Below are 141,894 nucleotides of genomic sequence, written 5' to 3' on the forward strand. Positions count from 1 at the left end.
AACAAATTAAAAGTAGGCAGGAGAAATTAAATCCTGAGTTCTGTCAGTGCTCCTGAACACAGCTGCTCTAACTAAGGCTGTCACAGGAGGTATTGGGGTAGCAAGGAAACTTTTCAGAAAGTGTCCTGTTGCTTCAAGTTTCAGTGTTTATTATTCCCTATTTACTACTGTGGCTGGGTTCAGTAGTTTTTAGGACCGAAGGGCAAGGTTAAGGGGGCTGAGAAACATATCACAGTGTAAGGAAGATGGATGTATCCTAACAGAGGTTCTGTGGCAGGTGCAGGGTTCCCCGCATCGTGTGCTCACTGCGAAGCCATGCTCTGTGCTGGAGGTCAGGGCGGATTTCCCTCATCTGACCTTCGAGTCAAAGAGAAGGCCAAGCTGCCGGCAAAGGCACATCTGAAAAACAAACACCAACAGAAGGCGAGCGTGCAGCGGCAAGGGCACTCTTGTGCTGTCAGGTGCTGAGCGCCACGAGGTCAGGGCACAATTTTACCAGCAGTGGCTGTGATTTAGGGCTTCGCTGCCTCTATGCTGAATCCCAGCCCTCAGAGGGTCAGCTTCAGCCCTGCTGGGATGGGTAGGGGCTCTCCTGCTGTACTCCTGGGGTGGTCCATCTGCACGTGTGGGCTCCTCCATCACTTGGATTTGTTTCACGTCACTTTGTGGCTATTCCATTGACAGTTTAACTTCATCAACTTCCTGTCCCTGCTCCTGCTGATAATATTTGCATAATAATGCGAACATTTCAGAGGCTGTTGCACTCGGATGTGCTTTACCTTCATCTTCACCCTCCTCTGCTGACGTCCTCCCCGTATTTGTGCACAGTGACCGTGTGTACACAAACCTACTGCTGATACGAAAGCCCTTGCACTGCAGCAGGATCCAATCGCCGGATTTTGCTGTAGGTCAGTAGTGATAAGTGAAACCAATAGAAGCTGCTTAGGTTTCCTTCAGCAAGCCTGCATTTTTGGGTAGACGCTGTACCTTTCATGAGGCAATAAAATGTAAGATCTGCAGTATTTAATGCTTGAAAACTTGCATTTTTCACCGTAAAATGCATTATCTGCACATTACTAAGAAATTGCTCTCAGACCATCAAGCTGCAGCATTGCTGGCACCACGTGGATCCTTCACTCAGCACCTGATTGTATCTCTGTACAACCGTTTTCCCCAGCAAATGTTGCAGCATTTTGTGAGTCATTTCATTTTAACTGGGTCAGTTCATCAGCCACAAACCTGAGGGTGACTGAGAAAGATTGTACTGGCCAAGTCCCATGTCCTGCCCTTCATCACAGGAGCACCTGATAATCAATCCAAATGGCCTGGCAGTGATTTCTGATGTAGGAAATCGAATGTATGTTGATTTATCAGTGATTTGAAAGCAACTTCTACTGCTGTTGTTTATTATGCAGGTGAAAGGCACCCTGAGCTACATAGTGATGGCCTTTATTTGTAAATTTGCCTGCTGATGCTGGTTGTGAGCCATTCATGCAGTGTGTAAATATGAGGGTGATTGCAGAAATGGAGGTGATGGCTGAGTGGGATGAGCACCGTCCATGTCCTGTGTTCCCCTGCGTGCTGCTCTGCTCTGTGCTGTGGGTCTCTGCCCTTGGCTGGACCTTGCCCAGTGTCCCCAGGGCTTGGGAGTCCCCATGGTGCTTTAGTTATGCCAGTTAAGGTGTGGCCAAAATGATTCCCAAGCCTCTGTGGGTGAGTGTTGTTGATACCTGTAGAGAGGAGAGCTCCTCACTATGCACAGAGCTTTAGATGAGTTAGGGAGGGAGCATATTTTTATGGCAGGGCTCTGAGCTTACAATAATCTTTTTGGGAATGGTGCGACCTCATAAATGACTGCAGCACAGCAGAAAGCAAAAGGCACTTGGGGTCACAGCTTTACCTTCCTTTGGTAGCCTGGTTTCGTAAGGGAACTGGGCTAATGTGACCACACGTGTGTCTTTGACCCCAAAGGTATTTGATAAGGGGCAAGAGAAGCTTTTCTGAGCTCCGGGGAAGGAGAAGGTGTGACAGCTAAGAGGTCCCAAAAGGAGGGGATGTTACAGCACGGGCTCACGCTATTAGACATCAGGGAAGGAGCATGTGTAGTTGTCCCCACCGTGGGAGAAGTTTCATTCCATCCTGCAATCAGCCATGGGATGTGTGTCATACCTTCCTCTCTTGAGCAGGGACTGTGGGGGTGTGGTATATAAAATCACTAAGTCAAAGGAGTTGCATTTGATGGATTTAGCAAGGCTCTATATGGCAATATAGGATTTCAAAGCTGGGCAGGATTGGCATGGAATTGCCTGCTACACTTAGTCAAGGGCAAGTTCAGACTGATAGTAATAAAGCTGGGGTGCAACCAGTGCCTCTGTTATTGGTTCACATCCTCATTTTAATGGCAAGGCTGTAATTAAGGGAATTCAGCTCCAAGCTATGACCTCACTGGTTGATACTCGCATCAGATGTTTCCTTAAAAATAAGGCTCAACTCATCAGAAATCAGGGAGTCTTCCATAGTGGCTCATCTCCTAACAATGCAGTTCCTCCTGAAATACTGGTTTCCAGGCTAAAAAAACTTGACTGGAATCCAGGGGATATAGCAAGAGAACTTTGCATGCAAATAATATCTTTAGCAACATCAAAAGGCTTTTCTTTCCCCTGCTCTTCTCTGCTCATCTCTTCTGGCTTGGAAAAAAAAAAAAAAAGGAAAAATACTGGGTATCAATTCCCCTGTGTTACATATTATGGGGAAGGTATCCTGCTAACAGGTGATGGAAACTTTTGCCCTTGGATTTGGCTAGGCCAAGTTCCTGTGGAAACTTTTAGAACAGGGCTGCAATATTCTGGCTTTGTATAGTTTGAGGGCCCCAAGGAACAGTTCGCTGCTTCAAAGAGAGGGTAAATCCTTCTCTTTCTGACAGTGACCTGATTGTGTAGGGGCTAAGGGAATTGCCTGGTGTTCAGATGATTGCAGTGCAGCAACATGAAAGGATGCTCAAGGCTTGAAAGACTGGACTTTGTTGAGCAGACAGCTTTTAATTCAGGTTATCTCAAGGTAACAGTGTCTGCAGCAGGCTGAGGCTGTCATTTCATGCTGCAGGACTTTAAATGACAATGCCAGCTTGGAGAGTTCCCAAACCCGTCCCTCCCACGATGGGTCTGCACCCTTTTTGTGCTGACCCCTTGTGCCAGTGCAAGTACCTGTGGCTCTGTGCTGTTCAAAAGCTGAGTGATGTGGATTCGTAATGCCAGAAAACACAGCCTGCCTCACTTGCGGGGTTATTTTTTTATCCACATCAGTTCAGTGATACAGGTCTCTGAGGCCCATACGCTGGCAGAACAGGAGCAGAGGGCTGGTGACGGAAAGGTGGATGTTCTGTGGGCCATGGAGGGATCCCAGCAGTGGATGCTGTGAGGTGGTGTGGAGTGCAGTCAGCAGATCGCATGTTTGCAGCCCTCTTATCTGCCAGTTTGTATCAAAACTCTCAATGAAGCAAAACTAGATGTGAAGGGCACTGCTGGCTTGCAGAAGAGGTTACAGAAAGGGTCATTTTGTTACACTTCTGAAATTGGGAAACAATCATTGGGAAACAAACTGTTCTTCTCAATGGCAGACCACTATTAATTTGAGGACATTTATTTAGGAATGTGAGGAAGAAAAATATGGGCCTGTGTTCTTGATACTGGTCCCCAAGGTTTGTTGTCCAAAATTCAGGCTCTTGCAGCTTGATGCTCAATGCAAGGGGTGCATCTGGCTCCAGGTGAGGCTGTGCAGCCTGTGAGCGCTCAGCACCTCTTAGGGCTGGCGTTAGCACTGGGGTGCCCATGAGACAGCAGCTATTGAGTTTAAACAAAACAGAAATCTGATGGAAGAAAGAACTTGCCTAGTATCAGAAGCTGTCAGGAAGAACATCCTGCCCTCCTCTCCGCCGTTTTCCACTGCAGAACAACTTTGAAATTAGTAAACATTGGGCAACTTGCAACCAGCAGGCAAATAATCTCCATGGCAGCGTGTTACACACAGCTTCAGGCACATCGTGTGCCCCTGAAACACATCAGAAAGATCAACAGAGCTGCCTGGTCATGGTGTGACGTTCACTTCCAGTTTTACATGAAGAATCATTGCATTTTCAGTTCTGTTAAGCTAGGAAGCAGTTCCCCTGAGGAAACCTTGGGAAGAAGCTATGAAAGGGAACATCAGTTACAGTGTTTTGCCTGGAGCTGATGGAGCGCAGGCACTCCTGCTGCTACAGAGCCTCATCAGTTGTGTCACCCTGCCTGCTCAACTCTCAGAAGTCTTTTCCTCTCTGTCCCCACTGCTCCTCCTGCACTACAGAACTACTCCTTGGATGCTTCTAATACAATTTGAAGAATGGTTTCAAATGGAAATATGGAGAAAAAAAAAAAAAGCAAGGATTGCCTCCTGGGATACAAAGTCCCCTGTTGAGATGGTAAGGCTGTGGAAGTGAGAGGAAATGAGCTCCTCAGTTTAGTATTTGACAGGATCTACTCAAAACAAAGCTATTAATTATATACATCCCACCACCAAAAAAAAAAAAAAAAGTTCTACCACAAAATTTAATTTGTATGTTTTCCTCCAATCATCAAGTTTCTCATAGGCAAACTTGACATCTTTAGCAACAAAATGCTACCATCATCCATCCTAGCTTTCTCTTTTTGCCAGGTGCAATCAGAGGCTTTCCTTGAATAACTGCATAAATAGCAATGACACCACGAGGTAAAGTTTGCCCATTTCATGAATGAGCCCAATTTTTATTTCTCTTCATCACAAAAGTCATCCCACATTTGTTGTACACACTGTTGGTTGCTGTGTTACGGGACATATCACTATGTACCAGATGCTTTACTCTTGCAGAAGCATTTCTAATGGAGATGGAAGCTCCTGTTAGCTGAATTTTAGAACAACAGCAAAAAATAATACAAAAACAAAATATCATCTTCAGCTGCATAGCAAATATGGATCAAAAATTTAACACTGTATCAGATCACAAGCGTAAATATACCTCACCATAAATAAAACTCATTGTACAAAATAACTCAAGCAGCTTTTCATACAAATATGGTACATTTGACAAGAGCTTTTGAGAATATTTTCCTTTTTTTTACACCTTCAACTCTTTTTTCTTTTATTCTCAAACACACATGAACCTATTGACTGGAGTAATGCTGGAGGAAAAAAAGACTAACATTTTGTTCAATGCTAATAAGTGCTGTCACAGTTTAAAAGGAAAACCACTGAAGTGCTGAGTTTGAACTAGTTTGCTTCCCCTTTCTATTGTATCATTGAAAGTCAAGTGTAACGTCATCCAAGAAAGGCATCTGCACTGCCACTAGTCAGTCACATTTCATAATGGTAAAGCTGGAGGGAACGTTACAATCGAGTCTGACTTCATTCATTACGCAAAACATCCTCGCCCCCCTCTAATTTCTGTATCGAGTCAACAACTTGTCTTTGAAGTAGACGTTCTAACTGGCAGTTGTTAAACCCCAAAGTTTGCAACTATTTCAGAGTAATCAGGAGAATGTAGGTTAACAAAAGTGAGCCCGTAGTCAGTTGACTTAAAATATCCATGGAGGGGTCCACATTTTCCTAGGAAAAAATAAGAGGTCTGCAGATCATGAAAGGCTGCAAACTAGAGGATAAGAGTACATCTGCAAGGAAGACATGCAAACCTGGCAAAAAAAAAAAAAATCAAGTGTGGAGAATATGCCTGATCTTTTGACAATCTGTTATTATTTAGCCCTGCTGTCAGAAATTTGCTCCCTATTTACACCAACAATTATGCTGTTTTAAAAAAAAAAGGGGAAAAATTACACTTCACTGAGTTTTTTGAAGACCTAAGCCTGAAAGCCTGAACCTCTCAAATACAATCAAGGAGGATTAGAAAACTGAAACTAAAGACGAGTTGAATCCTTCAGATAACAAAAGGAGGGTAACATTCAGTCTCAGAAATGAAGACTGTAAGATTATCCCTAGCTGATCTCATACTACTTGAACAACAAGGCAAAAACAGCTGCATCCACTCTACAGCCAAAAGTATTTCACATTTTGTTCATGCACTTCGGATGTTTTGCTCAAAACATTTCACCCCTCAGAATCTGAAGGGGTTCCATTCTGCCAGCAAATCCGAAGGCAAAAAATAGACCTACCTGTTTATTCATCCACCTGTTTGTTCAAGTACACAACTGTGTTTTGCAGGTTTTCAGAGAATTATCAAGCCAAAGCTACAGCAGAAGAATGTAAAGAGAGATGTTTAGGTAAAAATCTCATGACTCACTCCAAACCTGAACAGATGAAAGCAGATGTTAATATTCAACTTACAATATCCTATTTTGTCTAGCTATTTGAGACTGGGCAGTGTGGTACAGTTCATCCTTCTGTATTCTTGCTCATGCTGTTTTCTACCAAGCCTCCAACATCTTGTAATATGTCAGACGTAGTAGGACATTCACTTTGTGCTGTGCTCAGAGATGGCTCTGACAGCCAGAGACCTGTGCCACCTTTTCAGCAACACTTTCATACCAAATCAACAAGCATTTGCTATTTAGGTCATGAAAAATAGGATCGTGGTTGGATCTGTCTTGCTTGTATCCTGTTCTCCACAAAAAAAAAATAAAGTGCTTGATTCTCTTCCTCCTTTAAATATATATATATATATATATATATAGCTGTAGACACACTCCAGTAGTTTCAGCAGTGTAGAAGTGTTGGAACACAATGGAAAACCAGAACGAACATCCTTAGTAGAGAAAGTAAATAGAGAGCAAGAGTCCCAGGTCCTTATTGCTCTTTTGCTGCTCTTCCTTACAAGGTGAGGGAAACAACTCACCTTCCGAGGCTGGTCCTTCCCCGCCACTTAAAGGTTTCAGCCAGACTTCCTGAGATTTCATTTTACTTACAGCTTACTGTGCCGCACTAGTTCCTCCCAGCAGTTTAAGTGTTTATCTCAACTATTAAAGGAGACTCAAGGTGTGAAAATGTCCAGCACTTTGCATGTATGGGTTATTTGTTGATTAGCAAGGAAATAGGAGAGTGTCTGGGAGAACAAATTCATCTCACACAGCAAGGTCTCGTCTTGCTAATAATGCAGTGCTGGCTGTTGTTTCCTAAGACAAAATATTCCATGTGGGACATTTCTACTAATTAATAGTATGTTTCCTCTGAGAGAATACATGCCCAGACTCTGCCTTTTTAACATCTGTAGTAGCATTCAGTTTACATGGCATGATGAGATGCATGAAAAGAATATATTATAACATCTGTATATTGTAACAGCAATTACCTGCTGTGATCTGGTTAAAGCTGAGAAAAAAAATATTGCTAGTGGTGATGCTATCATTATCTTCTCCTGGAGCATGTGGTTTGATCTCTGTTAGCTTCAAGCACAAGGTTTTGTATTGCTTCTGTGGGGGGAGCAGGGAAAAACCATGAGTTCTGAAATTCTTCCTTGAAGTTCCTACTGATTTTTTTTCCCCAACATCTGATAACTCCAGGGCTATTAGACAAGCTGAGTGGGAAAAGGAAACAGACTTCAGTGTTCCCTCAGAATGCTTTTGAGTCTGGAAAATACTGTTTCTGTCATTTTTGAGTGATGGGAAGCTTACTAAGCCTTGCTGATACACACCATTCTCTCAAGAAAGATATTTGATGACTAGGAATTTGTCTAAAACAAGGGGAAATAGGATTCCAGAGCATACACAAATTTCACTTGGGCAGATAATGATAGAACAAGAGGGGACGGTTTTAAACTAAAAGAGGGGAGATTTGGACTAGATGTTAGGAGGAAATTCTTCACTCAGAGGGTGGTGAGGCACCGGAATTGTTGCCCAGATAAGCTGTGGATGCCCCATTCCTGGAGGTGTTCAAGGTCAGGCTGGATGGGGCTTTGAGCAACCTGGTCTGGTGGGAGGTGTCCCTGCCCATGGCAGAGGAGTTGGAATTAGATGATCTTTAAGGTCCCTTCCAACCCAAGCCATTCTGTGATACACATTCTAGCTCTCATCCTCAGCTGAATCAAAGATCACGTATGTTTGAGGTAACTACAGCTGCCTGCTGTCAGAATCAGTGACTGTTTTTACCCAAATTAGCATGGACAAAAGCATATTCATGTGAATGCAATCTTTTCCATGGTCCTTGTTTACTTTATGGAAGATGTGTCTTCAGGGGAGAACCTTTGAATCAAAATAAGTGGATGTCCCATTGCAGTGAAAAAGCCAGGCCGTTTTCAATTTCCTCCAGCTTTCTGAAGTGCCAAGGAGTTATTTGACAGCTATTTCATCACTGTTGTGAATCCTGACTGCCAAAGCTCCCTTTAGCAGATGCTAGACAGGCCAACAACTTAACAGAGAGCACACAGCTAGCCCCAGCCTGAGGCATGCAGCAAACCAAGGCTGGCCAGGCCCAGCCCCTCTGTGCCGTTCCTTGGTCCTCAGGATGCTTCCACGGGTAAAATCCTGCCTTCATCCCCTCTTTCCCCAAAAGAGCAAGTCAGGGTTTGTCTTCAGACCTTCCTGCCCCATGGCTGGTGGCACACATCACAGGTGGGGTTGATTTGCCCTATTGCTTCTGTGGTGGGAGCGGGCTCCCAGCACTGCGGAAACACGCAGCTCTTCCGACAGGAGCCCCACCTCTGGGACTGCAGTATGGCTTCAGAGTTTTGGGTTAGACTGGACGAATCACAGGGAAAAACAGACCACTTCATGGAAGAAAAGCACATTTTGCCCGCCCGCTCCCACCCGCCCCCAAGTCTGAAAGCTACAAGTAAAACGGGTCACAGGGATGGTACAGAAGAACATGCACTCAACAGGGCCAGATGGGAAGATGCGTCCTTGTGTCGTAGGCATACCCAGTCTTGCTTTGTTGCCAGGTCGCATGCCGTCAAGTTCATCCTCCCAGTTGTTCTGGGCTCAGTCTCTTCTCCCTTCCCAATGCACACAGGGGTAGTGTCCACACTAGCAGGTGGTGGCCAGTGACTGGTGGATGGGGGGCTGGAAGCAGCGCACGTGCTCCACCGTGGAACTGTCTGTTTCCACTGACTTCATGTACTTGTTCAGGATGGCAAAAATCTCGTTGTTCAGGATCTGATACTTCCTGATCCTGTCGGCCATCTTTTTCAAGGGCTGGAGGGATGGCGAAGGAGAAAAACAGTCAGTGAAGAGAATTTCATGTCAAGTATTGGTACCTCTGCCCTGCTGCTAAGAAACCTCTGCTAAAGCAAAGCAGCTATAACACGTGTTACAGTTCCACTTAGCACCTCCCAGGGACCGGTGACTCACTTCATTATAGGGTTCGATGACTCAAGAGAGAATTAACAAGGTCAGTGAGTGGTCCTGTGTTAACCGATCTAGAGTTAGGACTCCCAACTGCTTATTGATAAAGCCACTGAGATCAAAGGCTGGTTGCTGGAAATACCAGCTTCTCTGCTCCAGCTTTCCAACCCCAGGAAGAAGGTAAAAGCTTTGGGAGAAAAAAAGATTTGATTATCAAGCCAATTAAAACCTTGGCCTCTCTGCTGAGACTGCAGATGGAAATCTGATATCAAGTGTATCCAGTTTCAATAAGGTTAACACCAGGCAAGGCAGAAAAAAGAGAGAGAGAGAGAGGTGTGCTGGTTCAGGTCTTTTGGGACCTTACCCTTCAACTTACCACATTTTTTATGATTTCATCCTTCCCATCCTGCCTCTGCACCTTCAGCAGGTGGTAGCAGAAGTCAAAGAGGTCAAAGCGCCGTTGTTGTCCAAGGAGAACAATGATCGAGCAACCTGCCCAGTTCAGACCATCTCCAAAGCACTGCCTGGAGGGAGGACAGGATAGAGTTAGGTAAGAGCTGTCCTACCATGATACCAGGAACTTTCCTTGGTGGGGGAAAATCAGATTCAGTCCTATCCCTGGAAAGTGGGTGTACACCTAGAGAGAAACTCAGGGAGACCTGCGGAATTACATCAGGACCAGTGCATGGTGCTTCACCTAGCACGATGGATGAGGACCTTGCCTCTGACTTGGGTTGTACCCATCTACCCATTTTCTTCTCCATGTTACCTTGGACATGTCACTTTGTATTGCTCTTCTTCTCCCCATCTGTTCCGATGGGAAGCTTTTTGGGCATCTCTTTATGTCTATGCACAACAAAGTCCTGTCCTCAGGTCCCCATGTTCTCCCTCTACATCTCTGCTGGCTGAGGCAACTGCTGCAGCTGAGGGCATCCCAGGGGCTGTCTCACCCCGCTACCTCATGAGCGGTGTGCTAAGGGCAGAGCCTTGGACACTCACTCTGCAGTGAACTCATTCGTGCCCACGGGGATGCAGTACACAAACTGCATCGCGCTCCAGAGGCGGTGAAACTCCACGCATTCGTCCACATGCATGACCCCGTTTGTCGGGGGGGGTCCGCGCCAGATCGGGTCCTGCAGGTAGCTCCTAATTCGCGTCAGGATCACCTCGAACATGGATAACCCGCAGCACAGCCGCTCCTTCGTCAGCAAGTCACCTTCCCGGGCGATAGCTATTTGCTGAGAAGGAGGCGAACCAAAGAAACAAGTGACAATGTAATACAGATGAACCCTCCTGCTGGACTTAACGATTCCTCATCTCCCTGGCATATCCCATGCAAGATCCACCCTTACCTCTGATGGTTGCTCCTCTGCCACTCCCCATCAGAAGTGGCTCAACCCTCAAATAGAAGATGACTTACTATTGTGCTCAATTATATTTCAGCAAGCTGAGTATCTTTAGAATAACTATGCATCAGGAAGCAAAAGCTGAAGGCCAAACTCTGATCAGAAATACCGGTCCTTAATTCTGCTAGCATGCTGTTCTGTTACATGAGCACTGCTCGACGTTGCCAGGCTTAATTTCATGATTTTTGCAGATTATGAAAATGAAACAGGAGAGAACACAGACATTTTCCTTCCCAGGGCATTACCATCATCTCTAAAACACAGATAGGCTACAACTTCCTTGAGTTCCTATGCAGTTAGGGTTGAAAAGCTCTGAGGAAGATGAGAAGCCACTGGAACCTTAATACTGGAAAACCTGTGGTTTATAAGAAAGTCAAATAATCATTTTTTTCCAGCTGTGAAGCTTTCCACATGCATAGAATTTCTGTGATGTCTCCACTCAAATTTCCACAAACAAATCTGGAATGGCTCCACTGGATGGAGCGTGGAGTTTGCTGACTGCCCTGATGTCCTCTTTTGTCCCCACATGCCGTTACTGACTTCTTGCAGTGCAGCCAAAAATACCATGGGAAACAGGACAGCCAAGTGCTGTCAGAGTCGTGCCAGTGGCTGTGGAGGTAGGAGGCTCCAGCTCACCCTGCTGGATGGGTGACAGCCACGGGGCTCTGTCTGTAAAGGCAGAGCCTTTTACCTATTTCACCGCTTTGGCGGCAGCATGCAGAGCAAGCGTGACACTTAGCGACCCCCTGCCTATCCTAGAGCACTTCCTGGAGCTTCAGGTAGTTTTTAAGCATTTGCTCCATTTTCAGCAATCCGCCTAATGCCTATAAAAAATCAGTTATCCTGACCAGAATCACAATGGAGGCTCAGGTAAAAAGCACAGGCATATGTCCCAGCTAGACATTAAGAACATGAATTTTGCTCAGTTTATGTGGGTATTCTTTCTTCTGCACTAAGAAAAAATAATATCTGAATGTGCATATATTATTTTTCCTGACTATTGGTTTATGCTGGGATTAACCTAAAGCATTTTTAGTTTGGTAGCTATTGAAAGTGCTACAATTCCTGCTTTTGCCACAATTCCAAGGACGTTCCGGGAACCTTGGAGCAATTAATATTTAACTACTAGCAAATATCAGGGGAACACTGTTTTGCTCTACAGAGGACAGATTGAGTCTGGGATCTCTAGATTTGTTAAACTCAGGAATAATTATCACCTGAGTTTCATGGCACATGTTTTCTTAGCAAGTAAGGATTTATTTCATCCGGTATGTTTTTATAGCTAAAGGCTGTACTTACACTTTTTCTCCTCACCTGCTGCAAACTCTAATAATAGATAAACATTAGTGTCTGCACACAGTAGTCTGTGATGGCAAAATGGGGACACAACAGAAGTAAAGCCAGTTCACATGTAAATTAAATGTAAGCATTACTGTTTGCTAAGGTGCAGTGATAAAACAGGTATTTTTGAAAGAACTAGTCCAATGATCTTAGTAAGCTTTCTTCAGAAATGACAATCTAGGAAAGGATGTATCTAGTTTTCCAAAAAAAAAAGTGATACCACTCACACTTGCAGGCAGAATTTGGTTCTAAAATTCACCTCCCTAAGACCAGTGTTTGACATAGCACTACTCTCATTTGGTAGATATTTAATGTGGAGAAGGCAGCTGGACAGCTATTGGTCTTTTGCCAAATCTGCCTGGGGTTTCACTGACTTCTATGATAAAGAGAGGAAGGGTGATCTGAGGATAAACTGTCAAGGGATGCCACTGTGCTAGCTCAGCTATTCCCTCTGTCTTCAAAAGAGAAAGACTCCCATTACTTCCAATGAAAAAATTAATTGACGAAGCACTTTTGAAAATCCCTTGCCAAATATCTACTCAGCATTAAAAGGGAGATGATTCCTTTAACTAACCACTGTGACCCCCCTGGTTCTTTATGAATCACCTATCAAACAGATACTCATGGATTTCCAGTGCAGAATATTTACCACATACTCACTGACAGTTTTCCTGTCGTTGCACAGACTCAGTTATGCCATACCTCTTCTACAGTTTGTTAATTGCAAACTTGCCAGAGCCGTACCCAAAGCTACAAAGACTGCTGGGAAAGATCCCCACTAACTTGCAGCATTTGGCTCAGACCCTTCACAGCAGGTAATTATGTGCAGAGGGACACCTTTGGCAGCAGCCAACTTCTGCTCAGATTCTGGACAATTGCTCTAAGGCACTTATGCATTCTGCAGGAGAAACCCTGTATGGTCTGTGTCCAAAACTGTATTTCCAGGAGCAAGCTAGAAGCTATGGAGGCACCTACAGAAAGTCATTCTTGTGTTCATTTACGCCTGAGCTCAAAAAGTTCTGGTACTCAACTGTACCCGTGTGGTGAATGTGGGAATGGTTTACGGAAAAATTAATTCTTAGCAGGACATGAAATACCCTTTGTTTTCATCATCATAACTATGGCAAGGATAAGCAACAAGTGGACTCTAATAGCAGAGTTCAATGATGGTTTTGCATGGAAAGAAGGAGAGAGAGAAAGACCAACACAAAGACACAAAAACACAGAGGTGAATTCTTTTTCTCGAGTGTCTCCTTTGAAAGGAAGCCAATGGGGAAGTGAGAGAACTGTCTATAAAGTAAGACAAAGCTCTCAGTTATCCGGCCAGTTTCTTTGTTTCATATGATTTTCAATGAAGCAAAGTTCTAAATATCCTTGATCCATTATAAAAATGAGACAAAATTAGTAACTTTCTGCCTGCCTTCGATCTGTCACCTCATACAACTGAGCATTTGTTCCATTCCTTCAGCAGAAAATTACAGAAAAAGGGTGTTGATTTATTTAACACAATGACTTTTATCCTATTAAGTCCACTAACTGGGCAGTGGAATTTTGGCTACTGGTATCAGTGGGACTCAAATCGTGCTCAGTACATTGATCAATCCACTGGGATAATTTCAGCAGTACTCAATTTTTGCACAACATAGATTATTTTTTTTCAAGCTAAGACCCCACCTCAAGACAACACTTAAATGGAGCTGTAATTTTAAGCATGTGCCGAAGCTCTAAGCACGTGCTAGGAGGGAAACCATTCTCAGATGTATTCCTTGACAGGGATGAGCTTAAAAATATACCACAAGGCAGTCCTAAAATGGGATCCCCAAAAGTGACGGCAATTGATTAAGCCAGGGACAGCCCTGCGATGTTTCCCCATGAACCATCCCAACAATTCTCCGTCTTTTTAAAAACAGAGAGGAAAGAGGGTTTCAAAGCTGTCCATATTCAGAGCTGGCTTCTCACACTCTTGCGTTACAGCTCCCTGCCAGCACTCGAGACCGGAGGCAGCAACGCACCATCTCTGGACCCGCTCACAAATTTCCCTTTGATGTGTCCGCTAGGGCAAGGATTCTAATTTTCTTGTCCGATTGGCATTTTGGAATAAATAAATAAGTAAAGGATCACTTTCCCAGGGCCAAACAGGCCACGTGGGGACTGCTATGAATTTTCAACAGCCATCCCTTTCAATGAAATCCTTACCTGCGGAGTGCCCAGCCTCTCTATTAAGGGAACCAGGTGAAGTGGGGCATACTTGGCTTCGAGACGCTTCATGCGCACCTCCAAGCGTTCTCCTTCTGTCAAGCGAGCAGCAAACAGTGAAATGAGAGGAGGAAGTGGAGACCCGCAATTTCCGCCGAGTTTGCTCAGAGCTGCCCCCCAGCAACCATCCAATGAGACTTTGGATCAATGAGCCAAACCAACAGCAAATGAGGGGACCAGTGATGCAGAGAAGGGCGGGATGTGCGATTGCAGTCTCAGCAGCAGCTTAATCACACATGTCCAAAAGCATGTCCCTGTTACTGATCACTCCTGTTGAGATGGACATTTCATGCTGTCATTCTCCAAAGAGGCTGCAAAATGGCTTTAGAAGTTGAAAGGAACCCCCAAACTGACAAAGGTTTCAGTCTGTAACTAGGCTACAGAAAATGCACTGTTGGCATTTGTTTCCACCTGACTTTTGGCTGTATCCACTATCTAAACAGATATGCTTAGAGGGGGGAAGCAGGGCCAGAACTGATCCCTTGGCAGAAATGGGAAAGAAAGGGCTCTTGACAGAGACCTTTGAGTCTGTCCACTGCTGCCCTCTGAGCTTCTTACCTTTGATGTAGACCCTGGGCAAAATATTTTGGAAGGGAGCAGCATGCAGCAAATCACAAACTTCTTCCTGGGACTGAGGCAGGAAGAAAGAAAGATACAGTAAGTTAAAAAAACACCTATAGGGGGTGATTGTATGGCTCAGGGGTCTGGGCAACAATTCAACAACCCAATCACATCTACAGCACCTAGTCAAATCCAACCCAGCTCACTAATAAATCCAATAGTTTGAATCTAAATGAACTAAAACTGGAAGAAACAGCTCTCAGATTAAGCTAGGAACTTTTTATAACTCAATTTACCTTATGCCTATGCAAGGCCAGAACCTTATTTTGTTTTCTGGTCCACTTACTAATACTGCAAGTAAGGGGGGATAAAGGCCATAGAGATCTGTTTTATCTTACCCCTTGTTGTAACTGTTGTTTTTACTGAGTATGCCCAGGTAGGAATTACCCTTTGGCTTAGTTATTCTAGGATGTGTACATGTAAAATACACTGATGCATGGCTCCATTGTAAATAGGTATGTGATATATTGGCTGAAATTGTTTGTTTGTATGGTGTTCACAGCCAGTGCTATCCAACCAAAATCCCAGTGGTACAGGCCCTGGGGAGAATAGTACGGAAGTCCAGAGAGCAATAACATCATGAGATGCCACCTGAGAGGATGCATGCCAATGCACTAGAGAAAAAATAATCCCAAACATAGATGCACAAGGAGGAGAAACCTGGAAGTAGGAAGGTGGAGACTGAGGAGCGATGGCTGACAATACATCATATACGAGTCTGCAATGGGAAACAGCAGCAAGGAAAACCAAAGCTGTTCGACACAGAGGCATTGCGTCACGACACGGCATTAGTTTGCTCCTGTGAAACTCTAGTTCTAGGACATGCTTTCAGTTCTGAGCTTACCATAGAGATTTAGACACACTCGAGAGGAGGTCATGACAGAGCAGCAAAGATTTTCAGGGCCAGATGGAATGACTCAGCTGGGTCTGCTTGGGATGCGCGGGTGGGTACCCCATCTTCCAGCCCAGAGGGAGGGGACAGAGTGGCATGGAGCTGCAGGAGGCTGTACTGGCGTCATGGATGCTGGCATGGGAGCGTGTTTGTGCGAGTGCGGTCTGTGACAGTGCTGGAGGGAGAGGAACAGCACAGGGTCCCTCCTTGGGCGTAGAGGTGTTGGTGCTACCAGAGCCTGCGTATCGCCTTTGTTATTCTGTTTGCAAAGCGCTCTTCCTCCCTAGATGAATGTTCTTTCACTGCTCTTTCCCTCTGATAAAGAGAATAGTTTCTGATTTTGCATCCTGCATTCACCTAATATCTGTCCTAAAATTAGTCATGTGAGATTTTCTCCCCAAGGCCCATTACCTGAGAGTAAGAATTCCTCTTAGAAATTTAGTCCTAAGCAACACCTCATCCCTCAAATTTAAACAGTAAAAAGGGTATAGAACAGAGCAGACTGCTAATCTTCCCTAGAGCAGTCTCTGCCAGCAAATACCACCAGCCTTAGATTAGGCTGACAGCTATGAAGATAACTGCACCATAAAAGCAATTGTGCCTCCGGCACAGGGGCTCCATTAGAGGAAAGATCTCGTTGCACAGTGGCTCCAAGCATCTGACAACCCTCCAGCAAGCAAGAACCAGTGCCTGCTGTATGCAAAACTGCTTTATATTCTGAATCAATTTCTGTGTGGAAAAAACGAGGATCAGAGAGGTCGAGGACTTTGCTGGCATAGAAGGTGGGCAGATGTGGAATTTGATGGGCAGCCTTCCCAAAAGGACCCCCAAATTCTCACTGTGTCCCTTATTTTATGCTATCCTAAAATGCCATTATATTGCCAACGTACAGCTCCTGGAACTGGCAAAAACAGGAGGAATGTTTTTGCACTCAAATGAAACATTGCTAGAAGAAACCATCACATGTCCCTTAAATATCAATTTGGAAGATGGGACATAAAAGGCAAATGTAGTACATCTAGCATACAATTCAACACAGAACAGCCAAGAGCAATGACAAAGCCACAAAAGGAATAGAAACTGCCAGGATACTGTTGGCAACTCTGGTCATTCAATTAAATAAAGCCAAGCTGCTAGGTGATATCTCTCTCTCTGGTTTTCTTAACCTTACACAACTGCTGCTCTCTGAACGTGTGTGATGCACCGTGTTAGCAACTAGAAGGCTCTATAGCTGGGCTTAAAATGCGAGGGCAAGGGCAGACATATCCTTTTTGAGGATATGCAGAGATTCTCAGTTTTCCTGGTATTCTATGGTTGAATAAACTTGGAATCTTTGAACTTTCTTCTGGTTTCACTCTAAACGGAAATGTATGGCTTTGCTTGGAAATCCCATTTTGCGCTAGAGAACTCTTTCTAAAAAGAATCCCTAAGACCTGATAAAACTCTGTTAATACCATTCTGACATATGCATGATAATGTAAACCTGTTCAACATTCCTCAGTTGGCTCTGACATGCATTCAGCCACAGCCTTTATCCCATACCAGCTCAATCAAGTCAGAAAGGAGCTAAGAGGCTGAGAGTCTTTTGCAGGTGTAAGACACTTGGGCAAGGGGAAATATCAGGTTATCACTCTAGCTAAGTTTTGGTGAAGATAAAGTCATAGGAAATATCACAGGATCATCCGCTCTGAGATTTCCTTCCTGTTGGATTGCTTTATCCTTAACATCATTAGGACCAATCAGTTTTTCCTTTGCATTGGCACCCCAAAAAAGCAAAGGGCTCAAATCTACTCCTCACTGTATGAGTATGTATATATATGTATCCATATATATAATATATAAATATATATAGTAACAATCCCTGCCCCAAGGAGCTTACAATCTAGAAATAAGCCCCAGTTGTTTTTATTTCTCAGAAGGACAAACTTGGGGTAGCTTTGGGTCCAAGAATTAAATCTAGATCTTCCAGTATTCAGATTCTCCTTGAGCAATCCCAGATGTCAGTGACACAGCACCAATGCAAATCATCCCCATGGATCCCAGTAACACAGCCCTAGAGAGACCCTGAGCACACAAAAAGCTGGTAATTTTCCCAAACTCTTCTGTTAGAGAACCAATACTCTTGAGCTGGCAAATTCAAGTACAGTCTGTTGGTGCAGGGGGTTTTGCCTTACCAAAGCCTGCTCAATAAGGAGGCAGAAGAGAATGGCATTGCCCACTTCTCTGAGGCTCTGGAACACATCAGTCTTCAGCTCTGCGTACTCAATGATGTCCTTCAGCTGGTGGTGGAAAAACTCCAGGATGCCTTAAAAGACAAGGAAGGACAGTCAGAAAAGTGAGAGCCAAAGCTGCCTCCAGTGACTTGGATTAAAGGACAGTCAGTGCCCGGTGTGTCCTACATCATGAACTGCAAGCCGTGACTGCTAAACGGATAGACAGATCAGTGCTGGGGAGAGCTAGCATGCAGGGTCTCATCCTGCTTTCACTAACCCTTGGGAAATAAGGAGTAATTCATATGAAGGCCTTGCATTTCCTAATCAGAGGAAAAAAGAGATTCCAGGCTGTAATGGCTGTCCTTGTGCTGGTTCATGTATAACAGTTCCCCATCCGGATCAACTGCAGACTGCAGCCATGCTGCAAAAAAATCTTCACAGCAACTAAGCAGAGCTTTTGAAAAAAATAAATGAAAGTGACCCCACAGTAACAAAAGCTTTAAAAAAGTCCTGAAAACAGAAGTTAAGCTACCAGCAGATGTTCCCTTATGAATCACCTGTGTGTTGAAGAGAAATTTCTAACAGAAAACTTCCTGGAAAAGTTTTCCATACATGTTCCAGTGTCAACAGCAAACCAGCTGGAGGTTTGTCCCAGGGAGCCTGGGCTGGAAGCTGCACCCAGGTGCCAATCCTTGTTTAATTACTGGTTGGTGCCTGTGTTAATGCTGCACAAACACGTGGGCGAGCTCTTGCTCAAAGCATTATGCATCTCTCTGTAGCACCCACCTGGAGAGCCGTATTCGTGTCTTGGCAAGCGGCAAATCTTGGGCATTACTTCTATCAGAGTCTTCACGTACTGCAGGATGGTGCCTTGCAGCTGTCAGAGACAAAGGGAGGTTAAACTCTAAGGATGGCTTCTTCTGGCATGGGTTTTAGAGGACAGCTTGTGGCTAGGGCCATGTCTGACAACAAACGGTGAAACGAGTCGAAGAAGAGCTTGCTTTGTTTGGATTTCACCCAGACAGAAAATCCAGCCGAAGTGCACGGAGATTTTACAGCTTCCTCCCAAAGAATAAATCATGGTTGCCTGGATTTTGAACTTCAAAATACAGCTTGCTGTGTTTGCGTTGTTTGCAGCTGAAATCCAAACAAGGCTCAGTCTTGGATCCAGCTGGGCTTATGCTCCTAACCCACAGAACATTTGACCAGAGCTGCCAGAGGAGTAATTCCACAGCACAGGAAACGCTCTTTCCACCTGATGAATGATCACTAGATACTGAGAGTTTAAATACATAAATAAATTACATGCACGTACAGCAAGTTTCTGCGGATTGGATGTTTTGAACTAACACGGACAAGAGCGAAATATATTTCTTAGTTAGAAAAGCTTGCTGTCATTTGGAATTATATACCTGCATCCTGTAGACACATTATATGGGATTATGCGCTAAACACAATTTAGCCAAATGCAAGATCTCTGTCTTGGCACGGAATGCTGTCTGATCTCGCACACCAGCTACAGCATTTTCAACTAAGTGACACAAATTACATCGTCAATAGCTACAGTACTTTACCGCAGAGAAACTGGATATATGCTTGAGATTTTCAGTCCTATATTGCTTTGCTAGACACATTCAGAATGACATTATTGCAGCCAAAACAGAATTTAAATATTTATAATGAGTTAAAGTCTTCTCTCCAGTAAAGCAGGTTTTTTGGTAGAAAAGCGTGACCTGAAAAATTGTACATTTTTGCATACTCCCTCCTGCCTTGTTAGTGCTCTGTATTGCTAGCACCCTTAGGGAGCGTTTCCCTGTGGATATCACATCTCTCTTCCGAGGGAACTACAAAGCAGATGGAGCTACTGGCCACCTGAGTGTCTGATGGAAATGGCCATATGGCTTGAATTCATAAGAACTTACCTACAGCAGGAATTTTCTTAAAGCCTTTTTCATCAGTTTTGCGTCCTGCTCTCTACCTCCCCAGGGGTATCAAAAAGCAGTGAGACAGAGGCTTTTGTGCCACTGCTGAGCACCAGCATGTGTCTTGGAGGTCTCCCAGGCTGCAGCACAAGTGGTGCTGAGGGGCAGTGGGGATGAGCACCGCATCCCCTTGATTACCTCTTGGTGGCTTTTAGCAGAGCAAAATGCACGCACCAGTACCCCCAGATCTGGGTCAGCACTTCAAGACAGTGGGAAGACTCCACCATCCCATGGGAATCAGGGGGATGCCTTTGCAGCAGTGGAATCACACCCTTAATGTGAGCGTCACTGTGTAGATAAAGGTGCACAGAAGTGCCCAGATTTGAACACCCTGGACCAGGGCCCAAAGCCCAGGCTGACTGCCCAACCTGACCCCCTCAAGGCATCGGGGTTTCTCCATCGTCAGGGTTAAGGTCACAATTACCAGGCTCTTGACGATCTTCAACAGCTCCTCCATGACCACCGCGATCCCTTGATATCCAAGAAGCCTGCAGATCGTCTTGAAATGAGGCGGCCCCACGAAATTGCGGTAGGAGCTGTAGATGTGACTGTAGGCAATGTTGAGAGGCTGAGAAGTTAGAAGCACAATGACAGTTAGACAGTATTTACAGGACCTGTAAGTAATTCTCTTATCTTAGTATTAGGCTCCAACACTTGAAATAATTTTTAAGAAAAGCAGGAGAAATAAAAATCCCTGTAAGAAATTTATTGTAAGACTTCTTGCGGCACGAAGAGATTGCTTTTCTTTCCGTGCAGTCAAATATATTTGAGTCTGAACAAATTGTCACATCACAAGGTTTATTATCGTGCTGTGTAACCAACACCGCTTTCATTTCCCAGGTAATTTGCTCTCCCATATATTCCCAGTCAAAGATTTCAGTTCACTGGCCTTTTGTTTCTTCAAACTCAAATTCTTCTGTGCTAAAATTGAAAGCATTATACACAGATAACAAGACAGATTTTTTTGCCCTCCTATTGGCACTTGCTTCAGATAAGAAATACTAAGAAAAGTAGGAATTCCAGCATCTGAACCTAAGAGCAGTGGGAAGAGACACAGAAATGATCCTTTCCACACCCTGTGAACCCTACATGTACTTAAGACATCCACGCATGACTGAGAAAAAGGGGAAGAATCTGGCTTTTATCTAGGGAACACCCTTGGCGCTCTGGCCCCCAGAAAATTTTTAGCAGCAGAAAACAGGAGGTGATTTCCAGGAGTGTAATTTGTCAGTACCATGTTAGAATGATAGCAGCAGGGAATTACTGCAATTTTTGGTCATTAGAACATTTTTTGGATCCATTTGGTGTGAGGAAAGGAGAAGTGGGAATTAATTCACTTGTGTGATCAGAAAGAAAAAAAAAAGAAAATGAGTTTTAGCTGAGGCACTGCATGCTCAGCTTGGGCTCTGCAAGAGAAGTGCTGGCACCGTGACTCAGCCCTAGCAGGGAAGGGCTGCAGCCTCCCCCACGCGATCTGGAACAACCACGGCTTCAGTAAACAGCACCAAGCATGAGCTTGAGGAGCCTCAGGCGTGCAGTGCCCCTTCCAGCAAAATACGGATACCCCCGGCTCATGTATTCTGGAACTAAATTGTATCCCAAGCATGCCGTGCACGGCTGGTTGTGCTTCTGACAAGAGCACGGCGTGCCAAAGGGGTGCAGCATCCTCACGCAGCAGGGAGCTGGCATCCCACAGCTGTCGTACACCCAGCTCGTCCTCCACTTCTTGCTCACTTCCTTGGGACTTACACAAAACGCCTAACGAGTTACAAAGAGAAGTCATTTGCTAAGCACTAGGAAAGTGTTTTCTTTTGCTTGCAGTTACAGAATTTCTGCTGACTGATGCACTGATGTCACTTTCATAGACTTGGCAGTTGCTTTAATCAATTAATTAATTGTTCCTCATTTTGTTACAGCCCTGTTGCTTTGTTCCAGGGACGTATCACCTACTATGATTCACGGGCACTCTCTGAAATAGCTAGCAGAAAGAAGATAAAGTTAGAGAGTCCCCTACATTCTGTGAAACAGAACTTCACCTCCTGGCCCTGGTAGATAAAAAACAAAACCCTTCAACTCTATCCTGTGCATCAATACTTTTAGGTATAGAAAGGCAACCTTGTAGGTTCTGCTTTGCATTCATTCACTACGTGCATAAACTTTCTCTCCCATCTCATGAATAACTAAGGGCCAGAGTTTAAAATAGATTTAGGCAGACAGAAGCCGACTTTCAAAGCTCCTTCAATGCCAACTGCTGTTAGGAGAACTGCTTTTGAATATCCTGCTTAGGCTTCTACCTGCATCCTTAGATATCCAAGGCTGTAGAAATCTGTCTGTTAAGGCGTGATCCAAAGCCACAAGATACACACACTGATACGAGTAGAAAACAGCAATAGCTTCTGTTTTGAGAAGCATGCTTGTTTAACCACCAGGTGACGCCCAGCCTGCAACAAGTGCCCAAGGGCTGGCACCCCAATGCAGAGTCACAGCCATAGCCCCAGCACAGCCCCTGCAGATAACAGAGACCGGGGGGGATAAATATCCCCATTTCAGCAGGCTCATGAATCAGCACTCACTTCTAGAAGCCCCTTTTCTACGCCACAGCTAGGAGACGGTGCTCTGCACGTGCAATGGTCCCTGAGCTGGGACGTGACCAGTACCCGGTCATGGAGGAACTGGTCACATTTTCCCTGTAATGGGGCTGACATTTTGCTGCACGGGCAGCGAGCGTCTGGTGCTGCCGTGCAGCCTCCTGCCTAGCAGTGGGATAATGGGGCTGGAGAGCAGCTTTGAAGCTGACTTTTCCTTCAAGTGGGGGTCCCAGCAATAAGCTTGATGAGGAGAGGATCGTTTTGGGATGCGCACTGGCTGCAGACGAGCAGGATGATTCATCCCCGCCTGTCTGTGAGATGAGGTAGGTTTGTTGAGCTCTCAGCAGAGCCACACAGTGCATCAGCAGCAGGCTTGCATCTAATAATAATACCTTGTGAACAATTAAAATATAACTCCATTTAAGGGTGAGATACACAGCTTGGGTAAAAGACTGTAGGATGTAAAAAATGACACCAGGGTGTATTTTAAGAGAAACCAGCTGAACATACAAGGTGGTTGTGCAGCACGGCTCACTCCCCCGTGCTGGGTGGCTGCTGCCACCCCCTCAGAGAGCAGGAGCAAAGCCCCAGTCTCACAGACTGTTGGTAGGTTTTGCTGTTCACAGGAACAACAGCCACTGAGGACACTGAAGAGGTTTGCCCCAGCTTTGGTTTGGGGCCAAACAGGCAGGTTTGGGAGCCGGGAGGCTGGGTGTGCAGGCAGGTTGGGATTTGCAGCAGTGGGCAGAGCTCCCAGTGTCCCAGATCTCTTGGAACATAAGAGGAAAGCATGGGAGCATGTAGGAAAGGTCCCACATTGCTTTGGGAGCTAGTGAGGTTATTAGGAATGCCCCGGAGCACTGAACACCAGAGCGGCAAATGAAGGGAAACAAGAACTCGGTGTCATTTCCACATCTTCAAGCTCATTGTTGGCTATCAACCAGACCTGTCTGAGCTCACCTGAAGGAAGGCAGGGAGAATTTTATCTGATAAAATAGATCGGAAAAAGAGACAATAGACAATACTGCTTGTGCCAGAAGTCCCTTGGAAAAAAATAAAGAACTAGCAAAAGAGGAGTAGATTTAGAGACAAAAAAAAAGGACTATGAACTGCGTGTGTATTCTGTGCCTCAGTATAATGCCTTGCTGTACTGGCTGCCGATTGCTACTCACACACGCACATAGAGCTATTACTTACAATGAGCTGCTAGCCATGGCAGGACAGGCAGCACAACATGTGCAGTCTGTTGGAGGGGCTCAGCAGCCCCCGCTGCCAACACCACCTGCAGCAAGCACAGCCCCGTAACGCCTTTGTGCCACTGCTGCAGCCCTGGCAGCAGAAAATAGAGCCACTCCATCCCACTCGCACGCCGTGACTATTTATACAAGTGCCAGCAGCATGCACTGCCCTGCAGGTTACGTCTGCCTGCATGTTCCTAAAAACTCATGGGCAAATTCAGCCCCCAGGGGAAGCAGTGATCTTCAGTGATTCTGGTGCAACCCTGGACCCAGCAGTGCCAAAACAGAAGCATTCATGAAAATACATCAATTAAGCTCCATCTAGAGCATTGTCAGAGCTAAGAAGTGGTTAATGAGCAGTGAGAAGTGGGTTGCTGGTGATTTTACAGCTTCTTTGTAGGAGACGTGAACACCTGCTGCATTTTCTAAGTGGCTGAATGACAGAGGATGGCTCACTTTCTGCCGGTCACTTGAGCACACCCGTGGATTGCCTGCTGCAGGGAGTGATGGCAGGCAGGGACAGGCGGGGACACCAGCAGGTGTTATTTGGGTAGTAGGGAACACCAGTGCTAAAGCACTGGCACGGTTTTGGTGGGCTTTTGTCCTAGGAAATGAGAATTTCAAGTTCATCCCCCAGGTAAACTGGTGCCAGCTTGACTTCGGGAGCAGGCAGTGCCAACACCACTGAAAGCTTTGGTGCGGTTCCCTTCGGGCTAGCGGTGAATCGCTGACTGGAGAAAGCTTAGCAGGACCCTTTGCTGACCTAATTAAGTATTCCTGTTTTCCTTGTTTTCTTTCGTTCCTGTTAACATGTTATTTGTGAACAACTGAAATTTAATTTTGAAGCAACTGTGAACATCAGTAAACTCAACAGCCCAGCTGCAGTAGGGAAGCACTTCTCCCATGAAAATACTATCACGTGGTGTATACCACCTTTCCGAGCAAGGGTTTGTATCCTCAGCTCTCTCCCTCCAGGCAAGGATGTACTTTACTCACAGCACAGGAGCAGCTAAGAAGTCTCCCCCTGCTTCTGCAAGAAGGACCAAGTGATATAAAAAGCAGGAAGCCACCTGGGAGCACTTCCATTTCCATCCCTACCCATAATTATTTTCATCCTTAATCCCAGTTTTCAGCTCTCTGGCAGCTGCAGCTCACTCAGAAACAGAAGAAAATACAGCAGGACCTGTAAGATAAAACACCCAGAACTGCAAAGCATCAATCAAAAGCAAGGGTGACATGTACAGCCCAGGCTTCTAACAGCCTCTCCTGATCCAGTCTGCATCATTTCCTCATTAATACATTCTGGAAGATCTTTGAAACACTGAAAACACCTTTCTAGTAAGGATGTGGAACTAATAACTTCAGACCCAGAATCAACATTTCTTTCGGGAAAGTTTCCCTCTTGAATACATTTTGGCTTCAGAGAGCAGTGCGTCACTTCTTGAGAGCCTCTCTTTACTAGTTCTGCTGCCATATCTGTCCCCTTCTGGCCACAGGCTCGGGCTGCTCCCCCAAACGCTGCTGCTGCTGACTCTGTCTCTCCCTCCTGTCCTCTCACCTCTCTGATGGGACATCCCCGAGTCTCCTGTAAGGCAGGGGCATTCAAAGAGCCTGTCTTAATCCCACAGGAGTTTAGCAAGGATCAAGGTCTTTGAAAATCCAGTTCCTGCTCCTACCACACAGCTTGGAGAACGATTAAGAAGTGAATGTGTACTGCTGCAGCAGCAGGGTTGAAAACCTACTGCTCAACTAGCTTTGATTTAAAACAGCAGTTTAAATATGCAAGAAAAGCATTAAAGACAAAGCCCTTCAGTGACAAACTATCAGTAGGTAATAATAATCTATCAAAAGGCCAGGAGCTGGATGTCATGCCCTGTGCCAGTGTGGTTCTGACCCCAGACCCTGCTGGGGGGCAGTGGCTCTGGAGTAGGGTTGCAGCATTCGCACTGCGGGGCTGCAGGTGGGGAGGAAAGAAAAACAAAACCAAACAGAAAACAAAACTGCCTGTCTTGTTTTTCTGCCTCAGAGACCCACTTTTCTCAGGCAAAAGCTTTTAGGGATAACGTTCCCAAATCATTGGAAGACGCCTGCCCATCCTTTCCTATTGGTTGCTATGGTGAGAGATGACGGAGCCCGAGATGGGTATAACACGAGGCAGTGCGCGGGGAAGGGATTTAGAGGCAGGAGGGACCTGGCGGTGGGAAGAGGGGAAGAAGGGAAGGTGCCACACTGCTCACCAGCACCGAGGGGCTGCTGCGGACCCGCAGGGGAGGTAAGCTGCTGCCTGCGGCACCGGGAGTGCCTAGGGACGGGTGCTGTGCTTTCCTGCTCTGCTCCTAAGAATGCTTAAAACAGTCGTTAAGATGAATCTGCTTCTAGAGTGAATTAAGAGAAAGTTAGTTTTATTAAGGGGAGGAGGAAAAAAAGAAAGAAAAAAGAAATCAACTCTACTGCATGCAGCTCCTGCTTGGGGTGCTCGGCTGGCTGAGAGAGACAGACCTGTGACAAGGCTCAGAGGGCACTTTGGTGACCTGAAGGAGCAATGTACCAGTCTGTGGCTGCTGTTAAACAGCAATTTGTTAGTGGTTGAAGTCTTTTATCCAGGGGAGAACTATTTAATTGTTATTTGTACATTTGGGCTTCCTTGAAGACACTGATATTACATTTCACCAGACTTCGGATCTCACACTTCAGATCCTGATATTACACAGTGTGAGATGCTGTAGGAACAGAAAGACTTTATTAAGCAACAAGTTAGGTATGCAAAGTGCAGCAACAGCCTAAAACAGTTATTTAATCATTATGCAGCTTTTCCATGTGACATTTAGGTGTAAAATCAAGATTTCTATTGGAAACTCCACAAGGCAAACTGGAGCTAGCCTAGTAATCAGTTTATGTTAATCACACTTGCAGTATCCTTTCTATTCCATGGGAACGGAAGCAAAAAAGCTTTTTATATAGACAACGAGTCGCAAAGAGATTTGTACAAAATCTAACTAGAGCATAAAGTATGCCCTATGTCCCAGGTGGTGTTTTATTTATCTATCTATCTATCTATCTATCTATCTATCTATCTATCTATTTATTTTTCCAAGAAGCAGCAGGATGATAGAGTAGTCTGGGCACCAGCAGAATTCAAATTTGGTAATTTTAGCCACCTAAAATCTAGCATCTAATCTAAGCCTGTCAGGAACACTCCTCCTGTCAGTAGAGAAAGCTCCCTCCTACCTTCTGGGCAGCTCAATTCCTACAGTCGCTTTCTCTTTGCAGCTGCAAAGGGGCATATAACAGTTTCTACATTCAAGGAAGAGAGGTGGTGACTGAGAGAAAAGACAGTAACAGCCATGAGCATGGAAGTCATGGAAGCAGCAGGATTAGAAATGAAAATATTGATTGTGGCAGGTGCCTTAACAGGTTATGTTTAATTTCCACAACCTCCCTGTGAGTGTAGGAGCCTACAGCAAAAATGGGAGGTTTCAAAGCAGTCACCTGAGTTACTCAATTTCTAAAAGTTTGCTGAAAAGTCTAAAGACAGTTGAGAGGAACCTTTCTGTTAGAGAGTGCTTAACAGTTCTCGAAATGCATTTTTTTTAGTGACTAATATTTGCAAAACAAACAAAAAATAGTGCAGAGACATTCATGACTTATCTGACAGGCTGTACATTCTAGTCATTTACAAAAAACAAAGGGAATTCTCCTGAAGCCTGTAAGAGTCCAATACAAAGGCTAATAAAGCTGGTGGAAAGACTGCACTGATGTCAGTGGCCTTTGAGCCCATACATGCATTGGGGAACTCAGCCTCTCCCTGCTTCTGGTTTCAGGGGCACAATGAACATCGAAGTGCACAACATCACTTACACCAGTGCCACGGTCTCCTGGGCCACAAACAACCCTTGTCCGGAGAATTACTACCACGTCATGTACCGCCCCAACTGGAACAGCGTCTTCGCTGGCTACTTACGCCAAAACTTCCACCGTGAGGAGCGAGTTCCCCACTCCCTCAGCTCCCTCGTCCTCCACCGACTCACGCCCTCTACCATCTACGTCCTCTGCATCACGTGCAAGAACTCCTACCCCTCCAGCAACCACTGCACCACGTTCCACACGCTGGACCAACCCCCCCTGCTTTTCGGGGGCTCGAAGCACGAGCCCACCACCTCCATGTGGATGGTGAGCAGCCTGCTGCTGCTCTGCTTCATAGCTCTCCTGGCCTACGGCTGCCTGCAGTTCTGGTCGGCACGGTGCCGCGGGGCGTCCAGGCTGAAGGAGCCTGATGGCAGCTCAGAAGAAGTGGGAGAAGGCAGCAGCTCGCTGGATGGTCCCTCGAGTGACGGGCTGAAAGAGGAGCTTCTGGAAGTGCCCATGACCACCGTGCTAATGAGGAGCTCCAGTTTCATGAGGGAGAGCCCATATAGTTCCCCCCGCTGCTTCTTCCCCTATAAGAACAGTGATGACAGGAGGGCCATCTTGCCACAGCATGGCCTTCAGTGAGAGCAAAAGGGAGGCCCTGCTTAGAAGTTTGGTTCGTGCTGTTTTTCCCAAGCTCTTGCCAACACAAGCATCTGTGTTGGGAACTGTTTGTCCCAGGGCAGAACATGAGGTGGAAATATTAGCCGCAGGGAGAAAGGCTTTTGTCAAGTGACAAAAATATTCTCATTTACTGAGCGGCTTTTAAAAGGAAACCAAGTCAGCTTTCTGGGAACAGCCAGGCTATGCTGACTGTAGTGTCATTATCTAATCTGCATCGGTACTGTAGATTCACTTCAAAATCATCAACCAATGTACACAAGAAATAAACTCCACTCCAGTAGTTTCATGCTTGAGTGATTCTCCATTAGCATCACCCCCCAAGCCCTCGTAATGCTTGTATAAACAGTAATCATGGCCTGACAAAAGAGCTTTTTGTCAGTAATAAGTTGTCTACATTTGCACAGAAGTATTTTAGTAATTCCCTTTTTGAACTACAAACAGGATTCCTGAAGTAACACCCTCCTCGGGGAGCAGCACTGCTCTGGAGCTCCAACTCACTCTCCTCTCTCTGCATTTAGATGGATGTGACTTGGTCTTGGTGCCAATGAGCACAGAGCAGTGTCAGTGCCCCCTAACACAGGCATGTTACAGAGAAAAATATGAGAAAGCAATAGCAAAAAGCACAGTGAAGCTGCTTCTTGCATGGCTTCTTGGTTTCACACAGCAATGTGACCCGGTACATTTGCATCCACCACACTGTTAATGAACTAGTTCTTGCATTGCTTTCTTCCTAAATAAAGGACTCCAACATCCACCCCTGCTGGCTGCTGTGGCTCATTTACTGACCTTGGATCCATAGAGGTAATAGGGTTGAACGTTGGCCGGTTTGTCCCGCTGGGGTTCCTGCGTGAAGGGGATTGCTGTCCTCACAAACCTGTGGTGGGCACAGGAGACGGGGAGGAAAGCGGTCAGTGCCTGGTTAACCACGGTCAGTGCAGACACTGAGCGGTCCGGGATGAACTGCAGTACCTGAGCTACACGAATGAGCTCCAATCTATCACTGATGTAAAATACATTGGTTTAACATACTACAAAGGTGGTTTTGTTGTCTTTTTTTTTTTTTTTTTTTTTTTTTTTGAGAAGCTGCCACAGTTCTGCTGTGGAGTCACAGCCCTCTAAACCAAACTACCTCAGTTGCTTGCAGTCTCTGTCCAACTTTGGTGCTCGAATTTGTTACCTGAGCTTTCAAGGCCAGCAGGAGCTGGTGGGCTTTAACTTTTTCCATTGCTGCTGCATTTCATTTGGTATAAAAACCTCACTGCAATGCATGTGAATTTTATGTGGCAGGTGTGATGTGTTGGAAAGAAACACAGGGTCTTTGGATGCCCCCTGCCCTGCTTTTCCTCCTCACCTGTTGGTGGATCCGTTGTAGCAGTAGTTGGGTAGAAAGTCAAAGTTGAGCTCCCAGAAGACATGGAGGGTGATGCGCCCATAGGGTGCGGAGACGTTGTGGTTGGCCTCCCGGAACATGGCATCAAAGCTGTCCAAAGTCATGTGCTTGCACAGCAACCTGTGAGTCAGGCGATTTATTTCCAACAGCCACTCCAGCTCCTGCAGCACATAAAGCAGTGGCAGATGCAAAAGTGTTACCAAGATGACAACAGAAACAGCTGATTTAATTGCCAAGGGGATGACTCTATATCCACACCCCACACACAACTTCCCAGGTGAGGATGTAGCAAATGCTAAAGGCATCAGTTTAACTCAGTGGCTGAGGCCAATTGCACTTCTACTCAAGGGGGTCCTGCTCCAGTATCTCCTAAACTTGCAGGCAGAAAAAATAATTTGTTCCCCACTGAGTGCTGGCTGGCTTTCACAACAGAATCCTTCGGAGGTGGAAACTGGTAATTTTACACTACTTGACTGTGATGCTCCTGTAAAGTATCAAAGGCAGCAAATCCTGTACGCACGTAAGCGATCTCAGCTACCTGCAGCCAACAGAGGGAATTACAGTTAAGATTTCCCACTCCCAGATCACAGGACTCTATTCTATAATGTCTGCAAAATTTAACTGCTGACTGTTACCTTACGATTTACACAGATATGGCCCAATAATAATGCAATTAAGGCTTCATAAGTAGAAACAGTAGAGACTCAGCATCATAACGGAGAATGCATGTCTGGCTGAAACCTACTGTAGGTGGGACTTCTGGCAGAAGACAGCTGACTCTGTATTCACAGCAGTGTATTATTCTCAATATTTATTGTTTTAGTCGGGAACAGTTCTTACCACTATGGATGTCAGGTCCTCACTCTCGAAGCGGCTAATGGCCTGGTCTAATGATTTGTACATCGCTGCTGAGATACGCTGGGTTATGAGCCTGTTCAGGTCAATTGACCTACCCAGCAACTGGGAAAAGAAGAGAAAATATTTGTTTGTTATATACAGATGGGGACAAGCTGTTTTAGTATTTCGATTGGTTTTTAATAGACGGAAGTTAAAGCCAAATATCCAGTGCTGCTTAAATGTGAAAATGGTAATACAAATGACTCTGTTGGGTTTACTATTACTTAGGAAAGTAAGGATGGAAATGTGAAGCTTAACGTAATTATAATAACATAATTAATTAATTGCCCCCTCCGGCCCCATGTCCTGAGCGTGGTGTGTCAGAAGCAGGTTCAACCATTCACATTAGAGCACTGGTCTTGACTGAGCCCAGCACTAGGATGCCAGCTGCCAACAAAAGGATAAGAGACCAAGAGCTGAGAATACCAGAGTCTACTGCCTGCAGTGTACCTGGACGTGCCTCTGCTTGAGCAGTGTCTCGTAGCGGTTGGATGGTGGGTACGGAATGATCACCCCGTAATTCTTACACTCAGCCCGGAAACGTTTGTCCAATAAAACACTGAAAAAGGAAAACAATGTCAGGAAAAAGGAAACATGCACAACCAGCTACTCTGTGGATCTTTTCCAGAGTTGTTTTCATTCTTCCTCTCAACTTGCTCTGAATGCCAAAAAAATTTCCACACACTACTAAATCACAGAGCAGAAGTTGTTATCTAGGGACTGCCATGCTGCTATCATTCTTGGCTCTTACAGCTAAATCATCCAAAAAGATAAAAGATTGTGCTGAAAGATATCACTAGTGCCAGGAAGTGGGGCGATCCCACAGGTATGCTCTCTCCTTGACGGTCTGCTGTAGGAACAGTTTGCTGGTGGTGGTGATTGCTCTCCTTCTCTAAGGCCTGATGTGATTAGAGACAAAACTCTTGGCAGAGTTAGACTGAAGACCTGGTTCACCTTTGGGGACATGAGAGGAAGACTCTCATTAGAGTTCATCCACGTTCTTTCAGTGGTTAGGAGGAAAAGTCACCAAGGGCCTGTCTCTCCAGCTGGAGGCAGGCAGCTGTCTGAAGAGTGATCTAAGACAGTGAGAATCCTTCTAGTCGTTACAAGTCCTGCTGCTCTGCTAGGGTGAGGACAAGTGCATATCCCTGTTTCTTAGAGATGGGAGGTTTCCACTCATCTGTCTGGTACAAGTGTCAAGCAAGGACATGTCTTCAATAGGCTTGGTTTACTTTGCTGCTGCTCTCATAAATTGCACTCAAATAGATACATAGGATATGAATTATTTTTATTTCACTTTTAGCCATGTCTGCCTTGCCATCATTAATTCATTTTTCCCATCTACACTGGTGTGACACGGATAGCACGCTCTGTGAGGAAAGGATGATCTGTTTTGTTATGTCTACCCACAGCGGCTACTCCCTGAGGGGAACCTTTTGGTTAACAGCGACTTGGATGCAGCACAATCATCACTCAGCAGAAGCAGTCAGGTTCTCCTACCTGCCAGCCATTGCTTTATAATAGGCAAAGATCTGATCTGCCAGCTTGTACACAAATTGATCAAAGCACAAATTCACCTGGAGGAGAAAAAACAAGACATCATGAGGGTGTCACTAACACAGAATAGCTCCTTCCTACTCATGCAAGATCGATACAATGCAATACAGAGCTCTAATTTAATACACACATGTATGTCAGGTTATCTAAAAACCACACTGCAGATCTCACATGCTAAACATAAGCAGAAATTTGCAGTTATGTTTCTGGCCTATAGTTTCTAAATGTTCCTGGAGGGCCCAGTCCCCCATCCACAGTCATCCTTCTCTTGCAGGGATCTCTGGGTTCTCATTTTCCTCTGATGCCTCATAACCTTCTGCCCATCAGACAGACTCTTCCAGGCTCCCAGTGTTTAATAGCATTTGGCTTCCACTGGTCCCTGTGGGCACTGCTGAGCTGAAGCATTTAATCAGCAGAGCATGTCAGCTATCAGAATATTCTGATCTTCTGAAAATTTCTCATTCTCATGGGCTATATTTTTCAGGAGATGCCTACAACTAATGCACTGCACTGCTGGGCTGGGCTGTCAAACAGGGCAATGTGACCCCAGTGAGCTCCTTCCATACAATAAAGATGAAAAAGACTTACTTCAGCTTCAATTTCATCATACAGGAACTGCTTTTTGAACTTGGTCAAGGCATAGTATGCGCTGTCATTGTAGAGGTCCAAGGGGTACAGTACATACCTGAGGGCAAGAAAACAGATCATGCCTTGGAGCATATCAGCAAAAACAGCAGCGACTCAGTGCAAGAACTGGCTTTTTTCTGACCTCACTCCTTTCACCTCCTCTCACTTCAGTCCCTCAAATCCCTCCACCTCACTCCCTCTGTCTGAGTTGCTGGAAGCAGCAAGAACAGACCTGGACGTGTCCTAATTGTGAGTTTTTCTATCAACACTTGCTCCTTCTCTGCCATTAAAAAATGTTGTTCTGCCCTGACTCCACAGAGTGCCCTCACAGTGGTTATGAAATGGTAAACAAAGCTTTCCAAATGAGGAATATTATTATGAACATAACTGTACTTGCAGAACAGCAATTCCTCTGATCACTTATCACTTGTATAAAGAAAAAAAAGTGCTTAAGTGCTTCAGCCAGGGCCCACATCCCTTTGGTTGCACATGCTGGCTGGCTGCTGTGTGCAGATGACTATCACCAAGCTGTGTGCTGATCCTAATACAGCAGTTGCCAAGTGTTGGTTTATGATGCATAAGCAAGTGCCAGTGTCAGGAAGCAGCCAGTGTGCAGTTGCTAATGAGTTATTCACACAGTGCACACTCATGTGACAGCAAGGCAAGAAATACAGTTTGTTTTTTTCCTTCCTTGTCAAAGAGACTGCTCACCACCAGCCTACCCTTCTCCAAAAGAAAATTGCAAGCCTGAGTGAAGGCACAGACCCACCACAACCCATCAGCTCTTACTCCATCATGGAGGGTTCTTTGGTTTCCAGAATATGGTCCGTGAGGATCCAAGGCATGGACATTTCGATGGGGAACTGGATGCGGCGGCCCATGGTCAGCTCCAGGAAGAACTCCCGGAACCAGAGCTGGGACAGATCGCAGCACTGCTGCAGCGCTTCTGAAACACAGAGGAGATCCCCCCAGTGGGAGGGCACCAAAGTTACTCTCTAGGGATGGCAGAGAGAGAGGCAAGAGCACAAGAAGCAGTTCCAGTGGTGTCATACTGGACTGTTTTGGGGCATGAAACTGCTTTCTGGGATGTCTCTGCTTTTAAACAAAGACTCTGTTCATGCTGTCTGAGCACTTTGTAATAGAAGAGGAAGAAGAGATTGTTCGTTTTGCTCTAGAGCTCCAGGAAGAAAATTTCAACAGCTCAAAATCACTTGGGAAGATTTCTTCTGTGCCTAGTGGCTCAGAAGCTTGGCTAAGATGGAAAGAAAACCCCACTCCTAGAAACTAAACTACAGTTTATGTCTCTTGTGCTATTGCTGACTCATTCCCATTCACATAATGATTACTACCTAGAAGCAAGCCTATATCAGGCAGAAGTAGAACATTTGGGAAAAATCAAGGAATATCTTCTGCATAGGTCAATGCAGAGCAAAGATACATACATTTGCTTGTCTAAGCGTGCAAGAATTGGATTCAAGCCTCCCCGTGCCATAGCCTCACCACTGATGTTGAGAAGGTGGGTGAAGAAGAAGGACTGCTTGTGGAACTCCTCAATGGCCAAGACTATCGGCCCATCCAAGCTGCTTCTCAGAGTCTTCTTTGAGCCACTCTTGTCTGCTATGAGGGACTCCAGCATGGTCCGCACCATGTAGAGCTTTGGAAGGAAGTTAACATGTAGTTACTATCCTGTGACATACCACCACACACTGCCATGGTGCTCTGCAGCAAAAAATAACGCTTCTCCTGACTGGTTTCTACCCTACTCTCTCAGCCCTATAGGCCACCATCATTCAGAACTAGAAATAATCATAAACCTAAAAAAAGGAGGCTTTAGGAACAAAAGGCATCAAAGCAACATTTAACACATAGCATGTGAGTTATCGATGTTGTAAGTTATGACGTTACTGAGTTATAATGTTATGTTACTAAAAATCCCACGGAAACAGCTGCCAACCCATGGGATGGGAGACTCCTACATGGCAGTAAGACCATTAATTTCTTACTCAGGAGACAGAAATTTACATACCTGTGTACTTGATGGTCCTACTGCTCTTCGTGGGACTTTAATATCAAATCCACCTTTAGGATCCTTCTCACCTCTCAGGCAAGGATCGTTTGGTGGCTCTCGACCTCCCTCCCAGTCACAAATTGTCTTCCGAATTGCTTGAAGAACACTGAAATAGGTAGGAGGAGGGAAATTAGTGCTTAAACTTGATTTTACTGCAAGGTGAAAATACTGACTGCTGTGCATATACAAGGTGGGAAGTATATGAGGTGGGGAGACAAAAAGTTGTTTTGCGGGGAGTCATGTTCAAAACTGACCATGAGAAGAGTTGCTGGCCAAGGTATGTTGTCTGGTTGTATAATATTAAGCTGTCTGCAGGTGCACATGCTTATATAGTACAAATGTATTACACAAATAAATACACCAGCTTTGTGTTACATTCAAGAAAGACCAACCTGATCAGGACGTTCTTCTTCTTCCTGACTGCCTGCCTGAGCGGCTCTCGCAGGGTCACCTGGGCAAAGTCCTGCAGGGCTGCATAGATGGTGTTGCGGATGGCTTGGTTAAAGACACTCTCCATCCGGCCCATCAACACTTGCAGACCTTTGATCATGGCAATTACCTGAAGCAAAAATTAAAAACAGATGTACTTCCCAGTTTTCCTTTGTATGGACAGGTCCATAAATCCACCATTATGATAAGTTGGTACTAAATTAATTCTCTTCAAGTAACTTGGGTACAGCAAATATGTGGCTTTATTAGTTTTGTTTTCTGCTTTAAGGATCACCATGAACTGGTGAAACATTTCCAGTACCACTTTCTCTGAAATGGCCCCTATCCCTTGGCAGACCCTGTTTCCACTCCCAATCTCTTGATATCTTTAATAACACCCAGTCCTGGGAGACTGCACGTGCCCCACGTGGGTGCAGCTGTGTGACTTGGACAGATCTGATGAGAACAGAATATGGATGAGAAAACAATCCTTACTGGCTCTTACTAACTCTTAATTATATTTTAAGCAAAGTCAAAACTTTAAGAAAAAGGTACAATTCAATGTGGTGCCACTCTGCTCACTGCCCCGTCCTCAAGCTGCTCAATGCTAATCCATAACAGCAGTTGTTGACTGATTAGCAAAATACCTGGATGAAGGAAGGACTGCAATTTCCCTTTTAGAAGCTGGGAAGAATTTAATTAGTGATTTTCAGAAGCAGACTTCCACACTGCTGGTGGACACCTGCGAGGTGCTGCTAAGAGATGACCTTTGAAAACTGCAGTCCAAATACTTTGAAACACTTTAAAAAATCTGGCACTTTGCGACTTTTCCAAGTGACCTAGATAATTTGGGGCAAAGTGCACAAAACGTGATCTCCAGGCCACTCTATCTGCTATGGCACTACAAAACAAGGCAGCAGTTGGCACTTACCTCCACAAAGGCAAACTTCTCTTCACTGGTGTAGTTGTACCGGGTGGCTCTTTCATACTCTTCTGCTGTTCCTGGGCAATCCTTGTTGCAAAACTTATCTGTGGGATGAACCAGCTTCCAAGAGTACTGGAAATGGAAACATGCACTGTTAACATTGCAATGAGTAAGAAGGGTTGCAGGGATTAAAGAGGGCTCTGTCAGAAAAACACTCCCTAACTTTACTACAGTTTGACACTATTTTGGGAGCTGAATATATGCTTCTTCCTGGGTTTGTTATCACTGTACAGAATATTGGTTTTGTTTATTTGGGAGGTGCCAGTCATATCGGGCTTCTGACATCCATAGACTTGTGTTAAGGTGTGGTCAAAACTTTCCAAAATAAGAATTTCCATCATTATTTGAATTACAATTTTACGTGTTAAAGACCCAGACTTATCACCCTTCTTTTGGTACTTAGCAGAGGTATTCAGGTGAGAAGTCACCAGCCTCCTCTAATGCTACTGGGGGCGCCCTGCACCTGCAAAGGGCAGCTCAGCTCTAAGGAGAGATGAGCCAGCTCTGCTTCTCCATTTGGTTCAGAGAGACTTTGGGGTGATTAGCTGTCTGATTGTAGCATATTTGTCAAAGGTTTGAAGTTAGGTGGCATGCAAGCAATCTCACCTTTCCACAATCAGCACTGTGTGCTGTGTTGAAATGCTCACCTTAGCCCAGAAAGAGGAGGTAATTACACACTTTGATGCACTCACCACTTCCATGACATGAGCACTCCACTTGGACAGCAGCTGCAGTCCCCTTAAAGCGAGATCGAAGAGCTCCCTGTACTCTTCATCTGACTTCTGGCTGTCCAGCCCTGAGCCGGTGACAACCTGGAGAAGATCACATCACATCAGGGCTAGAGTCAGCAGCTCGCTGCGGTGCCTTGGCTGAGCCAAACAGCAGCAGCAGATCTCTCTCTCTCAAATCCCATCTGAAAAGAATTCCCCATGACCTTATGATCAAGCTAAAACAGCACTGTGCATATACAATCCTGTGGGAAAAGAGGTATAACTTGGCAGGACTCTTATTACCCAGGTGGTCCATTTATTTCCTACAGAAAAATGAGTCTGACCTGTAACCTCAGAGCAAATAACTGACCCTCTCATTCCATTTTCCCATTGCTTTGTGATGGTCTAATACCACTGAACTCCTCTAGAGGCCTTTACTGATTTAAAGTTCAAAAAAGCACATAAAAATGCCAAAACAAAAAGGCTAAGAACACTAACAAATCATTAAATTAAAAGTGATGAATGAGGAACCCACATTTGCAAGAAAACAGTCTCAATCCCATCAGAAAGGGCTATGACATTCAGTGATCAACAGAGCTGCTGGGGAGAACTCTCCTCAAAGCCCTGACCGATAGCTCAGTGTAACAGGAAAGACCCATCTGCAAGACACGGGTGTTCTGCCACCCACGGTCGATGATAAACAATTAGCTGCAAAAATATTTCTCCTTCTTATTTGAACTGAGCTGCGGCCAAGGAGCAGGAGCTTGCAGAGCAGGCTTCCAGTGCACACAATTTTGAACGGGCAGGGACCTTTCATAACTTGCTTTTTTATTGCTGGATCGAAGAGTGGATTGATATAGTTTCATGTGTATTCTTCTCCCTCCTCATTGTATGTCCTTGGCACAGTATGTCCACACTACTGCCACATTTGTCCCCTCCCAGCCTCGCCTGTCTAAGGATCACAGCGACCACCCTGAGCTTACCTCGCTGTTGCTGTAGCGAGCGAGCTCCGAGATGAAGCGGATGTGGTCGTCCCGGATCTGCACCATCTGCTCGCAGATGTTGTACTGGGGGCTTATGCTGCTCTGAGTGCATGTCCACCTGGGCAAAAAAGCAATGGCTTCAAGAACGGGACATGGGGCTCCTCTCAGACACCCCCAGGGACAAAGCCTTTTGCTCAACTGCTCTCTTCACCTCAACGTGCCCTAGGCATGCCACCTACAAGGCAGCCTATGTCCTCTCTCTCATCCCCAGGGTGTGTGATGTCTTCCAGAGGTGGTCTCAACAGCACGACAAGGATGTTTGCCTCACCTTTCTGTTAGAACACCTCTACTCCATCTCCCCTAAAGGCTGCTCTCTCTGTTGGGTTCACCTACCCCCACGGGCAGAGGTGGTTATTTCGCTGGCTGCTGTCTGGCAAGCTTTCAGGGAAGGACAAACTGCAGAGCCCCATCACCGTTTCCATCCCTTCTACTAAACTTAAGGATAATCATCTCCTTAGAGGTCATCCTTCTGGGTCCTACAGGGCTGGTCATGTGCCCTTCTGCTGCAAGGAAAGACCCTGCAAGGGGCCATCATGGAAACAGCCCTTCTGCTCTTTTTGGTTCTGCTCACATTACTAACTTAGTGGGCAACCCTGGGAGTAAACTGAGGAGGAGATGATTAAAAGCACTAGATTTTCATCTGCATTGAACCACATGTACTCTGTAACAGTGCAAAGGAGTCTTAAAGGGAAGGCAGCTCTCCCCTTTCAGTGGCACAGTCATATGAAGCAGTGGTCAGAATAAGCACGAACCAGGTTTTTCTAATTTAACATCTCACTTTTCCCAGACCTTTATTAGCCACTGACATAGAACCAGAACGGCTCCATCAAAATGCTTTGTGCAAACAGATGTCTGTCAGCGAGACTCTCACATCTGTCTCCATCATCACAATGGTTTTTAAATGTTCAGATCCTGCTTTTTTTTCCCCTGAATGACTGACTGTCCTAAGATAGATAGTCTTCTTCTCCAATCTAGACTGGCTGTACAAAAGGGAGGTGAGAAACCTGCTTCTGACATGGACATACACATGAAAATGCATTCCCACTGTTAGCTCCTGTTGCCAATGCTTGTGGAGATGGAAAGTCCTGGAAGTGCTGGACCATGTCATCCCTTGTGAAATCCAGCCTCCCACCATCGAGTCCCATCGCTCGACTCTTACCCGTTTCAATGTCCCGTGCTCCCCACCAGACAAGCGGCAGGCTGGCAGGAGTGGCCAGGGCTGCCCCAGCCCTCCCTGCCACATACAATCTAGTCCACAGTGCAGAAACAAAACGCCATGCAGGAAAAACACCAATTAATTCCATTTTCATGGAGACAAGGAGGGAAAGAAAGTGACAAAAACAGTGTTAGTAAGAAATGGGGAATATATGGAACCACCTTGGCAGAGTTAGTGTTGGAAGCCCCATGCAATTTGCTGGGAAAACAAGTGAGTGAGGAAGAAACATCGGTTAGTAAGGTGCAGCACAAAGACCTGGGAGACAGATTTTGAGACAGACATTAAATTGTGCACAGGTAAACAGCCTGCGAGCTACCTTGGTTTTGAGATGAGAAAATGAATGCAGCTGACACGTTTCGTTGAAATGTGCTTTCTGAACAGTTTGGGATATAAAGGTGTCAATTCTTAGACAATCTTCCCTTCCAATTTTTTTTTCAATTTTTTTTTTTAAATTTACATTTTGTAGAATTTTATTTTTTTAATTTTCAATTGTAATCAAAAACCTTTTGCTTGGGAAATTCTGTGAAGCTGTTTTCAAATTTCTTGTGAAAAAAATCAATTGGCACTTTTCAACCAGCCTTCAGGAGGGCAGGGGAGGGCGCTCCCGGGCGAGCCACGCAGCGGCAGAAAGCAGGACCCGCCGTGGGGAAGGGAAAAGCAAACAGGCGCAGCGATGAGGCTGTTGGTTAGTTCCTGTCCTGCTGGCTGTTCAGCTAGACTGCTTCTCACAGGTGATGGAGAGATCTGACTTCCACGCAGCCTGGTCCCACAGGCGAATGGTCGCTCGCTGGTGAAAGCCAGGCTGCAATCAGTGATTACAGCCAACAGAGCTTGGATGGGCTTTGCTTATATGTGGATGCAAACGCTATTCTGAGGATGTCCAAACCTACCAGTGATGCTTCTAACACTAACTGAGCACCATGAAAAGCTACAGAGACAACTGGGCCTTCGCACATGAGTGGTGTGATCTGAAGTGACACCTGCAAACTCTCTTGATGGGAGCAACAAACGAGCTTTGAACCCATACTGTGAAGCCACACTACATACCCCATGCCACGACAACTGAGTACGCCTGGAAAGACTCCATTTCTGTCTTTTTCCCACAATATTTATTCCTTTCCAGTGCACCTGACCCACCCTGTTCAATTCTCATCCCCGCTCCCCTTCTACACGGGAAAGTGCCTGAGCTAGAAGAGACGCCCTGCCTACCGATCTGGTGCTGTGTTCATGCTCTGGAGGATTTTGTCCTCGGGGTGAAAACTGTGGATTAAAATCTCTCCAGAGCAGGAACACGCTGCTCACACTCACACGTCCCAAGCACTCAGCGGCCGCCCCAGACCGCGCACCATGCCCGCTTGCCTGCCTGCGGGCATGGGAACGGTTCCACGGAGCCAGCGAGGACGTCCTCCCATGCAGGGACACACAGGTACACACGTGCACACACAGGTGGCCGCAGAGGCAGGCACGCTGGGGTGTGCACCCCCTGGGGACACACACAGGTACCCGTGCACAGACCTCACGCACGCCGGGGAGGGAGAGTGGCAGCTCCCATGGCTTTCGGGACACACACAAAGCCAAGAGACATTATGGCAGGCACTCACTTGGATTTGTTCTCCTCATAGTGAGCACTGGTCTTAATGTATCTGGCCAGTTCTATCTGCATATCGCCGAATAAAGGAACCACCTGCAGCTGCTGGAAAAGAAAACAAAAGATGGTTGAAACGCGGCGGAGAGTCCCTAGGGTGACACAAGGGACTACGAAGTGGCATCCTGCATCTCTGAAGCTACAGGAGGTGTCAGGCTGTTCAAAGCAAGGTGCAAACCTGGATGCAGGGCCTTTTCACACCTAGGAAGCAACCGAAAACTATCACAAGGTGTTGTTTTTTTTTTGTGCAAGTAAGATCACTCCCTGCAAGTGCTCTAGATACAAGGGTTTGCTGATACTGGCTTGGTTAGTACCAGAAAGGTTCAGTATTGTAACCACCATCAGCTGTGAGAGAAAAAGGTCTTTTTATACCAAAAAGAGAGAATTGTATTCTTAAACAGCACTTACTGCCTCCCGCCATAATCCTCAACAGAACTGAGGGATAAAAACTAGCACATTGGTATTTTGGCAGCATGCTGGGGAGGGGAGCTGCTGGCTGCTCTGCTGCCTGGACTGCCGGAGATGTGGCATCTTTCTCTTGGGACTCAGGTTTTACTTTGGCACTGTGGCTGTTAGTGATGTGTCTTACAATTTCTCCATGAAAACAAAAACACAGTCAGTGTCTGTCTGCTATATAACACGGCTTTGTTCTCCCTTTACATCTCAGGAGAATTTTGAAGGGAAACAAATTCTAAGTGCAGTGAATGTGCCTCAAGCTCAGACAGGTCCCTGCTGGACTAAGCTTTCAGTTGCAAACTACATTCAGCCAAGAGCTACCTACAATTCTTCAAAAACAAAAAGAGAAGCTTCATTGTCACCCAGCTACAAAAGCCTAGCCCCAAAATACAGGGAAGATGGTGGCAAATTCACTGTCCTAATATCACACTTCTCAGGCTGGTTTGTGTGGAGGATGTGCAATGCTGTCATCAGAGATTCCCAGTGGCACTTTCATAAACGGTTTAAATGAAGGGGTAGTTCATTTTCAGCACTCAAATTCCTGGTCAATCCACTAGAAATTTAATCAGAAGGCAGTAAGCAGATGTAGTAAAAGGAGTAGTTGGCCTTTTCTTATTGAGATCTGATAGTCTGGAGTGGTACTTAACTGATTAGGTGAAACCACAGCAGATGTTGGAGAGTGCAAGTGGAAAAAAAAGCTGGAAAGGAGAAAGTTATTCCATGCAGTGGAAGATATTTTACCAGTCCGATTCTCTGATGGTCCACACCACTTTGCAATGAACAACAGATCTGTCTGAACACACCGAGATGACCAAACTCTACATGCAATGCTGAAGGCTGGATTTAAACTGAGGCAAAGATTCAGTAAAACTAGCAAAGCTGAACCAGGAAAAACTCGGAAGACTTTGAGCAATGGCTTGATAAATCTCCTTTGCAGAGCTGCAGTCCTCAGCAATCTCCCCAGTGACTGGGAAACATTCTGCCATCTCATTATCTGCCCATCTGTGAGGTTACGGTGTCGAGCTGTAGCTCCCTACGCGGGTGTCAGAGCCCTGCTCCCAGAGCTGTCTCCAGGAGATGGTGCAAAGATGGATAAACTAGTCCCCCACTCACTCGGGCTGAGGATGCAGCAGCAGGTACATCAGCCTTTCCTGAAATCAGCCATCCAGGCTCACCAACATGTTTGTCCCTTGCCGTATCCCACCATGAACTAATCTTCTCCAAACCCAAAAAGCCTCCTAGACCCAGCCTTGTGTACAGAAGCAATAGACAAGAAGAATGACTTCACCCTGCAATGCCACAGGAGGTGCTTGCACTGTGCTGAGCTCACGCGAGCCGTGAAATCAAGCAGAGACATCGGAGTCTCATCCCTCCCCTCCATATGCCACTAACAGCTTGTACACACACCACATTTGGGGAGGAAGCAGACAGGGTTATCCCAAATCCTCCCTACAGCCTGACCTCCAGCTGTGGACCAGCCCAGGGCTGATCTCAGCTGCGCATGGAAATGGGGCACAGCTGCTTCCCTCCGTGTCACTGGGAGCACCCAGCTCCTGCAGACCTTTCCTCAAAAAAATGATCTCAAAAGACAAAAGGATGCGCCAAAGCCACCAGATGAGCCCCCTGAGGAACTCAGTGAGCACCTGCAAATTGCAGCCAACACAATCTCCTCAAGCAGCTTTTTCTGCCCTACAGGGAGCACAGCTTACACACCAAGTAAGACTGCCAATGACATGTTGGCTGGCCAGTTCTGTCCCCTGTCCCTCAGCACATCAGCTCAGCAGTGAACTGAGGGAAAGGAGCACACAGCCATCACCCACACAGACCTCAGCAAACCTATCCAGGTTTGCTGGTGGCCTGAAATCACGGTACTTTTCAGAAGACTGCAAGCCAGCCTCAAAAATGTGCCCAGAGCTAGAAGTGTGCGTCAGTCTGGCACACCCTTCCCTCATCCACAAACACGAGCTTCCCACGCGCCATCCCCGTCCTTCACCCCTCAGCAGGAGGGCTGTCATCGCTCATCTCTCCCACGCTACACCCACCTATGCATGTTCACAGCAATCCCATTTCTCATCCTTCAGTCTAGGTAATTTCTTGACCCTTTGGGTGTTTTTTTTTTGGAACTGTAAGTGATTCCTGTGGTTTGTTTTTTTGTTGGCAGTGCGTGCAATGATACCAGCCCATAATTCATTGGTCTGTAGTTAATTCCAGCCTCACCCAGACAGGTCACTGACCTTGAAGAATTTGTCTATTTTGCTAAGGTTGATTCTCTTCTTGGCGTCCAGTTTGTAAATGTTGCTGACATTCCCATCCATGAGATACAGGCCAAACCCCATCACCTGGAGAAGACAGAAAGGCGAGGTTTCAATAACGTGAAGTCAGCTGTACAAGTCAGACAGTTCTCATTTGCTTAGCATGAGGAAGCCCATTTCAGTGGCAACTGACACTCATGAGAAAACTGTATAAAGTGTGCACATATCTGCAAGGACGTGTGGCAGACAGGGGACACATGATGGAAAGCTTCTGCAAAAATGTGTAACTCTCAGTTGTTCCTCCTCTCTCACACATAACAACCAAAAAGTCTTCTTCACCCGTACTAAAAAGGCAAATATTTGCTCCCAGAGAACTGATAACATTTTAAATATTCTCCTGGGTTGATTTTTTCCCTTTATTTCAGTACAGATCATTATAGATATTAAACATACCAACATTGTTCTTCAAAGAACCTCAGTTGACTCATCCGTGGTAATGAAGTTTTTAGGGTAATAGTGACTGTAATCACTGTAATAACTGACTTACAGTAAGGACAAACACAAAAAGTAAGCAGATACTTTGGCATGTTCATCTTTGGGGCTCTTCAGAGTCAGGAAACCAAACCTATATGGTGATCTGTCTTCTGATTATTATTGGAGATGGGTATCAAGAAGAAAATTCAGGGTTGCAAAGTTGGTGGTGATTTTAGCATATCCTATAAGGTTACCGAGGTCAAAACTGTGTTCCTGCACACCATATACAAATGAAAAAGCGCTTCCAGCTCTGGAGAGTGCAGAGCACCCCGGGTGCTCTCATCCACCAGCTGGCACCACCTTAGTGCCAAGCAGGCAGAGCTGCTGGCAACCTTGGGAAGAACTGGCGGAAAAGACAGAGATGGAGATGGGGAAGAGCAGACGAAATGAAGAGAGGAAAGAAGATTTTTACACGAGAACATGCACAAAGGTCAGAATGGCACTGCCCAGCAGAGGTGCCACTTCAGAGCACTGAGGTGGGACATCTCTGACCCTCATCCATGCTCAGTCTACAAAGCCACAAAGGAGGGATAAATGGGGAGGAAATGGGGGAATGGAGGTATCCCAGCAGAAGACAAAAGGTAACTGTGATCAGAAAAGAAACAGGCAGAAGTGGAAAGCAGCTTTGGTGCTGCGTGCAGAAAACTTCCCCATTTCATATCAAGCATTGTGTCCAGAAGATGTTGGCTTGGATACCAGAGAAGAGATGCACGTAAACCCAAAGGAGCTAAAAATAAAGAAAATGAAGAGAAGCATTGTCCTGGAAGGGAATTTCATTTTACTAAAACAGAAGTGGAACTGCCCAAACACTCAAACCCATAAATATGACCGAATCTCACCTTTAAAAGCATGTGTTTTTCACTGGGCGTGAGATACATCTTGTTTTCATAGTAATCCACACAGATGTTGACAATATCAGCAAGCAGTTCCTCGTAGCCAGGGATAACCTCTAGTTGTTGGTGCAGACACTGAAACAGCAATAGGGATCACATTATCCACATGGACAAAGGAACAGCAGGAATAAGTGGAAAAATACTAAGAGCATAATGATAAGAGGTTTCCTAAAAAAAAAAAAAAAAAAAAAGTCTGTGTGTTTTCCTTAAGTCACAGATAGAAGATCAACCTCATGGTACCACCCGTACAGAATAAGCTTCCTTCTGTAGGACAGCTCTCCCCTTCAGACTGATCATAGCAGCCAAGCATCAGACAGTGAGATGAAAAGAAAGGGTCTGCCTCAGAAGCAGACTTTCTGATTGTCTGCTGTCTCTGTGCAATATTTTATCTAATTAGCAGAAGCTATAGAGCCTGGAGTGTGGAGGCCCCTGGTGTCTGATCTACAGTCCCCATGCAGTTGCAGAGACAGACTAGATGGATTTCCTGGGGAAAACAAAAGTAGAGTTTCTGTGAGAAAGCCCCCTGAGAGCTCTTCTTGCACCTTTTAGACCTTTATCCTTGTCTTGACACAAACAGACCGCCAAAGCTACCCAGGATGATCCACTGGAAAGAAATACTGCTGGAATTATACTGCCTGACCCAAAGAACAACAGTCAGTGGAAATGACCCAACAAATGAGGCAGATACTGCGGCAGTTAAGTCTGAAAGACCCTCAGCCTTGGCGAGACCATTGCCTCTGCCTACACGTGGGAAGGTGAACTGGTTCGGAGGAACGGGACCTGCCTGCGTGATGCGGTTGTGGTTTGCCAGGAACATGGAGAGGTTCTGGGACTCCTGGATGGACTGGGGGTCTGCCATCTTCCGCAGAAACTGGGCAGCTCTGGAAGGGAGAAATCCAGCGTCACCAAGGCTCACCGAGTGCAGGTCCTCACCACCCACCTTCCTCACCTCACCTCACCTGCAGCTGCAGAGCTGCAGCCTCAGAGCCCCCCTGCAATACAGCTTAGCTCTTTCTTCATTTTACCAATTGCGAAACAAAACACAGAGCTCTGATGTTTGCTAAACTCACACGGAGAGCCTACAACAGCACAGAAACCCAGCCTCCAGCCCCCTTACATCTGCCCAATCTCTCAGCTGGGCAATGCCTCCTGACAGACCAGGACCAGCCCCGTCCCTGCGCTGGCTGCTTCTCGCCCCTCACCTTTTGTAGGCAGAGTGGTCATTTTTGACACTGCACTTCATGTTCTTCAGCTCGTCCAGGACAGCGAACATGTTGATGAACTTGCCCAGCGTGAGGAGGTAGGCCTCAGAGACGAAGTCCTTCCTCCGCTCGGCGTGGCACAGGCGCTTCACCTCGCTGCAGAACCGCTCGATGGCCTTGCGCTGGAAGGCAGCGGGACACGGTCACCACAGCAGGGACTCGCACACACACAGCACCACCTCCACCCACTTCTCCTTCCTTGTCCTGATGGGGACAGAGGCTCCAGGGTCTCCCTCCATTGTCACCGTGCAATGAAGCAGCATTTCAAACCACTACAGACAAATGTCCTCAGTGCTGGAGGGGAGGAGCAGGGCTTGAATCCTCTGTGCCTGCCCTGAGTGCAGCGTGTTCTGCCAAATCATGTTTTGGTCCTTTAGGTGGGGTGTTACAACTTATAGGACATAAAACCCAAATATGCCAGTGAAACCCAGTTGCAGCCAGTTAGAAATGCAGGTGGTGATGTAGAGAGTTCCCTTAAGCCCAGAGCAGCTCTGCTGGCTATGTGGTCACTGCTCTGCTGGGATCTAAGCTTGTTATCTTCTCAAGCGCCTCAAATTCAGCAAATGCTAAATGCAAGCTTCAGTGCTCTCACACTGGACAGGTACCGTGGCCAGGATTAACACATCAGCTGTACCATCAGCCTTCCACTCCTTACAGCTTTGCTTCAGAGAGAAGAGCTGAAGAGTGAGCTGTGCTGGCACCAGGCTGTCAGCACAGAAACAGCCCTTGCCTCCACCAGCCAGCACTCCAGAAAAACAGGAGCCGGTGGCATCAACTAGCTCCTACAGTTGTGGTCCTCCATGAACTTCAAGGGCATAGGTGTGTTCGCTCCCAGCTTGGGGCTGAGCAAGGGATAAATGGACAGGTAACTGCAAGTAATAAACACACCACAAGATCAGGGCTCTCCAGGCTGGCGTGGTGGGCACAGCACAGCACAGCCCTGCTCAGGAACCTCACACCAAAGTAATAAATTATTTTTACTACTCCCCTTGACCGCTTACCTGAAAATACATGAACTTCATAAGCTTGGTGACTTCTGGCTCCAGGACTTCTACTGTCTTCTCATAAATCTCCACTCGGTTTGGCTGCTCATTACATTTCACCTGCAGTGCAAAGACAAACCATCTCCATCAGTATTGTTTCTAACACAGCTGTGGACTTGCACCAGCCACCAACTTCTGCTTGTTTCACACTGAATCCTGTCCTCATTTGAGGACAACAGAGGGACTCCAGAGGGAGCTTGTTTTCAAGGCAACAGGTGATGGCAGAAAGGGCTTTTTCTCAGATGTGAAATCCTCTCAATTTGTTATAAATGGACACAATCCTGACCCTGAGAAATGAAATATTCTAATGTCCGGAGTAGAATACACAAAAAATGAAGTCTGCACTTGCTATACAATGTGGGAATGTTGTACCATAGATTTATTTTAGATTTTGTGTCCGTGGGAGTTTGCAACACAAGGCACCATGCTATGGCTCTGCTCTAGTCCTGCTGGGATCACTTTGGTTCTGTTGCAGACCCATTAAAAATCCCTGGGCTTGGACGTGACTAGTAGCAATGAAGTGAGTCATCTTTATCCTAAGTGAGTCCTAGGAAGCTAAATTTAAGTAACTACGTCTTGCCACCAGCTCAGCCATAGCCTGCCTTCTGCTAGCGTGGCCAGCACAGGCAACAGCAGCACAGCATCAGATGTAAATGGGAGATAAGCAAAAATCTAATCAGCATCAGCAATCTCCCCATGGCTGGATCTCGTCAGACCATCAGCAGAGTATAACCCAGGGGAACTGAGGTTTGACCTTTCCCAGGGAACCGTTAACATGGGCATTGTCAGCCATGTGGAAATATTTTTTCCTGGCTCCACGGAAGTGCTGCAAGCCCTTTTATCAGTAGAGTTAATGGATGTGCACTACATCTGCCAGCTGCCTTGTCAGCCTGCGCTTTCACAGTGCTCCAGCACTGCTCGTGTTGCGGATGACAAGCTTTGCGCTGGAGTCTGAATCACGGCTCAGTGGGCCTCATGGGCAACCTTACTCATGTCTGTAGGTGTTTGCAGGATTCTGGTTGGAGAGAGGACTGAAAAACATTTGAAACAGAACCAGCAGTAGAGCAGAATGGTTAAACCCAGGACCGTCAGGTACAGAAGCAGCAAAAAAGGGCGTTTGGAGGAGACCTGGCTGGGAGGCTGATCTTCACTCCCGAAATGTTTCTGACATAGTGAAGAGCTCCTTCATACATCCTGGCTCAACACTGACGCTTCCAGGGCTTCCATGACAGCAGAGACAGCGCCCCAGCACCAGTTTGGGATGCAGAAAGCTGCCCCAGCTGCCCACTCTGCTCCATGCAAGTCAGGGAGAGTCCAAATCTGCCACGTCTCAAGAGCACCGGCTGTTGTGGTGCACAGCTAGCCATCTTGCTTCATGCAACACAAGAGTCCCACTCAGCACTGGAGCAATTTTTAACTGAAGTTGAGACACAGCATGCAGTGGTGTCAGGAAGTGTGATATAAACCAGATCTGATCATTTGACTCTCAACTTCCAAAAACTAACTGCCTTTGCCTGAAGCAAACTGCATCTCCCCACAACATGAGAGGGAAAAATATTCCAGTGGTGCACTGGAAAGGAAATAAGAGCATTGTTTTAATTAAAGCAAAGGCTACCCAATCTCCAGACAGAGCAGTGGATGGGGATCCAAGCAGCAAAACAGAGCACTATGCCAAGCGCTGAGCAGGACCAGAGCTGTGCCCAGCTGCGTCCTTGTGCAGCTATGGGACACACAGGCTGGTCCTGCGATCGTGAAGTGACTTCAAGTGTGACTGCTTTGGGGAGCTGGGGAAACGGTCCTGAAACCAGGAAATATATATATATATGTAACACTGTCAGCCACAAACAGTTGCTTCATTTGTGGCTAGTGTGACTTAGCTGAGAGGTGCTGCTAAGAGGGTCAGGGATGGAGCTGCCCCTGTCATACACAAGGGTGCAGAGCCGATGTCCTTTGCTAGGGCAGCAGCAGGGACCTGCTTCTTCTGGAGTAGCTAGCTGCTGCTGAGATCAGTGATTGAGACTTAGGTGGAGTTAGGAGGATAATTTGAACCCTCAATGGCCTCTCTTTTCAACTTTTTTATCTGCTTCAGTCTTCAGCCCAAATTAACCCATGCAAGACAAAACCACACAGGTGCTCTGAGCAGAGCCCTGTATGGAAAGGGCCCTGGTACCTGGGGGATGGCTCGTGAGCAGCTCCTCCATGTGTAAAGCATCACGGCGTACTCGTGGCCTTCCTCCAGCATTTCGTTCTGAAACACAGAGAGGCGTTGTTGGGGCAGGGCACGCGCCGTGGCTCAGCATCACCGGGGCAGTGCCCAGGGGACTCACCATGCTGGAGTGCACCGTCGCCTGCTCGATGTACCTGGCTATGCCGGTCACAAAGGCGTTTCTGTCTTCAAAGTTTGTGTCAAAATTAGCCTGTGGGTGAAACAGGGATTGGGATTAACATACATACATGCTAGTTGTCTCACCTGATGCCGTGCGCTGGCAAATTGTTTTGGGAGTATATCTAGGGAACCCCATGTAGGCACAGGCTCGAGGGCACCTGGGGCACAGGGTCAGCCTATGAAAAATTTGAGGTGCTGGAAATGACTGCCTCTCTAGGGCTGGAGTAGATTTGTACAGGCAGCCTGCAATGCATCTGAACCACACGTGTTCCTTAGAAAAGACCCTGCAGATTATATGTGTGAAGATGTGGCAATCAAGACTGACACAGCCTTATAAAATCAAGCCAAGCCAAGTGGGGATCAGTTATAAGGAACTGCAGTCACACCAGTGAGCAAACCTCTAGCGGTTATACTGAAGACTTTAGTCTGCTAACTCAAAGACAAACACAACCTCATTAACATCCATTTGTGCCCCTGACTGCTAGGGGAAGACCACATCCTGTCAGCAGGAATTGCAAAGGATAAACACGCGGAAAGGGCAGGGAAAGAGATGTCTGGAAAACATAAATACAAAAATCAGTACTCGTTCAGATGCCAGTAGCAGTGCTAGTGTTGCTCTTGCAAGCAGATGCTTTGGGAGGAAAAGTTGTTTGGGAAGCTGAGCTACTGCTTTGGGTCTGGATACGGGAGTGACGAAGTGCAGAGCAAGGTGGGGGGTGACAAAGCAGCTCCTTGGCCTCGCGGCACTGAGCGCCTATTCACACACTTTGTGCTTGGGCAATTTCCTCCGCCAAGGCGCACTGATGGTATCTGCTGCAGGGCAGAGCACACGCGAGTCCCAGAGCTGCTCCTTGCAATGTCATCAGCATTGCAGCAGCCGTGTTCACCTCAGTAACCCATTTCCTGAGAGGCAAAGCTGAGAGCACAGACCTGTGGCCGCAGGGCTGCTTTTCGAAGTGCCTCTCGGACAGCGCATGTGGCTGAGGTGAAAGCAAAAGCTGGGGCTGTGTGTGCATCTCTGGGCGGCAGGGATGGGGCTAACCCCAACGTATCTGTCACGAGGAACCAAGTTGGACAAACGCCTCCAGATCTGGTTAAGATGAGGTTTTTAGGTCCAGATGAGTGCACACTTGTGATATGAGACGTGAGTGAGGCTATGCCATAAGACACTTCAGCCGGTCGCAGGACACAAGCCAGTGAAGATTAAAAATTGTTTTGTGAAGGGAGATGCTAAGTTGATACCAAGATTTTCCAGGGCTAGCTGACATTTGAACAGCCCAGAAATGCCTTTGGGTTTGATAACCCATAGAGATACTAACGCTACTGAACAAGCCCGCAGCTTGACCTGCTGAAAGAGATACTGTAATTCCAGAGCCCTGCCTACACGGCACGGCCATCCCTGTATGGGTGCATTTATGTACAGTCACGGGTAAACCACGAAGACAGGAATGGCAGGATAGAGAAAGTAACCCCACGTTATATTTAACCCCGGGTGTGTGTAGTAGGACAGGGTGTGGTGGCCAAGCAGTTGAGGCATCCCGCTGTGGATGCACAAGCAGGGGTCTGAGCCTTGCCCTGGGCTCACGCCCAGCTTGGTCAGCACAGCTGCAGCTAAATCTGTGGGTGTTTGAGGCAGAGCAGTGATTGTGGGCACTGCCCTCCCCTGCATGCCCTCCGCTTCCCCCAGCAGCAGCTCCAGCTGTGCTGGCAGCACAGGCCAGCCAAATTCAGGCAGAATTTTGATTTTGGCTTACTTGGACACATGCAGTACCATGAAAAGGAAGCACAGAAATACATGCGCAATAAAACATAACCGAGAACTCTCTGCTGTTATCACAAACCTTATCTCTGGCTTCTCACTGGTTCATGCCCTCTTGTCCTCATGGTCAACTTCCCTACATCGTGCTCAGTGCTAAAGATCCCTTTCACCAGTCTCTCTGGGAGCAGATTTGTGGCTAGGTCTGTTGTGAATATTTCCTTAAACACACCGAACCAGGAACATTTTTTGCTCGTTCTCACAGCACCACGCGCCCCCCTGCTTTGCATGAACCCCTGCGCTTTGCATGCCCTGCTGCGGCCGGGGCTGGAGGTACCTGGTACATGATGGAGGAAGGGGGCGGCTCGATGCATGGCTGCTGGTCGGGCAGGGGCAGCTCCTCCAGTAAATCCACATTGGACAGGGCATCCTCTAGCGTGACATGGGTGGTCATGGTTCTGGCTCTTCAGTTTCCACGCTAGATCCAAAGGAAAAGAGAGGGAGACAGACAGTCAGCAGGCAGAAGCCTCAGTGGGAAAGCACCAAAGGATAAAACTGGAACCAGGACTAGCTTGCACCGCAGTGGGTATGATCCTGGTTCATCTTGTTTTCCTTTTCTTGTGTATTTAACCTATATCTCTGTGTCATCTCTCCTTCCATGACTCAATAACAAAGCAGGAATGCAGAATAAGAGGAACACAGCCACCCACCCATGTCCTCCTTTACTTAACTCTATGCAAAACTGCTGGAGACACGAAACAGCTGGGGGCTGCAGCGCAGCTTAAGCAGCCTCAAGTGAAAGCTTGTGCTCCAAAATGCAAAGTGGTGCTTTCCAAAATCTCTCCTGAAGCAGCGTGATTAGAAAAGCATGACCAGCACTGACGCTCACATGATCGCCTTCCCACATACATGAGCAGAGCTGGAAACTGTAAACACCGAAGCGATTTTCACAGGTGAACCGGAAAGAATCGGCTTCTGCACAGTCAGGCTGTGGCAGCTCAAGCAGAAAAAAAAAAAAAAAAAAAAAAGTTGCTGCTAAAATAAGAAATTTCCTTGCTTTAACCAGACACGCAGTGGCCCCTGCCCAGCCCCAGCCTGCCCTGCAGCTGCCACCGGCGGTGTCCTGAGACGGTGCCAGCTGCATACGAAATAAAAAGCAAAGGGAAACAGTTCTGAAGGAGCTCGCTGGTGATTACCCCTGTGCCGAGCACCGACGCGGACAAGCTGATACGCAGGATCAAGCTCTCTGTCCCTGATCTCTTTTGCTCTTCACCTTTGCATGCGCAAACACGGAGGGAAGCTGCTGTCATCCGGGCTGAGCACTTGTATAACCACCGCCACCGGGCTCCCCCAGTTAATGCCTAATCCATGTGCAGGAGCTGTGGCTGACCTGGAGTCTGTCCTCTCGGAAAACATGCAGCTGCATGTAGGTATTTGTAGAGAGACAACTGGCTTTGAGAACTGACATATTGTTCGATTAGCAGATCGCCCCTCTTTCGAGGAGCGCTTTTTTTACCAGTTGGAGCCTGTCTAGTTTCTAATGTGAGCCATCGGGTTTTATCACTTTAATCTGTAAGACAGTAGAGCTCAATAGAGCTCAAAGTTCCCATCAAGATACTCGCAGATTTCAATACAAACACCCTGCAACCTTCGCTTCTGCTCAGGCAACTGGGCCAAGCTCCTCGACTGCCTTGTTATTGGGTATGTTTTTCCAATCCTTTCATCTCTTTGGCTTTTCTCTAAGCTTGATCCAATTCTGCAGCTTTTTTTTTTTTTGCCAAAGCGCAGGACACAGGGCTCCAGCAATGCCTGCACAAGTGCCAGATAGGAAAGTAACACCATGTCCCTTCCTGCTCACCGCCATATCCTTGGTCACAACAGCAGCTCCACAGGCGCTCCCGTTCAGCTGATAATCTGCTACAATTCCCCTAGGTCCTTTTTTCATGTTGTTGTTTTTAATTGAGTCACTGTTTCCCCGAATACAAGTTTGCTTTTCGTTTCCAGCACTGGGAGCACGGAAGGACAATGGCTGTGGGATGGCCACAGACAGGCACACGTGCACTCAGCGAGGAACACAGCCAAGGGGGCTGCGGGCAGCCTGCAGTCCTGGGGTGGCTTCGTGTTGGTGAGGAGAGGGCCTGCTGCCTGCACGCAGGAGCTGCAATATCTCTGAGCCTGGTAAAACCCACGTCACCTCCCCAAACGCCTCCCCAGGGCACCAGGCAGCTGAGGAACAGGCTTGGTTGTATTTGCAGCTTGAAGAACCACGAAATAAGTATCTGGAGAAAAGAATTCTCAAGCAGCCCCTTCCCTACTCACTCAAATTTCTTTTCTCCCCCGTCACCCCATTTGGCCCCAGTTGCTGCCTGTAACAAGGTGCAAAAAGTGCCCAAAGCAGCTGCTCTGTCCTGTTCTGAGCAGGAGATCCGGGTCCCAATTCGGCATCTCAGACCTGTGGTGCCGGCCATGGCACAAACCTGCAAGAAGCCAACAGCCCCTGCCCCACAGGTCTGGCACTCCATTGCAGGAAGGGAGGAACCACGTAGAAATAACGAACAGAAGAGGAAGCCTCGAGCACCGGCAAGCTATCAGCCCTGGCCACAGCCCACCCCCTGCTTTGCCACGGCTCAGCAGAGTGCAAGAACCGGGATCCAGGTGGAAAAACTGCCCAAACTTTGTGGGTTTACCAGATGAGTCCTCATTGCAACATCCCTGGGAGTGACGGGGACTCCCGGTTTCAATTCTATGTTTTCTTCAGCGCAATGGCAGAAGCAAAGGAGATGAAGGGGAACAGTGAAGTCAGTCGGGACTTCCTCTGGGTCTCAGGCCCTTGGCAAGCCGTGGCAGAGGGCAGCCCTGCAGCTGGCAGCACACGGTGGAGGGGACACCGGTCCAGGGTTGGCAGACCAGGATCCCTACCCCACAGCATCCCCGGAGGAGCAGCCTCAAGCAATTCTCCATGGCGCAGGCGCTGCCCTGTCACATCCAGCTTCACCCCCTCCGTTCAGCAACCAAGTGACTACAACCAGGGAACTACAGGGGTCCTGGGGGCACCCACCAAAAAGTCCTCGTTAAGCCTTACCCCCCGACCCCGGCAGAGCTGTGCCAGCTGTGCCTGCAGCTCACCAGCGGCGCTTCCTTCCTGTGCCAGCACACGTGGGGCTGCGGCCGCGCCGCCCGGGGTGGAGCACGGCGGCGTGCCCCAAACGGGGCTTTTTTGTTACCATAGCTCATGGGCTGCGGGGTAAGGCTTTCCTTCTCATACAGGAAACATATCCTGCCTGCGTGGATTCTTGGGCTGCTACAAGCTGCCTCTCGAAACTATTTTCTTCTGCATATCCTGCCTCTGATCAGAGGCTGATGCTCCTCCGGCAACGTGTGTTTTGGTAGAACTCAGCATGAGCCTGGCAGGAGCCGGCCCCACCCTGGTGAAACCCTGGGGAGCAGAGACATGGCCAAAGGGCTAATTACAGCTTCTGCTGATGAGCAGCGGCGCTAACGAGAGCTGCACATACTTCCTGCCCGTCCGCTGCAGAAACTTCTTCCTCCTGTGGTCCCCCTGGGGCAGGTGATGCTTGGTGCTCCCCGTCCCACCTGCTCAGAGTGCCAACCCCAGGCACGCCAGCCACACAGGATCCACAGGCCCAGCCCCACCACTCTGTAGCTAAAATTAAGGTAAATCTGTTGTGAGAGCAGCCTAGAGAGCGTAGCAAGGTTTTGAGAAGGAGCGAGGCTGGACATCCCTGATGCCTGAGCTCACAGTCTCAGGGCAGGTCCTACCTTCCCCGCTGAAACGCTCGCCCAGAAGTGTCTGTGCAGCATCATCCTCTTCACAGCGAGAGGAACAAAGAAGCCTTTATTGTTAGAGCAGCTTGGGGGAACAAAGGAAGACTTCTGAAAGCAGGGCCATAATGAATATGTTGCATGCATGTGTGCTTGGCTTCGAAGCTGTGCAGCTGAGAGTGCTGGGGATGTGGCACGGGCTGCTTCGGGTTTGCAGCTCACCTGCTCCTACAGCAGGCATCCACGCTGGGGCCGCAGGAGCGACCAAGGGCAGGAAAGGAGGAAAGAAATCACAGGAATTCTGGAGATTGGCAGTAACTCTGCGTCCTGCAAGCCTGGGGTGAGAGGAGCAGCAAATTGACTTTTGATGGGGAGATGGTGATACGGAGAAAAAGGGCAAACGTCTGGTCACCTCCGGGGGATTTGGGATTCTTTTCCTGGGCAACCTGGGAACGTCATGTAATTCATGTTTGCCCCTCTGACAATGCTTCCCCCTTACTCCAAAAAGCCTTTAATCCATGGTCACGAAGCATCTTGGCCCAGCAAATGCCCAGCTGACTGATGCCTCAGGCACACAGCAGGACATTTCTGGTACCCATTGCCTCACAGCAAGAGGAGAGTGAATGCTGCTAGCTGACAATGTACTTTCAGTTAAGTAGAGTAACTTTGGGATGCAAAAAGTTAGTTTTACCCTTGCCTAAAATTCACGAGATTAACATCCCCTGTGGTTTAGGATGCATGACATCAAACCTTCCTTGCATGCTCTAAGAATCACTTGTAATTTCAACACCACACCAGTCAGGAGGTTCTTTGCATAAGCAGATAAACACAGCCAGGATGAGCAAAGCTGGCAGAGCTGGGTTCCTGCCCTGCACAGACACAGGCATTAATGACCATGAAATTACTCTTCCCATCAAAAAGGAAGCCAAAATGCCCAACTCCTGAAGCTGTTGGTCTGCATCTCCACTCTGCATTTTCAGCCACCCCATTACGGTGGAGTTTCAGCCATCTCTGCTGTGTCTGTTTCTCAGCAACATTTTATTTGGAATTTATTTCTTATAGAATAAATTGATCAATTTTTTTTCTGGTGCCAAAGAAAGAGGGTCAAGGCAAAAGGCTGGTATAGGAAGCTACATTTCCAGTATAGTTGAGAAATTTAGAGCAAGTTTCCAGGCAAGCTCCTTTGCTGACAGTCAAAGCACTTATTGAGAATTTGAACCATACAGAAATGAGCTGTTAATAGTCGGACAATTACTGATCTTCCAGAAATGATCATCCTATTTTCATGCAAATAAGATAACTGTTTGTTAATAAAGTTCTTATTATGATAGGATAGCCTGCTTTGCTAAAGAGACCCGGGTCAGAAAATGGAAGATTTTCCATATTCCTCGGGCTTCATTAACAGCAATTAGCTGCACAGAGAAAAGGAGAAAGGCATTATCCTTTGTAGGGAATTACCCTAGAATTACAGGGCTGTGACAGACACCAAAATAGCGGGCTGGCCACCCAGCGTCGTGCCCAACCTCTGACAACTGTCACCGCGCCGAACACGAGCGTGCTCTCCTCTGGCTAGCCGTGTGGGGCCGGGGGGGGTGCCAAGGGTGCTGCAGCCCAGCCTAATTCTGCAAAACCTTTGTGGCCTGAGCCTGGCGGCCTCAACCCCCCCGGGGAAAGCGGCAGATGGCGAAGGGGGACAAGCTGTGCCGCTGGCGGCCTCCTCGTAGGGCGCCCAACCGGCACCCTCTTCCTTCCCCAGCCCAGCTGGCAGAATAAGGCCCAGTAAGCACGAGGGGGGGTGCAGCGTGTGCCTCTTGTTCCCCCCATCCCTATCCAGCCCCCCCCAGGAGCCATCCTTTCCTCCCAGCAGGATGCATTTCCAGCCTCCCCGCCTGGAAAGTTGCCTACAAAGGAACGCTCCCCGCTCACGGCCTCCGCCCGGGTGGGGGGAAATTTTGGGGATGAGGGACGTTCCCCCATCTCCCACCGCCCCCAAAACACCGCCCTGGATAACCATCAAGGCCCCCAGCCCGCCGCAGCCCTCCCCGGCTCAGCATCCCCCCGCTCCCCTCCTCGCCCTGGGCACCATCTTCCCCCAGCGGGCGCTGACTGCGGACCCCCTGGGGACCCTTTTGGGACGCCCACCCTGACCCCCCCAGGGCCAGCTCCTGCCCCTGGCCCCACCGCCCCGCTCCATCGCCTCTTCCCCCATTTCCCCCCCATTGGGGTGGGGGCAGCATCGCCACCACCGGGCTGTGCGGAGCGCTGCCATCACCCCGGGGCCTGCAGCGCCCACCGGGCCGGGGGCTCGGCGCTTTCCCCCCCCCATCCTAGAAGGGGAGAAGGGGATTTTTGTGTCCCCCCCCCCCTCCGGCGCCGTGCTCTGCCGGCGGGGGGGCTGCCTGCCGCAGGTAGCACGGAGCATTATGGGATACATCCTCGCACATCCAGGGCCTCCCACCCTTGGGTGGGGGGGGGGGGGACGGGACACAGCACCTGCCCCGCCGGGTGGCACCCCCATCGCGACACCCCTCCAAAAAAATAAAAAAAAAAACCAAACCCATCCCGACCGGGGGCCGCGGAGCTGCAGGGATGCGGCGGCGCAACCCCCGCGCAGCCCCCGCGCAGCGCTCCCACCCCCGCCCCGCTCACCTGGCGCTCGGATGGGGGGGGGGGCCGGGACCAAAAGGGGGGGTCCTGGGGGATTAGGGAAGGGTAAAGGGGCAAGGGGGGGGCCGCAGCTCGCCGGGATGCTCCGCGCCGCCCGCACAAAGAGCAGGAAATGGCTGCAGCAAGTGCACTTCCGCGGCTCTCCGCCGGCCCCTCCGCACGGCGGCGGGGGGAGCCTCGGCCCCCGGCGAGGGAAGGGGCTGGAGCGGGGAGAGCGGCTCCTCCCCCCCCGGGCTGCAAGGGGGGAGCCCGGGGGGTGCGCTGGGGATGTGCGGGGGGTACCCGAGGGATGCGCGGGGGATGCGCGGGGGGTGCCCGGGGGATGCGCGGGGGTATCCGGGGGTACCCGGGGGATGCGCGCCCCTCCGCTGGGCAGCGGTAGGGAGGGGAAGGGGCTGCCGGGGGTCCCGGGGAGGCAGGGCCCCCTTGTTGGGTGCCGGGGGTGCCGCCGCCCCGAGGTTACCGCCCGGGGGTGTCAGCCGGGGTGGCGGTGAAAGGTTTGTGCTTAAAATGCCCGCGGAGCTTTGGGTGGCTGGGCGTGCAAGGGATGGAAGGCAGGAGGCGATGCCCTTGCTCCGAGCTTTTTCTGAGTCAGCACTGCATGCCAAAGAGCTTCCTTTTGGCGTTTTTTGGCATCTGGCGTTTCTTCGGGGACGAGTTTCCAGTCCTTCTGCCCACGCTGCTTTGTAAGGTTTCAATGCGGCTCTTCAGAGCTGGCATGAAATCCAAACTGGACCTCTTACAACCTGCAGAGCAGCAGCTCCTCGCCGTAACTGATGCAAACCCTGGATGGGGCCTTCATTCATTTTTCGGCAGCCCTCTCAGCTGCTGCTGCTGCTGGTTGAAAGACATTGGTGGATGTGCAAGACTGCTGAAAGCTGGTGTTTATGTCTAGATCCATTTCCTTGGTGGCCTTGGCAGTGTCCCTTCCCTAAGCATCAGCCTGTGCTTCAAGCAGGTTGCCATCTGGTCCTTCCTGTGTTAGGGTAACCGCTCCCAATTCCTTAGAGGCTGCGGCTCTGCTGTCCATGCTAGCTTGGCATGGGGTCTGCAAACCACAAAGCAGTACGGCAGTGATAGAAACAGCCTTTGTTTTAGCAGATAGGACCATACCTGAACAAACCTGCATCTCTCTGTGTGGACTCTTCTCATTCCCCTCTGCGGCATCTCTTCTATCTCACCTTTAACTGGAACATTTTGTAGCCATCATTCCTCTTTTTACTATTTATTGCTTGTCAGAAAAATTCAGTAAGTGAACATTATTATTGCAGATCTGGGAGATTTCACAGCTAATATTGCTCTGAGGCCATGGGTGAAACAAGGTCAGTTCAAGAAACCTGTGGCAGTAAAAACTGCTGTGGACTATTTTTTTTTTTTTTTTGTGTGTGTGTAAGTTTAACCTGCTCCTGTTATCAGCCAGGCTCAGGGCGATGGGAATTCGACAGATGTTGTGACGCTATTTTAATTTTCTGTTCTGTGCTGTCTTAGGTTACAGAATAAGGGAACGAGCTTTGCGTTTATCATGCAGATCACTGCAGGATGGGAGGACTGTCAGTGGGGGCAGACCCACCAGCTTTGTGCCAGTGCTCACCATAGCAGCAGGCTGGGGACGTGCTGGGACAGAGCAGTGGGACCAGGCCACAACTTCCTAATACTTCCTAATATTTCCCAAGCCAGCCCCAGAGCACAGCCATAGCTCTGGGAACAGAAGATGTTGCAGAAAGCCAGAAGAAGCCTATTTGCTTCTTGGAGGGGAGCATTTTGCGAAAGGGCAGGGTGTGTGATTATGAAAGCATAAGGGTGGTTTTTTGCATTTTTGCTGACATATAGTGAAAGCCACAGTTGGGACAAAGTATTTTTATTATTTGTAAAAATATATATTGTGTACATAGAAATTCCTGCTAAAGAAGACCAAACGTAAGACATTACAATATTATTTCGTGCAATGCTCCCTAGCTAATAAATATTACATTTATCTCATCAAACATAAATATAGCCTCCAAAACAATTCTTAGAAGAGCAACACTGCTGCTACATAATAGCAACTTCCTCAGTCTTGACAGATCCCTGGTTGCTCCCTGGATGGAAAGGGCAGCAAGCCAGGGGCTGGGCTTTGTGAGCCTGTGGATATCCCTGCTGTGGGCTTGGTGGCTGTGCCCAGGGAAAAAACATTTCAGAGCATCCTGCGGTTGTACAGCTCCTCTAAGTGGGGTGGGGGAGAGAGTGGGGTTATGGCCAGCTGGCCTGAAACTTAGCCATAGGTGTGCATGCAGTTCAACTTGCGTAGGGCTACTGAAAATGGCATTGGCTAAACACCAAAATTAGCACCATGGGAACGTGACAACAGGCTAATTCGGACTGAAAGGGTGAGAGGGACAAGGAGAAACTTAGCTTAAATTCACTGTAGGCAAGAAATCAAAATCTGTTTTGTAGATGTTCATATTCCACATGTAGGTTCAGACTGCTGAGGGATTTTGGCAGCAATCCTGACCTGAAGGTAGCACTCTGACCCTGGTTTGGATTGACAACCTCTGGTCTGAATGGTAGGATTCTCCTTGCTTGGGAGAGTCATTCTGGATTATATTTGTAGAAGGAGAATAGTATGGAAACAAAGCAAAGTGGGAAGATGCATAGGGCAGGAACTACATCTTGCTTGTATCCATAAACCTGAAAAGATGCTGGCTGCTACCTTAGAACCACAGGTCTGAAAAATACCAAAAATTTGACCTCCTTCTATGAAGAAACAGTCTGACACAGGATATGTGAGATCATAGGATTACAGTATTTCCTTGTTCCATTTTTGTTGGCAAACATCTTTGAACTTGACTTCTGTAACGACATGAGAAATTGCTGCTGGAAGTTTGCACCTCAGACTTTTTGTAAACTGTTGTCACGTAAGGTTTACCCATGTCCTAGCTTGCCCAAACACAGGAACATCAAAAATACAGATTGCATATATGCACATAGCATCTGTGAGGCCTTTTGGCTTCCCTAGTTATAGTTAATGCTTAGCAGAAATCCTGATCTTACAAATTCTACAGGACACTAACACGCATGCTTCTGTTTTGGAGGTTGGTTACGTCAAATCAGTGTCTGTCTTGCGGAGAAAAGGTAGATTTTAATTGAAGTACCCGCGCTGTCACCTCATAATGTGGAACTCATCAAGAAGTACCCAGGCAGTCCGTTTGCATAAGCCTTTCTTTCTTTGATCAGTCCCTAGAGGATTCACCAGTTTGTTGAGAGAAGAGATGGAAAACTCTCTTCTTGATGATTCAGTTGCTCTTTGAAGTAAGCGAAAACTTCTCATTATCGTTAGCGCACAGATCACACACTCCATGTTTCCTCCTCAGGGCTACCCTTCCAGTGCCCTCTGGCTCCTTCCCTCCAAACACACTGGTTCTGGAGTAGGTTCCTGTGCCTCTCATGGGCAATCAGATCGTGGGATCCTGTCTTCTCCTGGGCTAGAGACACCCAGCACTCGGCCCTGCTGAGTCCTCCATGCTTGGTTCAAAGAAATTGGTGGAGGTCTCTTTTCTGATGTAGAAGGACTGAAGAAAAAATGAATACAAACTTTCAGCTTTGACTTTTTTTCCCCATTGGAGAGTCCCATTTTCCCACTCACTACACAAATTTGAGAGAATTTCAAGACTCTTCAGCACATTGCTTTTTTTTCTTCCTCCCTTACAAACTTGGGTGAACATACAGGCACCTCTTCAGCTTATGGGATACCACAACCCTGTTTTTGTTAAGCCACAGTTTCAGAGAAGATCATGTAAAAGAACAAAACCACCTTGAAATATCAGCATCAGAAATGCAGACACTAAATCGAGTTTGTTCCCTTGTGTTCCAGGTTTATTCCTGTTCACAGCTTTCAGGTCCAGCCCACTCTGAATTAGAGAGCCATGGAAATGTCTAAATGTTCATCCTCAGCCAAAGATAGTTGGTTTTTTTTTTGTTTGTTTGTTTGTTTGTTTGTTTTTTTCTTCTTCCTCAGGGAAGACCTTAATTTGGCAGTTCACAGAACTGGAATAGCAATGCCAGATCTCTTACTTTTGAGGCTGTATCTTCATGAGAAATACGCTTGCTGGGTTGTGTGGTGCAGGAATCTGTGCTCAATTGCTGGTTCTGCTTGTAAGATGCAAACCACTTTCCTGGCCAGTCCAAAGCCCGTGCCTGTGCTCTGGAAGACCTGAGGATATCTTGTCTCTCTGGAAGTACTGGCCTCTGCCCTCTCCTTCTCCCCAGGTGTAGGGCAAGTGTCTATGGTGAGAGGATTCCTGTTAATGCTCGTGTGGGGAAAATCCAGCCATCTGCCCTCTCAGGACTCTCAGCTTCACTTAGTGGCCAGTGCTGTGATTACAGATCATACTCAGAGATTTCACTCAGCTGATAGAGCAGAAGAGAAAAGGATGGGCGATCTTCTTTCCTCTGAGCAGGGGAGAGAGAGGGAGAACATTAACGTCAGCTTGAGAGGAATGGTGAGGTTACAAAGGAAAACTTTGTGACAAGACTGAGCTTTTACAGAAATAAAACCCATTCTCACAGAGAAAATGCCAATGGAAGAATGAAGTTCCTTCTGTGCAGTTTCTTTTCTACTAGCAGTGAGTTTTCCCTAGAGGCCACTAAGACCTTGTAATGGGTTGGCTGTCATTTTTACCATCTGTATTAAAACCGAGCTTCACTGATACATAGCTTTCTTAGGAAGCAAACTGTTGAATTAACTTAAGTGTGCTACATAGACTTCTCAGTTGAGTCAACACATTCTAGAGAGATAGCAGCTTAAATAAAAACCAAAGAGCCCAAGGTTTAACTCAGCTTGCTAACACAGATGAAAGCTACAAAATGCCTCACGTCCAGGATTTGATCCTGTCCTAGCATTTGAGCATCTCCTAAACACTAAAGGGAAGAGAGCTCTTGTTGGTGAGAACTAGGGCTCTCCCGGTGAAATACTAACCATGCACCAGCAGTGGCTCATGACCTCATAAATAGCCTTGGAGGCCAGCTTGGGTTTGTAGAGCCGAAATCCTGCATTGATTTCTTCCACCACTTCTCCGTTGGTGCGGTTCTCATAGGGCATTTTACCTTCACTGAAGACCTCCCACATCAACACTCCTAAAGCAAACAAATGAGAACAATCACAAGGAAGCAGATAACATCTTCAGCAGGCCCACAGCCCCCTTTCACATGCCCTTTGCAGGTCAGTGTTGGTGTCTGTTACTTAAAAAAGCATTCTCACCCAGATTCCGAGCATGTATCTGAAAATTCAGGCCCTAATGAACCTGTAGATGGAATGTCAAAGGATTGCAGCACGTATTTTCCCTTTCCCTAAATGCTGAAATAATTTCCTATGATTACTGTTCAGAGCAGTGCAGAAACTCATGTTTTTCTAGTATGGTGGAAGACAGACAGACAGACAGAGACAAAATAGTGGTGGAATGCATTACAGTTGGCCATCAGATCAGAGAGGGTCTGCAGATGGAATGAATGGAAGTTACTTGTGTTATTATTAGTTTTAATTCCTTCATTCACCTAATATGACTGTCTTGGTAAACCATGTTCATGCTGTGTAAGAAAACAGACAGACAGGCAGATCTGAAATAGAGTTGTGTAGCTCCCCAATCAACTTTGCTAGGGAATGCCTGCTTTCCAGCTTCTAATTATTCAAATAGGAAGATGCAATGAGATTGCAGCTCCCCACCAGTGACACTGGCTCTGCTGAAGACTACGCCAAGCAGCTGTACTCCTCCAGGGTGCAGATTCCTGGCACTGGGAATTCCTCACACCCATTTTTTTCTCCTGGGCACAGCAGAACTTCAGGCCTGGCAGGAGAGGTGAACACACTGCAGAGCTGAGCAGAAAGCATCTCACAGTCATGAGACCGTGAGATGATAGAGGAATCCTCTTGTGCAATGCCACTGGAGGGACAGGTAATAATGCCAGCAATGTGCAGCACTGGTGCCTGCAGGATTCACCAAGGAGGACTGACCAGTGCAAAACTCACAAATATTTAATTCAGTCCGGAAACTGGTGTGAGCCATCTTGGCTGGACTGTAAATCAAGCTGAACACACTTTTTTGGAGGCATCTGGCTCTTACAGGGGCCCTAAATGTGAATCAGCTCAGCATTTTCTGATTTGTGAAGCAGAAGAGTGTTCTTACTGAGGCAGCGTCTCTTCCCATGTCACTGCCACTTTGCTGTGAAGTGTCAGAGCTAGCTCCACTGGCAGTGCTGTCCCCTGTTATTATGTGGACAGTGCTGACAGCCTCCTCCACATGCCAGGGGACACCAAAGAGGAATGGAATATCTCCGGGTTGGGTTCTCAAAGGAGCCGCATGTGTCTGAGCACCCAGCTCTCACCACACTGCTGAGCCCCCCGGGGACTGCACAGCCTCACCCAGCACGAACTGCACAGTAAGGGGAGAGGCAAGCACGGAATTCACGAGCACAGACTAGCAAAGGTTATAATCCTGCATTATTTACTGCGAGGCCCGGAGCTGAGTGGCACCCCATTGACTGTGTGCTGTGCGCCGCACACTGCACCACTTCATTCCGCACTGCCGTGATTTGCATGTTCGCTGGAGATGGGCCAGATACATCAGAGTGCCAGATCAACAGGCCAGGGAATAGCCTTTGTTATCTCCAGCGCCAATGATTTTGAGGAAAAAATATACAACAGCATTCTTATCTGTCAGGGTCCAGAAGGGAGACCAAAGAACAGATGCAAATCGTAAAACAATGCATCAGGGAGTAGGAAATTAGGTGAGAAAATGTCAGCACTGAAATAATATTTTCAGATCAGCATAAAGCAAACGGAGTCAGCAAAGCAAACTTTGAAAAGCAGAGTGTTTGAGTGAAGCTTGAGTGCCCAGGACTGACATGCAGAGAGATGGAGTCCCTAAATCTCTTTCCTTTCTTTTCCTTATAGAATTGTCAGTGACTCTCCAACATTTTCCTGGTCACTTATTCTATGACATCATGAAATAGAGATTGTTGTTTGGTATTATATCACATTGTACAGGTATAATACATAAAATTGGAAGTATCTGAGGTGTGTCAAAGTATCTAGGCAGTTTACTATTCTTTCCTTTCACTTCACTGATTTGGGCTTGCTTTTCTAAGCTGCTTTTCAGACAAAACACCCTTAGGACCCAGAAGATGCACTGTTGAGGACATTTTACATGAGCACTGAGCCCCTGTTTTTTCTGAGCTAGTGTTTATTCAGTGTAATTGTATTCTGATGAGAGGTTCTTACCAAATGACCAAACGTCTGATTTGGTGCTGTAGTTACTGTAGGAGAAAACCTCCGGGGCAGACCATTTGACTGGAAACTTGGTGCCCGTGGAGCTGGTATACTGATCATCAAGGACAATCCTGGAAAACAAAAAGAAGGGAGCGTGCTGAACAACCCTCTTGGCCCCTGCCAGCCCCCCCGTGTGCAGCCCCGGTGGCGTTACCTCGACATCCCGAAGTCAGACACTTTGACCACCTGGGACTCCCCCACCAGGCAGTTCCGAGCAGCCTGCAAGAAAAGAAGGTGCAAAGGCAGAAGGTCAGTGCTGAAAGGCTGTCATAGACACTTAGCTGCTTTTAGCCCAGTATAGCAGACAGTGCTTAAAAATAGGAGAATCAAAGTGACATCATACCATACAAAAAAGGTGAGAACTTGAAGTCCTAATGCTTTCTGTACGCTTCATAGCCTACATGCTCCTGTTGCCAGGAACACTGTCAGCCATCAGTCTGACCAGCAGGCCTTTGCTGCCCAGAAGGGGCTGACAGACTGATTATCCACAGCCACCCACTGTCCTGCTCCCTAGCAAAATGGCAGCAGTGAATGAAGCAACTTGATTGCCCACTATGTAATTGAAGCTATTGAAAATAAAAGAAAATTAAAGCTGAAATTAAGGAAGGGAGCAAGGCCAGCTGGAGTGGAGAAAAAGTCTGTCTGGGAGCAACCTACCAGGTCTCTGTGGATGACAGAATTTTCTTCCAGATAAGCCATCCCTTCGCACACATCTTGGCACATCCCCAGGAGGGTTTCTTTTGAAAAAGTGCCCCGCTGGCTCCTGAGGTAGTCGGACAAGCAACCGTGCTCCATGAACTCGAACACGAGGCATATGGGAGTGTTCTCAAAGCACACACCATAAAGCTGGACTAGTTTGGAATGGGACAGCTTCCTGTGGACAAAGAGGGAAGGTGGAAAAAGAGGCTGAAATATGCTCAATCCCATCTGTCCTTACAGAAGTTGTTATAAACAACCCACTTTTGTCACTCTGTTGCACTCTGCAAAGTCCAGCTATGAACTATGAATGCAGAAAAGAGAAAATATGTAGACCAAGTCTAACTGCAAGCTGGTTTTGCATTAAATATAATCCATTTTCAAAAGTAGTAGTTAAAAAAATACATTTCTGCATGGAAAATCATCCAATCAAGCTACTACTTACATCAATACTTTAGCTTCCTCAATAAAATCCTCTTCAGACATTGCTCCTTCACGAATGGTCTTTATAGCTACTTTTGTTTTCTCCAGCCAGTAGCCAAGGTAAACCACCCCAAACTGACCACTGCCAATTTCCTGTACACGGGTGAGCTCTGAGGGATTAATGACCAATTTTCCTGTTGATTGTAAAGGAGAAAGAGTAAGAATCTAATGTTAAAATGTCAAAGAAAAAGCTTTTCTGGGTTAAACATTAAGACAGAACTCCGAGTGAGAGTTTCTAACTCTCCATTAAATTATCTGTCTGACCTTTGGTAGCTCATTTGGCTAGTCTGTGCTGCAGTTCATGTTCAGGAATAGGAATAACAACATTCCTTTTTTCTCTTGTCTATCCTATTTCTATCTTGTCTTTCTATTTCTCTTGCCTAACTAGTTCTTCGGGGAGGATTGTATCTACCATGCGTATGCACACTACTAAGCACAACGTTTTTAAGTTTCTGTGATGTCTACAAAAATTACAGTAAAGATGATACCAGCAAAATTCTGTAGTCAGATGGAGGCATCTTTCAAGAGGGACTCAGCTTTTATTAAGCTATGCTAAGCTCCCGTTCCCATCACCTTTGCTCAGCATTAATTTCAGTATCTAATGTTGACTTTAGTGAGACCTCAACACCTAATGTTGACTTTAGTGAGCGCCTCAGCACCTTCCTCAAGACATTGACTTTGCAGGATCAGATCACTTGATCACCAACGGTAACGGCAAAGATGATAATTTAGGGAATGGTGCAATGTAAAGATCTGAAGAAAACTATTTGTTGTTGTGATAGTCACACAAGTATTCGTAAGTATCAATGGGGATACTCAGGATCACCCAGCTAACCAGGGAGGAATGTGATTCCCAAATGGTCAAGACAGTAGCTCCATACCATAGCTCAGACCTGCGGTGATTGGGGCCTTTTTCCTCCAAGAAGAGACTGCATATCGCAAACGAGTGACAAGACCTGAATAACAGAGGAAAAGGTAGGATCCAGTTATTGGCACAGTCATGGGAAGTGTGGCTCCCTCTCAGAAAGGAGTCTGTACACTGGAAGCAGTTTTATTGTACTGAGTTCTCAGCTCCACTTGAGGGCAGCTGAACCTCTATTCAGAGTGTGATTTCCTGCCTGCTCAAAGGAAGCCAATTCTGAGCAGTTTCAATTTCCATTTTTGCTCTGTCAGCAAATATGAATTTCTATAAACTCTGAAGGAATTCCAAAGCATACCTTTGATTTGTAGGTATATTTGAAGCCCAAGGTTTCCCTTGGTGCACCTGAGCTGTAGGGGTAGGAGTCTTTGATGCCTCCCACATTTGGCTATGGATCCTGGCCATGTCCCTGACTTTGTGTCAAGTCAAGGCCCAGGGCTATATCACCTCCTGAGCAAGAAGGTGCTGCAGTGTAACTCAAGCAGGTAGCATGGTCTGGCAGTGCTGACACACTCCCATGGACTCCAGAGAATGAAAGGGCTCTCTGTGCTATATCTGGATGACATACAACATCTGTGTTGGTCATCCTCAGCCTCAGAAGGACCACCAAAATGAAGATGTAATGTTGAAAGCTGAGTCAAGATGATCATTATACTGACATCCAAGTGCCAAGATAGCATTTCACTGTAAGGACAGTAGGCTTGAGAGACTTCCTTCATTCAAAACAGTCACCTGGCTGCATGGCAAAACAACAACTTCTCTGGCTGGCCTCAGCCTTCACTCACCTCCTGCATTGTGCTGGTGATAGTTAATGAGTTCAGGGATGCAGTCAAACACGTGCTTTTCTGCCAAATAATATCGCTTGGGAAAGTCTGTTGTTTCATTGATGTGATAATGTTTTATAACAGGATTGTTATCCGTGCTGGAAGAGATGAGTTATTCTTTGAGAAAAAACAGGTTGCAACAAAAAACAGTAATTTGGGGTATAGATGGAAGGGAAGAGAGCAACAAAGGGCAAAACCTTCCTTACACAGAAGGAATGGGAGAGGAGCAAGGAGTGAGCTGCAATTGCTAACACAGCTGTGTATTTGTGTGTTCTCCCCGTAACTCGTAGATGGTCTCATCTCTAGAAAGGCTGAGGTTTCCTGATTAGAGCAGGTTGAGTACCAGGTTTCTCTGCCCCTTCTTTATGAAACAAAACTTTCTGCCCCGTGACAGAAACCCTTTCACTAGTCTTGTATTTTCCACCTCAAATGAGTCTATCTTAATCCTACAGACAGTTCAGCTGGGATGGCAATTCAACAAAATTACAACCCTGGTGATGTTTAAGGGGCTATTTATAGGCAGCTATTTAGATGCAGGGAGAAGTGGAGCCTTTAATACCCTTTGTTTTACAAAAGGCAGCTAACTCTTCTGCCTTTTTTGGAAGCGTTTTTCTCTATCATTTTCATGAGCCTTCTGCTCTCTCTTTATAATGCCAAAACAACTACAGAGATTATACTCTCAGAAGCCATTTCATTGATGTAATTGATGTGAAAAGCTGCTGAGCTCAGCCGTACCTTAATGCTTTTGTGAAAACAGAGACTGTGTACATGCCAGGCTGCCTCGAGTCTCTCACCATGAAGGCTCCTTCCCTACCCTGCAAGAAGAGCAAAGGAGAGAAAACTGGTTAGAGACATCATGGAAAAAAGAAGTGGGCCGGGGGCAAGCTCTGCTTGTTTCAGCCCTCTCTACTGCTCAGACATGAGCATGTGCTAAATATGTAGGAAAAAAAAATGAGCCATCAGCCAACCAATGGAGGTTGCTGTTCCGTGCACTGCTCTGGTGTCTGCCCAGGGCCTGCAGGTACACTCAGCTGGTTTTTCTTGGGTGCTACATATTTTTAGCTTAGTTTCCTGAGGAAATGAGAATTATGTGATCAGACCATGCTTAGTATGTGTGGGGGTGGATACATGTGAGTGCGTGTCTCTTTGTCCCTCCAAGCCTCTCCTCTAGAAATTTTGAACCCATTGATGGCTTTCAACCTTATCTAGCAGAACAGTGGTGATATTAATTTCATGCAAGTTCAATTAAAATGGGCAGCCAAGTGGAAAGACAAACCCCTCTGAGTGCTCTCCACAGGGAGAGAAACTACAGGACAAAGGTGCAATTTATTCAACACCAGAAAATCCAGATGGAAGTGTAGGAAAGATAATTTACCAGTTTCCCAGAAATGTAAAAAACTTGGACAAGATCCCATGCTTTCTCAGGTGCCCTGGTCATCCAGTATCTCAATATAAATGCTTAGAAAAGCAAGTTTCCTCCACTCTGGAGCTTTCAAAACAACTTTCCATTCTAATTTTTCACTGTAATTGCTTTCTACTCATCTGAATGCTGAAATGTATCCTAGGCCGTGATTGGGCAGGGCCAAGCAGTGATGGATCAGATGGCAGAGAAGATTTAACATAACATTTTGGATGTTATGTGCTGTGGTGCTCTATACACTGATAATAAAAAATGTGGTTTCCTTCTGTTTGCACACAAAGATACTTTTTGTCTGGTATCCCAACTGCTAGATTAGTTTTGCTTTGTTTTACCTGGCAGAGTTCCTCCATTTGTAGGTGCCCTCTATCCATTTCTGTATCCATATAAACATCTACCTAATACCAGACTTTCTTCATTTCAGCACTGTGCTAATATTGGTAGAAGACACACAGCAAGCCGTGAATGTCTCTTGTCTGATAAAGCTGGAAGAAGCTTTATCAGCTTTTTCAGACAAAGATCACCCACAATACGTGGTGCAAAGCTGATCCACCGAGTGTGCCCTGCCTCAGCCTCCTTGCTCACACAGGTAGACAAGTGCTGGAGGCAGCATCCTGCCTGGGATGCTTTAAGGTCCATTCTTGCCCTTCCCTCTCACTTGACAGCAAGGCTGGCCAAAGATGTGCTTGGTTGCATTTTTTGAGGGACTTGTGAGGGTTGGGAGGTCTTGAATCAGAGGTCTTCTGGCTCTCTTGGTGAGGGCTGACACAGAAAAGCTGTTCTGGTAGGACCCAAAGGAAAAATGAGCTCCCTAAACCATGTGTGGATATGTCTTATAGGAGTATATAGGAGAAAAAAGATTTTTTTTTAAACTGCATGGAAAAACTTTTATTTTCACAAAATACTATCATTCAGCATCTTATTTGCATCTCCTGTTAGTGAAAGAGCTGATTTAAAAACTGAGGTTGAATTTGTGTGGAAAATTTGAACAGGCAGTGCATACTTTTTATTTTCATGACAATCTTCACTGGAAAACTGTGTCTCCACTGAAAAATTAAACATGCACGCTCACACGCATGCACACACAGACAGAACTAAACAAAACGCCAACCTATACTTTGGCTTTCACCCAAAATACTTCAGCACGAGACCGGTTAGATTTTCTGAGAATTACTGGCATTTTCAGCCTCCTGCAGAGACAGAAACTATAAGCTAAAATCACAGTTTTCAGCTGACACGGTGTTCTGAAACGGTGTTTTCCATCACCCTCTCCTGCCCTGGAGGAGGGTGGCACAGGTCACCGCCCACACCCAGCTGCTGCAGATCCCTGCTGGTCCCATACCTCACTCCTCAGTTGTCATTAATTAATTATTATTGCCCATCTGACCCACATGTAACACGGGCTTACCTCATCCTTGAGGAGCATTTCTGCTTTGCTTCTGCTGATGTTCTTATTGTACCATCTGAAAACATCAAAGGACTCTGAGTCAGCACTTCTAGGCTATTAAAGTTCCTGCCAAAAAGCCTCTGCGCTAGCCCCAACACTAGCACCAGCACAGATTGTGGGGTGGGGACGTGTGGGGTTTGTAGCTTCTATAACAAATCCAGGGTGCTTGGAGGTACAAGGCAAACATAGGCACAACTTACTCATATATTTGCAGATTCTCGGGTGATTTTTCCACCAGGTAGCTACTTGGCACATAGCCTTCATGCCTGTTAAAATGCGATAGAGCATGAGCATGCTAGACAGACAAGATTTTCTCTACATCTGTGGGAGTCAGCCCTGAAAGATTTGCCTGCCAGAAGTCTTGCTCTTTGCATGACATAAATGCTGTTTTTTTATGTATTTAGCAGGCTTACAGGGAAAAGGAAACAACTGATATCCTCCCCAGACTGGTTAAACAAGGGGTGATTAAAGAGAAGTAACACACAGACTCCATCACTGTTCACATTCAGGATCCTATAATTTCTTTTTTTTTTTTTTTTTTTTTTTTTTTGTGCTAGTTATCCCCAAAGAGAACATACAAATATGCTCTTTGCATTGTGGTTTTCAATTTTTTTTTTCTCCATGTTTGACAGCAAGTATCAGTCTGAACTAAGGACTGCACTTCAAAAAATTAACTTTTGGATCCATTTTCTTAAGCTGCCCAGATACAAGCAGCATTGAAGGCAATAAGTCTTCCACTGCTGTTTGTTCTACATATCAGAAGATGCTTCATGAAAGTTATAATAGAGGCCAGCATGTATGAACAACTGGATGAACAACTTGGATTTAGAAAGGATTTGTAAATTGGCTGTGGAAAAGGGACTTACCCGTTCTTATCTTGAATCAGCCACCAATGTTCCTCAGAGCTGTCAATCACATAATATTCCTCATTGTATTGTAACGTCAGCTCCTGCGGGTTCTGGGCTTCATAGTCGTATATGGCCATGACTAAGGCTTCCTTTGTGTCTAGCAACAATTTCTGCACAAATTAGGAAAAAGGCCCATCATACTCATATTCATAAACATCAATGGCACGCTGTCTAAAATGATATTTCCCTGGCAGCACTGGTGTGTGCTATACCCGGTCTGCTGGATTCAAAATCCTCAAAGCTAGGGAAGTACCCAAGGTGCATGGTGGGGTACATTAGCAACATGAGAGTTTTTATAACGTGAATTTCATACAAAAATTTCACTTGCACAGAAAACAGTTATCTACTCCTTCTCTGAAGCTTAGGGCAGGATTACCTCTGTCTGATCTGTTTGTCACAGATGTTTCCTAAACTCTGATTAAAAGCCTCCAGTGACAAAATCTTCAGGACCTCCCTAGACGGACTTAGGTTGACCCTACTTCTCACTTCTTATTGTGTAAGCCTATCAGATTTTGTCCAAATCCACAAGTGGGTTTGCAAAACGATTTACTCTGTTCCTCTCCACAGCAGCTTTTGCAGATATGAATACTATTCTCATATCCGCTCCCTTTCCCAGTTTCCCTTTCTATAATTTGAAAAAACAAACAAAAAAACAGAAACAAAAAGCCCCAACCATTGAAGCTTCCCACACCATTGGAAATCTGTTTGTAAAACCAAGCTGTCTATGCAGGACTGAATCTAGCTGCAGTGGGATGCTGCTGATTTGTAACTTATGGAAAGAAAAAGAAAGAAAAAAAGGAAAAGGCAAGAGAAAAGCCCAGGTAATATTATCACGGGTGATATTCTAGGTCACTGCACCATGATGAACATTAATGAATGTATTTTCACCTAGTTAAGCACACAAGACACTAAGGACAGCTTATTGTGCCTCACTGCACTCACCCAGTTATCTTCAGGAGTGGGAGGAAGTGGCTTCTTTGAGGCTGAAATGAAATCAAGAAAGGTAATTTGAAACAGGTCTGGACAGAACCATACAGAAATAGTGAATATCAAACCTTGGACTTTTACAATAAGATGTAGCAGCAGCCTGAACCTACGCAAGTGACTCTCAGCCGCACAGTGTGTGTTTGAAACTGATGTACAGATTACCTAAGGAATCATGCCAACATAAGGGACAATGTCTTGGGTAAAGAAAGATTGACATCCCTATCTGCCAGTACCTACAGGCTTTTTTAGTAGATAAAGTAAAGATTACACTTGGTCATTGAAAATACTGAGGAAATACGATTAGGACAAAATAGGACACAGAGGGATGAATCTGTATATCTTAAGAAAGTTGTTACAGCTTATTGACAGACCACAGCTGATCAAGTTCTTAGTTTTCAATCTCATTCCTGAGCATAAAACATCCCACAGAAGAAAATGTTAATTCACAACAAAGAGTATCATACATAGTGAAAGACGAGCCAGAATAAAGAATGTCCCAGGAAGCCAGCAAGATCTCTTGCTGCAGATATAACATGGTATTCCTTGATGTTCTGTACAAGGTAGATTTAATCCTTTACTTTTTCCTAGGAATAAATATTTTCAAGGTCAGGATGGTCTTAAAAAATCCCATACCATTTCTGGTGGGGTCATACTCTATACAGCCAACTGCCATCTTCTCTGTCTGAGCACAGCATCTCCACTTGCCATCTATCCAAAAATCTGGATGATACTTTGAGACTAAACTGTTGTTGATCCTGGTTTCTGGAAAATGGTAGAGGAAGAGAAAGAAGGAGTAAAAAATTGATTTATTTGTATTGACATCAGGTCTGAAAGACATATAAAGCTGAATGGAAATAATCTGCACTAAAGAAGCTTCTTATTCTTTTCAAACCAATTTGTTGAATATTATCAGTCTTCTCCATTAATATTTTCCTTTCTTCTGAAAGGAGTGAATGCCACCATCACTGTGAAGGGGTAGCCTTTCTACCTGTGATGCAGCTCATACCTCTGTATTGTGCAAGAGCAGAATCCTACCAATGTGACTATCTCTTTAAACTGTTAAACACCAAAACCACAGAAAGAAGGTCTCAAAAAAGAAAGAAAACCTGGTACACCATGTCATGATGGTTCTCATAAAAAACTACAGCTCTGCAGTATATATATACATAGGATACAGACTCTGCTGCTTTGGCTTGGTGTTCAGAAGGAGCTGTACAAGCTGGCATTCGCTAACTCCAAATATTTTTTGTATGTGTAAATGCCAGTCTTGAATCTTTGTATGAGCAATTAAAGGTCCTTCTGTTTGAAGCTCATGATCTCTATCCGCAATAATAATTTCCTAAAAAGACAAAAAAAATCTGCTGGCCTGCTTCAAGATACTATTCAAATTATCGAAGGGAGGGGGTGGTCTCAAAATGTTGAACTAGAGGAGGTGATAAATCAGAAACTTGGAGCAGGTGCTTCCCAGAAGGGGAATAACTGGTTGTAAGACCTAGTGCATGAATTCAATAATATCTCAGGCACAATTTTTTTATAATGAACAATGCAGCAGCTTGTGTTATAGAGCAGGAGAAAGGTACGAGGGAAGCCTGATGCAATTTTCATGTATCTAAACACCACCTTTCCTATGTCAAGTACTGTGCTTCATTTCTGCAAGCAGTGGTTAGGTGTTGTACCTTCACTTCAGAACCATTGTAATGAACCACAGTGCAATTCAGGAGGTGAACAGGAAATGAAAGCTACCCACAAAAATGTTTCTTAATAATCATGATTCTGTAATAAGGTTGTCGTATAAACATCGACTCTGTTAATCAGAGCTGAGAATTCTACCCAGAACATATATATATATATATATTTTTAAGTAGCCTAATGTAATTTCTCATCTCTTCCCACATAAGAAACCTCAAATTACAGTAATATAGTAATAGTTTATCCTTGAAAGAGGCAAAAAAGCATTCCATGTCCAAGTTTTCTAATGCTGAAAACACACCCACAAAAATTGCAAATACATTTGATTCCATAGCTGCACTCCCAATTATTGCTTTGCATGTTTAGATGCAAGACTTAACTCCTCTTGCACATTTTCTTGGCATTATAGCTTTTGAGAAAACTGCTTTGGGTTAAGTAACTTCACCAGTTAGATGGGTGCAGGGGTTTTGTTACCTTCCTTCAGTGTAGCGACCCATCTCTGCCGACTCTCACGATTGGGTGCAAACACGTAGAGTATGTAGTTATCATGGATGATCTGGAGAGAGGAGTAAAGAAGGGAGCCAGCCGTTAGAAACAATCCCAGATACACTGGGTACAGTGGAATCACTGAAAGAAACAGGTAGCAGACCCCATACCAACAAATTACAAGATGATGCTGTGAGCATGTGGAGTACACAGGCCCTGTTCAGATGTATCTCATAACCTCAGTGCCTTTTGCTTCTCTAAAACTGAGTAGAAAACCCGATCAAGGAAGAATTCCATATGAGTAATATTTTAGATCAATCTTATGTTGTTAAGAAATGCCAGGGAAATCAATGGAGATGTAGCAATTTTAATTTGCACAGAAGCCAGTCCATTTCTTGCTGACCGTGGTTTATTCTTCTCAAGTACCTCTGGGGAGATGCCATCTGTTTCTCAGCAGTTTCTTTCAAGGCATGTTCACTTAAAATCTAAGAGCCAAATTTAACTTTTCTTGTGTAAGTATAAATCCCAAGCAACTCCCTGGAGATTTTTTGGATTACTATCATTCTTCAGTTTTTAATAGCTTTTATGAGGATTATAGCAAGAAGCTAGAAGAGCTTCTAGCTTTTATAGAAGCTAGAGCAAACAATGAGCAGCCAAGATGCTGGTTTCATAAGCTTGTTCTTAATGATGAACAAATGATAGAAGAGAAATACAGAACATTTGTGAAATTTCAAACCAGAGAGTAAAATCATCACAAGAATAAAAATGACTCAAAAACTTAATTGGATGACTACATTTAAACAGAAAATGCAATATAACACATAATCTATATTTTTGTTCCAATATTTATCTCAACAATTTAAATCCAAATGGGATCTAGTCTCTTTGATTCAGAGAAACTTTGAAAAACTCTGACCACTGTTTTTAAACAGAGATTTCTACATGACAGCAGCTATTTTTTTTCCAAGTTTATCCGGCAGCATAAATGAGGCAACATTGAGTATTTAAAGGACAGGAAATATTTGCTATCTCTTGGCCTGATGCCCTTGCAGGCACACGCAGACAGCTGTGTGACTCAGTTGCTTTGCATGCTACAGAGAGATAAGTTATAACCTCTGTTACAAAAAAACTGAAAGAGGAATAATTCCCGCTTGCTTAAAGCCACTCCTGTTGATGTTACTGATATGTCTGTTTAATGTTTTGACAACCTGAGATGGTTTTTGAAATCTGCAGTAAGCGGATCTCCAGAAGACGCAGCCACGAGCACGCACAACTGGATAAAATCACTCGTTTCAGCCACTCTGCAAGGGGCTCACTTGCCAGATGAGCCACACAGAGAAAACAAAACAACCCCAAACTTGTCAGTTCCACAGAAAATTTACAGTTGGGTGCAGCTGAGATACTTAAGAAGAAACTAGACAATATCATTTTACAAAATACCACAAAACTGACTCTGGGACAAAATTCAGACAGGCTACAAGCAGGTCTCCTGATGTCAGCTCAGCACTGTCCAGCATGTCTGGTCCACTGCTACCACATCAGTACTGGCCACAACCTTCACTTTATTTCGTTCTTCCTATAAGCAGTGGAGAAACAGCTTGAAAAATTCAGACCCAGAACAAGTAGATCTGAGCATTTGCTCCTTCACTCATCCATTTTCACTGAAGGAAGCCACGTTATAGTGTGGGAATGGAGTAAAGGAAGATTCTGATTAATCACTTTCTTATTCCCCAGTTCATTTCAAATCAAACTGCTTTTTCTTCATTTGTTGTTCTTCACCGCAGTGTTGGGTCCATTAAGGATTGCATTGTGTAGGAGAATTTTACTGAAATTCAACATGAAATGATATCACTTATCTATGTAGTCAATGGACAGACTCACCTGGAAAGGGTATTTATATTGACAGGGGATGATGATGTCACTTTTGACAATTTCCACACATTTAATCCTTGAAAGTTCTACAGAACCCTTCAGAGTCCTTTTTTTCTGAAAGACAGATAAAACCACTTGGTCAAAACTAGTGATTGTGGATTAAGTGAATAATTAGATAAGACTGAGATGTCCGCAGGAGATTTCTGATTTCAGTGGAGCAGAAGTGAATTAACTGATAATGTACAACACTTAAAAGTACAACATTTAAAAGTATAAAGAATCATTCTCATATATGGCACCTCTATATAGATTGCACATACACATATTTATATGCACATACATTTATTTCAGATCATCATGTCAGAGTTTGGACTCAATGATCTTGAGGTCTCTTCCAACCTAGACAATTCTGTGATTCTGTGATTTCAAGTCAGCACATGGATTCTTAGAGAACCGGTCAAAATCTTTGGTTGAAATTCATTTTTTTCCCCAGCAAAACTAGATGCCTTTTTAACAAGAAAAACAAAACAAAACAAAACAAACATCCTCTTTTCATTAAACTTTCAGCTTATCAACACTTGTTTCATACTGAAAAGCTATAAAACAATAAGTATTAAAACACACACACAAAACATTTGGGTAATTTGATTTTCAAAACTAAGCATTTTATCTAAAATATAACATTTTCACTGATTTTATTTTCCAAGAAACAATCATGTCTCTGGTTTTGGTTTGTCTGGGTTTTTGGATAAGAAAAATAACAGGAAATTTTGGAATAAATAATATCCTCAAAAAATTGCCTGCAAAACTCTTTCTGGCAGCCTCTGCTGCGTGATTATTCATCAGCTACCAGATAGCTAGATAACAGAGCAGGCCATTAGGGGAGGATAAGAAAGGAACGGGATTCTGATATCCCCACTGCCCTCGAACTGAGCCATTGCCCCATAGCTCCTGGACAAGTGGCACTCAGCTCTTGCAGGAGACATGGGTGGGGAAGAGACAGGCCAGAGCCAAGCTGATGCTTGCTATCTGGTGCACGCTGCTGAAGGATTTGCTACAAATGTTCGCTCTTCAGAAGCAAATTGGTTTCCTGTTTTGATTCGTTTTCAGTAGGGATGAAACGCTAATCCGCTCCCAGCCCAGCTTTGTGACAACATGATGAAAGACTGTGAGATGTATGAACCTGAAGAACGCTGCAAAATCTTCTGGTTTTGCAAACAAGGGTTACTGCCAACATGAGAGAGCCTTCAGAGACTAACTTGTACCCTTGTGGGACTGTCACGAGGAGCCATAGCAAGACTTTGGCAGCCTCCTTGCCGTGCCTCAGAGCCCCAGCCCAAACCTTTGTGTCCTTCACCCTCCGGCTCCCTTCTGCCCCTTGCTCCCCATGCTGTTGTCATCCCGCAGCTCTGCCCTGCTGAGATGCAGGGTGGTTTGCCACTGTGAGCCATCCAACTTCAAAACAGAGAGGTCTAAAGTTTTAAAACTTTGTTCTTGTACAACTGGCTGGGTACTTTGTCATTGTGCACTTGTAGGAAAGAGAGGGAAGTTACTATGGTGTGGTTGCACATAGCTCCTGCTGGACTTTGCTGGTGTATGTTTTTGTAGTTGCTGGCAGTTTAACCAGCGCCTTTGGGTTTTCTGCCAGGACTGTCTCTTGTCGGTGGTATCTGCCTACATAGCTTCATGAGGTGGAATGGGATTTTTTTTTCAATAAACCCAAGACTGTAAGGCAGCCCTAAATGTAAATACCAATTAGCTAGCAAGAGTATTGCCAAGTCTTAGAAAGCCCCACTGAACCCTATTTTCCCCTTCTATTTTCTTTAACTCTTGTCTGTTCACTTCTTTCTTTGAGGCTTGGCTTCCCCTCTCTCTTCTCCACAACCTCCTCTATCATTTGTTCTCCCCCTGGGACTTGTACCCTGCCATGAGACACAAAGCCATTTATTTCCTACAAAAACCTTCAATTTTGCTAACAGAGAACTCTCTTTTGGCTTATTACTTTGAAGTCCCAGGGCTTAACCATACATGTTCCTTCTCTAAGGCTTTAGGAGTCAATGCTGCGCTGGTCACAGACTCCGCTCTTTCGCCGCACATTTTTTTTTTGTTGATACATTTCCATTCTGCTCTTAAAGGTCCAGCTTTCACAAGGAGCTTTACACAGCTGTCCTGCAGCTCTCTTCACCTGCTGAACTCCTGCTAATTGGGTAATTCCCACAGCAGAAGCCCCCATAATCTCAAGTCAAGGTGCAACGTCAGACCATGTCTCGCAGCCACTGCACTGCCTGGAAGACCCTCCACAAATGGGACTTTACTGACAAAAAGCAATTACAGCCTTGGAGCAGCACAAACAGCAGAAATTATGATTCACAAACCAGGCATTACCCAGAAGTGGGCCTGGACACTAAACATACCCCTGCTTTGTGATATCTGCCTGCACTTTAATCTAACAAAAGAAACCAGGCCATTTGGAAGGGAGGGAAGAGGAAAAGCCTCTTAAAAATTGTCTCCAAAAACCTCAGAAACTTGTTCCTAAAAGGGCCAGACAAAACATGCTGACAGTCCTCTGTTGCTTTCAGTCTGCCTGGAGCATAATTAAATAGACGTTTTAGCTGGTTGGTCAGAAAAAAAACATCAGTGGTCTTACTGTGTAATGCGTGTGGAGAGATAACCGAGGTACACTGCTGTCCCATGAGGAGAAGCACAGTGTGCTGCAGATCACCATGTTCTGTTTTATTTCTATTGAGCCATTACTTGCAAAATGGGGAGGGGAAGCTAACAGCACTGAGCAGAGCTGGGTGCATCACAAGCTCCGTGCATCACGGTCTTCATCTCTGGTATCTCACCTCCTCTTGCCACGCAGCTCCAACAGCTCTTTCCCTGATAAAACCTTTAGTTTGTGTCTACTAAATGATTACAACGATCCCTATTTGTCTTAGATACTAGAACAACTGCTATTTTTTTTTAGATCTGGTATTTTTTTTAGATGTCTTAGATACAGAACAACCGGCATTTATCACATGCTAAGCCTCTGCTACCACCAGCATTGTACTTGCCCAGCCATGGCAGCCTGGCCAGGCAACACAACTAATCACTTTGCATCAGCTTGTGGTCTGCTGGTTCGAGCCACGCCTGGGTCCAGCAAGCATGGGCAGAAGCGGAGACGTGAAGCTGGGTGCAGGAGGGCAATGAGCCGTCAGTGAGCACAGGGCAGCGTCATGAATATGCTTCCTGACTGCGGTTCTGCACTCATAAACTTAACAAATGTCTAAGATTTTGTGAGATATGGGGCTATGCAGTCTGGGGAATTTGCTACTTTCTGGCTAACACTTCGCTGTTGCTATTTGTGGTCCCAATTCATCAAATGTACTACGAAAACCATTGGGGCTTAAGGTCCCATGGAGCCACAAACCCTGGTGGCTGCTGAAATATGAGCTAAACCCCGCTGTATTTATCAAAGGGCCATGGCAGAAGAAGTAGTCACGGATGCTGGAGCAGAGGGCAGAGAAGGAGGCCAAGTGCCAGGGAGGTGGGGTGGGCAGAGCTTTACCTCAAGGAGAGCATAAGGAGAGAGCAGACAGCACCTTCCAGCAGGCAGAAAGGCAGTGCCGTGTTTCACAAAGCAGGTTGCGTTCAAAAGTTGTGTAAGAACTTGTGTCTTTTGTGGGGTGAAGGAAGGAAAAAGCATGCAATTAGGATTCACATGGCCCCAGACTCCTGATCAGTGGTCACTGCCCACCGCCCATGCTTCAGCTGGACTTTCCTCACCACACGTCTCTGGTGTTGGCTCTGCCCTCTCCTTATCGCCCTTCTTCATCCCCATCCCCATCGCCTGCCCCATCCCTTCCTCCCAGCCCAGCCAGGCCCTCGCTGTGCAAAGGAGCAGGTCCCCCAGTATAGGGGCATCCTTCTGCTCCCCCGAGGTCTGCCTGTGACCCACCAAAGGCCCAGCTGCAGCTGGGCCCTTTCCATCTGCAGGTGGGAAGGGGAAGGCAAGTTTATAGCTGCGGTGGAGAGAGCTAGGAAATTCCAGTCCCCTGTAAGCAAAACCGCAGAAACATTTCCGCCAATAAAAGCACTTAATGACCGCTCCGGCAGTGCCAGGTTTTTGTCTGCAAGACTATGAGCTGAATTTCGTTCACTTCTTTCACTTGTTGCATTGATTAGGAGCCATTCTTAATTAATTAATTCTTGGAGATAAAATAGATGGGGGGTCTGGCCTCAGCCCTTGGCATGACCCACTTGGGCCTTGTCACCTTCACCCTGGTCCCTCTGCTCTGGCCGGGCTCAGTGCACAGCTTGGATGGAGGCAGAGGCTGATCTGAGGGTTTCTTACACTGTGGGATTGTAGTGGTGAAACCATAGAATCATAGAATGGCCTGGATTGAAAAAGACCGTAAAGATCATCTAGTTTCAGCCCCCCTGCTCTGGGCAGGGTTGCCAACCACTAGAGCAGGCTGCACAGAGCCCCATCCAGCCTGGCTTTGAATGCTCCTAGGGATGGGGCATCCACAACTTCCCTGGGCAACCTTTTCCAGTGCCTTACCAACCTCTGAGTGAGAAACTTTCTCCTAATTTCTAACCTAAATCTTTTGTCTCAGTTTAAAACTATTCCCCCTTGTCCTATTACTATCAACACATATAAACAGGCATTTAAATGTTTATAAACATATAAATATCTGTTGGCTGTAAGGTAGCAATGGAGAAGAACAAAGAATATAGTAACTAGGAACCTTTAATATATTACTGCAATAAGATAGACTAATTTTAATGGTGATTCTCCTGAGAAGTATTTTTCCACTGATCAAAAATATTATGCTTGAACTTGAACTTCCTTGAAAACTGTGCTAATGTAATTACTAATGTAATTACTTCCTACCCCTTATCTTATCATATTCCTTATCTATACATTGGGGCATGGGCTCTTGTTATTAATAGGACATAAAAACTGTTGACTGCTGGTTGATAGAGATCTTGCCTGAACCCTAACATTGTTCAGTATTTTGTGAGTTCTCCCTCTTATAAGGAACATCGGTAGCTTGAGGTTTTATGAAATTAAAATAAGTTAAACAATTTTAAAATTAATTTTGAAACCTAATATAAGCAAATTGGACTTTAAAACAAATTTGTAAGGCATTATTTTATGCCTGTGAATAGTAAGAGGTTTGACGGAAGAGCAAAAAGAGGTGGTAATTGGTAATACTGGGAATTTTCTGTACTGTTCTGACTGTTGTGTTGTGCTGTAATACCTCCAAGATACCCTCTTATATTTGATATTTAAATTTCTAAGTGTAGCTGCTTGATTCATATGTCTATTATGACTATTCTGTCCTCCCACTTGAATTAAAAATAAAACATAGAGATAGTTTTATAGCTGTTTTCACATCGAAAGAATAGAAAGGTGTTTTAGAGTTGAGCATAACCTGGATGCAAAGTGCACCAAACTGCAGTTGGTGATGAAGATGCCCCCATGCATCTAAGTAGCAGAGATGGTGAAGCACATGTAGGAGCCTGGGGCAGGCAACTGGAGAGCTGCGTTTGCTTCACTGCTGTAACTCATCCATGGAAAGTCCCCTGCAGGCCTCGGTTGCTGTCGTGGCTGACTTCAGCATTTGCAGTCAGGAACTTCTTTTTGCCATGCTGCCTTTCCAGGAACCTGCAAAGATCTCCTTGATTGCACCCTTCCCTGGAGTGCAGGACGTGGGGCCAAACACAGGTAAAGATGCCGAATCACAGCAGGCTCCCACATCAGAAAGGAAATATTTCATCTGCCAGGGATATGTCACAGTGCAGCTTAATAATTGTGCTGCATGCTGTCAGTACACATTGTTTGTGGGCTATCAGCTAACTCATCACGCAATGTCACTCCCAATAACTAATTTCAGCTTCAAATCTTGTTTACAGAGGCTGATGCTGTTTGTAGCCAAAGCCTGTTCCATGCAAACAATCTCAGTCTGTTATCAATTTACTCAGCCAAATTATTGGTGTCCCTGGGGAATCACTGCTGCAAAGAAATGACTCCTCCCATCCCTATAAAGTCCTATAGGCCAGATCCAGTATTGTTTTTTTCCAATAAAATCAGTTAAAACCAGAGAAGTGTAAAAATTCTTTAAAATGGACAGAAAAGTCAATGGAGCTACACTACGGATCTGGACCTCAGACATTGCTCACAGCCAGGAGTTGGCTGTTTCACTGTTCATTCCTCCAGGCTTCCTGCGGTGCCTGGCTTTCAGAATTACATGAGCCTAAAACAGAAGGCACGCAGGGGAAAATTGAAACTATAACCTGTCTGCAAGGCTTCAGTGGTACAAAGAGTACATTTTCACGGGCTTTCAAGTTCAACAGTTTCAAGTACAAAGATCTGGTAGAAAAGCACGCTTGGACGTAAGATCATTTTTCTCTTTGTCCATCACAGGGCCTCACACATTTGCAATGCTCCAGTGTTTTCACTGATCTCCAATTTCAATATTATGCAAAGCCACTTCCAGTGTTCATATCACAGTCCTGTCTCAGATATTATCAAGGCGTGCATCCCTGCTATCAGAACAAGTGGTTTGACAAGAAAATCAATGACACTGTCAAGGAAACTAAAAAAAAAAAAAAAAAAAAAAAAAAAAAAAAAAAAAAAAAAATATTGGCTTTCAAATGAGCTTTCTAATATAAAGAAATTAAGTCTTATGTTACAAAAAGCATATGGAACGATTGCTGAACATTACATTAGTTTCTTGAAAACTGTGCTTGACTAGATGGGAGGAGTAGATATTAGTGAATAAAAGATTCTGTGATAGACGGAAACTAAATTAAATCTACTAAATGGCACAATTTTTTTCATTAAAAATGTGTAAGTCTTAAGGATGAAAAATTGGCCCGGAAAGGATGAAAGTGTACAAAGCAATAGGCAGGCATTGCAACAATATCAGTTACAATATTGATTACAGTATAAAGCAAAGGCAGATGCTGGAAACAAATATGGTTACAGTAAAGAAATCTAATAAAAGATTAAGAAATCCCATTATTATTGTAATATATTCATATTAAGAAGAAATCCTTCCTTCTTAAAGATATAAAAGAAAACAAGTGTTGAACATTTTTGCTGCATCCTTAACATTTTCCAATAGAAGAAAGATTAGAGCTTCATAATTTAAAGAAGATGGGAGTATCTGACATTTGCTCAGAAGTAATTTTTAAAAAATCTTGGAAGATTAAAGACCAATAAATGTCTAGGCAAATACCTAGTAGGAGCAGAACCGGGTATGCACAGCAAGTGCAAGAAGAAATAATTATAATCCAAATTGTGGAAGATCGAATTAGTTACTCTGGCAAAAAGTAGCTATTTTTTCTTACCAGACTCTACTTCACATTTGTGGAATTAGAAAGACCACAGACAACAGACATAGAACAAACTATATTTTGTTTAAAGCGATCTTGTCTAGACAGTATCATCACCGTCAATCATGCCGCAGAAGAAAGTCACGAAAGAACTGCAATGGACTGGTTCTTTCTAAATATCCAGAAAAAAAAAAAAAAAAAAGCAACAACAACAAAAAAACAAACAAACAAACAAAAAAAAAAATTTGGTAAGATATAATGGAACGGGTTGCCCAAAGTTGTGGAATCTCTCTCTGTCCCTGGTTTTCAAGCAGTGGCTACTTAAAGCCATAGCTGACTTGTTCTAGTGTTGGCAGTGGTCCTGCTCTGAGTGTTGATCTAATGATAACTGCCTGGCCCCAAGCACAAGGTCCAACTAAATGAATTTCAGATGTGCCCTCCAACCAATAATATGATTATTATACAATCCATAAATTCACAGAGGTATGCTAAAGGATTCATTTAACATTAGGTACAAGGTTTGTACCTTGCCTCCATCTTATTTAAGGTTATGTTGTATTTCTCACGAAAAAAAAACACAACAATGTTGAAGCAGCTGTGATGAAGATAGATGCCATGCCTGACTTCTTTGTGGGCGATACGTGTATTATTAATAAATTAGTTGGAGATATGCATCAGAAGACAGATGGTATTGCAAATTCTGGCAAGCAAACAGGACTTGTTAATAAATACATGACAAGTCATGAAGAATGATCTATTTACTCAGATACATATTTATATGGGAGGTTGACTTCAGAAACATCTTTAAATTCAGCGTCTATGAGGATTATAATTTTGTGACTGTTAAGGTATCCAGAATACACAAAGCAAGTCTTATATTAAACAACGAGAGACGGTATGGACAGCCACTGTAATTAACAGAAACACCAAAACCAAGATCTTCAGAAGCAAAGTCTTAGTCTGTTTACTTTAGAGACTTGGTGAGAAAAACAAGCCTTTCCAGGGCAAGATAGACAAGTCAGGTTCTGCTTAGAATAATCAAGGTAAAATGGACTGCTGGAAAGAGGAATAAAGAGCTTCTTTTGTTACCATGGGTAGCTGGGCTGTTGCAAGTAACACAATGTGTAGATAATGCAGCAGAAGCAGCTGAAGCTTTTCAGGATCCTGATAAAAGGCTTTTCAGTCACGTTTATTCTTTTATTTTCCCAGAACAACAGACTGAAAGCAAATTCCAAGACACACTGAAGTGTCACCTTTATGTCTGAATATCAAAGATTTGAATGGAAAAGCCAAGGACAAGGCTGACTCATGCTCTGTGACCTCTTGAGCATCTGACCAGTGTAGGAAGAATAGAACTGCTGTAAATGAAGAGGGAACACGGTCCTTTTCTGTGTGCTCCTTTTATTGCTGCCTTTAAAAGCACATAGGGGCATGAAGATCTGAAGTTTAAGAATAGCTACATGCCTGAACTTCCCAGGTGTTAGATGCAACTTTCCCAGCTCCGAAGTAATTCTCAGAATGTCTAAAGAGGGCAAGGCGTTACAAAGATCCATATTTTTGAAGAGGTAAAACTGTGGCATAGGGACACATGTTGCATACATGGTACAGACAGGCTCCGGCACTCCCCACGGGTCCGAGCCATACCAAGATGAGCCGCTCCAATCCAGAAATGGCGGAGCTGCACCAGTGCGACACCACCCCAGAGCCAGTGGCCTGTTGAGTCAGTGTGGCATCAGCCTCAGACATCTGTGCCACTTTTAGACTACAGTCAGCTTGAACAGCAAAGATACATGCTTGTTTCTGTCCTTTTCCAGGTAGGAATGTGATATACCAAAGATTATTCATGAACCTCTACTCAGTGTCTGAAATGCTAACTACTTTGGTGTCTGAGTAGCTTAGCACTTCAGACGCAATCTCTCTTTGTTCTTCTGTCTGCTAAACTGAAGGATTTACCAAAGACCACAAGCCGTTAAGCCAAGGAGATAAAGGTAGCTCACTAGTTTGTTTTTGCTAAGGCTACATAAGAACATTTGAAACTGTCCTAGAGACCTCTCCAAAAGGGATTCACTTGGCTGCTTCTTTTGCAGTAAGGCAAGTGCACTGGGATCCTGAGAGTACCACAGAAGTGCCTGCATTATTGGTTACTCCAGTGAGGATCAAACTCATTGAAATAGTTAAAATGATTACTCCCATGTGCTCATTTACTCACATGCACAGTAGCTATAAAATCAGACCTTGGAAATGAAGAATTTTTGCCCATGGAATTGATTTGCATGTCATAATAAAGGCACTTCTGATTTATTTTAGTAGACGGGGGCTGAATACATGTGCCTGTTATCAGAGCTTAGCTTTATGTTAAGACAGCCCTGCATTGTGTACTAGCTAATGAATTCCAGAAAACACAGCTTCTTATTGTTGTCAGTTATTGGGGGCTCATTCTCCTAATGAGACATGTAAATATCTTTCATTAACATTAACGGCGATTGTATGCTTAGCCCCTGAGGAAAACAGTGCCTTCTGTCTAGCTATGTGCTGTTACGACAGAAAAATGCCATCGTAGTTATTGCAAAAATTTGCCTTTATGATGTCGGTTGTCTTGACAGCTTTTGGTATCATTTACAGAATCATTCCTGTATTCCTTCAACCTGGTTATTTCTTTGCTGTGGACTGCTACAATACACTGTTAAACGTCTTTTTATACCCACAGTGTCTGAATCCAGGGAAAAGGACTGGTTGTAAAACCCTGTTAAATACAGACAAAACATGTAAGCCTGTGTTAAATACATAAGAGTATGCTTTACTTCAACACGCTCCATTGAAATCAGCAGGACTTCTAAAATTGCTTAGCAGTTTGCTAATTGTTCTACCTGAATTTACATTGTCACTGATTGAATGGGGACTGGAGCAGTGGACACGGTATATACAGTATTGAACTCTGAGTAGAGTAGGCCATTAGACATGTTGGTAAGGGGTTCCTAAAGAAACTCTTTGAAACCTCTCATAGCAAACATCCACTGAGATTTCCCTTGAAAAATACATCAAAAGCATAGGCAGATGCTGGGCCCATCTATCCTTTGCATCACACGTGCCTGAGGATACTCCCCATCTCTGCGGCCAGCACCCAGAGCAAGGGGACCAAAAGCAATGCATGTTGGCATTGGTCCCCAGCCTCTCCTAACCCCTGCCAGCCCCATAAATTATTGGAGAGTCCTCACAGAGCAAAGCCCAACCTGTGCTAGATGATTAGCACTACAGACCATCGATTTCAGTGTATGCTCCCTGGTCCTGGTTGATTCACTGGGACGGGCCTAGCCCATGTGTCAGGCAGGTACTGTAGTTTCCCCTTCATGGGCTGTGAACTCCTCTTCTGGGCATTCACTCCATTCTTAGCACGGAACAAGAGGGTGTTTGCATAGCCTACCCAAAGTTTGTCCCTGCAGAAAAGCTGTGATCCGACCACAAGGAAGCCTGACCACAGTGGGCTCATTTTTGGCAGTAGTATTGAAAAGGCTGAGGATTGGTTCTGGGAGTATGTCACAGGACAAAGTCTTTTCTCCTCATTTGATACAAAGTCCTTCTATTCATGTAATGACCTATTTTGACAGTTCAGAAAAAAAGTCCGTTTTTATATATTTACACATATGTACACATGAAAGTTTATAATAGATAATATATGAGGTAAACTACGTAATACACCAAACCCTTATTTGGTCCAATTTTTCATAGCTTCATTTTGATGTCACTGTACTTCGGAATTTTGCCACACCTAAAGATTTGGCCCATGGTTGTCTGACTTTGGAGATCAAATTTTCAGAAATACTGCATACACATATGTACAAAGGTATTTGTCAGCTGTCACTTGGTGTCCATTCAGATTTTGTACGTGTAGTGTACTAATGTGCCTTTGAAAGCTTCTTAAATGTTTACTTCACAGGTATTTTAAGATGTTCTTGAGTGGCCTAATTGACCTTTAGGAAGACTAGAGGATAAAATTTCCAAAGACAGTCATGTTGCATATGAAATATATGCCCCACTGAAAGCCACCAAGTCAGATTTTCCAAACTATTTAAGTGACTAAAGATGCAAACACCTAGCGTGATTCCACAAAGCTATCTAGGCAAAGTGTATGTTGAGTCCTTCTCAAGTCCATCAAGACTCAGCAAGCACCAAAAAAAACCCTAGGTCTGAAAATTTCTGTAAATGCCTACAGCAGAATCACTCGGATGAAACTTGAAAATTTTAACCAGATTAATCAACTGAATAGTTATAATAGAATTTAAAATCTTAAAATAATGACAGCTGAAAGATAGCTTGGATAGTAGTCAAATAGACTCTCAGACTAAATACAGACACACTGGGCAACAATAAATATTTTCCTATTTAAATATGAAGGTAAGAATAACACTGGCTATAAAATAAAAACAAGAAAAACATTTTGTTGAACATGTTTCAGAGAAATAGCCTACAAGTAAAAATGACTGTTAAGCCTTGAAGCTGGTATAGAATTTCAACAGGGGAATGATACCATACAAGGATACATTATATCTTGCTTTTCTCGTTGGGTTCAGTTTTAACTTAATTTTCTTTTTCTAAACAAGATCAGATCAGATGATCTGAAGGTGCCAACACTGGATAGCAAGACAAGATCCCCAGCTCTGGTCTGTGTATAATAATAGTGCCTAAACATAATGGATTAACAGCATGTTAAGTGACTGTTAGAAAACAAGCAATATTATTTACAACCATGATAAGGCTCAGCAAACATCCAGCTAAACAGAAAAGGGAAATAATCCTCTCTTCACTAGAACACTTAGCACAATGTGGTGCACAGATTGACTTTTAATTTTCTTCGTATTTTGCAAATTAGGGAATGCAAGCCTGGGGAAACAAGGCCTAGTCTGAGCATGGATCTCATCATCACATCCCTTTTGAAGCTAACTTGGAAGAGTAGACCTGAATGGCAGCTGAATTTGTTCTGAATTGTAAGACTGGTCTACCAACCATCAGTCTGTTGCCCTAAAGAAAAGAAGGAGAGCGAAGACGTGGCTAGACATAGTTTAGTCTCTGCAACACCACACCGGAGGTCACTCCCGTACCCACACAGGCAGCAAGGGACAGGCTCATGCAGCTGTCAAACACATCAATTTTAACAGACCACGCTAAATTCCTACAACAAAATTATGTACTTTCTATAAGATAACAAGCTATTCTTATTCCCCCATATGCACCAACTGCTCACTGAAGTTTGTAAGGACCCATCTGACCACTCTACAAATTTCGGTGAGTGGTGCTAAAACAAAACCCAGAAATGTTAAATTAATAAAGTTTAAGAAAGAGTTCACCCTTCCCTCCGTTATTCTACTATGACAAAGAAAATGGCTGACATACCCCATGGCGATGTTCATAGTAAGCCAGCTTAGATTTGGTTAAGACAAAGAAGCGCACTTTAAAGTTGGAGGGCGATGTCCTTCTCTTCTGCTGGGATTTTTTGATCAGCTGTTCCTCCAGGAGCACACAGTTATTCATGGTTGGGCCAAGAATGGTCCTCTCCTGGGACATGGGATGCCTGCCCTGTGAGCTGAGCACCCGTCCAAGAAAGAGACACAATAAGGCAGTTAAGTTTTTTTTTGTTTTTTTTTTTTTTTTTTTAAAAAAAAGTGTTCTAAAGGCAGCGTAGGTACTTTGAGCTTTATCTTCCCATCTACAGCAAAGCTTCCTTTCTGTCAAACCATAACCACATCCTCTCTGAAGTCATAAAACGAACAGCACATGCGAAATACACTCTAGGGCAAATGTTGTGGAAAAAATAACACTTGAGGGACATTCGATAAATGTAAATCAGTGATTAAGGATTAATTAAAGGGGTGTGGCATGATGAAGCATCTGTCTCTGACTTGCCCATTTAGTAAATACTGTTATAAATGCACATACTGAGCATGGATATATAGGATAAGTGTCTCTGGCCCTCTTAGAAGTAGGTCATGTATCCATATCGGTTATTGAAGGAATGGTGCCTTCCCATTTAGAGTATTTCACAATTGACTTTGTGTCTCAGAGATTTCATACAAAGTGTTCCAAGGAAATTTGCCACATAACATGAAAGTTCCTACTCCGCAAGCAAAAGCAAAAGGCAGCAACTGAGCATACTATCTAAATGAAAACAATAACCAGGATTTACTTGTATAAGAATTGCTAAATATTTGTAGTCATTAGACATTTAAATGGAAAACAATTGGTTACAATAAATGATAACTAATTAATTGTCATACGTTACTATTCACTGATTATTGTCTGCTACAGGTGCTCTCTAATTAATCTGTGTATAGATGTTCCAGGAAGCAGAGGCATAACGTGCCCTCTGCAGATGTAATCAAGACCCCTATAATCAGCAGCAAAGCGAGCACAAACATCAAAACCAATGTAACTGGTTTCCTTAGGACTTCAGGGCACCATTCAGGGTAGTTTGCACCAGGCTAAATATATAATAGTAATAATAACAATAACAATAATAATAATAATAATAATAATAATGAGTTTGCACTGATGCTCAGTATGACAGCACTGTTATGTTTTAAAAGAAATGCATTTCATTTTCTTCTGCCCTTCCATTTTTAATATTGTATGTATGTATGTATGTATTAGTGATGCATAATTGTGTATTAGTGATGCATAATTGTGTTGTTGAAGCTACTGAGGATCGGAGACGTGGGTTCTAGTGGGATGTGGGGAAACTACAAGAAAAACATTTTCATCAACTAGGCATTTTTGAAAGCTATTGTAGTCTAAATCATTTACCAGTGCTGACTTTTGCTTTTCCAGTAGCATCAGGACATTAGTAGAGGCCTTCCTAATCCTGATGTATTTTTAGAACTCCTTGCAAAATCCAAAGAAGATTATTTTATTTTATTCTTTAATTTATTTTTTATTATTTTAAATTCAGTTTATGTGAAAAAAATATCTTGGATACACACTTAGAAACTGTATTTCTCAATAGAATGTACTGTTTATTAGTCTCCAAGAAAACAAAAACCAAACCAAACCAACCCCCCCCCCCAAAAAAAACCAAAAAACCCCACGAGGTAACAAATTGCTTCTTTGCTGTTTGATGCTATATTTAGCATTTCTTCAGGCAGAATGTTCTAGGAATCCTCAGAAGTCCCTTATCAATTTTGTTCAATGACAGTTGAGAACCAATATTTACTGTAAAAATACAATTTAAAGATAGCATTTGAGACATAGGTCCGATAGAGAATTTGCTAAAGGTCACGCTGTATCATGGAACAGAAATGGAGAAAAGTGAGCTGTTGCACAGTACGCCCCTACGTATACCCCTATCTGGTGGTCTTGCAGAAGAAGAGCCACAGCATGGGTTGAAACGTTACACGCAAGTCTAGTGAAGCAATGTTTCATTTCTGAGTAGTGACTGAGTTCCAAGCAACCCTTGTGGTTGAACAAGAAAGATGACACAAGTTTGCAGTCCCCTGAAAACTCATCATTGATGCCTAGGAGGATTTCCTACCTGTTTGTAGACTAGGATCAATACTGGTGCCTAACTTCCCAGTTCTTCTAGGAAATAGCGCGCCTAATTTAGGTGCTTGCATCCCTAAAATGTAGGACTACTTTTGTGTGCGTATAACTTTCCTTGTCCTTGAGAATTTGCTGGTTAAAATAATGTTCAGAGATCCTTTTTTTTTTTTTTTTTTTTTTTTTTTAATAACTGATAAGCAAAAACATTTGCTGTAGAGTACCCTGATAAACTGTATAGACTTTATTCTGGTAGCATTAGTGAATGCCAAAAAAGGCAATGGATTTCAATGGCATTGCTCGATTTTATAACCATACTTTGTAACGCCATTACATTTGTAGCTATGAGCACTTCTTAAGGGCTATAGTACTCTTTCTAGTTTCACTGACTGCAACATTAAGGACTTTCTGAAAAGCTTGCCTACTTTGTGCCAAATAGGTTTGCAGTCTGTTAGCAAAGACTTACATGTTGTATTTTCAGAAAATTGAATATAAATAGCAATTCGAGTGTGTGACCTTACAGCTCTGCAGAAGAAGCAAGGCCTACAGGACAGCAAAGAAGCGAGAAGCCAGCAAGTAGGCATCAGAGGAGCAACGGTGCTGGAGGCAAGAGGATGTGGGGGGAGAATAGATTCAGCAGGGGTGGCATGTAGTGGCGACAGAGCTATGTAATTCTTTGAACATAGTCGCAGACAGCTTGATTTCTTCATGAGATAAGTAGTTAGATGAGATGAGTTAGTAGAGGGGTATGAACAGGGGAGCGATTTGATCAAATGTTCAGATAACGGGCCTTGGCAACTACGTTTATTTGGTGTAAGCATGGTATGATGCAATGTGTTGGAGGAGATCTGACGGGAAGATGCTGCAGGTCAAGCCAATGAAGGCCCAAATGAGATTTGGATCTGAATGTGGAAGAACTGGGCAGGCTGACCTCCAGAAGAGATGTTGCAGATCTGATACAACACATGTGTAGGAAGAAAGAAACTGTTATAAGGAAATAATCATGAACTTTGGCCTAGAGAGATAGAGTGTCTCCTAGCTATGTCAGCGTAACTGGCAGGAAAACTCAGGATTAGCCATCCTGAGTTTTCTATGGTGAATTCAAGCTGAGGATGCCCAATTGAGATACTAGACAAAGGGAAAAAAAAAATAAATGAATGAATGGAAAGAAGCAAACAAGTCAACACATCCAGATTTGTATGTCATTGACATAGACGCAGTAGTTGATATCAGCAAGAGCTGTTACCTGTTTTGCAGTGTCTTTGTCAACTGGTAGCTCTTCTCTGTTGAATTGGGGAAGGAGGTAGGGACTGAGGTATTTTTGTGTCCACTCTTGCTACAGACCTACACCTTCATGTTCCTTTTTCACTTCAATCCCCCAAACCATGTGTGGTAAGCGTGCAAACCTTTGAGTGTAGCAAGCCAAAACCAGAATATGAATGCACTCTAATGATTTTAAGGCCAGGTTTACATGTATATACAAAACTACACAGCCTAAGACTTATATTTAGTTACACATTTATGAGACATTAACTTGTTTATGTGTATTTGAATTGTATTTAATTTCAAAGACTATGATGGCCTGTACATTTTTTAGAAAAGTCTTTGTTGCTTGCAAGACATGAAGTGTAGATGTAAACCATATGTCATCATCCTCCTGGTGACTGAAAGGTTTATCACTAAAGGTTTATATTCATTTAAGCAAAGACTCAGTCATTTAAGGGATTCAGAACCTACCTACAGTGGAGCAGAAAATATGTATAGTTAGGTAGAAATACCCAACTTGGCTAAGACCAAGTTGGCTTCAGAGATGGAAGAAGTGCAGATGAGTCTGTAGACTCTACATACAAACTAAACAGCTTCCTGAAAGGACTCTGTGGGTCAGCTGAAATGTCCCACTAACACAGATATCTCACTGCTGGAATCTTGTATGTTGGTGCAGGAGTACACTGATAGTATGAGCACAATCTTTTTGTTCAAGGCTTTTTGCTCCACTGTATATTGCATGGCTTGGGAAATTTGTATATTTAGTGGAAAGGAATTAAATAGGACTGTCCTAAGTATCTTAAAACCACTGTAGTATATCCTGTAAATGAGGAGACAACCTAATTAATTTTTTAGGTATCTTCTCTATGTATGTACTTTATAAAGTCTGCTAACATGCCCCCTTTCACACACTTCATTTGTATGCAAGAAAAAAAGGAAATATTTTCTTTTTTTTTTTTTTTCGATTTGATCCGTTGTGTGCATTAAATACTTCTCTCTGCTTGGCAAATTGAGGTTACTGACAAAGTTATTCTTATCAACTGTGGCTTCAGTGGCCTCCATTTTTTTTCTTTTCTTTTAATCACCTTTGTTCATCCCTTGCTACCTCCTGCAACTGCTCTATTTCTGCTCTAAAAATGTTATTTTAGGGATTGGATTTTTCTTAGGGGATTTACCCAGATTATGCAGTTCACACTTTTATTACTGTAGACTGTGGAAATCTCCCCACCCGCACATCCTGCTCTGATACCAATGCTTATGTCCTAGAGGCGGCAGAGAAATTTATAAAGTTAAATATAGTTTTTGTTTTTGTAAAAAACAGAGCGGAAAGCAGCAACTACATCTTCACTCTCACATGACAACCTGTATACTTTTAACATGTAATATTTGGGACAGACTTTCTGTCTGGGTGCAAGCTCTTCCTTTTCACTAGCTGCTCAATATGATGATTATCACTCAACTCCGAAGCTTCCAGAATTCAGTCCATTTTGCTACTTAGCTTTTTTAGTGAGTGTGAGAAACTCTATTTAGGTTGCTCAGCTGTCTTGCTTCTTTGGCCATTCATTATTCCCCCAACAAAGATGTCTCCAGTAGACCCAAAGAACCAGACAGAAAGCTGCAGAATAAAGGAAAGAATTAGCCTGGTCTTTATGAGCCAGATGCATCTAGCTCTCTCCTGGGTCTTACAACCGTACCTTTGAATGTGCTCACACTGCTCCCAGTAACCAAGAGAGTTGCTCTGGTAGAGCTAGAGCAAGATTCTTTTGTGAACCGTTCAGGAGCCCTTGGAAAGTAGATGCCTTGTTCTGAGCATCTGCTAGGAGGATGTAGTGAGCTATCCATGAATTGAATGCCTGGAGCAAATCATTCCCGGGCTTACTGATGTTGGCAGGAACACAGAGAACATGTTTTATACCAGTGATCTTGCACAGGGTTAGGACAGGTTCTTCTGTGATACAAATGATTCTTTGCTCAGCTGCTCTCTCTTAGGCAAAAATGCAGAAAGAAAAACCCAGTTGCACTGTGTCTTATCCAAACTGGGAATTTGCTCCAGGCCCTTTTGTTAGTGCCTGCCTATTGGGCTTGCTGTCCCTTATTATTTTCTTCTGAAGACAAAGGCAAGACTTACACTGCTGGCAAATCTGCAGTACTTCAAGTCCTGTGGTTTATTCTGACAGCATGACCTGCTTACAGCTACCCAAGCTGCTGATGGCTGTATGGGGAGTACTTCTTTATGCCACACAGACAGTTTTGGACACATTTTGATTTACAACATAGAACAGACAGTCACCACAGACTTGTGACCATGTAAAGACCCAGCATTAATATCTGACTTAATCATCAGGTAGGAGGGTTGTTTCCAGAAACATTATGAGTATGAGCATAGGAAAGAATGCTGGCTAATTCCAACAAAATATGCCTGGATTTTGAGCCATGTCAATCTATGAACAAGTAGTGAGATATCTGTTTCATGGTTAAATAACTGTCCAGACTCTGTTGAGGTTTGTATCTATTCACATACCTATGTTAATAGGTTGTATAGCAAATTGCAATTTGACTCGTAAATTGAAGAATGGTGTGTCCCAATTTCTACATGGGAGGAACGCTAAACTTATCTCCTACATTTACAAGTGCACACATAGGCTGCAGCTGATGTTTTAGTCTGAGGAGTCAGAAAGAAAAGGCAGCATAGCACTGCATTGCAAATTCATTAATTCCCAAAGCCACAGCGGGAGATATGGAGATGGGAATTAACCACAGCAGATGGAGACATAAAGCTTAAGTCCCCTTCACCCCCAACTGTCTCCCTTTCTCTTCCCCTCCTCCCTTGTATATCCTGCAGCAAAGCCTGTAAGAATCACCAAAAAGGAAATTCCTGAGTTCGTTGCTTAACTAAGCTATAAGATGCAACACAACCTAAACAAAACAAGCAACTGGAACTGAGTATCATTTTGGGGTTATTTTTCAGACTACTTAGAAAACAAACACACACACAAAACCCTTTTATTTACTACTTAAACTGCAGTAGTAATCAAAATTTGAAGAAATATGTTCCAGCACAGAAGGGAGCAGGGCTGTTATAAGACTATGCATGAAAATGAGTTTTGTATATACGGTGCTCATCCACTGCTTGGACTCAAAATTCTGCTAAGATAACTTAGCATGCTTCAGTGGCACACACTTTACACACTGCTGCTGAATTAAAAGAGCAGGAATAGCTGATTGGAAACATGCCAATTTGCCTAAAATTAATTACGAAGAAAACCAGAACAAACTTAACCATAGCAATAAATCAAGATCTTCTGTCTTTGAGGCAGATAACATCCCTGAACTGATTCAACATCTCTTGAAGCAGTGTCCAGGTTCATTCCTACAATTTACAAAATGGAGATGCTGTAGTAATTGAGCTGTATTGAGCTGTCCACAAGTAGTGGACTTGTACTGGACAGCATCCTCATTTTAGAAACAGCTGAAATGCAGTAGAAAGCAAATTGTAGAGTGCTGTGCATGATGCCCACCACTGTTCTTAATTTCTCATTTGGAAGCACTGTAAAGGAAATGTTAGCAGCTCCCCATATGCTGGAAAGGGTCGTTCATGGGCCTTCTGAGAATCGGCCATGCTACCAAGAACGAGAATCAAAACCTTTTTTCTTCTTTCATTTGTTGGCTGCTACAGACTGGGAAATTGACTCAAGAAGATCAAGATCATGTGAAAAACAAGTGTTTGGCTCCCCGCTATCCTCCACTTTTTGAAGTCACTGAATTTTACTGCCTTGCTGTACAGTTCACAGAGTGCAAGGCAGCCGAGAATCAAGCTCAGCTCTTGTTAAAAGAATGTGAAATCAAAGTCTGGAAAGTCCAACAAAACCAGAGGCAGGTTAGCACCTCCTACTACTGGGTTTTCTCGTGCCTCTCTGGAGGTGGTACTTTTTTATTCCTTGTCTGTAGTACCAAGATGATCTGACAAACTAACAGCCGCTGCCGCAGAGAGGAGAACCCTTCCCCTCACCATCTCCTTGACCTCCTCCCTTCCTTCTGCCCGTGTTTTCTCCTCACTTAAAAGCTAGCTCTGATACTGGATAGCACAGTGAGTCTACTTAACTCAAGAGAAGAGCAGAAAACATAATCCAGAAAAGTTACAGTCATGTTTTCTGTGGGGTTTGGAGTTGCATCTGTTTACTTTGCAATCCAATGTCTTACACTGATGAAAACATTGTCTTACTGTCTCATTTCTGTCTCATTCCCATCTCATTCCAACAATGAGAATGAAACGTTGCACAGCCAGAAACTGAGACTGGAGGAGCAGTGAAGGAAGAAAGGAGAGCAGGACCGAGATGCATGGTGAAGGAATGAGAACTCCTCTTTCCAAATCAGCGAACTGTTTAGTTGCAGCACGGAAGCACCCTCTTGCCTGTATCTGAAACCATGTTCTCAGTTCCATATTTATGTGTCTTGGTTAGATCCGTATCTTCATCCTGGAACACTTTCTCTTCTTCAAAATAATTATTTGTATGCATGGAAGTAGTATTTAGAAACCACCACCCTATAGGAACAACAAACAACAAAACAAACAAAACCAAAAACAGAAGAAAAAAGTCATCTTGGATCCCCCCTTGCTGATGGTACGTGATTTTCTGCTCCGAACTGTTTAGCTTCTCAGCTGACAAGATCACAAACTGATAGGAAAATGGTGAATGGTGGCAACTTTTTAAACTTCTTCATTCTTTAACTTTTTTTTTTTTTTTTTAAGTATATATTTATTCCGTACTAGCACAACTCATACATTTCAACAGGTTGGTTTCCCCAGATACAGTGCTGAAATGCTGAAAACAGAAAGCAACATGGCCAAACCATGTCATACTGTTTTGTTCCTTCTGCATTGTGTTGCCCAACATGGCTGGCCTTTAGGATATTTATGCGCAAAGAATAAGAGCTTTCTGTACTCAAACTCCTGAGTCTGAACAATCCATTCAGAGCTTACACTACTCGGTGCTCATCACATTTCAGTCATTATGGATCTGTTCCTGAAAAGAACACTAGATTAATTCACATCTTGGGGAACCACAAAATCCTTAATGTAAAGAGCTTTGTTTCACATTTTAAGTAGAAGTATTGACATCCAGGGTAGAAAGTGTGAAGACATTACTTCTGGTATTAGACAACATCAGATCTGGAAGTCTAGAAATTATTGACAGATACAGATTGCACCCAAACCAATGTAGCATCAGTTCTTCCTGAATCAAAGCTGTAAGTCATTTTCTCCTTTGGACATCTCTTCCTTTGGACAACATGTCTACACCGAGGCCCAGTTACCCAAAAAATCCTTGGGTCTATATCTGTAAACACGACATAGGCCATATGAACAGATACTTGAGTAGGTAACTGAAGTCATCAGCAATTATCTTTGAATATGTGTAAATACTAATACAGCACTTCCAAAGAATAAGGGCATCAACCTTCATAATGGGTGATTTCTTCAGTAAGCTCACTGAAGGCCACCCTTCCTTCCTACGTGACAGACATTGTCCTTCCTGCTAAATCATGAATGTCACAAAGGGGTTCATTTCTGCCAAAATATATGTTGCCAGACTCTTCTGATGCGAAGGGGTTGCACTCATAATCAGCCCTGCCCCAGCTGTAGAGTGCTTTTGGTTTGGAGTATTTCAACATTTAGATAACCAGCAAAAAGGAAGCAGCAAATGTTTTCAGGTTTTCTAGTCATATTAACAATTCTGAAGTTCCTTTGCATTGTTTTATAAATAATTGGCAGGATCCAAAGTAATATATATTTTTTCTTTTTTCCCAAAGTGATCTTGAAAAGAAACTCTAAATGATACTGCATGTATACACAAGGGGTTCCTGCAAAACCAAGGATATTACTGCCACCTGCTGAGGAAGAGAAGGAACAGAACATAAATGCCTAAGTATCAAAACCCGTATTTTAGAGTTGTCCATTTAGGGAGAAATTCCTGCAGAAGTCATGCCAGCAAGCCCCGCTGCCCAAGACCCAGGAAGTGGAAAACATAAATCCACATTTTTTTTTCTTTAGCTCTTTGTGGAATGAAAATGAAAGGAAACCACTGGAGCCCAGCTGTGACAGCCTGTATGTACTCAGGCTCGGATGCTCAGCTAAAGAACACTGCACACACTTTCCAGGCAAATGCTTTTATTTCGTGACCAGGGATAACACCCAAGTTCCTGATGCGCAGAAGCGCTATGTGTGACCACCACATCTTTCAGTGGTTAAAGCGTCAGAATCCCGTTGGGGATCACACTCCAAGTATTTTCCTTCCAAGCAGCCCCGGCTGCTCTGGGCTGGCAGACACCACGCGAGGATAAGCACCGAGGGGGCCTCGGGCCTACAAGAGCCACACGAGCCCCAACATGGCGCCCCCTCCATGGCGACGCCCCACCCCAGGCGCCGATAGGCACCGCCTCCCGAGAGAGCGCTCTCTCTGAATGGAGCAAACCCCAGACCGGCGTTCGGAAGAGCCAATCAGAGCGCGTTTCTCTCCCAACCCTCTCTCAGCAAGCCAATTGCGAGGAGGAACAAAAGGGGGTGCCGGCGGAAGCGAGGTGCTGGCGGAAGGCTGAGGGGAGCTCGGCGCGCAGGTGAGGGCAGGCGGCCTGGCAGCTCCGTCCTGCCGCCGCCTCGGGTCCTGTCAGGGCCCGGCCGGAGCCGGGGGGCTGCGGCGTGGAGGCCTCCCTGCGGGACGGGCCTGCCTCCCGGTGGGTTTGCTGCCGCTGCCCCCCTTCCTGGGTCGGGCCGTGGCCAGGGAAGGTCTCTCCCCCCTCTTCCTGTGGCTGCTGTGTGCAGGCCGGCTCTGCGCGGGCTGAGGAGCGAGTGCTGAACGTGCCTCTCGTGAGGGGAGTGGTGGTGGGGGTGTGTCTCCGTGTAAAGCTAACCTGGGGTTATTGGGGAGCTCCCTGTGTGTTACACACTGAGACAGCTTTTGCTTGGTGCGTTGTCTCAACGTAGCCCTCACACAGCACCTTTATTTATACTGCAGGTTTGTTACACAGGGTGTATAACGTGTGTTTCTTTGGCGTTCCCTAGGTTCTTCATCGTGCAATAATGGGTGAGCCCCAGCAAGTGAGTGCTCTTCCTCCGCCTCCAATGCAATATATAAAAGAATACACCGATGAAAATATCCGTAAGGGCCTGGCCCCAAAGCCACCTCCGCCTGTGAAAGACAGTTACATGATGTTTGGTAATCAGTTTCAGTGTGATGATCTAATTATCCGCCCCTTGGAAAGCCAGGGTATTGAGCGCTTGCATCCGATGCAGTTTGATCACAAGAAGGAATTAAGAAAGCTTAATATGTCTATCCTCGTCAACTTTCTGGATCTCTTGGATATCTTGATAAGGAGTCCAGGGAGTATAAAGCGAGAAGAGAAACTGGAGGACTTGAAACTGCTTTTTGTGCATGTCCATCATCTTATAAATGAGTACCGTCCTCACCAAGCTAGGGAGACCTTGCGAGTCATGATGGAAGTGCAGAAACGTCAGCGTTTGGAAACTGCAGAACGATTTCAGAAGCATTTAGAGCGAGTTGTAGAGATGATTCAGAACTGCCTGGCGTCTTTGCCTGATGACCTGCCTCACTCCGAGGGAGGGCTGCGAGTGAAAACAGAACCAATGGACACTGATGATGGCAACAACTGCATTGGACAGAGTGAAAAACAGAGAGAACGTTCTGGTTGCAAGAGAGATCAGGTTTTAGACAAAGATGCAGCTATGTGTAGCATTATTGATGAAATGACATGAAAACACTTCTTACATTAGCTCACTACAAGGAGAAGTAGAATAAATTCTGAGGGTGTATGTTATGTTTTGTTTTTCTGTTATACAAGCAGTCAAAACATTTATAGTGCACCTGTTGGGGGGAGGTTGTGACTAAGCGGATGAGAATGTTTAATATTTTGTGAACTGTATGTGTATTGTTAAAAAACAAAAATGTGTGCTTTTTGTTAAATGATTCATGTGAGGTGAAAGCCACGTATTAAAGTTATTTTTTCTGACTTATAGCAATTTGTTTGCAGCCTTTTTGGGGGTGCTTCATTTTTTTTTTTTTTTAAATTGCTTTAAGCTGTGAAAGCGAGGGATCTGACTGACACAAATTCAAACTGACAGTTCCACTGTTCCAACTACATGGTGGCTGTTTACACTTTCAGTGGGTCTTTTTCAGGAATATATAATTCAATATTAAAAGAATTTAATGGGAAGTCTGAGAAATTTATTCTTCTCTAGCTTTGTAGTAATACAACTATTAAAGACGACTTAAGAATTACTTTATTACATATATAATACAGTGTAATTTCTCTTGTGGAGATGCTGTCAGGAATCTAAGTTAAATTATTATTATTTTTTTTAATTTTGTTATAAATTATAATCAGTCTTGAAAGTACAGAAATGCCTACTTTCTGTTGATGCTTAGACTAACTTTTTGTTTCCTGCATAGCTGATAAATGTGTATGAAGTAAATAATTTTGCAGTGTGGGTGCTTTGCATCTGCCTTTCAGGTGGGCTGTATGCCCAGCTGAGCACTTCTCTTGAAGGAGAGTCTGATTGGGTAAATTAGCCTTTACACCAATTGAGAACTTCAAGTTTGAAAGACCCTTGAAGTATTGTCAAGGGGAAGCTGTATCATCCATGTTTAAATAAAACTGTAGTTTATTTAAGGGAAAGGAGGGTTTTGTAATGAGGAAGTGGCTTCTTTACCCAATGCATCCTGTTGGGGAAATCCTACTTCTGTCTTTTTGCCATGCAAAACTTTTCCAGTGTATACAGCTAAAAGAGAAAATGGGTGGATTTCATGGGTGAGGGAACTCATTCAAACTCAGTTTTACAGAGTGATCTTGCAAGCTATGTCTTTTTTATTGGATAATTCAGTTATTTATAGAAATGCATATTTATTTAAATGGGCAGACAGAACTTAGCTGTTGGGTGGTGGGAATTGAACTCAATGCAGATGAAGATGGAATGAACTGATGCAAATATATGACTCACTGGAGGATCTCACCTGCTAATTTAAGTACGTGTAATATGAGTAATAAGAAGTGGAAGCATGTTTTTCAGAAACGTATAACTTTACAAAGTTAACACATCTGTCCTCTATACAAACACTGCTCTTTCCTTCCTTCTCCCTGGACTAGATCTAAATTATGTTGTTTGTAGGTAGCTAAAACAATCACAAGTCAGAGGAATTAATTGGGTATGTACTTTGCAAATTTTTTGAAGTGGATGGAAGTAATAGATTCAGTGCATCCTGGTTAACTGGTCACGTGCTGTGGCACTAGCTTAACACAGGTGTTTCTACTCTGCCATTGAAAAAGCTGTCATGTTTAATTTCTTTCTTTCCTCTTCGTTCATCATACATGTATGGTACGTGGGTCTAGTTTCGAAATACTCCACAAGTAATTAACAATTGTAATGATTTTTTTTTTTTCCTTCTGTGAAAACATTGAGGTAAATGGGGGTCATGTTCGTGGACACTTCTTGGAAAGTGAAAACAACCTGAAGTGTTTTAAATGTCATGATCCCCTTGCTATTAGAGGTAGCTGGCAGAGAGGATTTGCGCCGTGCTCTTGGTTGATGTTGGTCATTTGCTGAGCCACCAGGAGGAGTTCAGCTGGTGCTGAACCCTGCCCTGACACGGCTGGGGTGAGTTCAGTCCTCAGCCTTCTGCCAGGGTCAGATTGCCCTGCCTTTTCCAGCCTTGCAGAGCAGTTTCAGGATGCTGCTGGTAATGATCAGAACAATTCCTGTAACAGCTGACTGCAGTGTTCTATTTCCCCAGGGAAAAAAAAAAAAAAAAAAAAAAAAAAAAAAAAGCAAAGAGGAAGCGTTTTCTAACACAGAGACCTAAATCTGCTTTTACCCATTTTGTACAAAAATCACTCTTTCTCCCTCTTTTTTCTCAGCTTTCTCTCTCGGGTTTGCTGCTGGTGTTCCTCTGCCCTTGACTGCTTTTGTCCTTTATTTTTTTCTCCTTTTTACTGAAAGAAACTATTATTTCAGTGACTCTGCTTGCATATAAGGTAGTCAGTCCCAGGTGGCTGTGTTGGTTCTGATAAGGCCTAGCCTTATGGTTAGGGTATGTTTTTGGAAGCACTTCTGCTGCTTGTTATTTATAAAAAATAATTCCTTACAACTTGCTTTTGTCTGTATAAAAGGGTATGAGGTAGATTATCTGCTTCAGCAAAGAACGTTTGTTGGCTGGAGATCAAACACACTTTATCACATCTGCAGTTCTAGTCCAAACAATATTAAAATAATACATGTCCTCAAGATGAGTTAGGGAATCCAGGGACAGGGAAAGTGGGCAGACAACACCATATTTCAAAAGATGCATTTCAATAACATTTTATCAAAGTAAGCATTGAGCCTGGACAACATAGTTTCCACCCTACTTTTTAAGTGACTTCTGTGTTGTGTTACTTTATACTGTAAAAGCCCAGATACATGCAGGACGTTTAAGAGTAGGATGATGATCGATGGCAGCTCTGCTTAGGCTACAACTCCCAAATGGTAGGGTAGTTTCCAATGTTACCAAATTACAGCCTGACAAGAAAAATCACGTTTGCTCAAAGTAGCTCTGAACTACTTAAAAGTATTAGAGCCAAAAGTTAATTATCAAATGCTAGATTAATAGTTCCAAGTCAAACACTTTCTGTTTATGACAGTTCATTGCCTGGACTAGTTTTCCCCCTAATTTTACTTACCATGGCAAGAAAAAGGTATGGGAAGCAATACGGAGCATTGTATTATTGTTAGCTCTCGGCTTGGTGGAGCTGACAACAGTTTCACTGACTATAATTGCGCAGATTTGTGAAGAAAAAACAAAACAAAAAAAAACAGAAGTATATTTTTGAAGTACTGCTAAGTATTTTAGCCTATTAGTCAAACCACAGTCAGCAAGCATTCAGCTGCGTGTATCACCAACAGCAACATTAGAGACTAACACTAACCACAGGAAAGGCAATCCTGATCAGACTAAAGGGCATCATCCTGTTTGAAGCTGACGTGCTAATACTGAGAAGTAAAACCAGAAGTTTATGAAAAAGACAGGCTTTCTTGAATGTAGGTGCACAAAGAGTGAGCACGAGTGTCCCTCATCTTCAGCCACAATGTCTCCTCACTTCTTCCTGAACTGGATTCTTCTGACCTTGCTTACAGGTAACTAAGCGGGCCTAAAAAATAGCCGGGAGCGGATGGAGGTAACATGCAGCAATGCTTCTGAGGCTTGCTTGGCACAGAAACTGCAGTTTTGCAATAAAATATAACTTCATCGCAGTGGCTCAATACTCTTCTGAAGTTCTTTTTAAAACAATCGTGTTGGAGCTATGGTGACTTTAAAGACACTGCCTCTTGTGCTGTCTGCTAGTCTTACTGTGAATGATCTTTTGTTTTTCTTTTTTTTAGATAACAATGTTCTAAGACTAGCAGAGATCTTAAAATCGTTTTAGAAAAGATGTAAAATGGATGTTTCACTTCAACAGGCTTTGTGAATGTGAACGCTTAGGTAGACAAGGAAGAGGTCAGCTGCAGCTTCTAGTGGTTTTCAGACAATATGAAATCGTATTGAGACAAATCTGTGATTTTTCCTTTTTTTCTTCTTCTGAGAAACAACCACCCCTCTAGGAAAATATTGTTAAAGTCACTAGCAGTGAAAACAGGTTGCAGAAAGGTCCTAATATAGGCAGATGGACATTAAAAATTTGGTAGTAGGATATGCTCAACAGATAAAAAAGGGATATTATGGACATTGTTTCGTCTAGTTCTTTCTAAAGCCTTTTATGATTAGATTAATTTAGAGATTACTTTTTATATTAAATGAACTACATTATTTCCAGATATTAGTTTCTAATATGTTATTGTGGCAAAGTTTTTGCATGAGACTTATTTATAATAGATTAGTTTAGAGAAAAATGACTGAGATGAGCTGGGTAAGACAGCTTGTTCACAAGGAACAATTGTAGTCAAGCCATAGGGTGCTTGGGATCCACCGGCATACGTTGGCTGACCTGCCTAGGGGAGAGCCCTTCCTTCCCAGCAATATATAGGGTTAGACTTTTAATACAGATAGTTAGTTGTTAAAATATTAACTACTTCTATATTTGCTGAAGTGAATTCTATCCCTGAAATACTATTGTGGGTAGATCAATGTACACAGTTGATTCAATGCTAATGGACTTGATAAGGAAAATGTAGTAGTAAATTTTCCTTATACTTCAAGGCTGAATGTACATCTCAGGAGCCCTCCTGTGTGACCTGTTAAAAGAAAGCAGTTACAGGATGGCTATGACAGTCTGGATCACCAGAGCACATGTGATTTTGGCTGGCACTTAACAGAACTTTTATTAAAACTCTCTGAAATGGAATACTGACCAAAGTGGTTTAAATACAGCAAAAGAAATAATCTCGCTGTGACGAATGGGCTATGGCTTGCTGTATCTCTGTCTTTTGACTTGAATAGTGTGAAATAGCTTTCTGGAAACCCCAAAATGGCCTCTAATGGGAACTGAACAAGCTAGAAACTTGTTAAGAATGAGGGGAAAAAATAAACTAGTGTAAAAAGAGCAAAGCTCTGAAAAATCTGATAGGAACTGGCCAAATCTGTTATCAGGGAAAGAAAGGAAACAGCTGTAATTCTGATAAAACCTGCCAATCAGTGACCTTTCATTGAAAGGGAGAAAGTGTTTCCTACAGTAGTTTTAATGAAAGTCAATGTCTTTCTGTTCCCCTATGTCTGGCTTGGATTAAATCTGAACTAAGGGAAAAATAAAGAACTGTCGAACTGGACACAGCTAAAGAGAAGCCACAGAGCTGTGCAGATCCAAACTCTGTACTGGCTTCACCTTTCTGCCTGCCAACAGAGACTGCAGAAAACACTTTTCTTGTTCCTCTGGCTACAGACACATTCTGAACAAAAGCACTGGCCAGAACGTTATTCCTCACCATGCAGCAGTCCCTCTGGGTTTCACATCTTTTTGTTAAAAACCTAATCCAGCAATGCCTGGTGTTGTTGTCAGGATGGATTCATTTATCACACAAGATGTATTAGAAAATTCCTCTTGCACACACTCTGCTCAATGACTACATTTTGTGCTTTTGCCTGTAGGCCCCGTGGTGTCAGAACTACTTGTGACAGGAGAGGTTGGACACAACATCACTGTGCCCTGCTTTTACACAGTTAATGAGAAAAGCGGCACCACATCGATGTGCTGGGGTCGTGGCCCCTGCCCTGCTTCCAAATGCTCCCAGCCTCTTGTCTGGACAGACGGCTGGAAGGTGACATATCAGTACCACAGCAAGTACGTGCTGATGGGGAAGCTCCATGAGGGCGACGTGTCTCTCACTATCACAAACGCCAAGCAAGAAGACAGCGGGACCTACTGCTGCCGCGTGGAGATCCCGGGATTGTTCAATGATCAGCTAACAAATCTTCAGGTTGTGATCAAGAAAGGTGAGTGTGGATGAGCTTTCCTGCGCGAGTACTATTTTGGTAAAGTCTGGATTTTGAGGCTTGTGGTGGAAATGATTTTTGTGGTCATCCATTGGATGACTGGCAGAACTGCCACGAGTGCTGTTTAAATTAAGCTGTCTTTCATAATGTTGTAATCCCAGTGCAGTCAAAAAAAAAAAAAAAAAAAAAGTAAAACAAACATGGTGCTTTGTCTCATGGTGTGCAGTGCTACTGAGTTTTCTTAGAAGCACTATTTGTAGAATTCCAGAGAAAGGGTGGTGTTCATAGAAGACAGTGCTCCATCCTTTTTTGCTAGATTCTGGAGTAAAGCCCAGGGACACAAATGTATATAAACAAGGTTTTCTAAAGTCGATTCCTCCTTTGAATCTAGTTTTTCTCTACTTATAAAAAGCATGCTAATATATGGAGTAAGTGGCTCACAGGTGTACATGTGTAGCTGGTGCTAGCACACTTTTTACAGAAACGTTTTCTCTTTTTCACTGCATGAATGCACACTAAATTAATTATAATGTGTATTGGCTTTTTGCTATTTTATTTTATTTATTTTATCTTATTTTACCACATCAGCTAGGATCTCTACTGCAAGCCCTCACACTTACACCTCTACACAGACCTCAGGTAACATTTTTCCAAATATTAATCTCAATAGCGTATATAAGCTCTATTGCAAATGGAGATCTTAAGAAAGAAACAAGTTGATAGAAATGTCTTGGCTAAAATTTACTAAACTTTACCACAGAATTTGAGATCAGAACTTGGCTTGTAAATTCTACCTGGCATTTTATAGAAGGCCCAGCAGAAGGAACCTGTACATGTGAGAGGAACTTTGTTTCCAGTTTTTAGGCTGAAGTAGATGATACATTGCTGCAGCAAGTGTTGTTTTCATTGTGGCTGTTTTTTCAGCATGTGGTATAAGAAATTAATAATAAAAATAAAATATATAATATTATATTATAAAACATCACATATAATCATATATTAATGTATGTTATATACATAAAAAAGTAAAAAATACTGTTTTCACCTTGTCATCTGAAAACACATCCCATCAACAATGAAATCCAAGGTTTTAGGAGTTGCATTTGTGCTCACTATTTAAACAAATTATTTGTTGCTCAATGTAATATAACATAGAGCTGTGTTATTCGGCTAATTCAGGATCCCATCTCCATTACCTGTAAATTATCAAGGCGGATTGTAGAAACAGGGCAGGAATTTTATGATACATCACCAAAGTATCGTTTAACCCAGCTCTAACGTGTCTCAGAGGCCGGATGTATCCTCTGTAGTACATGTATATTTAATAGTCTCAGGTGAGACCCTTCATTGTGTTGGAATGACTATTCCTTACCCTGATTCTTTGTTCCACTTGTAAGTTTGTATACTTCTGTCATATACCCACTAAGCTGTATCCTTTTCAGTCTGTAAAAGCCAACTTTAATTTTCAGTATATGTGGGAGAGTTCATAGTCTAATAATAGCTTATTCTTAGGATTTTGGAAAAAAAAAAAAAATCAGGGATCCTCTTTGTATTTATCCCTTAATCTCAATATTTTTATTTTTAGTTAAGCAACACTCAAATGTGACAACAGCTGCATTTCCTTTTTGGAAGAAGAAGTGAAAACTTTCTCAGACCTTTTTTATTCTAGTTGCAAATAATCTGTCTTCCAGTCTTACTGCTCACGGGTTTTCTTAACCATGTGACATCTTAGCTGTTGGAAAACAAGGAACAATTTTTGTGTGCTTTAAGAATACAAGTTAATATGTGCACATTTGTGCAGAGGGAGATTTGAAAAGGCAGATGGCCTTGTTCCTCTGATGTAGGAATATTCCAGCATCTCCCTCAAAAAAGAGGACAGTGAAGCAGACAATACTGCACTCTTCAGAATAAAGCTTCTAGGATAAGGTTAACCATTTGAAACGTCAGGAACCACCTGGGGTTGTCATAAATTGAACAGGAGCTCTTGTTTTCAGGAGGGTCTATATCATCAGACAGCACGGAGAAACTGAGATATGTGGAAGACAGCCATTCATAGCTCTGTTTTAAATATTGAAAACTACTCTGGGAAATTACCTCAAAATCTGCTGCATGTCATTATGGAAACATATCACACTTCAGTCAGGCTGTTTCTCGCATAGCTGTGATCTGGGATTTCGAAAGTGTCACTTGCTTTCTGCAGCCCCACACCACTTATTCCTTCAAGGCCCTGAGCTGGTGTTAATCGATTTTGATCAGATAATCTAATTTTGCATTAGGCATCCACTGCCTCTTCTGGGCTATGAAAACCAAAGCCCACCTTGGTAACTCCAACTTTCTAGGCTCTTTGTTGAGATAGCAGCATTTCCTGGAAGGAACTCAAAGCTCTGAAATAGGCAGTAGAGGCTTCAGTATCAGGAGGTTTGTGCTACCTTCTGAAGGCACAAACTTCTTTATGATATGCAGATCCAAGACTCCTGAAAGATGTACTTAGGTTTGATAGTCCCAGGTCAGCAGTATGAATTCCTCTCTGTCTAGGCAGAACAGCTTTCTGTGACAGTGATGTGTTGGTTTGTCTTGCTTTTGCTCAGCTCCTGGGAGTGCCAGTGAAGCATCCTTTACTGCTGAAACGTGGCCATCAGTTTCTGCTTCAGAAACTCCTCAGACTGTAAGAATTTCTGTTGTGCTATAGCATATTGAGATTAAGCGGTTAGCCATGCAGTTCACTTGTAGTGCTTTATTTTGATTGCAAAATAATATATTTTTTGTAGTCTGCACATTTACTGCTTACTAAAGAATACTTATGTGGTCATTATTAAAGGGGGAAAAACGCTTTGCTTGCATAAAGTATTTCCTTCCTACTACGGTGGGAAGATATTTAGCAACATCTACATTGCCTTTCAGGCCTCTGGTCCTTACTTGAGCACCTCAGACTACTTAGAAGTAACCTCAAGCCTGCAGGTATGGAGGATATAGGGGAGAGTCAAAATTGGGCTACCTGACAGCACAGGAATACACCTGCATTGCCCACGGGGTGGGTTTCAAATAGGCAGCCCTGTCTGCCTGCTGAGTCTTCCAGCCCATGCTGCATGTTAACAGGCAATAGCATCACCCAAATTTTGTCAGGAAAAGACAGCCTTTGGGAAGGCCTGATATTATGTACTATAGTATGTACTGTGGGCATTCATATTGCTGCATGTGCAGAAAGTCAGGGACCACACTGCCTTTCAACATCTCCCCAGCTTTTAAGGGGAAACCTTTTTTAGAGGCTAGATACCTAATGGCTGGTGTCAGAGAGAAGTTTTGCCTAAGTGAAGTCCAGCACAAGGTGAAGGCATGTTTACTTACAAGGATAAAGCTTTGAATAGCTGCTGAATAAGCTGACAAAAAAAAAAAAAAAAAAAAGGAGGTGTATGTGTGTGTGTGTGGGGAACGTACCAGGAGATATTTTAATCAGAAGTTTAAATAAAAATATTCACCAAATAGTACTGAACCTGAAGAAATGGGTTTGGCCATAACTTCAGATACTTTGGCAGTCTTAAGAAACATATTTAACAGGATGGTTCACACAACTGTTGCATTGTGGATGCTTGAAACTAGTCCTCTATCTCAAATTAGGCTCTTGCTCTCAAGTGTGTTTTTACTGCAGGGCTGCAAAATACACAAATTGCCTCTGGGTCGTGTATGGGCTTTTTGCTCTTAGTCCCACTGATCCTAATCTGTTTTGTTTGACAGAACGAGTCCATACCAGTTCATAGTCAGCAGCATTCAGAAGGGGCAGTTTATATCATTGCTGGAGTATGCGTGGTATTTCTAGTCGTCCTTGTATTGGGTCTGTTGCTCAGTAGACGTAAGTACTTCTTGGAGGTGGTTATTCACCAATGGGCTGGGTATGTCAAATCACAGCCATGAGAAATGCCATATATCCCTTCTGTGTCACGGGGACAAGCTGATGTCTCTGCATGGCTGTGCTGCAGCTGCCTGCCTGGGTCTCCTGCCCAGTGCCTGGGGCAGCTACCAGCATGGTCTCACCATCTCAGACACCACAGCTACCAGCTGACCTGGGGTCTGATGAGGAGATGTGCAATACAATCCCACATCCCCTTCCCTGCTCGTTTCCTCATGGGTACTACCCATCCCTCAGCTGCTACCTTGTCCCAGTCCTTCCCAGTGACGAAGGAAGATGCACTGGTTTCATGGAACTATATCCAATTTTCTTCCATGTGCCAGATGTTCTCCTTGGAGACTCTTGGTTAGGCCAATCCATATGAATTTGACCTCATGGAAATTGTGGGGATTTCCTCCACTGAAAGCCTCTGCTTAAAGTTCCCTAATTTAGTTTCTTGCATTTTGTTTTCCTCACTGAACCTGCTACTTTACTTGTTCCTGATGGTTTAAAGAACTTTATTTGCTTTTCTTTCTCTTCATTCTGCATGATCTTTAGGATATTTACATAATATGAAGAAGATGAATAACTTTGCAAGGTAAGTATTCTGTTTCTGCTTTAGCTAATAGGACAAACTAGGTCCCAGAAGGAAGTAATTGTGACTCCTCCTAGATGCATGCTCACTGTACATGCATTAAATTTGTTTTCTTTTTTAATCTCAAGTTAATGCAAAACATTGCAAAACAAATTAATAAATCCTGCTATTCATCATTAGTTAATAAACAAAAATGAATGTAACTGCCAATTCATTGCATTAGGGAGTAGGCAAACTTCAAGTATGGGTTCTCATAAATGGAAAAATGATTCATCATTAGTCACATTTAAGTAAGTGTTTTTGCATATTTCACATTTTTTCCAGTGAGGTGGTTGATTTAACTATCTGGTCTTTTGTCTCTTTATTGTCTGTTGTTTAACAGCATTGTTTTCACTTTTGTGCAGCTCTGTTGCATTTTGGAAACCAAAACGTGCAGAGAACCAAAGTGCCCTGGAAGTTGAGATCCATGCAGAGGAAAACATTTATACAATACACTAAGGACTGGATGCATGTGCGCCTTTGTCATCACTGGGACATTAAAAATTTTGCAAAATGTTAGCTGCTCCCTCTGCTCTGCAGCTAAATGGGACTGGGCTTCTGAAGCATCATTCACATCATACTAATAAAGTAAATAAAAGCTACAATTCTAATTAAAACCTTTATCATCCTGTTCCAGAGACAGGAATCCTAGTTGCTTGAATGGAAATTTCCAGAAACAATAAATAAATTTACCAGATACTATCTGCTTCAAATTCTCTCTTCCTTTCTGGAAAAATAGGAGGTGCTGGGATGGCTACTCATTCACAAAAGGAAAACAACCCACATATTTTTGAAATTTGTCTTTTTTTATTGTATATGCCAGCTACAAAATGATCTGTGACATCTGAGGGGAGGAGTAATCTTGTAGTTGCCATGACTATGGCATTATATATGCCATACAAAATACATTTCATTGAATTTTTGTTAAAGCTGGGTATGCTCACTCCTGGTAACAGCTCAGTTGTGCAATGTACTAATTCCTGCCTACCCCCAGTATAAGCTGGAGAAGTTCATCCCCTCATGGCTCCTTGGAGCCTATGGAGTATTCACTGCTTTTTTTCAGGGAACCATCACTAAGTGCGTTTTCCTCTGCAAAATATGTCACTTGCTGTGGCTTTCTCCTCAGGCTTGTATATGCCCTGAGAATTCTCAGGGTGGAAAGTCTCACCTCCAGGCCTCTAAAGCAACTAGACAAAATGTAACTACTCTGCAAAATCAATTTAAAAATTCTTTTTTTCTCTTAATTTATGGAGAAGTTAGGGACATTACACAAAATCTTAGCTGAAATTTAGTTCTGCTTTTGCACTTCCGTAGGTTCCAAACAACTCTAATTTGTGCTGAATTTATTTGATGGCTTTTAGCTGATAAATGGTAACTGTGGCCTACTACCTTTCCTGTATTGCTCCCCATTTAGACTTTTATTCTCTGTAACACTAAGCTTTGGCTTATTTGAGAGATGGAGGGAGCCCTGTGGGGATGAATCAACTCTTCATGCAGCGTTTATGCAGAAGCAACCCACTCAGATCAGCATTCACTGGAAGGACAATTTTCTATGACTGTTCTTAAGAACACATTTTGAAACAGATGCTGAGGACTTCCTGAAAGCACAGAAAAGTGGTACAGGCAGGAGAGAGACACCAGCTCTCAACCAAATACTGACCAGTTCAAATTTCACCCTGAAGCTCATCCCAGGGAGCAGTGTGGAATACCCAAAGCAGATGTTGCTGCCACACGGAAGGATAGCTGACTCACAGCAAACTCCTATCGTTAAGACCATTTTCAAGGGAGCCATGCAAAGAACAAAGCTGTGTTAGCCATTGGGGTGTAAAGGAACAATAATAAAATCAGGAGGTATTTATGTTAACAGCTGAGACACTTTTGGCCACAGTCTGGTTGTGCTTTTGTGGGGAGCTGAGGTCAGTGGAGCAGTTACCCCTCCCTCCATCCCCCAGCTGGTAGAGCTGGGAGGACTTTCCCCTGCAGTCCTGGAGAGCCTGGCTAAGGTGGGATATTGCAGGTGAGCGTGCTTGCAGAGGCTCACAGAGTGGGGAAAATCTCCTCATCCTGCTCAGGAAGGAAGAGATGGAAATTGGCAAGCTGGGATGTATTTTGAACCGAAAAGGTTCGAAGTGCAGAGGTGAATTCATGGTTAACTAAAGAACTCAGTGTGGGAGCACAAGTATTAGGTGATTACCAACCCCACTGGGCAGGAAAGGCAACTCTGCCATTATCTGTCTTCATGTCATGTGCTGCCTTGTGTAAGAAAGTACTGAAACTTGAATGGATCTATTAGTTTTAGAGTTTTGTTGTTGGACTATTAGAAAAAACTACCAAACAAGAATTACTGTCCCCACTGCAGATGTTGTTCTCCTTCTGTCTAGCTGAGCACATGTCGCGTCTGTGGGCTCTAGCCCATGACCAGAGCTGGAGGAAGTCTCACCTGATCTCTGAAATAGATCTCAGAAAACTTTCTTAACAATTTCTGGTTCCTGCAACTTTGACTTTATAAGTCATCTCTACTGGGATTCAGTTAGACAAAAAGTGTGGAGTTTCCAAAATCATTGAATTCCAACCACTCATGCTTTTAAGGAGCCTGAGGACTGCTAATCATGAAAGCTGCTTGCTCATAAGGAATTTTTTTCCTTAGTATTACAGACAAATTCAAGCTAATTCTTATATAAGAAATTTTTTATGCAAAATAAAGTTATAGACTGTTTGATAACCATAACTTTAAATAAAGTTTCCTTTCTGCTGCTGACTGGTTACTCTGTAAACAGACTGCAAAGATTGTGCAAAGCAAAAACTTCACTGTAGATAACCAATATAATACATACAGGCAGAAGCTCTCTCTGCTTTTTCATTATTTCCACTCATGTCAGTGGATCTTGGAATAGGTATTTCAAAACAAGCCCCAGAGAAGTACAGGTGGCACTTGGAACCTGTTCACCCATTAAGAGATTATCCAGCTGCACGCAAACTGGCAGCCTATTAGCCCTTACAAGGCTAACGAGCTGAAGGGATAGCACTCTACCTCTCCTTCTCTGCCTGCAGGAAGCCACTAGATAGCAGTACAAGTGCAGAAAGTGAGGCAGATTTTACTAGTTCTTCCCAGCATACTTGGATCAGCTGGATTTTGGTGGCCTTTTTCAAGCCCAGTTTCACTAAACAAACAAAGCTGACATAATGCCACATACACCCTCTTCCTTCCCTAGTCACCTGCAACACGCTGGCTAATTCTGTTTTGAAAAACGTCATGGCAATTGGTAGCTGGATAAATATCCAAATTAGTGCCTCAGATGGGTTTCAGCTGCTCCCTGCAGTGACATCTGCTGAGCATTGGCTCAAAGTAGCTTTGTAGGTCCCTTCTAACAGCACTATTCCATTCCATTCCCTTCCTTCATGCTTTGTCCAGTCCTGAATGCCTTGAGTTGTTCCCACTCTATTACTCATCTTTTCCAGAGTAGAACTTCCAGAGAATATCTTCATCAGTTGGTCAGAGAGAGTTTAAAAAAAAAAAAAGTCAGAGTAAAAAAAGAGCATTGGAGATGGTGTGGCAGATCTTTAGAGTCCTTTCAAGTCTGTCTTTGGAAATAAAAAATCCAAAGCTGGGGAAAGAAATAGAGGGGTCTTCAAGCAGAGGGCAGAATCACGGGCAGTGAAGGGGTTAGGAAAATTTAGTAGAAGACAGAAGTGGAGATTAAGCCACATGTTTAGGACTGTAAAAACACAGAACTTGTGCTTGCTGCTCAGCACCACAGAGCAGTAATTGACCTTAAGAGATTCATGCAAAGACAAAAAAAAAATAATAGAAATTTCTGGTGGTAGTACCGTGCTGAGTGTCTTGGAAGGGCAGAGAAGAAGGTTATTATCCAGAAGACAGGAAGAAGCAATTGCAATACATAAAATCTGGAAATGGAGAAATGATACTTCAGTGGGGCTCACTCAGCATCTCTGGAAGCTATAAGATCTAGTTTTCTTTCCTTCCGCTCATTGACCCAGAGTCTCCATCAGCCAAAATGTTCCATTTCATGTTGTTTCAATGGATTATGATACAGATCTTTATAGGTGAGTCTTTACCCACTTGTTTGTGTGCTTGCTCAGAAAACAAAAAAATTGTAATATTAAAAACAGCAGAACTTGTTTTTCCTGTATATGTATGCATTACAGTCAAAAAGGTTGTAATTGTATACAGAATTTCAAAAGTTTAACTTAATGCGTTTTTGCTTTTAAAAAAATGTATGTGGTTTCTTCTGTCTGTAAATTTGGTAAGTTTCTTCTATTCCCCTGAATTATCAATTTACTATTGCCAAGTACTGCTGGTTTTGCTCATCCATCTGTCCCTCCGCTATGTACAAGCCTGACGCAGCCTGAGCCAGGGAATTGAAATATTGACAGAATAATGAATGCATATACATGATAAAGAAAGGATTTTCTGAAACTCTGAGGGCTGTCTGCTGCTTGAACTGTGTACTGTCATGGAAAAGCATGGCTGGAGATTCCTCTCCTTCTAAACCCAAACTTTCAGTGCTCATCCATCTAGGATCTGAATCCTAAAAGAAGTATCTGTCAAAGAAGAGTAACTTGGGAGACCAAGTCCTGCAAGTGCAGTTGGTATCAGCTGCACTTCTGCATGCATATTTAGGCTTTGGAAATGCAGCATCCAAATTGCTGAATGTGGCTCATGAAATGTCAGGTCACCAACTTTCAGTGGGACATGAGCTCCTAGTGAGAGATGTGCTTGTAAATCACTGAGGCATATCAGGAAATATTTTAGACAACTAAATACTAATGGCCAACCTCTGCCAGGATGAAATATCTGATATACAAATATAGCATTTACAGCAGCTGCAGTGCTCTTAAGTCACTCTGAAAAGTAGCGGACAGGTTTGGTTAATGGTGGAAGACACTGAAGGGCAAGCAGCGATTAATTCCCCATGAAGGCATGGTAACAACTTCCATGTTGTCTGCTGTGCAAGTGGAGCTTTGCCACCACTGCTGTAGCTCAGGGAATTCCATATATTTTCAGTCTTTTACCAGACTCAGCAGAAGAAACAGGAGGCCTCTTTCTTTGTCATATCTTCATTCTTAACATAAATGGGAGGTACTGGCCTCCATTTGCTCTTCAAAAACTTTCTTGTATGGGGAGCTACTGAAGAGTGAGTGTGGCTTTTTGTTACTCTCCTCTCTTTAACCCAGCTCCATGCTAAGAATGGGTAATCTTAAGACTCTGGAAAACAGCAGATTGGCAGTTTTAGCCTTTAGGCTTCTTTCTTGTTTATCAGACATTTTCTTTGCAACTTCATCAGTACAAATGCTTTAAGGAGAAATAAAATAAAAAATAAAAAATAATAATAATAAAAAAAGGACTGATAGGGAAAAGATGTGAAGTATCTTCTAGATAAAAATGGAAAAAGCTATTCCTGAAATAGATCAAGAAAAAAAAATATTTTCTAACCAGCTGCCTTGACTGGGGGATGTATGTTTTTGTTCATCCATTGACCAGTCTACAGGATAAAAAACCATTACAGCAACAACTATTGGAGTTACTGCTTAATGCTGTCAATCACTGAGGGTTGTTTCAAGAGAAACTGTATACAAATATGTGTGTGTATATATATATGATCTGAGCAGTTATGAACACATTATGGTTTTAGAAGATATATTAAACATCAGAAGTCTATTTCTCTCTCAGTTGCATTAAGGATTTAGAGTGGCAAACCTTGCTGACTACAGTGGGACTGTCTGGGTACAGCTGATGCTCAGAGTGACTTGGGTCAGATCTGGATGCCTAGGCAGGTCGTTGCTGTGCACAAGAGCAGGATTCCTCTTACTGTAAGACTAGTGTGTCACAATTTAACAGTCTCAGGAACCTCTTTCTTAATTTCAAAGTCATTTGAATTCAATCCTGCTTACTATTTCTTCTGGAAAATGTGTCTGTGCAAGAGGCTGCAGCTGAGAAGGAAATTACATAGTCTTTGCAGATGTTCGTACTGTTGAAATGAGGCTGGTGCAGTACTGAAGCTTTTCCTTCTAATCTGCAGTGAAGACAGATGCTGGGAACATTAGCTTCTTGAAAGAGGACTTGAAACTGCAGAAACAATAACTTCCTACCAGTGATACTGGTGAGAAGCTACCCTGGAGACACTCTGGTGCCTTGTGTCTTCCTTTTTTTTTTTTTTTTTCTTTTTTTTTTCTTTTTTTTTCTTTTTTTTTCTTTTTTTTTTTGTTTTTTTAAGTTCAGGCCTTTTCTTCTTTTACAAAGGGCAGGCAGAGTTACTTAATGAAGCTGCTTTGGCACTGTGCAGAACTGAGACGAAATGAGAGCAGAAGATAAGCCCTTTCTCCTCAAACAATGGTGACGTTAACTCCAAGAATAGTTCAAACTGGTCTTGGTTTTATGCACATCATTGTTGATTGGTGACTTGAAAATATGTGTTAACCTGCTCCAGAAACTAACTCTTTGCTCCTTTATGGATACTTTCAAGGTCAACTGCATGAATTATTTTGTTCTGTTGTCATATAAAGAGAGTATTTCTCTGTTTGTTTTCTCTGTTTGTAACTAGGCAAATGAACCTACTCTTTCCACAAGAAAAACAAGCAGCCATCTTGCAAAACCTTAAGCCTTACTTGGAAATTCATTTTCTGGCACATCCTACATTCATTTCTCTGCAAAAGCTCCTGCCCTTCAGACCATATTGCACATTGTTTTGTCTGCTTCTACTCTTTTAGCATTTGGAGCAGTGGAAACCTGAACCAGTCAGCTTATCTTGCCAATGGGATAAGCAATAATGAAGCTGAAATGTCATCCCGATAACAAGTCGTGAGGCAGCCTGCCACAGACTAAAACCTCACCTGGGGAATAGTCCATTAAAGACAAAACAAGAGAGACATGGACACAATTGGAAGCATCTCTGTTTGCTATCTGGGAGTCATGCCAAAAAAAAAGACATTTAAACAGCTGGCAAAATAGAAATGTTTGGTAAACCAGTGCCAAAGCTGTTGATAACAGCAGCAACTGCTGTAAGTCTCTCTTTGGGGTGAGCAAACTGACCAGGAGATATCAGATCTGTGGGATGATCCTATTGCTGCAGCAGAGGACCAGATCTGGATGTTTCCCAAGTCCCTTAGTTCCTGCTCCACTGTATGTAAATAATAACACGGGAGAAAAGGGCAGCAAGATAGGAGGACCAACACATACAAGATGAATATAAACCAGAAGAGATTTATCCCTGTATGTAGATGTTTTTAGTACAGTACCTTTCATGAAGAAAAAATCCCTTTTAGGGAAATCTGGGAATTGCACGGGCAGTTAAGGAGGAACAATAGTTAGCAAAGATTCAAACCAGATGCTAAAGTGGGTATTGGCTCTAAACACAAAGTAAAGCTGGTCATGATGAGTAAAAGCATAATTAAAATGTGTGTCTATTCTTTTAACAGTGGTTTAACACTTGCTGTTAAAGTTCCTGTGTACACTGTGCTCAGCAAGGTAACTGAGACAGTTGGCAGGGCTTTCTCAGGGACAGAAAGCAGTGCACTTTATGAGAATAGGTTCTCTTAGACAGATCCCTCTGCTCTGCCAACTTAATTAGGCACTAATTTCACACAAGAATTTTGGATCCTGCTATTGAGTCTGTCAGGAAAAGGCAACCATGACAACATTTTCTGTCTGTTTGAAGAAGCTGATGGTGGACTGAGAAAACCAGATGCATTTCATACCAGGTTTCTGAACAGCTTTCAAACAGTCTCATAGAACAGGAGGTGGGATGGGAGCAGAATTCCCAAATTCCATTTGCACAGGTCTACTCTGCGCTTGGGATGTCACCACATGTTTGATGTGGGAGATGTGTTTTGTGAGCAGCTCTACAGCAGCTGGCTGGGGCTAGAGCACTCAGCCCTGCAGTAGCAACAAAAAGCCAATGCTTGCAAGCTCCTGGTTGATGCCCATGTTGCTTGAGGCCATCAGCTGCTACAGGCTCCCAGGGAAAGACTGTAGGATCACAAGAAGTGGGCAGCCTGCAGGCAGTGGTGTTTCTTTTCCTGTCAAGTTGTGCTGCATAGGCAGTCTCACATCTGAGACCACCAAAATCCCTCACTTGTCTTTCTTCTTCCTTGACAGTGCACACCGCATCTGAAACTGTTGTTAGAGGAATAATAGGACAACCTGTCAGATTGCCTTGCTTCTACCAGGTGGCACGAATTAAGGACATCTCTGATATGTGCTGGGGAAGAGGCCCATGCCCAAATTCAAAGTGCAATAACAAAATTCTGCACACCACTGGGAATCGGGTAACATTCAGAAAATCTCCGCGGTACAATCTTCAGGGCTATATTTCCTATGGAGATGTGTCTCTCACGATATGGGAAGCGAAGGTAGAAGATGCAGGTACATACTGCTGCCGCATAGAAATCCCGGGTTGGTTCAATGACATCAAACAGAACATAAAGCTGGTGGTGGCTAGAGGTGAGTTTTGGGGCCTTCTGCAGGTTTTTGGTCTCTGCCACACAAGGTTCTGGTCCTTCTCTTTCTGTGAGAGGGTCAGGGAGTGGGTACTTGAAACCTGCAGGAAAAAAAAAAATAAAGCAAACACAAATCTGGGAATTGGGAATTGTTCTGGCTGAGGCTTGTTTTCTCCTCATTAGACAACCATTTTAAATAGCAATTCTCCCACTTTCATTCACAATACTTTACTAGATAGATACTTTCCATTCACTTCTCTTTTGGCTTTTCCCACAGTCAGCTGCGAATGCTCTGATCTAACTTTTCTCTTGCTTACGATTTTTCCATGCAGCACCTTCAGTGAGGACAACAACAATGAGAAAGACTCCTACTTCTCCCAAACGTTTCAGAAAAACAACTCTTGCTCCTCAAGCAACCTCTGCTTTTCAAGTAACAACAGAGGCTGCTGTCCTCCTGACAACCAATGTCCCCCTGGCAGCAACTGCAACCACCGAGTCTCCGACAGTAGAAATGCTGGAGACAGTTGCTTCCACAGTGTTTGATGTGACACCAAGTGAGACTTTTCCAGAAACAATGGTTACAAACAGACTGGTTACTCTCCCAGACTTTTCAACTGGTTTCCAAGCAGCTGATGCGAGTACTGAAGATGATGATGTGTTCTGCTCAACAGAGCCCATCCCTCTTCCTGAAGGTACAAAGAACACAGGGGCAAGAAGCATTTGAACACGGTATGAAGACCCCCCCCTAGTCAGTGATCTTTACCAGCATTTGTATTTATTTTGTTTCAGTGACTACTGAATTCCCCAGTACAGGTCTGACTGCAGACAAAACTGAAAGGGCCAACACTTCTTTTGTGATAGAAGATGTGCCAACTGTAGGTGAGTACAGTAACTTTGGAAAATCAGAAGTTGCATATTCAGAAAAATGAAGATGTCATAAACAAAAATATTGACAATTCTTAAGAGTGTAACAAACATTTCCTGAGAGCTATTTATTGCATCTGGCAGAAATAGGTATCTGGGGTCCACTCAGAAATTGTCAGAAATCAGGATGAAGCAACAGATGAGAAACATGTTTTCAAGGCCTCTAAAGGAAGTAGATTTTGAGTCACTCGCTACTGTTGGGTATCTCAGGTCTGAGTGAAGTTAAAAATTGCTCTTTGTCACCATCCAATCTGAATTGTCAGATAACTGATTTGTCATCACTGTGAATCCACTGAGCTTTTCATTGCAAATACTCCCTGACTGGCTGGCTTTGAAACTCACTGACTATATTTGGCCAGATGTGGCCTGTAGGCTCAGCTCTCCAGTGGCCAACACGTGCCCTTGGTACTGACAAAAAGCAGCAAATTGCCACAACTATCAGTCATTTCCTCAAGAGAAAAGGAAATGGGATATGAAATCATACCATACCTGAGAAATGAGCAAACTTGCATGAAATTGCACACCATGTCTCTCAGCCAAATATAAATGCAGAATAGCCCATGTTATTCAGGTGTCACAGCCTGCCCACCTGATACCTGCAAATGAGGATTTAAAAAAAAGAAAGCTAAAATTCAAGAATATATTCAAAGATAAATCGTATTCAAGGACATATCAAGGATATGTCATGTTTACCTGTTAAGAGAAGGCCTTTGGTTTCAACTAGTGCCAAGAGTCTCTGAACTCTTAGAAATATAGTAGTTAGGTTTTTGCAAGTCTTCTTTTGACAGATATAGAGATTTAGAGAAGAAACAGAGTTTAGGAAAACATTCCTGAATGACTGTGGAGAGGGCTTATGAAAGTGACTTAACTGATCTCTTGAGCATTTGTGAGCATTTCTCAACATTGTTTTACTTCTCGTCTTTCTGATATCATGCTGGATAACGCCTATGTTCTGTTGTTGTAAATAGAGAGTTTTGGAAAAATTCTTACCTCCAGGATTCTGGGGGCAACTTAAATTGTCACTGTGGGCTAGAAAGAGCCACCATAAAACGAGTCACAGCAGACAATATATCACACTTACTGAGTAATGAACGTTCCCACACATGCAATAACTTGCGTCATGCTATTTCCGAGTGCCAAACCACCACGATGTGTGAAAACGCTGCAGCACAGTTAAGCACTGTCTACTAATAAAAAATCACATATTCCTGCATGAGGATTGTATTATTGCAGTGTTTCAGAGGTACTGAAAGGCCGCTTGAGAATTAGAAAAGAAGGTGAATGCTGTCCAGTTTGTGTTTGATGGAGGCATGCTTAAGACCAGGCAGAATCCTGCCTTTTTATTGTTAAATATTTTCTTGTAAATATTTGTCAGACAGTTTGGCAAACTGAGCTCTGGGATAGTTGTTTTGTGCTAACCAGGCTCTCATTTAGTTTCTCTTCTGTCTTTTCCTGCCTTTCCTCAGCAATAGCCCTGCTGGTGCCAACCGCACTTCAGACACAGGAGACAACCCTTGGTCCTTCAGGTACGGAGAGGAAGCACCAATAGCTGCTGCCAGCAACCAGGTTGAAGCACGCTGCCAGAAGGCTTAATTTTGAATTGTGGGACATGTGTGTCAGAGTGAGACATGCACATCTTGTGTATTTGGGGGTATTCCTGCTGAACTTCTTAAACTATTCTTTTATTTATTTTTTTTTTCTTTTTAAATTACTTATTGTGTATCAAATGGAGAAAGTGAGGGAAAGCTGGATGTTGTAAGACAGGCATAAGGCAAAGTGCAATGTTGACACCGCCCTGGGATTTTCAGAACTTGCTAGGATTTTATTAGCCGTATTTATTATCAGCCAGAATCTCTTTTCTACTCCAATACACATTTTTATTGCATGCGTATGGGCTACCTGTGCCCTGTCCATGTCTTCGGTAACATTCAAACACATTATTTGGTACATGGAAACAAATCAGCTCAGCTGCCATAAGGAAACTGATCAGAACTGAAAAATTTGGGGGAGATTAGGTTATTCACTGAATCAAAACAAAACAAAACCAGAAACATTTGCTTAAATTTGTAGAGATTTAAAAAAAGAAAACACACCACATTTATAACGGGATTATTTGTGACCGTCAGATCACCCTCTCTGCCACGTGACATTCTGTGAGCCTCATACATACAGCATTTCCTTTTCTGTGGTCTTGGAGGACATAAGCATGCTACATATACATGCCCTGGTGAATGACTCATCTGGTCCCCATTACATTTTGCTAACATGGGGGCTCCATGGTAGTTCTTTTGTCAAACCCTTGAAAGTACTACTCATCACAGTCTTTCTATATGTTAGGGTATGCTCTAATGCACAGAAACTTTCCTGTCATAAGAGGTGAGCTGTGGTTTTGATTCACTAAGCTGAGCAACTCCTGTTTTTAAGATGATGTTAAGTATTGGATGAAGAGCTCCAAATACTTAAATACTTCTGTATTTCATAGCATGTCACAATGAGACAAGGCCCAAGCCAAGATTAATCTTTCTGTGACTTTAAATTCACTAGCCAATTTAAGGTGGTAGGACAGCAGCAGCAGCAACGTTTGCTGCAAGATTACTTGAGCATTCATTTAGTTCACTGCTATATCCAAAGCTTAGAAAAACAAGAACTGTTTTCTTTTTAATTCCTTAAGACTAAAAAAAAATAATGAAAGAAATGAAAAACAACATAATATTCATAGACCTCTGTTAAATATATGGTAAGTAATCTGAATATAAATATATTTCCTGTGGTTTCTTGCACTAAGGCAGCTGTCAAAAGCTTCATATTACATATTACTCTGACCACAATTAAACCTTGGCAATTCCTCCAGTTAGGCTCATACCTTGTTTACTACCTATGCTTTCTGCTACATCTTGTGCTTACAGAAGTTAAAACTCCCTCACAGGAGATAAGTTTCTGCTGTCTTACTTCACTGACTATCTCTGGAAGCCTTGTCTTTCCTTGATGAAGACTGATGTTTCCTGATGAAGGCCTGATATGCAGTTTGTGGCTGAAACAGATTGTTCACTTTTGGTTGCAAGGCGCTTTATTTCTCTTACCCAGGACCAAATTTTGCCCTCCTCTTTCCTTGATTAAATCCATGACAACCACAGTGGCCCTCACTCCTTCAGATGACTGTGCCAGTAATGATTTCCATCTCTTTTGTTTTCAGAGACTTCAGCAAGTTCAGACAGCAATGCTCAGAAAGTTGATGTAAAACTTCCAGTAAGTTTCAAGAGTGTTTGACTAATTGGAAGCCAAAAGGACAGCAGGATGTTCTAATGATTTTCAGTGCATTCATACTAAATGGGCAATATTTGCAAACCAGTAGCTTGAACTGTTGTTTAAAGCTCAAGATTCATCTTCCTCTTGTCCAGTGAATAGAGCCAAAGCCTGTGAGCATCCCACCTGTATAGCACACTTCAAAAAAAACTCTCATCCCTGTCACACCTCTGTATGAGAGGCAGAGGTAGTGTCCTCAGGCCATGACCAGGCACCTGGGATGGTTTTTATGCTTCCCTGTCTCTAGCTAAGGGAAAGATGAAGGTGACTAATCTGCTAGTTTAGATACCTTAGTAAGAAATTCATGTTAAGTGGGATGAATCTAGGCTCAAATGCTTCAGAGACAGATTGATTAAATATTTAACAAGCAATTAATGTTGTTTATCATGATCATCGTGATGCATTTTCTCCATAATTTGTACAGGCAAGCTCAGAAAAGTGTTGCAAACTCCAACCCAATGCAGATATTTTAGAGCTCTTAGCCACTACAGCAACCTACTCCTGCATGAATAGGTCTGAAGTAGGCATGCTTTCTCAAACTTTTCAGTTTTTCCTCTTCTTCTTTCCAGTTATCCATCTCTGTCATTCTCAGCGTCTCTCTCTTAGCGGTGTCCGTTCTTTTGATAACGATGTTGACATCATTGTTTTGGAAACGTAAGTATCCTTCAGCACCTAAATGTTAATGTTTCTAATGCTGCCCTAATGCACATGTCCTTCTGTATCTCTGATTAATCCTCTGGTAGATCTGCCATGGACCCTGTGACAACACTCAGTTAATTTTAGGGGAGTTGTTGTCCATGCTCCAGGACTGTGCCACCACAAGGATGAGGAGATGGTGGGGAGGCAGCTGGAGGAAACCTGTGCAAAGAACCTGTTCACTGGGCATGGTCCTGACCCATCTTGTAGGCCCTTGCTTTTTCGTAATGTGGTCCCATAGTTTAATGGAATAGCTCTTGGTGGACGTTGGTGCAACTGAAAACAGAACGAGGTCCTATCTTTCCTGCTTAACCCACAGAATTTTTGTAACTTGCTATCTTTGCTTATGAAAACATTTGACTGATTCAGTAGAACTATAGGTATCTTTCTGCCATTGTGACAATATTGTTTTGCTTCTAGGTAAACACAGAAGGAAGTTCATATTGAAAAGGTAATCCATTTTGTCATTTCCTATTCAAAGTTCCAATGTAATTTTTGTTAGAGGCAGAAGGTGTTTGCTGCTAATTGTAGTGGGAGCGGTACTGGCTTGTGGTGCTTATTACCAAAGCTGTGGTTCGAGCAAACTTCAGACAGCTTCACTCCAGAAACTTAAACAGTGGTTTCTGGAAACTGCTTCTACGTAGTGAGGAACAGACATCCAGGACACTGGAGAACTTTAGCAACTGACACTTTTTTGCAATCTAATGGCCTCAGCTTAAGGAAATACCTAACCTGCATTATTATTTGATCATATACCAGGACATGAGTCTAGTGAAGTTGATTTGAAGCAATTAAGAGTTAAATGGTTATGGGGATTAGACAAACTTCTCTCATCTGCTTGTGATTGCTCAGAAAGAAAATGGGGGGTTATGGGCAGTCCTGCATGGAGTGGCAATTCACACACACAAAAAAAAAGGGCCCAAGAAAGGGCACTCTGCAGCAGTATGAGAAACCAAAACTTTCACCAGTAGATAAATCTTGCAGCCCTTGTAGGGCCACTGCACCCTGTCACATCCTCCTTGGGTTACATGGAATTATACACAGTGATATCAAGGTCACTATTTCAGTGGAGATAAGAAATATATAAATACGACGAACCGTCTGGTGCAGGTGTTCCTAATAATCTCATGTCTTCTGGCTCATCTGGAGAGAAGGATTTTCTCTAGACTGACCACAGGTTAGCCCAGTGAAGTATCACCCCCGTTGCCAATAACTGATACTATTTTAATGACAGATGGCCCCCCCACTGCATACTCCATCTAGGAGATAAGGCTTGGGGGCCAAGGAGGGGATCTTTTCTGAATCCCATAGTGGTTATCTAACAGCTGTCATTATAAGATCTGAACATGCCTTTCCTATCTGTTAGACTAATGCAAGCAAGGTAATTACTTCACTGGTGTAAATAAGTAGGCATTGTAACACTGAAGTCAACAGACTCAGTAGCTTATGGTCTCTGTTTCAATGGGAATTTGCCAACATTACAAATAAGAAAGGGTGCTGTGAAGCACCAAAGTGCTTTTGCTCCATTCATAGTGGTCTATGCTTCTCACTGCAGCCTTAGACCAGCTGAAGATATGGAAAAAGTTTTCAGTGGTGCCGAAGGAGAAAACAACATGTTTGTCCTGTGAAGAGCTCCTGTGTCATCTGTTATCTGTAGACACTGTGGGGAAAAAAAAAAAAAAAAAAAAAAAAAGGGTGGCTGCACTGAAAATAAAAAGGGCCTGTTTCAAGCAGCACTGAGAGATGCTTATGAGCCCTCAAAATATCAATGGCTGTAAACCAAGGGCCAAAGCTTCAATGTGAAAATTTAAACCCTTTGCCATGTCACCTTTAAAGCTCTCTGTATAAAGAAGCTTCTTTCGGAGGCGTTTTATGCATTATTCAATGGTGTTTCTGGGATCTGTATTCTTACTAACACCACATTACAGAATTAAATTTGTTTCTTTCTGTGTTTTACTAATGCTCTTCCTGGAATACAACCTATACTGTGAGGAACAGAAGAGCAGAGAAATAACAATGAATGCTGCTTAATTTTGAACTGCAAATAAATAAATAAAAAATTAGCAAGTGCAAAGCTTCTTATTGCTTTTATATAATCAAGAGAAAAATTAAGCTACAGGAATGTTGTGATTATAAATAAAAAATGCAGATGACCTAAGGGTTACTGATGAAGCCTGTGATTCAGCATGTTTGAATGACCCTTGGAGACTATGTTAATAAACTTTGTAATTTACCACTAGAAATTGCGTTCTTTCTGCCATATCCTAAGGCCTTTAAACAGGAGTTAGTTATTCCCCAGGCACTGAAATGACTGATGTGCTATCTCAGCTCTCCAATGAAGGACTGCCACATTTCCAGTGGTGGAAAACGTCCCAGAAGTCCAACCCCAGGGAAATTTTTCTATCCTGTCCCCATAGCCCCTGCATACCAGTTGTTTGTAAATCCCCATCTCCCCCCAGCGGTGTGCTGGTGGCCTGCCTGGTGGGGTCAGTGCAAAAGGACTGATTCTAGGGGCATGCTTAGGAGGGATCATTTATGGGATACACTACAGAGCTATCACTTATTTCACTGGGGTCTGCACCAGCTCTGTGGCAGTGACTGTGGGAACAGCATGGGAGATGGTTCAAACCCACAGCACCACTCAGTACCTCCATTGCCTGGAGTTCACAGATCCCTGCTACAGCCATGCCAGGTCAAGACAACTTGAAGCAAGAGCATGCTGCGGAAACAGCACTCGAGCAGTGTGGCAGACCTGGACTTCCCCGTCAGTGATGCTCAGGGCTGCGGTGAGACTTTTTGTCTCCATGGTATCTTCTTCTGGTCCGTGCAGTGGCTGGCACAGCAGGAGTTTTGGGGAAGGAGAGGAGTTTCCTCTCTGGGGTCCTGCTCCATCTCACATTGAGTTTGGCACCCTGGTTGGGGGAAAACAAAGAGACTCCCTGAACAAATCCTGTAAAAATCTGTAAGGAATTAAAGGGGGAAAAAAAAATACACAGTTTTCATGTATTCCTTTAAGAGAATACAAACAAAACAGCTTTTTTTTTTTTTTTTTTTTTTTTTTTTTGGTTGGGGGGGGATGGGTATTAATTAGCTCTGCACTAAAGACTTCTGTAGAGCTGGGTTGGCTCTTGTTGGAGAAGGCTCCTGCAAATTTGCTGTGGTGCTGGCTGGATTTGGAGGCCCTGTTCTGGGGAGCTGCACAAGGGCAGAAGAAATAGGAGCCAACAAAGTGAGTTTGATCTGATCAGCCATGTGGAAATGCAGCCCAGAGATGCTGTAAAGAGGCTTTAAGTGTAACTTATGTTGCTGAGTGCTTTTATTTATCTGTTCATCTACCCCAATTACTGAGATTGAAGTTTGGGTTTGGAGTGACAATTGCAAGCAAGGAATCTTGGAAGGGTCACATTTAAATGAAAATGCATTGAAGTAATTTCTGAGGAACTGACCCTGCTTGTCAATATATTCAGTGAAAGGTTAAAGGGAGCCTTTTTGAAATGTAGCTGGAGGAAAAAACAAACAAACACAGTTTTCCAAAAGTAACAGAAAGCCCAGAATGCATTTCTGGGGCTAGTGAAGAAAAACTGCATGAAAGCAGCAGTTTTTTTAGAAAGAAAAGGCTGTCAGAGGGTATGTCACTGGCACCAGGAAATGTTAGTCTATATTTTTGAAGCTTTCACCTTGGAAAGCAAAGAAATGCACTTGCATAAACATAAAGCACTGCAGCCAAAAAAACCCTCCTTGTAAGCAGCTTGAAACAAGACACAGAGAATAAGCTGCAGAGCTTGACAGTGACCAGTGCTTCAGGCTGGCAAAACTTTGAGAAAAGCAACCTGGCAGCTGCTGCAGGGCTTGTGCTGTTGTGATGTGGGGTGCAAATTTTCTTGGGAATGGTTTTGCTACAGCTGGTGGTACCTGTTGAACTCGCCCACACTGGTCTCCCTGCCAGGTCTGCCTGTGCACCTATCTTCACTCTGGCCCCCCCAAACCTCATGGAGAGCTGCCAAAAAGCAAAACCATTTCCTTTAATAATGCAGTGCATCTCCACAAAATACCAGTTCTCCCAAATTTTGCTTCCTCTCAAACTGCAAAGAACTAGGACCTGAAATCACCTGGCTTTAACACCTCCCTCCTGTGCTCTTAGCTGCTGGAGTTATTGCAGTGCTTACGGGATTGCACCAGGAGCCTCTGGCTAGACAAGCGTGGGTTTTAATTTGTTCAGAGTCAGTGTCAAGCCTGAATGGTGTTATATCTGGGGAGTCTGGCTCTGCTCCATGGAGCAAGATGGTTAATTAATGAAGGATTTAGCTTTTGGTCTGAGTAATAATTTTCACTGGCCCCTGGCACTTTGTGGACAATTGTCTCTATCAAAATGACTGATTAAATTGGGTGAAGGAGGTCTGACATGAAGAGATAATGACTGAACTGCCTGATCAGTATGGAGCAGGTACAGAAAAGAAATTAAAAATGGGGAATCTGAATGTTTTGAACATGGGATTGGCTAATGAAAAAAAAAAAAAAAAGAACAATGGGAAGAAATACTGAAAAAAAAAATAGGCAGACACTGAGTAAGGAATACAAATCCTTTAAAGAGAAACCCGAGGAATGAATTAAATATCATTCTGAGATTAATAAGAGACTCTCTTAATAGACTTTACTGGAACTGACTGCTCTGATGGCCCCTTTCCATCTCAGCAGCACATTTCATTATGTCTCAGGGTTTGTTTCTTAGTCTTAATTTGCTTTTCTAGGCATTTTTAAGGTTAATATAAATAAATCTCTGGGTTTCAAAGGTGGAATCTAATTGGAGCTTAAGAAAGAGCAAGCAGAAGGAAAGAATGTGGCTGAGTACATAGGAAATTAGAAATAAGAATAAATAGCATCATGGGACTTGGGGAAAGAGCAAAGATAACCACATAGTGTGAGGTGAATGCATGAAAAAGTGGAAAATTTTAGCCTGGAAGAAAGCATAAGCGGGACGTGCTGCTACAGACGTGGCAGCAGATGGCAAAGTTGAGCTGCAGAGAAACAGCTGGAGAGCTCAGGAGCGGCTCTAAGGGTGATGCAGACTGCCTGCCACCAGCCAGGAGCTCGCCTCCTGGCCCGCTCTGCCTCATGCATCTTCTAGGAAACCAATTTCCTGAAAGTCTCAGGAACGTCCTGGCATCCTTGTGCTCCTGACGACATGCTGGCCATGCAGTTCTTGGTTTCTTCCAGCTGGGAGCAGTGTGGCTTTGGTTTCTCTTGCTAACTTAAAACATAAACCCCAAGAGTTAGCTTTTCCTGCAATTACACCACGGCAGTGGTAACCCAGCAGAAAGGATGTCAGCCTCTCGCCACCCCATACGTTATCTCAGCATCCATTCCCTCCTGCTGTGAAGCTCGTGAGAAGGGGTGGTGATCTTTGCAAGGGGCTCTCCAAATGGTCAGGTTTAGGAGTGCTCATAGCTGAGAGAAACAGTGAGTTTAGAGGGGCTTCTTCTGCAGAGAATACTTTAGTAGGAAGGCTCATCTCCTTATCCTTTGACAGCCTCAGCTTAAGAGCTCCCACTGGTTTGAAGCTGAGGTAAGAGGCACAAGGACACTGAGAAGATGGATGTAACTGGAATGAGCTAAAAGAATTGGAGGGATTGAGGGAGAACATGTTGGGAAGTGATCTCTGGTATCAGCTCATTGACTTCCTTTAGTCTTTGAAATGTTGACCATTCTCCCTGGGGAAGGGAAATCCATCACTTCCCAAAATGGCATTTTTTTAAATTTTTAAATCTATAGGAAAAGGGGAATAGGATTTGTAATCCAAACCAGGGAATAAGTCCTGTCTATAGATATGCTTTCTAAAACAAAAAGTACAAAGGCTTGGCTCTCCTCCCTCATGTACTGTTGTGTGCTCAGTGTTGTTGTACTGATGCTAGTGCATCTTGAATCCTTGAAGATAATTCCTTTTCATGCTCAGATTTACATATAATGAAGAGTCGTGGCTTCAAATTTACTCTCAACTGCCAGAGCTGGTGTCATTCTTAACTAAGCCATCCAGTAGTTAATACACATCACAAAATCATCTGCATGTTTAATGCATAGCAGAGAATTTCTATGGAGAAATCTATAGCTTTTAATCCAGTGATGAATCATTTATGGGATTTTGGATTATTCACTTTGCACTGAATTAAGTTGTCTCTCTTTCACAAAGTGAGACCCCCCTGACATGGTCTGCGTCACAGATCAAGCTTCATGGTGATGTATGTTGCTGGGATGAATTATTTATTGAACATTTTAGATTGCTTGCCCAGTGGTGAACTAAGCCAGTTAATTTTAAATCTGTTCATATCCATTCCTAAGTACACAAAAAGGATTTTAGGTACATGAAATTCATCTCTCGTTCTTCTTCCCTGTCTCTCCAGTGCAGTGAATTATCCATGAAGTTTGGGTTGAGCTAGTTTTGGATGTAGCCAAACTTTCCCTCAGGGGAGGCAGCAGCAGTGACCTGGCCTGGGGGACCCATGTATCCCAGCCAGTTTTGGACCTGTGGTGCAGAAGGAGTTCGTATGAGTACTCTGGTGCTTGGTTATGTCTTAGTTTAAAAACTGTGGACTGAAATGATTGCCATTTCTTAGCTTGTAATGCACATGGCACAGTTCTCTTGAGCCCCAGGGAGCTGTTCAGAGAACTTCTCGGTGGACCTTGGTGTGAGGAGTGGGGAAACTCCTACAGACTGCCACAATCAGACCTCTGAGCTCTGCTTCAAGGACAAGGGGAAATCAATCTCTCAATAGAGAGGTGAGATGATGCTTCTTTTGAATTTTACTTGGTGTTTTATGCCCTTGGTCCATTATCTAATGAAGAATATGATGAGGTAATTATGGAAATACACAAATTGCAACCTCATGAATACCAAAGAAATTCATGATGATCTGTGCTAAAAGAATGCATAAAAATGCAAATCATTTGTAAATGAGCAGCAGTAAATCTTGTTAATATTAATAACTTAGAGCTTTTATTTGCATCAGGTCTGGGTGAAATCTAACAAAAGCCCTCTGAAGAGAGATTTTAAAGACTTTGCCCTGTGAAATGTGTACCACGAGGTCAAGGGGAGCTCTGCGTTTGGCTTTGCTTGGTGTGTGGTTGCACGTGGCTGCTTCCATAGTCAAGGGAGGAAGGATGGCACTGGTCCAGAAGGTGTCCCAGCCCAAGGAAAGATGAGCTCTCCCTTTTGTGAGAGAGCTTCAGAATTCAGCTGGGCATTGCTAACTATGTGCAAGACCTGGACCCAAGTTGTAGGGACTTACAGTATAAGCTTTGTGTCTGTTGTGGGTCTTTGACAGCACAGTTAGGTTAAATAGCACTGTTGGGAGAAAATGTCCCCAGCGTATAAAACATCTTTCCTTTGTTAGAAATGCCCTAGCTGGACCAAACTAAAATTAAAAGTAAAATTTTATATCAATTTTGTTATTAATAGTTAATAGTACACAGTAGGCTATCAAGTGAGGACCCTCATAAAGTACATCACATTGTTGTAGAAAGCTAGCTTATCAGCTGTGGGCAAGGATGTCATAATCCTGCTGATTTATACCAATTTTCTCAGTTTACCCGCATTTCTGACAGGCATGGTCCATGGCAGGGCTCTGGTGTGAACGGGCTTACTTTGGACACCACCAGCATCATTGATGTGAGCATCTCTATGGCCTCTGTGGTTGCTGTATCACACAGCACAGAAGAAATAGTAGAGAAATGGAGCCTGCAGAGTATTTGAAATTTGCAGAAACATGTTAAATGAATCAGTCATAAACTGGAACAAGAGGCCATTGACAGTGAATTTTAGTGCTGTTTCTTGAGCAACCTAATGTCTTCTCCTTTCTCTAAGTCACTTAGTTTACAAAGCTGGGGAACAAGTTCACCATACCCATGTTTGAGATGCAGTTAGGGTACAAGTAAAACACTGAGGAAGGATGAGTGCAAAGGCCACAGCTGAGTGAGCTGGAGATACAAATGTGATGTTTCAGAGGCTCTGCTTTCCCCTGGAGCCTGCTCTCTTATGGGTGCTTCCTTCACACGGACTTCATATGGAACAAAAATCCTCCAGTGGTGGTGACAAATGGAGCTAGATTATTAAGCCTGTTGAGAGATGCCCTAAATGGATGTATGGATTACGAAGCCCAGGGAGGTCCTGTGACAGCAATGTCACAGGAATAGTTTAAACCAAAATTGATACTGAAAGCAAGATGCTGGGAAGCTACAGGGTGTCCCTCTTTGCAGCATAAACATGGCTCAGCTGGTTCTTCTGTGGGGTAATGACAGGGATTGGGCTGGGATTTGTCTTCAGGCTTCTCCCTGGGATTAGTCACATCACATTGCATCCCACTGCATTTGCTAAGCCGTGTGAGAGGCATTCTCAGCAGCTTCCTGGGCAGGAATGAGAGAAGAAATTCCAGCTGCATTCAGAGTTTTGTCCCTTTTGCACTGTTATGATCTCTCCAAAGGTGTGTGAGCCTTTTGTTAAAAGTCTGGTGGGGTGAGATTACCCCTCAATATCCACTCACTGAAGCTTTCCCAAGCCTTTAAATGCTCTCTTTCCTTCTTTCCCTTACTTCAAATGCTGACAGGCTAGGTGCTTGGTAGAGTTCTCATTTATCAGCTTGTTCTTCTCGCTTCTCTAGTTCATTCATTGCCTGTCTTCAACTGAGTTATTCTACAAAATAAATGAATTTTATAATACAAGGATACTAGATGGTGCTTTCAGACATGATGCCTGCATCTTCACAAATTCTGATGAAGGAAAGAGGAATATTCTGGGAGAAAACGAGGAAAGGTCATGATTTATTGCTTATAAACAGCTCTCTGGATCTTATTATCTTTGCTGTGTAGAAGCCTGGAGATCTAGATTGGGCTTTATAATTCACATCAAAATTCATTGTATCACATGTCTCCTGTATAGCCATGTTTTTGAATGATACAGCAAACCTTATTAAATAGGTACTCATTAAACTACAACGCCTTATAAATTCTTCCTGAGTTTTGTTGACAGTACACATCAAACACAAACCATTAAGTGCTTTTCATTTTCCTGGTAGTGTGCAATCATAATGCATTACATGACAAAATAATGTGTTTACATGACAGATTTAATGCTTGATCTGCTCCATGAAATGCTTCTGAGCACCAGAAGATAAGAGAAAAATGTAATATTATACTTCCAAGTGTCTATTAATTCTTAACTAATAATAAATTATGGTGGAATACTGATAGAAACGGATGAGAGAGGCACATGCACATGGGAGGAATTCATGAGGATCGGTGACATTAGTAATGAATACTAAATGCAGACATCATAACTAGAGCTAAAGTGAAGCATTTCTACATCGGCAAGGGAGTTCCTAGAGCCTGTGGGCTTGCTGTTGCTCTGTGTGTTTCTTTTGCTTCCTGAAAGCCCACTCTGGCTTGCAGTGAAGTCCACCTTAGACTTACTGCCACTTGTCCCTCCCACCCCAAATGGTGCCAGCGAGGAGCCCCCTTTTAAGAAGACCCCGGTTAAGCTGCCCCATGACTTGGCCAGGCCTGAGGCCAGCACTGGTACCATCCACCAGCTCTGGGAACAGGAGGGTGCCCTGGGCTGCCCTGCTGCACCTTCCCACCAGCCTGCCAGCATTACCCTGGGACTGAGAGGGGCCCCCCTGGCATGGTTACCTACTTGTCCCTATTGAATCTTGCAAACATCAGGGCTTGCTGCAGCAAGTCATCTGTCTTCATCAGTTGCTAACCTGTGTCCATCCTGTCAGTTGAGGGTCATCCTTCTGGACCAGAGAGCAGCTCTGTGCTCCTTGCAGCTCTGCAGCAAGCCTCTTCATGAATGCTGTGTAGAGACAACAGGTTCCTTAAGGGACTAGGGCACTCACAAACATCCCTGCACTTAGGAGACCCCCAAGCAACCTCCGACCAGAAGTCAACCCTTGCTTGCAAAGATTTGCTTACCTTCTCACACCAGCAAAAGAAAGCAAACAAGTTTCTTCTTTCTACTGCTTATTTTTCCCAGCCAGATTAACTTTTTTTCTCCCTCATTGGCTCCTCTAGCTGGAAATTGGCCCATCCCTGCACCTTCTGTGCTGACCCATGTGCAGTGTAGGGTATGTGGCTCCCTACCCTCTCAAGGCATTCAGTGCCAAAGCTCATTTCTGCTTTCAAAAACTTATAAGGAAATTATTTTAACTTAAATTTTTTTTTTCTTCCAATTCTTCATCAAAAATTGTAGCTAGCTGTGTGTTTTCTTTCTGAAAAAATTTCCTCCAAAAGGGCTCATTTCTCTGCAGCCACATTGCTACTGGTCCGCTGCCAGCCCTTTCCCTCTACAAAACCCTACTGTAATCCACAGTTTAGCAGACATCCAGCCCCAGCAGATAACTGTCAGCGTCTTGAATTTGGAATTTCAAGAATGATATTCAGCCACTTCATGAGTTTGGAGTATGAGGGTAGCTGTGTCTATTAATCTTTAAAAAGAACCCAAATCTGTGTGTTTTATTGCAAGTGGGAGCTAAGAAGGAATTGGTATGTGGGAAAACAATGCTATAATAATGACATACAATCAAGGGGAGGATAATAAACCTGCTAGTTCTCTGTGTATGCTGGGGGAGTTTGCTAGGGAGAAAGAGATGAGGCCTTTTTTTTTTTTTTTTTTAAATACAGACAGTTTTCTCCTTACAGTTTTTATGGCTTTCTCAATCACCTCGCTCATCTGCTTCTGGAGGCTTTTATTTGCTGATAAAGGCTGTTAACCGGTTGGAAAGTCAGACCAATAAAGTCATCACAAAATCACAGAATTTCTAGGTTGGAAGAGACCTCAAGATCATCGAGTCCAACCTCTGACCTAACGCTAACAGTCCTCCACTAAACCATATCGCTAAGCTCTACATCTAAACGTCTTTTGAAGACTTCCAGGGATGGTGACTCCACCACTTCCCTGGGCAGCCTGTTCCAATGCCTAACAACCCTTTCGGTAAAGAAGTTCTTCCTAACATCCAACCTAAAACTCCCCTGGTGCAACTTTAGCCCATTCCCCCTCATCCTGTCACCAGGCACGTGGGAGAACAGACCAACCCCCACCTCGCTACAGCCTCCTTTAAGGTACCTGTAGAGAGCAATAAGGTTACCCCTCAGCCTTCTCTTTTCCAGGTTGAACAATCCCAGCTCTCTTAGCCACTGCCCATAAGAATTGTTCTCCAGGCCCCTCACCAGCTTCATTGCCCTTCTCTGGACTTGCTCGAGCACCTCGATGTCTTTCTTGTAGTGAGGGGCCCAAAACTGAACACAGTACTTGAGGTGCGGCCACTTCCATTTGGTTATCACTTGAGAGATGATCAGTATTAGATTTTACAAAAACATTTCAAGTTCCCTTCTCCCCACTTTCAGAATCTTTTTGCCCTGAAACATATTGGAGAAATTCTGTAGTATCATCTTGTGAAGCCTCATCTCTTTCAGTTTGCATATGATGGAAAGACACCTACCTACTTACACAGCTTCTTTTGTTCTAGAGAAATTTTCATCTACCCAGAAAGAAATATGATGAAATCAGAAAACTGATGACCAGGTTTGGAAATCGTCCACTGTGATGTGACAGCTCCTCTTCCTTGTAGCACAACAGCAAAGCAGGTAGACTGGGAGAAATACTGCTGACTGCAACTACCGATTCACTTGATTTTCTTTTTCCTCTCTCTGCAAACAGTTTTTTCAAAGACCTCTGCAGTCAGGAAGCCTGAGAGCCTGGTTTTGAAAGGTCTAGGAATGGATTTGCTTTTGCATTAACTGGCAATCATTGCAATCATTGGGGTAGAGCAGTTAACTGAAAACCAGGGAAGAGAAGGTTGTTAAATGGTAAGCATCATGTGAATCTTGGCTCAAGGTAGTAAAGCCCAGCTTTCAAGCTAGTTTCTTCCCTTTTTCCTGTCAAAGAGGTGCAAGGTTGAGGGATAGAGATGTGATGACTTTTGGATGCTCACAAGCCACTTGGTAATGAGTGGTACAGCTCCTGCCACAGTGCAGAGTGAGTACAAGGTGCTTGCTGTAAGGCCCAGTGGGGCTTTACCCCAGTGCTTGTCAGAGTGTCCCCTATACCTACAAATGTAGGCGTACTGAACTGTTCCCCAGACTGCTATCATAGCTGATCTCCCTCCTCTAGCAGCCTGGATTTTGGGTGCCACGTGTGTGCCAAGGTGGCAGGGAGCTGGCTGCTGCCCCAACCTGTGGCCTTCTCTACCTCTCAAGCAGTGGCTGCAGCATTTGAAGTTGTCAGATGTGCTCAGCTGTTTTGTAATTTGGAAGGTCAGATTCCAAACTCTGATCTCTTAACTGTCTATAATATTGGCACCAAAACCAGTGATTAATAAACCCGAATGTGAACCTCACTTTTGGATAGGCTGGTATAAATCCTTTTAGAAAAGAGTATAGCCAGTGAGTCTGCCCATATGTATGCTGGTGTGTGCAGTGGGTTCCTTTGTCTAGCCTCTGCAGGAAGGATTTGAGATCTCTTTGGCTGATGCTACATTTTCTGATGGAGATTCATTAAAAATTGATTCCTTTTTTTTTTTTTTTTTTAAGCAGGCTCCACTACTTTCCTGCTAGTGCTTTTTTTTTTTTTTTTTTTTTTTTTTTTTTTTTTGTAGAACTAGACTTAAATGTCTCCTATTTACCCATAATTGTATTGACCTGGTAAAATCCATGCCATTTTCAGCAAAGTCTGTTCTATTTGGAAATAAGATATAAATCTCCTGACTTCACAAAGCTTTTCTAAAAAGCCCTCATCAGAGGCACAAATGTAGCCAAGGCAAGCTAGAAACTGAAATCCAAAGTTTTCTGTGCCTCATCCTCACACAAGCTATCACCTGTCACCAAATTCCACCACTGCTGTTTTTCCACATTAAATTCACCCAACTGCTAGAAATTTGTACTTCTCAGCAGTTCTCCTTGTGGGTTAATAAATCCACAGTCTTAACAGACTCAGCTGCTTTCCTCCTGCTGCACCATCTTTGAACCCCTCCAAGACCAAATTTATGTATCTTTGGCCAGATACATAAGCCTTTGGACCACGAACAAAGTCCTTTTCCCTCTCTGTGAATGACTTAGCAAGTAGCTTATACCCACGTAAACCCCATGCCCATTTTGCTTGTTAAGAAGATTGCAGGTGGATCATCCCTCTGGCTGCTTCAGCTCTGGCTGGCTCATTTCCAAGGCAGCCGCTAATCCCTGTGCAGTGCCCCTTGCCCAGGCTCTTCACTCTGGGATCTGGATCCATGCCCATAGCCGAGCACCTTTACTCAGTCCCAGAAATTGCCCTGCCTAAATTTCAGATGCAGAAGGTACTTTCATCCAGCCCTGAGTTTTTGCGCACTGGAGTAAGTGAGCTATTTGATGAACTGATTAAAGATTTATAGTTCTTAGAGCACACAGCAGTCTTCTGGGGGGAATTCTGGATCAGAAATCCATCTCTGTCCTCACTAATCCATGTATTATTCTCTCTCATTACTTTGTATTGATTCATTTCCATTTCATGCTGGTCACCAGTGTGTGTCTGATATTACAATACATTATCTAGCTGTCTCCTGACTCTCTTTGGTGTTTGGTGGCATCTGTTAGCATAGATGACCCTTCTTTGTCTGACCCCTTTTAATAGTTTTTTTTTTTTTTTTTTTTTTTGGTTAATAACACCAACATCTTACTGGCCCATTATATTATAGCTGGTCATATTCTGCCTAAACCCAAAGCTAACTCTTTTGTGCCTTCTCTTTTCTTTCAGTCTTAGTATTTGCAAAATGTCATCAGGAACTGTTATTGTCTCCTCTGACTTTCCACCTGATACAAACCCCATTTATGGTGGTATCCCATGTGGATTCACACAGAAAAGTGGTGAGCAGGGAGCTCTGCTCTGTTCTCACATTCTCCTATGCTGCCATTTCGTCTCTGGAGTGGAGTATATGTAGGGAGCTTAACAAGAGAATATCTAGACAGACCAAGTCCCATGCAGACCCAATGTACTAGGGCCAGAGTCCTGTCTATTTGCTCCATTAATTTATGTATTTTTCAATAAACCTTTCAAGTCAGGAATGCCCTTGCCCCTAAGGAGTGCCCTGCAGGTTGGGTCTGATTTTCTGCTTGGGGATCTTAGGCTTTATTTTAATAAAAATGGAAATATTTTTCTTTTCCCAAAGCCCACCAAACTGCAGATACTTGTCTCTAAGAATACAGGAGCAAACAAGCAAGTGGGATGAGCAAGTTGCTGCAGCACCCAGCAAGCCAGGTGCTGTGCTCCTGGCCTGGCTGAGCACAGAGGCAAGCTGCCATTGCTAGCACAGGCACTGAAGCAGCAGAGTGATGTGTCCTCCTTGCATATCTCCAGTCTTCTTCAATGACTGGTCCCTCTGAAAAGGAACCAATCTGCATCTCTCTGGGCATGACCCACTTGCTGCCTTTTATTAGTTGTGATGTTTTTTTTTAATATTTTAAAATGCCAGAGAACATGTATCATCCCCAACAGTGATAAAACCTTACCTCGATGTTCCTAGGCTGGTAAAAGTAGTGTTGCAAGGGACTGCAGAGCACTTCTGTTTAGTTTCAAATGGACTCGTAACAGCTGGGCTGGATCTTCCCCCAGGCAAAGCAATGCAGCACCACCACCCCATGCAGCAGGCTTCTTTCTCATTCTCATCTGCATCCCTTCAGGGTGCCTCTCATCTGAACAGGCACTGCTGAAACACATGGCAGATGCAAAGAAACTGTCTTCTCTTGGGATTTCTCTTTGTTTTCCTTTGCTGGACTGCCTGAGCAACAGCAGCAATACCTCTGGCATGGCTCTCCATCAAGAGAAATTCCTGTGAATTCACTTAATTGCAGCTATTCCTCTCATTTCCTCTGGAGTCACAATGGCAATAATAAGAGACAACTGGGCTGTGCCATGTAACACCTTCCTTCTCAGCCAGAATGTCATTTCTCATCTTTTGAGGACATGGCAATATCTTAACTGCAGGACTTCAGGAACCTCATAATGCCAACAACTGTCCCATCCCATGGCCGGATAGAAAAGAATCAGCTGTTGGAGAGACATCAGAGCAGGGTTTAGGAGAGGTTTGGCTGCTGGAATTAGCTACTGCTCAGAAACATCTCTCTGGGCTCCCCCACAACTGATAACATGTATGCAGAGGTCTTGCAGATAATCCATGCTGGTCTTTTAAGGAGCATGAAGAATTCTCAAAATTTGAATTCCTCTTTTATTTCCCAGCTAATCATGCATTTGGGCCTCAGCTTTATGGGATCCCTAACCAGAATGGAAAGGAGGTCACATTGTCCAGAACGACAATTTCTGCCTCCCTTGTTCATACACCAGGCCTGGCCTCCCAGCAAATACCATCCTTGTTTCCTGTGCTGTTGGTGACATCTGGTGAAAGCCTGTCCCCACTGTAGTGAGACAAGCTTTAACTCCGTTTCCCTGAGAGAAGAGCAGGATCTTAACTAAACTGCCTTCTGGAGATGCAATAGGTCCTGCTCTGGAGATACTCATCAGAGATGAGGGAACTCCACCAGCGTTAGCTCAAGGCCTCTCGTTGTTTTGTTTCTTTCATTGGTTTGACTGCATCCAGGCCACTGCTGTAGTTTCTTATTGTGCCTTTTTCCATCGAGCATCAATCTTTCTTCCCTATGAAACAGTCATTTGCAATACTGCCTGGCTTCATTTTTTTTTTTTTTTTGATAAACAAAGTTGACCTTTAAAATGTCCTGTGGCTTGTTACTTTTCTAAATCTTAAATTGTTTTGTGCTTCTCTTTTTTTCAGACAGTTCAATCTTTTTAATATGCTTTTAAAATATACTGTTGGCACCAGAGTTGAGTGAACATCCTGTGTTTGTTTTGCCAGTGGCATGGTCAAGGGGCAAAATTTACCTTCTTCCTCCTGCTTCCTCCTGTGTGGTTGAGCTGGATGCATCCCCAGTCTTTAATTCAAATACTGCCTGTGATAGAAAATCTATCAGGCTAATGGAAGATGTTCCCATGGTTAATTAATCTCCTTGTTTGTTTGTTTGTTTTTAATAAAAACAAAAATAAAAAATAACTCCCCATACTTATTTTGGATTGATCCAGTTTCAGCTTCCAGCCATTGGATCTCATCCTGCCCCTGTCTGCTAGATTAAAGAGCTCTTTCTTAACAGAGAGCCATGTGGGTACTTTAGTGACCTCTGAGCCTTCTCCTGGTGAAATGAAATGAAGGGAAGCTCTTTGGTCTCTCACTGCAAGGCAGGCATTCCTAACAAGGGTCAGGGCAGTCCAGCAGGGTCCAGGTCAGAGATCATGAAGAAAAAAAAATTTATGTTCTTGGCCCACTTTCTGGAAACCCAAAATAGATGGATTGTGACAGGGGATAGGGAGCTTTCAGGATTTGGGTTTCCGATCAGATTGGGCACTTAAATACATATCCTCTCTTCCCTCTTCATGATTCAAATTAACAGAGAACTAATGGAAAAATTAATCAGGTACTATTTCATACATCTCCTTCATGGAAAGGCAGGTGATCATTAAGCTACATTAAATATTACTTTCTTATGAACAAATTGAGATTCCATACAAATACAGTTAATTAAAGATCCAGGCCATTCAATTATGTGAATATATACAAGAAGACTGATTTGAATACGGATGCTACAAGATTGGAGGAGGGAAAAAGGAAACCTGTCTGTACCACTAAAAACCCATTTGAACAGATTAGTGCTGCATTTCATATTTAACTTAATAAAGGCATTTACTGTTAATTAAATGATAAATGTGCTGGAAAATGGGACTAAATGATTAAAATGGGAAATTCTTCAGGTGAAGCAATTGGAAAGGGTGGAAAGAGGAACAACAGGGGAGCATCTGATAAGAAGGGTTATGCTGGGACCCAGCAGTCAGGCTGGTATGCACACAGAGGTGTCACATTGTCCCTTCTTAGCCTCTTTGGCTTCCTGTCCTTCCCTCTTTCTTCATGCTCTTCCCCGTATTGCTAACAGTGTTGCTAGTGAGCCCTGATGATGCTGTTATTCTTTAGGCCTGCAAATGAATATAAATGAAAAGACAATCATTGCCTGGTGAGTTTTCCAACCTAAGTGAATTTCCTTGTTCAAAATGTCTGTACCAGAGGCTAGATTAATAAGAAGTTGATTATAGGAGCGGAGTACTGTTAGGATGGTGGCATGGTTTATCCCTTAAATCCTATGAGGTTTGGGAGATTCTTGAATTATGCTAGCATGGCTGAGTGAATTTCATGGTTTTAGTGACCTCCAAGCAAGGACAAGAAATGCTCCTTTCTGTCTAAAGCTGTTTTCTGCAAAAATAAGATATAGTTTCTGGACACAGAAAAATGAAAGCATTGTAGTTTCATAAGCTGTATATGGAACTTACTTTTACAAGTTTTTCATTTGTTAT

At 44.0% G+C, this 141,894-nt stretch overlaps 6 protein-coding genes across 12 annotated transcripts; 4 read left to right on the forward strand and 2 right to left on the reverse strand.

The window, feature by feature from the left end:
• Positions 1-7,958: 7,958 nt before the first annotated feature.
• CYFIP2 (cytoplasmic FMR1 interacting protein 2) lies at positions 7,959-58,130 on the reverse strand. Of its 4 annotated transcripts, none has more exons than XM_032196661.1 (31): positions 57,942-58,130; positions 51,847-51,987; positions 49,695-49,784; positions 49,538-49,615; positions 47,326-47,427; positions 46,265-46,446; positions 45,847-45,943; positions 45,009-45,137; positions 43,618-43,722; positions 40,884-40,972; positions 38,007-38,124; positions 37,006-37,125; positions 36,260-36,385; positions 35,292-35,458; positions 34,858-35,005; positions 34,332-34,485; positions 33,621-33,777; positions 32,793-32,889; positions 32,148-32,224; positions 31,098-31,206; positions 30,591-30,710; positions 29,712-29,911; positions 29,147-29,234; positions 20,429-20,572; positions 18,809-18,899; positions 17,984-18,114; positions 14,855-14,927; positions 14,237-14,331; positions 10,293-10,531; positions 9,670-9,817; positions 7,959-9,143 (listed from the first exon to the last, which is right to left on the reverse strand). In XM_032196661.1, exons 2-31 carry the CDS (start codon positions 51,961-51,963, stop codon positions 8,976-8,978), a joined length of 3,759 nt encoding a protein of 1,252 aa, XP_032052552.1. In that variant the 5' UTR covers positions 51,964-51,987; positions 57,942-58,130; the 3' UTR covers positions 7,959-8,975. The 4 variants fall into 4 exon arrangements, with proteins under 4 accessions (XP_032052552.1, XP_032052548.1, XP_032052550.1 ...); XM_032196657.1 differs by having other exon boundaries at positions 40,884-40,975; positions 57,942-58,129; XM_032196659.1 differs by lacking the exon at positions 57,942-58,130 and adding an exon at positions 55,515-55,570 and having other exon boundaries at positions 40,884-40,975.
• On the forward strand, positions 27,640-28,817 carry FNDC9 (fibronectin type III domain containing 9). Its single transcript, XM_032196662.1, has one exon. It carries the CDS (start codon positions 27,659-27,661, stop codon positions 28,319-28,321), a length of 663 nt encoding a protein of 220 aa, XP_032052553.1. The 5' UTR covers positions 27,640-27,658; the 3' UTR covers positions 28,322-28,817.
• Positions 58,131-62,315: 4,185 nt separating the features above from the next.
• On the reverse strand, positions 62,316-89,875 carry ITK (IL2 inducible T cell kinase). 2 transcript variants are annotated; one of them, XM_032196955.1, is made up of 17 exons: positions 89,705-89,875; positions 76,997-77,101; positions 75,104-75,185; positions 73,574-73,702; positions 72,896-72,936; positions 71,912-72,063; positions 71,246-71,311; positions 71,007-71,061; positions 68,917-68,996; positions 68,143-68,279; positions 67,320-67,394; positions 66,401-66,572; positions 65,917-66,133; positions 65,414-65,478; positions 65,212-65,330; positions 62,914-63,071; positions 62,316-62,387 (listed from the first exon to the last, which is right to left on the reverse strand). In XM_032196955.1, the coding sequence occupies exons 1-17, from the start codon at positions 89,873-89,875 to the stop codon at positions 62,316-62,318; spliced, it is 1,896 nt and encodes a 631-aa protein (XP_032052846.1). The 2 variants fall into 2 exon arrangements, with proteins under 2 accessions (XP_032052846.1, XP_032052847.1); XM_032196956.1 differs by having other exon boundaries at positions 72,887-72,936; positions 89,705-89,842.
• Positions 89,876-99,667: 9,792 nt separating this feature from the next.
• Positions 99,668-101,134, forward strand: MED7 (mediator complex subunit 7). Of its 2 annotated transcripts, none has more exons than XM_032196821.1 (2): positions 99,668-99,718; positions 100,164-101,134. In XM_032196821.1, the coding sequence occupies exon 2, from the start codon at positions 100,182-100,184 to the stop codon at positions 100,872-100,874; it is 693 nt and encodes a 230-aa protein (XP_032052712.1). In that variant the 5' UTR covers positions 99,668-99,718; positions 100,164-100,181; the 3' UTR covers positions 100,875-101,134. The 2 variants fall into 2 exon arrangements, with proteins under 2 accessions (XP_032052712.1, XP_032052713.1); XM_032196822.1 differs by lacking the exon at positions 99,668-99,718 and adding an exon at positions 99,987-100,066.
• A 3,001-nt stretch (positions 101,135-104,135) lies between these two features.
• Positions 104,136-111,779, forward strand: LOC116494835 (hepatitis A virus cellular receptor 1 homolog). 2 transcript variants are annotated; one of them, XM_032196938.1, is made up of 8 exons: positions 104,136-104,285; positions 106,231-106,575; positions 107,164-107,214; positions 109,164-109,240; positions 109,477-109,533; positions 110,308-110,422; positions 111,017-111,056; positions 111,458-111,779. In XM_032196938.1, the coding sequence occupies exons 1-8, from the start codon at positions 104,165-104,167 to the stop codon at positions 111,549-111,551; spliced, it is 900 nt and encodes a 299-aa protein (XP_032052829.1). In that variant the 5' UTR covers positions 104,136-104,164; the 3' UTR covers positions 111,552-111,779. The 2 variants fall into 2 exon arrangements, with proteins under 2 accessions (XP_032052829.1, XP_032052830.1); XM_032196939.1 differs by lacking the exon at positions 107,164-107,214.
• A 3,329-nt stretch (positions 111,780-115,108) lies between these two features.
• Positions 115,109-126,100, forward strand: LOC116494836 (T-cell immunoglobulin and mucin domain-containing protein 4-like). Its single transcript, XM_032196940.1, has 8 exons — positions 115,109-115,157; positions 119,209-119,553; positions 120,086-120,241; positions 121,940-121,999; positions 123,667-123,719; positions 124,346-124,430; positions 124,893-124,923; positions 126,028-126,100. The coding sequence occupies exons 1-8, from the start codon at positions 115,109-115,111 to the stop codon at positions 126,098-126,100; spliced, it is 852 nt and encodes a 283-aa protein (XP_032052831.1).
• The last annotated feature ends 15,794 nt before the right edge of the window (positions 126,101-141,894 follow it).

Source organism: Aythya fuligula, chromosome 14 (assembly GCF_009819795.1).
Source record: "Aythya fuligula isolate bAytFul2 chromosome 14, bAytFul2.pri, whole genome shotgun sequence".
Taxonomy (NCBI): Eukaryota; Metazoa; Chordata; class Aves; order Anseriformes; family Anatidae; genus Aythya; species Aythya fuligula.

Excerpts from the sequence above, each read along its gene's own strand:
- FNDC9 (XM_032196662.1), top strand. The coding sequence starts at position 27,659 with ATGAACATCGAAGTGCACAACATCACTTACACCAGTGCCACGGTCTCC.
- CYFIP2 (XM_032196657.1), bottom strand. The coding sequence starts at position 51,963 with ATGACCACCCATGTCACGCTAGAGGATGCCCTGTCCAATGTGGATTTA. Across the intron at positions 34,486-34,857 it reads TAGGACCATCAAGTACACAG|CTCTACATGGTGCGGACCAT; the intron begins GTATGTAAATTT and ends TTCCTTCCAAAG. Across the intron at positions 30,711-31,097 it reads TCAAGCAGAGGCACGTCCAG|TTGCTGGGTAGGTCAATTGA; the intron begins GTACACTGCAGG and ends TTCTTTTCCCAG.
- ITK (XM_032196955.1), bottom strand. The coding sequence starts at position 89,875 with ATGTCCCAGGAGAGGACCATTCTTGGCCCAACCATGAATAACTGTGTG. Across the intron at positions 68,280-68,916 it reads GTTTTCACAAAAGCATTAAG|CACGGATAACAATCCTGTTA; the intron begins GTACGGCTGAGC and ends CATCTCTTCCAG. Across the intron at positions 65,331-65,413 it reads TCTGACTTCGGGATGTCGAG|GATTGTCCTTGATGATCAGT; the intron begins GTAACGCCACCG and ends TTTGTTTTCCAG.
- MED7 (XM_032196821.1), top strand. The coding sequence starts at position 100,182 with ATGGGTGAGCCCCAGCAAGTGAGTGCTCTTCCTCCGCCTCCAATGCAA.
- LOC116494835 (XM_032196938.1), top strand. The coding sequence starts at position 104,165 with ATGAAAAAGACAGGCTTTCTTGAATGTAGGTGCACAAAGAGTGAGCAC. Across the intron at positions 107,215-109,163 it reads CACCTCTACACAGACCTCAG|CTCCTGGGAGTGCCAGTGAA; the intron begins GTAACATTTTTC and ends GCTTTTGCTCAG. Across the intron at positions 111,057-111,457 it reads AAGATGAATAACTTTGCAAG|CTCTGTTGCATTTTGGAAAC; the intron begins GTAAGTATTCTG and ends ACTTTTGTGCAG.
- LOC116494836 (XM_032196940.1), top strand. The coding sequence starts at position 115,109 with ATGTTCCATTTCATGTTGTTTCAATGGATTATGATACAGATCTTTATA. Across the intron at positions 115,158-119,208 it reads TATGATACAGATCTTTATAG|TGCACACCGCATCTGAAACT; the intron begins GTGAGTCTTTAC and ends CTTCCTTGACAG. Across the intron at positions 123,720-124,345 it reads AAGTTGATGTAAAACTTCCA|TTATCCATCTCTGTCATTCT; the intron begins GTAAGTTTCAAG and ends TCTTCTTTCCAG.